Source organism: Anolis sagrei, chromosome 1, assembly GCF_037176765.1.
Source record: "Anolis sagrei isolate rAnoSag1 chromosome 1, rAnoSag1.mat, whole genome shotgun sequence".
NCBI lineage: Eukaryota > Metazoa > Chordata > Lepidosauria > Squamata > Dactyloidae > Anolis > Anolis sagrei.
In genome coordinates, this window is record NC_090021.1 from 255505154 (window position 1) to 255629803 (window position 124650).

The following is a 124650-nucleotide window of genomic DNA, read 5'->3' on the forward strand; positions in this document are numbered from 1 at the left end:
AAGGACCTTGCATGCATATTGGATGGGATACTTCTCAGTGTCTCACTAATTCAGCTGCCATCCATCAAATCAAAATAAATCAAATATAAGGGGAATCAAGCAACATACAAAAAGCCCTGAACAAGGCTTATGTGATGTTTGGCATCTGCTTGGTCAGAACAGGTAGCAGAGAAGGCATGTCATGCACTGAGAATTCTGGCATAAGATTGTTATCGAGCAATTTAAAACAGCAGTGGATAGTGAGATCCTAGCCATTGCGGGTTAAACCTGGTGAGAAAGAGAAACCAATATTCCAGAATAAATCTCACCAAGTTGAAACAGAAGCCACTGTGATATTTGTTTAATTTCAGCTAAAAGTGATGGCAGATTGAGGTAGCAGCTCAAATGTAGCTGAGACACAGTAAAACATGCACTTTTACCCACTTTTCAGGTTCAAAATTCCCGCCGTGATTGGCCAAGCCGTCAATGAGGTCTCCTTGCAGAGGCGGGAGTCTGACATGGGAGAGCACTGCTTGCCTTTGATGTAGATTTCCCTCTGTCCAATGGTTGGAGAGGGGCTGGCAGGTCTTAGAACAATGGATGAGATGATGACTGGTGATGGGATGAAATATCCCTGATGTGTGGGCACAATGACTCTGATAGGTCTCCCAAAACCATTATTGTCTCTTTTTGTTTCCAGTTCCTGATTAAACCCAGTGGCCTGGCTACCAGACTTCCTTGCAGATTCCAGCAGAAAAAATTGTCCATAGAAATGTATAATGGCTGGGAATAACAAAGGGGGAAAATAGCTTTTCCAAAGACAGTGGCATGGTTATTCTGTGACTGGAAACCCCATGCTGGGATAGTAAGTGTTGTGTATTGTCCAAGCATCTGCTTGGTCAGAGAAGTGTGGACCATCCTGCTCCTGTTATCCCCCGGGTCACTTGGTTCCATTGAGGTAGCTGATAGATTCAATCAAATGAAAATGAAACCTGGCAAGATGTTGACAAATCTTCCCAGGACAAGGAACAGCAGGTAAAGGTCATTGCAAGACTTCAGCTGGTGACTTCTCAAATGATTTTATAAAGTGATGGACAAGCATAGACAAGACTATACATATACATACATGCATATATATGTGGTTGCAGGGGTACCCAATACTGGAGGCCTGATCCCCACAGGTTGGGGGTACACATACAGATAGGGCACATACGGCTTCCAAGGGGCTCCCATCTTCCTGAGTCCTCTTGGGGAGATGGGATAAGAGGTATTTAATCTAGCAGACTTGGTTCTAGCTAGAAGGTGGATGCAGAGCAGAGTGGAAGGTGAGCCCTGTCACCTCAACAATTGAGTGGGAAAGAGGAATTAATTAAATAAAGACAGAGACCCTGGATAATCTTTGTAGGACTTGCAAATTGTAGCAAGCTTGTGGTTTAATAGCTGAGCTGAAGATTTGCTCACAGACCTTTCTTTTCATTTGGAACTAAGCTCACCAAAATGAGAAAAGATGCACCCTTCATGACCCATAACAGTTGGAGAGAAGGCCAGGGCCAGAGATCTTGTAACCCTCATTAAATGTATCAGTGTGGAAAATATTTCCTAAAGCTAAAATTAATATGGGGAGAAGAGTTTGTCGCCTGGCTTTCTCCCATAGTTGGCTATGCAACACAGGAAGCCTTTTGTGTTGGTGTGGCAACATCATACGATGTTTCTACTCTACTTGCACCACGGAGCCCCACTGGAAGTAGTTGGACATCATGGGATGGGAGCTTGTGGGCTCTATGGCACAAATAGAGTTCGAGCATCATAGGACGGGCAATTTAGCCCATTTGATGAGCTCCTAAATTAAGATCTGCACTCATTACATTTATCAGAGTTGAAGATGTAATCACACATAGAAAACAACCAGGGGGTGTAGAAACTTAAAACTGCTTTTTTTCTATAGAAATAAGCATGTACAGTCAAATCTGTAATAAAACAAGCAATCCAGATTCTGAGCATTTTAATAATAAAATCATTTTTTCTTTAACTTCTTGCAGATTGTATTGCTTTTTCCTGCAGTGAACACATTGTCCCCAACAAAACAATTTTGAAAACAACTGCTAAACTAAGGGTGACAAAATATTGTTGCTGGAGCTGGTGAGGAACAGAGAGAATAGAGTTTAATGTATTGTCGAAGGCTTTCATGGCTGGAATCACTGGGTTGTTGTAGGTTTTTTTTGGGCTATATGGCATAATGTCTCTAGAACATGGCCATATAGCCCGAAAAAACCTACAACAACCCAGAACAGAGTTTGTTTAAACATACTTTTCTGAAATGTCTTCTATCACAAAGTTATGGGCAACGGAAAGCAGGCAGCATAATGATGGTGAAGTCTCAGGGCATGCGAAGGCTGAATAGCATGCATAGTCTCCCAATCACTCCCTTTCCCTCTTAGCTACCTGATAACAGTTGAAATGAAAACCCATTTTAAGATATTTGTATTAAAATGTTTGTTCCGGAACTGTTGTATCATTATTTTGGTTTATAGTAGCTGAAGAACAGAAACACATGGTTTCTTCTCTGGTTTGGGACAACAGTGATCTCTTTGTTGGGGGATTAGTAACTTGAAAGAAGGTGATGCCCCACCGGCTTCTAGGGCCCAACTAAAGCTTTTATTATTATTGTGGTATCTCTTCTGAACTATCAAGCTGGTATAGGGTTTGGTATTTCAAGTTTTTGCTATTTCAGATCTTTCTGAGTTTGGTGACTGGGAAAATTGGGTTTATATATCTGTGGAATGTCCGGGTTGGGAGAATGTCCAGATATATATCCATAGACATATAAACCCAATTTCCCTAGTTTCCAACAGACCTCACAACTTCTCAGGATGCCTGCCATAGATGCAGGTGAAACGTCTGTGGCCATGTGAAATTTTGAACCCTAGTCTCCCAGTCTCAGACTGAAACTACTACTGGCCATCATCTCACTTCTCTCTAAAATGCCTGACCAAGTGACATTTCTTCCACTCTCTGCTCATATTACAGTCTCACTTATTCAACCTTCTCTCGTCCAACATTCTGTATTATTCAACACAGTCTGCCTTCCACCTGGATCCACAGCTGTTTCAATACATTGTAAAAATTTTGGTGCTAAATTCATAAATACAATAATTACTATGTAACATTACTGTGCACTGAACTGCTTTTTCTGTCAATTTGTTGTAAAACATGATTTTTGATGCTTAATTTGTAAAATCATAATGTAACTTGACGTTTAATAGGCTTTTCCTTAATCCCTCCTTATTATCCAACATTTTTGCTCATTCAATGTTCTGCCGGCCCGTTTATTTTGGATAAGCGAGACTCTACTGTATTTGCTTGAAAACCTACTCTGCTTTGAAATAGAATAGCAATCACTATCTGTAATACGCCAGATTGCAGAATACGTAGTGTAGGTGTGATCAAATCCAGTGAAATCCAAAGCAATCCGGATGTACAAGTGCACAAACTGAACTCTTTATACTATATCCATTTATACTATACCCACTTATTTCCCCCTCGATGGACTGTCACCTTGTCGTGGTGAGGGGGCTTGCGTGTTCCGATGAACCTGTGGGCACAACAGCTGGAGTCCTGCACTCCCAGGAGTGGCCACGGGGGAGGTCCCAGACCAAGCACAGTCCGAAGACCCAAAGACCTCAACGGCGGAGCAGGCGGAGGATAACATGGCACATGTTACAACGGCTGTGAAGGCGGAAGAAGGCTGCAACAGACTGAGAAGCCATGGTCATTGTGTTAAACTACATCACCAGTGGAATCTCACTCTGTGAAGACTGTGTGTTGATCAGTTGTGCACTGACCTCCACACATTAAAAAAACCAACGTCTTCCAAAGAAAATAAAAAACAAACCAACAAAAGTCCCATGCGATCAGTGAGTGGCGACGGGGGCAGGACTGTGAAATCTGGAAGCCCCTAGTCACAGACTGGCACATGGGCGGTGGGTACGGACTCAGTGATTCTACCTCAAGGTCCGAGGCAGTTGAGTAGTTCGGCAGCTGTATCCGCGACTGAGCAGCCCTTTTTAGGACCCACTCTGCTCACCCCACATGGGGAGCGGGCTAGAAAAGGTGCCCTAAACATGGTCTGCCTCTCTTATCTCTGACTGGACTGCCGCATCCAGTGGGGTCACCATCCTGCGGGCAACAAAGAAAAATGAACTTCGGTACGTGGAACGTACGGACACTGATGGACAACAGTGACAATGAACGCCCCGAACGCAGAACTGCCATCATTGCAAGGGAGCTGGGACGCTTTAACATCAACATAGCAGCCCTTCAGGAGACCCGGAGAGCAGGAGAGGGACAGCTGAAGGAAGAAAAAGGAGGCTATACCTTCTTCTGGCAGGGACTGCCCGAAGAAGACCAAAGAATGCACGGAGTTGGCTTTGCTATAAGAAATGATCTGATGAAACATCTGTCCGAAGCACCCACTGGCATCAACGAACGACTCTCCACCCTCCGAATTGATCTTGCCAAAAACCAATGGGCAACCATCATAAGTGCCTATGCACCAACACAAGATGCTGATGAAGACATCAAGGAGAAATTCTACTGTCAGCTGGACACCGTCCTATCGGGGATACCTAAGGAGGACAAAATCATCCTCCTGGGGGACTTCAATACAAGAGTCGGGCGAGACTTCGACCTGTGGCCAGGCACCATAGGAAAAGACGGGGTTGGAAACAGCAACTTGAATGGCATACTGCTTCTCACCAAATGTGCGGAGCACAACCTTGTTATCACCAACACGCTCTTCCGCCAGAAAAACAAGCTCAAGTCATCATGGAAGCACCCCCGGTCAAAGCACTGGCACCTCTTAGATTATGTAATCACACGCGCCAGAGATCGCCGTGACGTGCTCCTCACAAGAGCCATGACAGGTGCTGATGACTGCTAGACCGACCACAGGCTAATCCGATCCACGATGGCTATCAAGATCGCCCCCAAGCGCAGACTCCAAGGAAGAAAGACAAGGCGCAAAATGAACACCCAAGCCCTTCAGGAGCCCTCCAGACGAGCCCATCTCCAAACAGCACTCAAGGACCATCTACCCACAGTACACCCCGAAAATGTCGAGGAACATTGGAACAAACTGAAGACCTCCATCATCCAAGCCTGCGAAGAAACTATTGGATACCAAACCAAGAAACATCAAGATTGGTTTGATGAAAATGACATCGAGATCCAACAGCTAATTGACAAGAAAAGGAAAGCCTTCCAAACATGGCAGAGAGACATCAACTGTGCTGCTAAGAAAAAGATCTACACCAGTGGAAAAGCTGAGGTCCAAAGAAGGACAAGAGAACTCAAGAACATCTGGTGGACAAAGAAGGCTGAAGAAAACCAACACCTGGCAGATACCCATAATGCTCAAGGATTTTTCAAAGCCACAAAGGTCATCTATGGACCAAGAAACCATGGCATACAGCCTCTATGCTCATCAGATGGAACCAAACTCCTGAAGGACCAAAAGTCAATTGCACTACGTTGGAAAGAACACCACCATAGTCTCCTAAACCGCAGCTCCAATGTGGCAGAAAAGGTCCTCTCACAAATCCCACAACAACAAACCAGGGATGAGCTTGCAGCACTGCCTAGTTTGGAAGAAGTCAGCAATGCCATCAGCCAACAAAAGAATAACAAAGCCAGTGGACCAGATGGGATCCCTGCTGAAATCTTTAAAGAGGGAGGACCCGAGCTGACACACCAACTCCACCAGCTCATAGAAAAAGTGTGGGTGACCGAGAAAATCCCTCAGACTTCAAGGATGCCACCATCATCACCCTCTTCAAAAGAGGGGAAAGAACAGACTGTGGAAACTATCGAGGTATCTCCCTTCTAACCTCCGCTGGGAAAATCCTCGCAAGAATCCTTGCAAACCACCTTCTGCCCCTCTCAGAAGACACCCTCCCAGAATCCCAGAATGGCTTCCGCCCCAACAGAGGAACCGTGGACATGATCTTCACTGCACGACAGCTCCAAGAAAAATGCAGAGAACAAAATCAACCTCTGTACATGGCATTCATCGACCTTGCAAAGGCATTCAACACAGTGAATCGCAGTGCTCTCTGGACCATCCTCCAAAAAATCGGGTGCCCAAGCAAATTTGTGAACATCCTGCGGCTCCTCCATGATGACATGATGGCAACAGTCTTGGACAGCAATGACTCCCAAAGTGACCCATTTAAGGTGGAATCGGGTGTCAAACAGGGATGTGTTATTGCCCCAACCTTATTCTCCATCTTCATTGCTATGATACTTCACCTTGTTGACGGGAAGCTTCCCACCGGAGTGGAAATCGTTTTTAGAGTAAGAGCTAACACTCATGAAAGGACTGTGCTGCTTTTGCACATTCCAGTATGATGGAAAGCACTCCAATCCTCATTTCTATCGCAGAAATATGCTTACCTTAATACATGCAATAAGCTCAATAATTTCACTTAAAAGCCATCTGAAAACAAGCTTCTGGTGGCTTTAGGAATTACTGTCTCATATAAACATTTCCCAGCCTGCAAAAAGGATTAGAGGGCTAATGATTTAATTGATGGTTGAGTGTGCCAGCAAAATCGACGTACAAATCATTTCCCTAATTATATCTTTTCAGGGTGTTGCAAGCTCTTATTAATTGAGTTTCAGGCAGTAATTACAAGCCAGCTGTAACTTAAGGCAAAGTGCAAAATGGGACCATGTTGGTTGTCTTGGAGGGAGCAGAACAGCAAAACAAACATAAATACGTTGTTAGAGGCTGAACCAAAGTGGGGCACTTGAGACAAGAAAGAATTAAGGAAATGTAACATTACAGAGCACTGGGGCCATTCTGGCTGGCTTTGTGATCACTTCATACAAATCCTTATCACAATCAAAAGAGAAAAATGCCACTGGTTTCAATGGAAAGGATGGTGTTGGAAGTTAGTATTGGTTTATCTACTCAGATGTAAGTCCCAGTAAACTCAAGAAAATGTACTCCTAGATAAATGTGTGTAGGGGATTGCAGGCTAAGTCTGGAATCTTATTGAGAACTGTCATGGTGTAGCTGGAATGTGTCCAGAGGAGGGAGACTAAAATGATTAAGGGTCTGGAGAACAAGCCCTATGAGGAGCGGCTTAAGGACCTGGGCATGTTTAGCCTGAAGAAGAGAAGGCTGATAGGAGATATGATAGCCATGTATAAATATGTGAGAGGAAGCCACGGGGAAGAGGGGTTAGTCTAACTTTGAAAACATCCTGAATTGTGTGTGTGTGTGTGTGTGTGTGTGGGGGGGGGGGGGTGATGTGTAGCTGTGCCCACATGTCTTTATTATAGTGCCACCGACTGATGCACAGGCTGGGAAAACACTTGCACAAGGATATCTCGGATCCCATTCAGAAACCAATTAAAAAGGCAAAATTGGTTTGGGATGTATCATATGTGTTTCAGAGAAAAATGAAGTTGGAAAGGACACCAAAAGCCAATTAGTCCACTGATTTCACTGCCAAGTAGTCCTTCCCCTCAGAAAGGTCTTCTTAATGTTTTGTTGGAATTTCTTTTCTTGTAAATTAATTCTATTGATTCAGATCTTGCCCGCTGGAGAAGCAGAAAAAAACTTCATTCCATAATCTGCAAGGCAGCTCCTTCACCACCAGGCCTGTAGCCAGGATTTCAATTCAGCGGGGGGGGGGGGGGGGGTGAGTTTGTTTCAGGGGGGGGGGGGGCTGAGTCTGAGTGAAAGAGGGTGTCTACTCTAGCAAACCTTTTGTATCGTTACCCCAATACCCCCATGCATATGGGATATATTGAGTATGGTGATCATATCATGATATGAATAAACATAACAGTTTAAATAATGCACCAGTAAGGCCTTTTCGAGAACCACCATGATTATTTCGGGGGGGGGGGGGGGGGCTGAAGCCTGCTACATGCCTGCTCACCACCAACATTTCATAGATGAAAAGTGGGACATGTGTGGTCAAGCAACATCAGTGTATGGCCAAGATGCCAAAAGTTAATAATGAAGAAAAACTGCTTTTATCGGAGTATACAGTACAGTATCTAACCTGCAGATTTTATACCATTTTCATATTCTAAAATATATCTTGCTATAAGTATAGTAAAAATACTGAGTTTGCTATATTCCATCATTTCAGGTTTCCATAAGGGTTATTGGAACATACTTCTCATGGACACCAGTGGTGTATTGTACCTCATCCAGCTTCACAATCTCTTCATAATTAAAGTTACAGTAGACTCTCACATATTTACTCTGGCAACCTTAATAATTGATTAGATAAGAAGTGGTGAAGGGTTTGTAAGCTCTGGTGGTTGCAAGCAAAACACAAGTGGCATATTCTCAGACAGATACTGCATTTCCCGACAAAGTACTGTACATCACAACGGCACCAGTAAACACAGCACCAGCATTGATGTAGTGTTTTGACTCTGGAGATCAGAGTTTGAATGATACCTTGGGCATGGGACTCTGTCAGTCTTAGAGGAAGGCAAGGGCAAACCCTGTCGGGTCAAATCTTCCCAAGAAAACCCTGTGATACGGTTGCCTAACGGTCACCCAAAGCCAGAAAAGACCTGAAGGCACCTGGCCACAACAACCATCAGTATACATAGACCACACTCAGATAATACTGAGGATAGTCCATCTGATTGCTATGCGTGGTACATTTCTGCCCTGAGTCATTACCTAGGTAGCTGTACAGAAAAAGAATACATTATTAACAATATTTGATTGTATCTTTCTCCCACATAGAAAAATTGTTTCAGTACCACATGTATGCTACTAAATGTATGGGCATATATACTTGCTTGGCTATTTACCATAACTTATTTGGTTAGTATACTGGGATAAAATAAAAAAAATTATTAATTCCCTTATGTTGGCTGTTTAAAAAGCACTATCACACTGTTCGTTTAAAAAATCATATACTGCTTTCAGTGAAAGTGACATAATATGACCTCAATTTTTTTGGAGGAATCATACATACTATAGAACTATAAACTGTAGTCATAGTCATAGGAGAGAATATAAATAAAGCAATCTGCACCTCCAAAATGTTAAAAGTGTCCAAGTTTTATGACGTAAATTAAAATCTGTGACCTTCCCAGTGACTCCATGAATGAAACTGAGGCCTGTGGTTTAATTAAATTGGAAATGGCAAACACTGCTATATATAGCCTGTAGATTATTGATCACAGTGTTAAAAGGGCAAATCAGCACAAAGACAGAGACAAAAGAGATTCTAAATGGTCACCGAAATGTACTTTTTTCTCATTAAAGAACAGGCAAAGTAGTCTTGCTCACAACCTGCCTGGAACAATTTGAAACATAGAAGTCAAACACGGTTGTAATTTGGGGCTTACCAAACAGACTTCATGTATGGCTGATGTTCTGAGTTTATTTTGAAGGATCAGCTCTGTTCAACAGCAGTATCAGCGTTGGCTCTAATGTTGGTAAAATGGCAAAAGTGTTCTGAATTTTAATCTAAACATATTGTTATTGTTACTGTTTTTGATGCTGTTATATCCATTTATATTCTTTCTCGATACAATCGTGAAACTCAAGGAAGCATAAAATATCTCAAGAACAATAAAGTAATTTAAGTAATCAGATCTAATTTGCCAAATAGTGTGCCTAACACAAGTTTTTCCTAATATAATATTGGAATCCTCACAACTACACACTATGATGTGTGATGCTATTCTTTGGTCACCCAACCTTCATATTCTGAGGCATGACAATTGATGGAGAGCCATATTCCAGTGTATATACTGGTTGTGGTAAATTCTATCAAAATGAAAATTGATCTCTGAAATAATTTTTCTGGTGTTTGCTCTACTAAAAACCAAAATAGGTATAAATTACAATTGAATAAAATTGATCTCAAATATTCTAGCACTTTTAATTATGGACCTGAAATAATCAAGGTTAGTGAATGAAAACTTTGGCACTTGGTGTGATAACCTTGTGGAATTAGGTTAAAAAAACTCTGCTTAAACCTTGACAATTTCTCCCTCTGTATGTATGTGCGCATACAGAGTGTGCATTTCAAAAAGCTGGGGACCGAAGAACCATAGACATTTTATGCAGAATATGTTGCTCAAAATGTCATCACAGTTTCTAATATACATGACAATAAAATGACATTTCACAAAGTCTACAACCTTTGCTGTTCGTTTCGCTTTTGTATGTAATCTCTTGTTTTTTTCTTCTGTCTACCTCCCTTCCTCCGCTCTTTATTTTCTTTTTCTCTTATAACAGAAAGAAAGTAGGCATGCAGAAATGGCTCAGGGCAAATGGAAAAAGCGGGAAGTAATTTCATCTGTTTATAATTAGACAAAGAAAAACAAGCATATGCTTATGTTTTACTTCACCATCAAATGGATTATGGATTTTTGTATTTATGAAATCAAAACTATATGTATATATACTTGTGGAAGACCACAGCAGCTGACCCTAAAAAGGCTTGCCATTTCATATTGGTACCATATATGATTAAAAGTGAAGTGGAAGTTAGGATGACAGTGAAAAGGTTTTGTAAGGAATAATATAAACAGATAATTATCTAAAAGAGTGATAAAGCTGAAGCTGTGGTCCTAAGAAAACTGACATTAGAATTGCATTCTACTGGAATCAATATTATTACATTATAAACCCAAGATTGGGCTATCAACAGTACAATAGTGCATGTACAAAATCCAGATTCTTCAACAGTTGCTTATGGCTGTAGAAAGAATATCATCTGCATTAACTGGCACTGAGATTCTTTGATGGTGACAAAGTCTTCCAGTATAATAAGAGCTGGGAAAAAATAATATTTGGTACTATGTTCTATTCACAAGCATAGCATATTCAGTTATACCTTTGGTGGTACTTCCAGGATATACATCCACTCGGTCCATTTTTGCCATTCAACATAAAACTTGCATAGCACAAACAATGTGTAACTCCACATATTCAATGCAATCCTGAAAAGGATTTTAGTCATTGTGTTTATGTTTAGATTGATCCTGTATTCATGTGTAGCCATGTACATATATAAAATTTCCACCACAGTAGGTTAAGATGTTCCTGGAGAGGTGATATAATGCTTTGGTTGCATATAACTATTGATCCCTGCCTTGGTAGGGACAATTTTTAATGCTCCTCGCCTCACAACTCTGATGTTGACTAAACACAGAAGTGTTTTGTGTGAAAAAAAATAATTTCCTGGTGATACCTATGGAATCCACAAAAACACCTTCATTGAATAGTTAAGAAACTTACAGAAAAAAATGAAGTATTCACTTAATATATTTATGCTTATCCATCACAGACATGTTGCACAAGGTATCCCATGTCTAGAAAATGTGGTGCATACTCAATATAGCCATTATAGATATGTTACCTAGAGTTACAGATTTGTAAATGATCATTATGTAGGAATACTGTATAGTGTTCCCGGAGGCCTACATAAATGTTACCACAGCCTACCACTGGATTTGGTGGTGTGTTCAGCTTCCGATCCGGATCCAGGCAGGATAATGTTTCTACTCTCCCTGCCACGGAGTAAGTCTGTGACAACCAGAAGTAGGACCTCTGTTGAAAGTCATTGTCATAGCCTTGCTTGCTGGTGGGAGAGGGTGGCAATGCCATCCTTCTTGTGCCCACCTGATTGAAAGGTGTACAAACCTTTTTTATGATCACAGTTGGTGTTTAAGGTGGGTGGTGGCAGGCCAGGAAAAATTATGTAGTTACACAGATACACAGTAGCTGGTCTAGGATTCTAGAGTATGTCTTATTACTTGGCTGGGTTTTCAGCATGTTTATTCAAAAGTAAGTCTGCATATAATCTCAGCATTAGTCTCACTGCGTTTAATGCAGTAAACTCTGGTGAGAAAAACAAATGTGTATGAATTTACCCAGAATTAGTTTTAGTTAATTCCTCTTTTATGTGTGACAATAATCTACCTAAGCAGCACCTAACAATTTTGCTGAATGACATGTCAAACACAGCAGTTAGAAAGTCAGTCTTACTCATTTCAACAGGAAAAATTATACCCTTGTCACTCTGAAAAACTACATTAACATGAGGAAGGTGGTGGGTGGGTAGGCTAGATCATAATACTCCCCTTAAATTGCTCAGTGGTGCTTAAGGAAATAATGTTTAACTCTGTAGAAACAGGGTTTTTTGATCCTGCAGATTTTCATCCCAATAGGTAACCCAAATAATAGATTTGCAACATTGTCCTCTCTTGGTTTGCATAAAGCAGTTGCTTATTATCCTTCCAGCATTAATTTATGCCTTTGCACCAGAGAAAATTGCCTCACAGGTTGTAATTGGGGGAGGGTGGAATTAAAACAGTTTTAAAGCACTAAATGTGAGCTCCAAAACATCCACGTTAACTTTAATGTATAAATACAAAATAGGCATAAATTACAATGGCACAATTTCTTACATATTTTATTAAGAACAAAGTTGTTCATACTGACAAGATCTATATAAATAAAACCACAGTACATTTTGCTTTTATTTATAAGAATAGTATACTTTTATAAAATTAGGAAATGTTAAATTTGTTTCATCCCTCAAACTGTTAACTGCAAATGAATCATGCATTACCTCTATTGAACAAAGCGGGGGGGATCCACCAGACGGACAAAGTCCTGACAAAGATGTGGCTTTACATTCCAAAATTTGACATTGAACATAGATGTACAAGGACTACTTATTGATCAACATATATTAAAAAGAATAATACAATGTGTTTTGTGTTTGAAAAACAAAGTCTTATATTACTCAAATAACACAAGTCTTTCTTTACATAACTTTTGTGATGAACACTAAATAAGTAAAGGAGAGCGGGGGGGGGGGGGGGGATGAAGGGGATGACTGTTCAGCATGCAATGGAAAAAAAACATTCCAGTTTGAGAGATGATTATTCATGTATACAGATTACCACTGATCAAGTTATGTCCATTTATGTCTGTGGTGTACTTACAGCCACTTGCTAAACTAGTTGTGCTGTCATCCTCCCAGATGTTTACCTCTCCTTGGGTCCTTTCACACCATATAGTTACTGAAATATGCCACTAGCTGGCATGGCAGCATCCTATGGAATCCTGGGATTTGCAGTTTAGGAAGAAGCTATATAGAGTTCTCAGCCTGAGGAGTGCCTCAATCAACTACAAATCCCAGCATTCTGCAAAATACAGCATGCAGTTAAAATGGAATCGTGGTGCTACAATTGTGTTGTGTGAATAGATTGCATGTCTCCTCAGATTTCTGAGGTGTGGAAGCATAGTACTATTCTCTGGGAGGACTTTCATTTGAACTACAATGGCAGCACTCTATGAAATCCTGGAGTTTGTAGTTTGGTGAGGCCCTCTAGACCAGTGGTTCTCAATCTGTGGGTCCCCAGGTATTTTGTCCTACAACTCCCTGAAATCCCAGCCAGTTTACCAACTATTAGGATTTCTTGAAGTTGAAGGCCAAAACGTCTGGGGACCCACAGGTTGAGAACCACTGCTCTAGGTGATAATTCTAAATATGACTTCCTAAACTGTAAATCCCATGTTCCATAGACTGGAACCCTCCTGGTTAAAGTCAAACCATAGTGCAATAGTTGTGTGAAAATGTCCTGGGTTTCTTGGCAAGATGGTAAAAAGGATCTGCTTGTTAAAAGGGAACATTTAAGCTTATTTCCACTTGATAAACTTTATTCTGCATTCACTTTGTTTTAGCTGAAGAACAAAACAACTAAACAACAAAACAAGACAACTCCAAAACAGCCCATCTTCAATACATGCCATCTTCAATACTGTGTCGGCTGAGGTGTGCATCTGTGGTGTTATCCTTCCTGAGTGTGGTCTCATCATAGTCATTTGGATTAATAGGCCCTTTGAGGGAATTGCAGGACCCTGGCATGCTTCCAGATGTAGTTTCTTGCCCAACCCACTGCATTAGAAATCACTTTTTAATGCAATGCTTAAAGATAAGCAACTCATGGAATGCACAGTTACACTTACATCACATGTCATCTGGGCACAGCTTATTTCATTATTAATGGGGTTACTCTTGAAGCACAATTATGAGGAAGACAACAGTCATTAATGACAGTAGGAACCAAAGCGAGACAGGCATTAGTAACTCATGTTGACAGTTAGAATGACTGTTGGGATTTTTCACAGAATGAACTATTTTATAAAAATGGGTCACTAACATAATGTTTCTCCATCAGTATCATTCATTTTCAATTTTACTTTGAGGAACAGTTCTCCTGACAGAATGAGAGAATGCTGTGATAATTTTGAACATTCCAGCCCAATTGGGCCAAATTTAAATTATACTTACTTTAAACTTTTATCCCCTTTCTATTATATTAGCTGTAATATATATATACTAAGAATCTTACTTTTAAGTTGTTTTGAACAGGAACATAACTCAAAAATGAATTCTCCAGAGATTTCTTTAACCAACTTTTGGTTTCCTCCAGCTCTGGCTGATTTGTTTTCCTGACATGACCCAATATTTCCCAAGAACTACTATGAGTCTTCAGAATCTTTTAATAGATGATGAACAATGGTGAGATTTCACCTTTAAATAAATTGTAACATTATCCTTTATGCCTATCCCTCACAAACTAAAAAGACTTGTGTGAAAACTGAATTCATGCTTTTTGGTCAGTGTACCTGCCCATCTCTGGGTGGAATGCGGAACATCATGGAAGTAGATAGAAGTGCAGTTCTAATTGTTTTAATTGTTGGAGGGGTATGAGCACAACATCAAGAATTATGAAAGCCTTCTGCTATCAAGGCTTTCACGAAACCAACCTTTGTGTAAGGCAGACTTAAGTTAATGTCAGTTCTAGCCTAGAAAAGCATTAGATTGGGTCAACTGAGCATTACAGTTGTAATATAGGGCAATTGAACAGTAAAGTTACCCTTCATACCCTCATTGTGTGAATAACAGGCAAATCTGTGATTTAACATGAGTTTGTGTGGTGCTTAATGAACCTGGAGAAATGCTATGGGTTATATTATACCTGAGACAAATACATATGGTAGAGCTGACCAATTTTCTCCTAAAGGACTTCTTGATCACATTCCATTCCCCTTCCTTTATACACTGACATATTTTCTGCCCTGGGCAGATCGTCATTTGCACAGAGGTCCAAAATAAACAAACTACGCACATTCCTGTTGACGATTCTTGCACTTCCTGGTTTACACAAACCACATTTGAAATGAAAACCTAGCTGAAACTCTGATTCCAGTTCCATCTTGGAGACAAACAAGGGCTTACATTGCTGGATATGTTTGAGAAGATTGAAGTCCAAATTTCCTGCATGTACATTAAAACTCATATTGATTAAAAATGTAGGTTTCTATCCTGATCCTAGGTTTGGTCTCCAAGATAAGAAATGTGTTAGTTTTCTAATGAGTGTGTAACTCTGACAACTTCATTGACTTGATAGAGAGTCTAAATGAAGTCATGAGGACTTGGTTCTGATAAGACACATGTGAGGCTGAATGGTAAAATATAACTCTCCCATATAGAAATGGGAACAAGAGAACGATAGAAAGCCAGAAACCTGCTTCTCATCTGCCTACGTGTGAAGGAGGCGTCTAGAAGTTAATGTCCAAACAATATTCATGGCCCACTTTTCCGCCTTTCAAAATATTCCCTCATACACTCAATTTTTTTAATTTTTAATATTTTATCATTCTTTCCTATTTGCAGTCATTTTACTTTTTTCAATTGGGAAATTTGTCAGGAAAAACTTTAAAGCATTCCAATGTTTCCTTTATGGTCACCTTTCTTGTTAAGTTAACTCTCATCTTTTTCTGTTATGATTTCCTCAAGTGTCATAAGATTTTTCCCATGTACATCTGAAAATACATTGCCATGGATTGGTTGTGGTGACTCCCAAGAATAGTACATAAGGTGGCACTGGGGGCAGTGTGTATGTGTGGCTGTGTGCTGGGGTGGAAATTGGCAACTATCATGTTACTGCAATGCAGAATTGTTGAGTTAATGGTCTGGGAACCTCCATGGATGCAATTCACCTATACAACGGAAGGCATTCCATCTGTGGAGCCACAGGTCTGAATCTAACCTACTGACCATGGCTACACAACACCTTAAATTCAGGAACCATGGACAGCCTGGCTTAGCATATGTGACCAGCTATAGCCACAGGTAACCTGACTGCTTGAACTCCGATTGAAAGTGACTAAACACTAAACTAAAGCATTGTAAAATCCGATAAGAAATTTGATAGGGAATAGCAAAATCTATAGAGGATGAATTGGAACTATCAAAGGGGGCACCTGAGAGAGATGGTGGTGCTACATGATGCTTGGTTAGTATTTTCTTGTATGAAGGCTACTTAAAGTTGCTTATGGTCCTATATATTCAATTTGAATAAGATGTAACAAAAATAGCACTTTGTTTGTTTTTAATTGCATGGTATTTTAGTACAGCCTACCATAACTTTGGTATGTTATATGGCCTATTATAAAGAGAACCACCTGCATAGAAATTTAGTTGTATGTATCATGCTAGAAAACTAAAGTTTTCTACATATACTCTTATCTTATTATCTGGTCAAAATATGGTTGGATGAAAAACTGATTATAAACATTATTTGTAAGCCTTCCTCCTGTATTGTTTTGTTTTAGAATTAGGTTGGTTAAAATTAACTTGGGTGATGTCTGCTGCATGATGCCATCCAAAGGTGATGGCACCGAGACCTTCCTTCTGTGGGTTTTTCTTGCAGCTCTTGCCACTTTCACCAAGTGAAATATATTTCTGAGCATAACATGAAAGGTTTGTTGCAGGATCTCAGGATTCATCAGGCCTGTATTAACTATAAATATATGTGGCAGTATCTGGATCCACAATAAGCATTAAAAATATGATACCTGAGCTTTCAAACATCCCGCTTACAGAAGAGTTCGGTCCAATTTAAAATGAGGAAGAAGGGTTGAACCCACTCCCACACATTTTGAATGCTACCACATAACTATGGGAGTTGGATAAATACTTGACATTGCAGATGGAAATTATATATGTACTACAAGACAAGAAAGTTTTCACAAAACTTGAAGCTTTGAAAATGTAATATAGAATCCCATACAGAATAAAAAAATAGTCACCAACACTCTACTGACTGGACAATCTTCTCAATGGCAGAATTACTAGACATTTTGAAGTTACTTTGTTTTCCTCTGTCCATACATAGTAGTGCCTCTCAGACATACTGAACATTGGATTTTAACAATGATTAACAAAACAGCTCCTCATCCTTCAATATTTAACAAAGATGGACTGTTCTGCAGATTTTCTACTAACAGTCATTTTACATTTTGGTTTGTTATCTTTACATGTCTTATAATAAGGGTTTAAATGATTTATTTTTTCTCCCAGATGCGTTGCGGTTGCTGTGTTGGAAGTCTCACTCCAAAGTTTGCTAAATGAACTACAGATTATTTAGCCTTTTTCAAAGGAAGAAGACCGGGGGTTCAAGTTTTTCAAACACTTTAGGAACGGTGCTGCAAAGTAAATAAAACAAATTTGAATTAGGCCAAACAAATTGTTCTCTAAATAACAAAACCCACTGAAAGACTACCATATAAGAGCACCAACAAGTCTGGCCATAACACAAACCTGTTTTTACTTTGCTCTTGTTCAGAACAGGTAAAGAAATAAGATTCACAAGTTTTCTAAAAGACGTTTTTTAAACCATGATGATTTTTAAGTTTAATAAGACACATCATTATTTTAAACTATTTATTTTAAACTGTACTTGGTTCCAGTTGCATAACTCAGTACAATCCACAAAACTCAAATGCTCAGAATGCTATTGTGGGTACAGTGTGTAGCTGTGCTGTATGCCACTGGTCCCTACACAGTTTTTATTATATACTGTGGGAAAGAAAAACTATACAGGCACCTACTAGTCGAAAACAACTTTACTTTGTGAAGACCATATGTAGTTGCCATTGATTGTTGAAAAGGATAAGAAACACAACTTCCCATATCCATATTATTACATCTAATTCGTGCATTATGAACAAAGAGAAATGTCTATTGATGGTATGATTGCGGGACTAGTTGACAATGGAGCAAGGACTGAAAAACAGTGCAAGTTGATATTTTCCATTTATAATACTACTAATAATGATAAAAAGAAACATTTTCCCATGACTTTTTTAAAAAGTATATGAACATGGATAACCACCTAGATGAAGATAACGATGTTAACAATGCAATTGATGTGGTAGGAATAGATGACAAAATGGGTGGTTACTAATAAAACATGGGTATCTATATTAAAATTAAACTATAGAAAACTACAGAAATCAAAGTACATTTGTTTCTTTTAAAAAAACCAAAGTTTTACACCTTCTGGTTTAGGATTAATATATTCTGGTGCTGGGAAAGGGGTGAGGGTCAAATAATGGAACTGAAGGGATGTCTTTACCCCTTTGGACTCTCTGCGGAATGGCCCCTGAGAAAATGGCTAAGAAAAGGTTCAACAGGAATGCCAAATTTCTGCTGAATAGGTTAAAAGAGTGAGGAAGCCTCTTCGGCAGCCATCCATGCGCAGAAGGCCCGCATAACATTTCTGCTCAATAGGGCCCTAAATAAAGACAAAAGAAACAGAGGAATCTAATTGTAACTTGAGAAGTTTTGAGTTCATGTCCTAATCTATGAGGACACTAATTTCAACATGAATTTGATGTCCTCCTGGACACCATAGTGGAGTTACATTATTACACAATATTAAGCCATACTTCTCTTCTGTACATAAACAACAACAAGCCCTTTTCATACTTATTCTATATATGCAAATTAATGGATAAGAGAGGAAATGTAGTACACTAGAATGCTAATTACTCAAACTTGTCAAAGAATGTAGACAACATAGTTATCTACTCAAAATTTTCCATACTGAAACAAAAAAACAAACAAAAAAAAACAAAAGAAAACTTATATACATAATATTTGGATTTTACTTTAATTGGGATAGATTTTACCTTGACATTCAAAAGAAAATATTGGTGGAACAGCTTTTACTTGGATTCCACATCTATCTTACTTTAAACCTCTGGATTCTAATGTGTTTTAAGAGGATTTAATCTATGCAAATGGATTTGTGGTGGGATGGGGGTATTTTCTCCAGTGTTAGTTGGTTCTTTTAAAATGTAAAAGGCAGACTGTGAGATGAAGGAGCCTTACCTCTACTAGCAGGTGCCAATGAGCAATGGGCTTCCGAGGGTACGAGAGCATTTCGTTCCAGTGGTCTCGCCCAAGGCTGTCTGCATCGTTGCCTACTTGACAGACTCCAATGACCTCATTGTGACCTACACTGTGAAAAGGTTCAATAATATTTATTTCTTAAAATTTTACATTCAAGAACCATATAATTCAAAAATTCTCCAAGGGAAAACAAAAAATATAGGGGATATATGAACTGGGATATATGGCAGTATGGACTCAGATAACCCAGTTCAAAGCAGATATTGTGGGTTATTCTGCCTTGATTTTCTGAGTTATATGGCTGTGTGGAAAAGGCCTAGATTACTAGCACCAGAGGGGAGGGGAGTCAACAATAGCTTAAAGCTTAGGCTTTGATTGCTTCTTTTTGGGGGTGGATGTGCGTCTTTTGCCTTTCGTCTTTTCCCTCCCTCAGCATTTTAACACTATCTCTTCTAGGGACTGCAAGCCTATTTTGTGTGTGTGGGTTGCCACAACCCACACAACTTTTTAAAAACAGGCACAATTCTTTTTTAATTCATTATGAGGGTATCACAATCTTCTAGGGCTATTGCCTGTGACTATTTTGTGCGTGTTAGTTGCCACAACCCACACAACCAGTTGTTTCAGCCAGGCACAACAAGCTACTGTTGTGCTGTGTGCTTTTAGCCAAAAATTACACAACCAACCAGTTGTTTTACCCAGGCACAAGTAAAAAGCACCACAATCTTTTTGAGGGGAGACAAACTATAAAGATCTCTGTGTTTTGGGAGACCTTGCTCTAATTATACTTATTAACAATAGTGTTTAAAGAAAAGACATATAAGTTCTGCCTGTTTTTGCATAAGATATTTGTGGTTTGCAAAAACCATTTAACACCATTTTAACTGCCATGACTCAAAATGCTATGGATTTCTGGGTGTTCAAGTTTTACAGGGTCTTCTGTATCCATCTTGTGAACTGGTTGTGGAATCCCAGGAATCACATGATATTATATAGTACTGTTGTGCTGCCTCAAGTCAGAGGTGGAGAAAAGGGGTTATGGCCATAATTCTGCTAGTAGACCTGGAGACTCCTAGGAAATACCTCTCTAGGCATCTCTTTCGGCATAACTCTGTGGACCACATTTGTTGTTCTCAGATAAAAAAATGTTTCTACTTTCCCACTTTCACAGAGGTTCTGTGGGAAAACCTTTGGGTTTATTTCAAAGGAGATTTTATTTCTAGAAACATTAAGAATTTATTAAAAATCTGTGGATGACCCAAATGTTCTGAAATTTGATGGGCTTGCTTGCAGTGGAAAAGTGTGGACCTCACCCCAATCCACTCCAGCCAGCCATAGCAGCTAAAAAGATTTAAATTTCTTTGAATTTTTAAATTTTTCCCCAAAATCAGGAGATATGTTAATTTTTCTGAAAATTGGGGGGAATTATATTTTGGTGAATTTCACATTTAAATCTGTGCCCCTTCTCCAAGATATCTCATTATGTATGAACATGAACATACAGGTATTCCAAAACCTGGAAAAAATCCAAAATACTGCCGGTCTCAAACCTTTTTGATAAGGGATACTCAAATAAATATTCAAATTTGTTCAAAAGCAAGCACTGCTTTTTTGTGGCTTTTGGTCAGTCTAATGAAGGTCTTGCTTCATCATGGACTTTGATGTTAATGGTGCTTACTCCCTAGCAGTGAATGCTTTCATTATTTTCTCTCCTGTCCAAGGCTGATTGTGGCAGTGTGAAACCCAGAGAAATTGTTTCAACTTAGTCAAGTCAGTGGTGTGTATATTTGTTTGGGACTCATTATTCCCCCTCCTCTTTGGTAATCTTCTTTGCCAACCAACTCTGGAAGCCTAGGCATGAGCTGGCTGACATGAGCTGGCTGAGTTGGTTGACAAAGGGGCTCACTGCTGGTCTCCTTCCTCCCATGGCTTTAGGAAAGATGGAGGAACAGCAAGACTTGCCAACAACTGCTCTCTCTTTCTCTCTCTCTCTCATGTATCTTTCTCCTTTCCTTTTTTGTACCCCCTTTGCTGACCAACAGTAGGTAGCAAACCCATGAGTAAGCAAATTTGTGAATCCCAAACCCGCAAATGTTGAGGGTTAATTGTATTGTCACTTGATTAAAATATTATCTCTTCATTCTTAATAAATCTCCAGATATCTCACCGGTCATAATCCATAACAGCTATAGACAAGCTGGTTTGATCAATATTTTCTGGAGGGACATCAAAGACTATGGCTTCATTGTAAACAGGATTGAGGGTATTCCTCTTGGTGGAAGTCTTCCTCTTCTTCAGTCGTCTCCCTTCACACATTAGTGAGACCTTCACATAGGGATCTGTATGAAGAATAAATAAACAAGCACAACATAGCTTCTATCAAAATATCCCGGGGGAAAAGACAGACATTCCCATCTATTTTTGCTTATCTACATTTTATTTATAATTTTCCTCATCTGTATCATCTTTAGTGGTGATAGCCTTTCTGCTCTCCTGCCACTACGCATGATAGATACCACAATTAAAGCTTTCCCTATATCTGTACATTTAGCTATGAATTTTATTTTATCCTGCCCTATATCATTCAATTGTAGGCATGTGTATAATCACACCTGTTTATAGATAGTAAAATGATTTAAGTAGACTATAAGATTTTAAATGATTTAACAAGCCAAAACAGGTAAATTTAAAACTGTAAGACTAGTGTGAATAAAATCATTTTAAAATAAAAACTAATGCTTTTGTTTGGCACTGGAATGATGCCAGTGTTGGTCCCAAATGGGGCACCTGGGAGAGGGCATTCCAGAATTAAGGAGCCAGAGATGGTCTCACATAATATATTATTGCTGATGGAGAGACATAGATGAGAGTTCCTTCTGCAGACCTCAGGCAATATATACTCCAAAAATTGAAATGTTTTGTTACTGGCTGTCTACTTTTGCCTTTGAGAAAAGTGGAGTGTAGGCACACACCCAGTGCCTGCTGAGCCTTGATAAGGGAAGGAAAGGGGGACGTGCGGGGAGGACTTTATTTACACCACGTCCTGTATAAAGCAGCCATCTGCACCTACCTTTTATGTAGTCAATGACAGCATGTGGCTGGATGGGCGTTCTTCAAATAGCAATGAAGAATGAGCCCACTGGCCACTTTCTGAATCCAGCTGAGAGAGTATGAGAAAGACCTGGGGAAGGATCTTCCCAGCTACTTTGCTAATGGGGTAGAAAATGTGCTGACAGACTGAAGCATTGTGGCAGCTACTTTTTACAAGGTCCTTGTATAAGTAGAGTCTTTCCCTCTTCCCTTTGTTCTCTCTCTCTCTCTCTCTCCCCCCCCCCCACCCCGCCTTCAAGGCTTCTTGAGGAAAACTCAAATGTGACTAGCCCTCCTTCCCCTGATCCCTCTTTCAGTATGTAAATGCAAATATGGATATTCCAAAATCTGAAAAGAATACGAAATATAAAAAACTTTTAGTCCTGTGCATTTTGGATAAAGGAGAAACATTCCTTCACACAATACTAATATTTGTGGCCCATCGAATTCCAAAGAGATAGTGATGTCTATAATGTGACTGCATCTCCAAGGTATATCAGAAACATTTCAGTTTGTGCCAATCTAGGTCAAGCCACTGGTTGCCCTCTGTGATTGATTTCTTCCCTTCTTGGGTAAAGAAAAAGAGATTTGACCCACTTGAAGCAGATATTCTAGGAGCAAAACATGTTAAATATTCAAGCTTTACACATACAAGATATCTTTGGAATATTTTTTCTATTGTGACACAATGTACTTATTACTTCTTTATAGACACTTAACACATTTTTTTCAGTACCTTGAAAGAAGCAGTGAAAATAAGCTGCAGTTTTGTAACCAGAAACCCATTGTGATGTAGTGTGAAAAGAATTTTGCCCTAATACACAGTCCTAATTCCCTGTTCAGCTATCTTTTCTTTCAGTCTTAACTACTCTATATGGTTGATACAATGATCACAAGGGGCCAAGAACTACATATGCTACTCAGAGTACTTTTCCAGAATATAAATGAAGCAAAAATAAGTAACAGTGTCCCCTTATGTCTTCTGATCACAAAGCTCCTTTGTTTATTTATTTAAAGTGTTTTTTAATCACACTTCAGCATGCCAGGACATTGAAGCTGAGTACAACAGACACAAATATTTCAAACATTAAATACACAAATACAAACATTTATAAACATAGTAAAGCAGTCACCATCTTTCATCATCACTTCAGTTTGAAAGTAACACTGAAATTAAGCACTGGATATTTCTGAAATTACCAATAACCCTGTTATAGGTTTGCCTTAGGGTTGCCATAAATCAGAAAAGAATTGAAGGCATACAAAAACAAAAGTTTTATAAAAGGAGGGTACCTTGAAAATAGAAATAAAAAATCCCTACCTGATGCTCCTGTTATATCCATGGCCTTCAAATTTCTTGCTTTTATTATGGTAATGGTTAGTCTACCAGCAGTTGGAAGATAGCAAAGTGAAAACATCAACTCGCCAAGATCTACTTTGTCCTACAAAACAAAATACATTTTAGATAATATTAAAAATGATTTTCTCCAGAGGTCCAAATATCCCCACTTTCTGTCTTCATAGGACATAAAAGTAGTCTAAACACATTAAAAAAGACAATTGTAAGGTAAATATGACACAAGTAAGTATGAAACTAAATATTAACATATTCTACTTTAGTCATAAACTGTTGATGAAGTTATATCAAAGTATCTCACTTGTCTGTTTCGTGCTCCTTCTCTAAGTATAATTACATTGACATGGGATCAACAATTAAAATATTTGGTTTTGTTGATTTTTTAAAAATAAATACTCTAAAGCAGAACTCTATTTGGGGCTATTATTCTATGACAAAAGAAACCTGAAACAAAACAATGAAGTGAAACATGCATGTTTTCTGGAATCCAGCCTCACATGCTATTTTGAATTAAATGAATCAAGTAAATTAATAAAATATTGTGAAATTCCTTCAAGACAGTTATCAAACATGTCATGTGCAATTATTTTTAATACATGATAAAAAAGGAGTAAAAATAAAGATACTGAATGAACCTTATTGTGAATAAGTAGCACCAAAATCACAGAGTGTGGATAAAGACACACAGCACTATCCAGAAGAGCCAGAAGGAACATCAGCAGGGAGCTTGGAAGGAAAAGGCACTTGCTTGCTGTGGGCTGCCTCTGACTCCTGATGCAGAAGACTGGCTCTTTGCAAACTGAGGCCCTGATTGAAGGCAAGGTCTGGACTCCCAGCAGAAACACCTGATTGCCTCCAGAGGCTGGGGACAAAAAGATGTCAGCGGGGGTGGCACGAGGGCAAGAGTCTGTCCCTTTGTTTGTCCGACCTCAAGTCTATGACCTTGTTTTTAACATCTGCCTACCTACTTTATATAAGGTTTTTATTTGTCATCTATTGGCCTACCCCATATAGGAAGGATGTGTTTTTTAGAGGAGGGAGTGAGTTCCCAGATTTTTGGGGCAGCAATTGGGATTATACAGGGCAGGTGGAGATGCAGCAGGAGGAGACAGTCTCAGTACCAACAGAATGGGGAGTGAAACAGAGTGCTTATTGCCCCCAAACTGTCTCCTACATCAAATAGCCAGTTTACCAGTTGTTAGGAGTTTTGGGAGTTGAAGGTCAAAACATCTGGGGACCCACAGGTTGAGAACCACAGGTCTAGAGTGACACTGGCAGGAGAACTTGAAGTGAATCTGACAGAGCACGGGCTAAAGCATATTTGAAGGCAATGGAAGCAACAGAGAAATCATTTCTTGCTGCCACTATTTCATTTGCAAGGAACCATTTTGCTGAACTGCTTTGAGTGGTCAGAGGACTATTACATACTGGTGCCGAAAGAGAGATTTACGACCATTCAACAGCTCACTGTGAAGAATGGCACTTTGAAGATAAAGTCACTTAGCTTCATTCTGACTTGGATGCTGTTATTGATGAGTTCCAATGGATGTAACTCTGGTGCCTGCTTGTCCAGTGTTGCTGGACCTCTTGGCGGCTTTTTGATATCATTGACCATGGTATCCTCCTGAGCCATCTCGCTGAGATGGAACTGGGAAGCACTGTTTTACAGTAGCTTTGTTCCTTCCTGGCAGGCCATACACAGAAGGTGGTGCTTGGGGGCTCCTGTTCAAACCCTCGGGCATTATCCTGTGGGGTTCCTCAGGGTTCTGTTTTGTCCCCCATGCTGTTTACCATATACATGAAAACATATACATGTCATCCGGAGTTTTGGAGTGTAGTGCCACCTATATGCAGATGACACCCAACTCTACTACTCCTTCCCATCTAAGGAAGCTGTCCTGACCCTAAACCAGTGTCTGTCATCAGTAATTGACTGGATGAGAGCAAACAAACTGAAATGTAATCCAGACAAGACAGAGGTGCTCCTGGTCAGTTAGAATGCAGATCAGGGAATAGGGATCCAGCCAGTATACGATGGAGTTACACTCCTTCTGAAGACAGGGGTCTGCAGTTTGGGGGTTCTCCTGGACTCAGCACTGAACCTGGAGGTCAAGGAATCTGCAGTGGCCAGGAGGGCCTTTGCACAATTAAAACTTGTGCGCCAATTGCACTCGTTCCTTGAGAAGCCAGATCTATCCATGGTGGCACATGCCTTAATTACATCCTATCTGGATTATTGGAATGTGCTCTATGTCATGCCTTTGATTGAGCGGTTTCACCAGAGAACTATTCCTCTCCTACCCTGACTATGCATTTTATTTTGCCCACCGAACCGTTACCTGGCACTTTAAAGCATCTCTAACCTCACTTTTTCCCTTAATCTGCACTCTCCACTGGCCCCAATCTGGAAGCACTGCACTAATTTGAGCCTGATCCCAGTTTGACTATTATCCCAGCCAATTGTTTTAAGATGTTGTTTGATTGTGTTTACATTTTATCTGATTGTTTTTAATGCTGTTTTAATGCTGTTTTATTTGTAATGTGGGCTTGCTCCTTGTAAGCCGCCCCGAGTCCCTTCGGGGAGATTGTGGCGGGGTATAAGAATAAAGTTGTTGTTGTAATAATAATAATAATAATAATAATAATAATAATAATAATAATAAAATAATGTGGGGCTGCTTTTGAAGAGTGCTCTGAAACTTCAAATGGTCCAAAGAGCTGTAACCAGGTTGCTGACCGAGGCCGGCTAAAGGGAGCGAACACCCCCCTGTTGAAGCAGCTCCACTGGCTACCAGTTTGTTTCTGGGCACAATTCAATGTGCTGGTTAAAGCCCTAGACGGTTCAGGTCCCGGCTATTTGGCTGACAGCATCTCCTGGAACAAACCTGCCTAGGCCTTGAGATCTGCAGGAAAGGCCCTTCTCTCATAAGAGCTGACTTTGCTCAACTTTCAAGCTCAGATGGGATTTGGTGTCTTTAGAGTATTTAGGTGAATGAACTGCTAAAGGAAAGGAATGTAATGGTAACAGAAACACTGCCCTAGTGGAGATTAAGAGAGAGAGAACATGCAAAACAGAGAAGGAGAAATAAATTTCAAATTTTATCTTGTCAAGACACATAAGTGAGCAGATATTGCCCATGAAATTTCATCCTTAAAAACTCTACCAGCAAAATCTCCATATCAAATATTTAGAACCATTTGATCTGACCTGACTTTGGAATCATGAAATGAAGCCAAAAAAAAAATATGACAGAGTGCATTGCCATTATATTTCTCTGATCATCTTAACATGTGATCTTGAGACAAGAAATGTCCATGACACCTTGCATCTAATTGAAATAATGAGTTGTAGTAAAACCCTATGAATGCTTCAAGCAAATTTACCTGAAAAAAATAATATTAATTACAGATGAAAGCCTGCCTTATGTAATCAGTTTCAAGTTAATATTCTGGGCTTTATATAATCTCTCAGTGATACCAACTGCATTTTTGGTTTTATATTGCAAAAATGAAAACAAGGTAAGGACATAAAATAGGCTACAAAAAGAACTGGCACACTCAGTAATGCAACCATCTATTTCTGAGATCCCTGCAATTCCTGGGAATAATTACGATTCAGAGATATTGTAAATATGTGGAATTTTGCTAAAATTGCTTCAGCAAATAAGAACTTGTAAAAGGGTCAGTTTGGTAATGCCAATGAGAACCAGCATGTTGGACTGAGTGATCTGAGTGCTGGACAAGGACTGGAGACCACAATTCAAATCCCTACTTAGCCATGGAAACTATTGTCTTGTCCCCAGAGAAAGGAATCACAGTGCTTGAATCATAGAATAGAATCACTGAGTTGGAAGAGATCTTGTGGGCCATCCAGTCCAACCCCCTGCCAAGAAGCAGGAAAATTGCATTCAGGGCACCTCCAACAGATGGCCATCCATAAATACAAACATTCTAGATAAATACATTTAAAAACTGCTAAAGTGAAAAACATAAATTCAATACTTATACATTCACTTAAAATATTGAAAATCTATAAAACTTAATCCATTTGTGATACAAACAGGGACTCAGAACTGTTTCAGATGTACAGTACAATATAAATTATGCTGCAGGCAATATGTTGTCAGCTCAAAAAACATGTGGTGCACCTATGCTCAAAAGCCAGTTTTACAAATCAATCTGAAGCTGCAACTGTGCCTTTAGAGACTTACCCACAGGTTTTGGTATGCACAACTTAAGTCTATGATTGTTCCCAGCATAGTTTAATAAAACTGATAGACAAAGGAATTACTTGTTTGAGAACATCAGCAAATCTCATAAGTCATACTGAGTATTTTTCATATGGCCTACAGCTACTTTACAGCACAGAATTTGAAAGAGCTTACACCATGTGGCGAGTTCTTTGGAAACACTGAAAAACAACTGAAACATAGTTAAGTGGTCCAAACTGTTAATGATTTGCTGTAGTGTTAATAAAACAAGGATAGCATCTTTATAATTTAGTGTGTGCGCGCACACACATATCTCCAATTAGATTGTTAAAAGACCAATTTCAAAATGGGTGCAATCAAGGAGTACCCTTTCAAATCCAGCTACCGTCCTACATATATTAGAATTAAAATAAGCCACCATTGTACATGTACTCTGCGCACAATCGAAGTGCCTTTGCCTTTGTGAAATCTTCTAGTCACACAAAAAATGGAAAGAGCCAGGCAGAGCTCTGAAATCCTTGCTAAACACCAGTGTTTCGTACCAAGTGATCATGTGTTTACAGAGGAGAGCTGCAAATTGCCCATATCACCTTTAGAAAAGTCTTGATCAAATGATATATTTTTTAAAGACTGCAAACGCCAGCAAAACACGATAAGGGATGGAAAATAAGGTAGATAAAGCAAGGTAATAAGAGAATCTCTGTAGTTCCTATACTGTCCACACATCCCCCAATGAAAACCTTCAGTCATGGACTGTAGCCTCTTCGCAAATGCAACTCTGTATCCAACACTTTACCAACAGAAGAAAGATAATGGACCTTTTGGAAGTGAAAAATGATTTGAAGGAGGGAGGAAGATTGCAGAACTGTTAAATAGCTTCTTTGTCTCAGCTTTCAGGATGGAAGCTATTGGAGAAATACTTATGTCTTCCATATTCTCCAGCTGTCCCAATTTGGCAGGTACAGTCCTAATTAATCCTGCAGTAGGGTCAGGCAAAAGCAAATTGCTGCCACCTCTAGTTTATAACAACAACAACAACAACCCTCTAACAGTCCTAAATTCTTGGGAAGTGTTCAACTTGTGATTTTGTTATATGAAATCCAGCATATCTATCTCATTTGCTGTGTCATACTATGTTTTTGTGTCATAATAATAATAGCTCTTCATTTTAAAACTGTGTCACAGAGAGAGTTACGATGCTTATGCAACTTACGCAAAAGTACTAGATGAGAGTTTTGATTCTTAAGATTATGCTGTGGGCACCACCCACATTTCTTAATATCAAGTCATATGCATGAATCTTACGAAATAGATCTGACCTATGGCACTGATACAACTTTTTGCATAGCCCTACTATCTACCATCTATCCATCCAGTTAAAGATACTTCTCTTCAAATATTTTCCATTCCCCTCTAAACACAATCTGTTTTTATAATTTTCTATTTGTTGGAATCTTATTTCAAAGACATTTACAGCAGAAATCTCTTTGGCAGCAGATTTAATACACTTCCTTGTGCTCATGTCTTTAAAAGGACAGTGAGTGAAGCCTGTTTTCATATCTCTCCTTGCAGACTTGAAGTTAACACTGTGTTTCAGAGTTTTTACAACCTGAGACAATGTGTCAGTTGCCTTTGAAATGCTAAATAGGATATTCTCTTGCAGAAATGATGTTTTTAGTATTTTTGAGAAATAAATTTAAATTGGACCATACAAGACTGTGTACGGTAGTTAAACTGAGTGTAAAATGAAAGAGGGAAACAATAAGCAGAATTTCAGCCTGATAATAGCTGGTTTCAATAATAGTTATGCAGTCTTTTGGAACAAAGAATCTCTCCTTACTGTCATGAATAATGAAACCTTTGAAATCTTTGGCAATAGTATGGGTAAAAAAAATGCAAAGTCTCTATTACAGCTAGGTGCTTGTTATCTGGATTCATGGCTGCTTACTACATGTTTCTTAGTCACACCAGGACCATATTATGCGCAAAGGTAAAAAGATGAATATCTGTAGGAGGATCACATGGTGCATCAACTCTATGGACAGTCACTTGAAAGCTTCCCCAGATATCTATTTCACAACCCCCTCCCCCCAATTATGATTTTTTTTGGGGGGGAGGGGAGAATCCAATGAACACTTTGAACTATACAGATGTTAACAGAAACATTGATACTAAAATTAACTATGCTTTAATTTTTCTTATAAATGACTTCATCAACATAAATGGTTGAATATTATGATTTTTTAAATAAAAATGACAGAACTATTCAGACTGATCAGACAGATTATCTTAACAAATAGTATGAAACTGACCATAAAGAAGCAGCTAAGATATGGAGAGAAATTTTGAAAAGGCATATACAATTGTGTATAAGAACTCAATTATAAAAGGATTCTAAAGAAATGAGTAAGATGTGAAGAGAAATGTTGAAAAAGTATATACATTTCTGTTCAGAAAGGACTAGGTTAACCAAACAAAAGGGGGGGGGGGAATGGATTTCTGTCAGAAGAGAGTGGCTGTTTGGTTATTAAATTATAACTATCACTGAGAATAAAATTAGAAAGGTTGGTTGCAGGTACTTCTATTGAAAGGAGGAGTCCACATTGATTAAACTTGATTAGTTGTTTTTCCTCTCTCCAAAATTCTGAGGAAATATATTGATGTGAAAAGTCTAAGATGGGGTGGTGGAATACTAGGCATAATTAATGTGGTTGGTTAAGAGTCTGGCTGAGGATTTGATCAAAGACAATCCAACAGGCAGTTTCATCTGGAAGATGGGAGTCAGTTAATCAGTAAAGACTACAAAGGACTGAAGGATTTTGTCATCTGGAAAAGACAGTAATGACATAGCAGCCACATAAAGATTGAGAAAGCTGAAGAATATCTACAGATGAAAATTCAGCCTTGAGAAGAGTGGAAACTCCTGTAGCACAGTTCTGAGGAAGCTACTAGACAAGAGCAAAGACCCCAAAGAGAAGAACTGCTGTGAGGTTCTACTTAAACAGTCTGTCTGAAGAAAAATGGTATAGGGGAGCCACAGTATGCACCTTGATCTTGAATGGCATCTTTGCTTTATGGAAGATCTACTTCTGGTAGAGAAGAAAACTGCAGCAAACATATAAAAATTCTTAAAGTACAACCGTAACATTATCGACAATGGGCAGGCCTCGGACAGGGGCTCTGGACGCTGAATTGAATTTGAACATGGTTGTATTATTGTTTATAATGTTTTAATGGATATTCTATAATTTAATGTTTTAACTAGTGTTTAACTTGTGATTATATTGTTCTTGTCTGTTTTGGTGTTGGCAACTAATGGCTGCCGATTGTAAGCCGCCCTGATCGTCGTCGTCCCTCCCCCCACCCCCGGGTGGGGGGTTGAGAAGGATGGGATATAAATATTTGATATAAATGTACACATGATAATATAATAAAACAAGAGTTAGAAAACAATAAACAGAATATGAATTTAAAATACATAGTTAAAATTGACTGGATAGGCCTGCTGGAAGAGATAGGTCTTCAGTTGATTCCACAGCTCATTAAGCTGTCAAATCAACTGGCAGGTCATTCCACTATCTTGGGGCGGCCAATGAAAAGACCATCTGGGTGACAGTCGCTTGTCAGGTTCTGGCAGGATGGAGTAGATGCCTCCCAGAGGACCTATATGTGAAGGGTAGATTGTACAGGATAAGGTGATCCAAGGCACATTGCAGAAGTCAAACCCTGAGGTTACCAGCACCTGTTTTATGTACTTCTGCCAATGCTACCTGCTAAAACCTACCACTTGAGGAGGGTAACAACTCAGTGAAAGGGGTCTGAAGGCTCTGCACATTGGGGAGGTGAGAAATGAGGACTGTAGCACTTTCTCAGTTATGATGCATATTGAAACGGGCAGCAGGAGAGGAAAACTTAGTCTTCATACACTCATAGAATAATAGAGTTGGAAGAGGCCACATGGGTTATCTAGTCCAACCCCTTGCCATGCAGGAAAAGCACAATCCAGCCTCTGTTTAAAAGTTTCCAAGGAAGGTACAACTACATCTCTGTCCTATGACAAAGAGAGTGAGGTAATCATCTTCTCTCAAGGTCCTGATCTACAGCACCTTGGAGACCCTTCAGCTGAAATACTACTGGCTTAGGAGAAAGGTTTTGGGGCTCACATTTAGTCATTAACAACTGTAAACATGAAATCTAATAGTTACAAGAACATAAGCCCCAACTTAGAATCTTGTAAATACTAAGCAGGGTGCCTGCCATTATGACTAATGTCATTATTACCTTTATTCATATATTGCCTTCCCTCACTACCCAAGATCCAAGGCAAGAAAACACAAAGTTATATTATGTGTTCATAGACAAGCGCTCAAGATGGAGTCTATATCCAAATATATCCACCTCAAATTTTATAACTATATATCTCAATAAATTCATTTGAAAATGGATGACCTGGGGAACAGATTTAGTCCACAAATCTTTAAAAGGGGGGGGGGGTGAAGGAGAGAACAGTCAGTCTTGATTAAATCCCATCAAAGGAAGTTACATTGACACAGTAACATTGTTACAGTTGGGTGAAATATAGACAGTAGATTCTGCTCTTGACTGTCATTCATCTTTCCTTAGCTATTTTCCTGAAGAACTCCTTCTGGTGCTATCTTATCAGCTGTGATGAATAGGCCTGCCCACCACTTTCATGCACCATGTATGAGTGTCTACTTCTAATCAGATCATTTTGAAAAATAAAGAACTGAAACACTTTAGCAACACTATGGACAATGCAGTGAATGTTAGAGATGTCCTTTCCAAGCTGCACAATAATCTTTTCTAAAGTGCAGAATGATGTATAATTGGGCTTACATAAAGTATGCTCCACTGACTCTCTTATTAACCCATCTAGTAGAAGCTTTAAAGAGCTCAAGCAGTAAGGTGCTTTGTAACTGGTCATATTGCTATGTTCTGCTAAAGAGAATAATAATAAAAAATTCAATATGTTTTTAAAAAGGAGATCCTTGGTCATATGTCACACCATACCCTGTATAGTCCTAGAAATACCAAACATGTGATTGCAATGAAATACAGGACCCCCATGTCAAGCATCGTATTGGTAAACTACCATTCTAAATTAAAACTGTAGTCTTATGGTCATTTCACAATATCCAGCCCCATTAAAATAAATAGGCTGCTCCTAAGTATGATGTTTCAGACCATATACTTAATCAACTGAAATTCAAGTGCAAAAAAGCAGCAAGCATCACCATTAAAGCAAAAATATATGAAGCAGTTTTCTAGGAAGGAAGAATTCATAAGACTTTAAGCATAATGAAGTGTCACATTCATTTGATCCACAGAATTAGCCTTGTAAAATAACACACTTTTAATCACAGTCAAGCAATTTCCACCAGGATTTCATTTCCTTTTAAGCAATAAGCTTCAATGGTCTATAGAGAAAAGAGTTCAGTATTTTAAAACAGAGCAGCTAGAATTAAAGAGACTATTAAATTACTAAAGATAACTCAGTGGATAGTTTGGGTTACTGGGTTAAAAGCTGTGAATTTAACTATAAAAGTCATACTAAAATATAATCAAGAGAACAAAATATCTCATAAAATAGAAGGTAAAAAATTAAATAGTAAATGGAGTAAAAGTAAGTGTAATTTATTTCTTTACAAGAAAGCAGTGGTGTTTTATTGGTCTGAATAACCGAATGACAGAGATTGATTTCACAACTTTCTTGTTAGTGAATCATTGGAACGTAGAGTACTATAGCCACCATTTCTTAGCATCTCATAATTTGAATTGCTTGTAAACCATCATTGCCATGCCACTGAAGAATTAGCTCAAGTATAGAGAGATTCCATTTGATAAAATGCTTAGAAGTAGAGACTGAAGCTCCACAACAATGAGCAAGTACTTATGCAAAGGACTATTGTAATACCTTTAACTCAGAGGAAGATATTGGTAGCCCAAGCTTTCATAGAATAAGTGAACTTTATCAGATACCCCTGTAGCATAGTAAATTAAACCCTTGTGCTGGCAGGACTGTTGATTGACACTGGGTTGAGCCCCCTCTGCCAGCTCCAGCTCCCCATTTGGGGACATGGGAGAAACCACCCACAAGGATGGTAAAACATCAAACATCTGCGCTTTCCCTGGGCAATGTCCTTGCAGACGGCCATTTTTCTCATTATTTCTCATATCACTATTGACATGGGGAAAAAAATCAGATACATAAAGTGAAGTGCTCAGGGACAAATATTTTTATCTGTGAATGAGCAGATTAAGTGTGTGAACTGCAATAGGAATACAAAACATGTGGGTATGGTAATAGGGTGTTGGTGGAAGAGAAAATGGGTTGAAATTGAGAGGACTATGGGAAATGGTTAAGAATGGAGTAAAAAGGGAGGAAAATAAGTTGGATTCCCTGATCAGACAAAGGGAAAATGGTAAAAATGGGGTGGGGGGGGGGGAGAAGGAGTAATATGCAAAATGATAGTGGAAGCAAAAGAAATGATGCTTAGAACAATAATACAAAAATAGAGTAAGGAAAGGATACTTTCAGGGGAAAAGGTGGACAAGATAATGAAGGGGATAAGTACAATTAAAATGGAAACGTTTCAAGAATTGTAAAAAAGATTTATCAAAAGTGGTATAGAACCCCAGCTCAGTTAGCATATATGATAAAAGGGTTCAGCCCAAACTGTTGGCATTGTAAAAAGGGGGAAGGGATGGTTTACACATATGTGGTGGGAATGTGAGGAAATGCAGAGATTCTGGAAGAGGGTATTAGAACAAGTAAATGGGTTATTCAAGATAAACTTGTACATTGGGCCGGAACTGTTGGAAATTGGAACGTTGGGCCTACAAACACTGAAGAAAGAAGACCAACAAACTTTGATGGTGATGGTTAAAGCTGTCCATGCTGTAATAGCATTGGGACAGAAGGATTAAACAATGGGCAATGGACAGATGGAACGGATACACTTATGAACAAGTACAATTGGATATTATGGTAATAATACAACAAGATATACCATGGTCTATAAAAATACAAAGAATCAAAGAGAACTGGTTAAGATACGTGAAATGGGTTGAAGAAGGGAAAGCTAATGATCAGATAAAAGAGAAAATGGACGGAATCCTGGACTAGCTGCACTTAAAAATGCTTTATTGTAAAGTTGGAGGGAGGGAGGAGGGAAAAAAGAGGGAAAAAATGTAATGGTTTATGGATGTATATAAAGTAAGTTTATTTCAATGAGTTAGATGGATACCATTGCAATGAAAACATTTTAAAAAGGTAACAGGGTGTTGATACGAGAGAAAAGGTTGGGAGGAAAAATAGTGCCTAAAGTCAAAATGAATAGATCACCACATGAATCACCACATGCAAATCAAGGTGATCAGCTGAAACATCCACAGCTAGCCCCAGCAAACAAAAGCCCTTTGTCACACCCTGGTCATTCCACAGATATATAAACCTAGTTTTTCCTAGTTCCAACAGACCTCATTACCTCTGAGGATGCTTGCCATAGATGCAGGCGAAACGTCAGGAGAAAAATTGCCTCCAGAACATGGCCATATAGCCCGGAAAAACCTACAACAACCCACCACATGAATGGTAGAGGGAGTTATTGTAATATAGTATGGTGCTGGCTGCCTGGCAACTACAAAGATGTGATAAAATGGGTAAGGGGTTTCTGTGTATTGTACTAAATATTATGAGAAAGAGCTCCATGAAGCTTCTTGCCTTTTTCTGGCATTATATAAGCACTGGTGAGTATGGTGTCCAAATCCCAAAATTGTGATTCTTTTACATTTTAATTTGTATAAAAAGGCCAGTCTTCCAGATATGGCTTAAAGTTAGCCTGTTTTGAAAATTACACCTAAGATTGGCAATAATTAATTAGTTCTCAAAGGTAGGACATGGCTCCCTTAACCAACATGAGAGCAAAAGTTCCCAAATTCCTCCTATCCATGCGGGTGGATGAGAGAAGAACAAAAGAGCTCAGGACTTGTTCTGGCTTGTTTGTGTAGTGCTAAATTATCACTTAGCAACTAACTTTCTATACACAGTCAGACCTCTGTATCCACAGATTCTGCATCTATGGATTCAACCATCCACACATTGAAAATATTCCCTCCTCAAAGAAATTCCCCAAAGCAAACCTTGATTTTGCTATTTTACCATGCCACTGTATATAATGGGACTTGGAAATCAACAGATTTTGGTATGCACAGGGGGCCCTAGAAAAAAACCCCAGTGGATATCAAGGGCCCACTGTAGTGACAGTAGATTTCTTTAATCAACATTTCAAAATAAGGAATTGTTGAGGTACTGTCCAGTAGAGATGATTAATTTTTCATAGATTTATTGCTTTGTAGCAGAGATGTTATGCCTTTTAATGAGCCTCATGTATTACACAGGTGAAAATGTTGGCAGCATGGAATTGTAGTAATGGGGAAATCTTCACCGCCCACTGAGTTTCAACTCACAGTTTAAAAAGAGTTTGAAAGAGCACAGAAACTCTGCTGAAGGAAGGAAAGGGCTGAACTGTGAACTCTAGAAGTCATCTCAGAGACTGCCTTAGACAATGTTTGGGCACAAAGGCAGTGGTTAAGAAAGAATGAACTGCCTGAATCCCTGCCCTCTGGCTAGAAAGCCGTTCTCCTAAACTGGATTGCTTCACTGTTTTGCAGAGACTTTAAAATACAAATTTCAAGACTGCTACCTGGCTCAGATAAAAAACAAAGTAGTCTTTTTAAATAAGACACGACTATGTAATGGGAGGTGTCTGACAATAATATATTAGAAAGTTTCACTTTCCTGCTCTACAAATCAGCTGGCTTTGAATTACTGTACTGTACTGTACTCCCCAGGAACAGGCTTTGGGTTCCTCCAGACCAGTGGTTCCCAACCTTTTTTTGGCCAGGGACCACTTTGACCCAGGACCACTCTCCAACATTAGTACTAAAAGGGTTACAAATCAGTTTTTGGTTAACTTCACATTTGGTTTGGTTATTTGGGGTGCTGGATTCAGAAAATTGCATTGGATAGACCACATCAGCTCTAATTTATGATACAGAACATATGCCATCCAGTAGTCGCCATCTGCTTGCCCACCAAAAAGCATATTTAACAATCTGGACCTGATGTAGTCTATCCAAGGGAGTGGGATTGGTCAGCGACAGGGAAGGAGTGGCAGACAGCACAGAAGGAGCGGAAATTAAAAAAAAATAAAGATAATAATAAAGAGGAATGAGGCTCATGGACCAATTTTTTATCATTGTGGCCCACTGGTGGTCCGCAGCCACAGGTTAAGAACCACTGCTCCAGACAGAGGAAATGTTGCCTGTGGCTGCTGTATTTGTAGCTGTACTTCTCAAGTCTTTAACACAACCAGTCATTACTGCTGTCCTGGACCATTCGATGGCAATTTCTGGCACCAAGATCAACACTATCATCTTGCTTAGATTTTTTTTAAAAAATCTAGGCTATAGCACCACTACCACCACCTCCATCATCAAAAAAATCTCAAGGGAGTGGTTGAATACTTCTGGTTCATACTGGATCCCTTGGTCATCCCTCTTTCTTGCTACTTTTTGGAGCTAGGCAGGCTAATTCCCCTGCAGTTAATGTAAGTAATGTTTATAGCACTGTTACTTTAAAATGAAGGCATGCCCATGCCAGGCACCACATGCTGAGCAAATCGGTGAGTAAAGGCACTGAAGAGATCTGGCCAAAGTTGCCTGCAGTGTCATGAGAATTAAGTTTAGCCTATTTTGTAGGGTGACCAGGTGAGAAACAATTGGATGGTTGGATGCAGAAATAGTATCATCCAGTTTTATATGGGACTGAACTCCTGTACCTTTAATTCTAAATAACAACAACAACAACCTGGTGATGGCTCATGAATGGAACACTGAAGAAGGAGACTGAATGCCTGATTCTTGCAGTCCAGGAGCAAGCCATCAAAACAAATGGAATTACGGTCAGTGTTGAAAAATCAGCTGATGACCCAAAATGCAGACTGTGCAAGGAAGTGGATGAAACCATTGATCATATCCTCAGCTGCTGAAGCAAAAAAGTTCATATGAATATGAACATTTTATTCATGTTCATAATTCCTCGGTTTGTGTACTGAAACCTATGCCTCACAAAAAATAGCACTGCTAAAGTTAACCTTTGCCAAGTTGTATAGGGGTTTAGAAATACAAAGGAAAAAGAACACATTGAAACTTCAATTTATAAAACTGCTAAGACAGCAACTGAGGGCATCACAAAGCACACTTTCAGTGCCTCACAAAAAAGGTAAGAGTTCACTGTGTAAGCTGTGATGTAAGATCTACTTCTATAAAGATCTAATATGCTAGCATCTATTTCCAGCATTTTCTTGTCCTTTCCACCAGTGATGTTTAACTCTTACTTACAGATCAAAATGAAGGTAAAACAGGACACAGAACTACAATTATTTCATTAGATTTGGGTATGTTTACATTGATATGGCATTTGAGGCACAAAATAAAATGTTGTCTTAGCAACATGTAAATACACTATTCGGTCCTGTTGGTGGCATATATTGTCATTTTTCACTGTACCATCACAAACCTGCATTTTTATACATTTTCAGAAGCTGAATAAAAGTCAGTCAGTGACCATGGCAGTCCACGGCAACTGATGAACTTATAGCAATGACAACTAAGTAGATATATTATATGAAGCTCTACTGCACGAGCCAGTGGGTGACATGGGACAGGATGCCCTACCATTTGTTCTCAGGCAGAACTGGAACCACCCCATTTTCCTTTTCCTGTCCCATTTTTAGAACCCTGCATCTACTGCACACATGGTATTTAGGGACTGCTGTGTTATTTAAGTGGGTTGTGACAGGATTTCAGTAAGTCACAATTCCCCATGGATAGTTCTTTTTAAAACCCGAATGCCTAGGGGGAAATCTCATGTGAAGACACGAGGTTATTTCTGGAAGATCACTCACCTGAGCATCTTAGGGGAATCAATTCTAAAAGAGATGGCACACAAGGCTTTGGGACTTGGAGTGCTATATATTATTTTGTATAAGCTGCCCTTATGTATGAATTGAGGGCAGGCTCTGGGGCCAAAATTATGGATGTCACTATGACCTATGGATAGGTCGAGGGTAAACTTAGGGAGTGTGTAACAAACAAATTTTCAAAAATGCATAGAGGGAGCATACTTAGGAAGGCCTAAAGAGAAGAGGATCTGTTTATTTGAAGGGTTATAGTGTATGGTATGTGTAAATTGTATTACCTCCTTCCTCACCATTTTCCCCATCTGAGCAATGTTTAGTAACAACATGGGGAACTTGCCGAATTTGTTGCTAATTGGTACTAAGAACTCAGTATAGCACTTTAAGGCGCCTGCCTCTTTTGCTGCTAAATTGAACTGGCACTACCCTCCCTCTCCCTATCCCTCCATGCCGCACTTTAGATAGCACGTAGACTCGGGTACCTTGATGCACTTTAAGATCTTGCACTTTAGGAATCACCCCAGTGGCACGCAGCTGTGACGCTATTGTGTTTGCACTTTAAGACTCTTGCACTTTACGAACTACCAACTGTCGCAGCTGTGACGCTTACTGCACTTTGTTACTATCAGTCTTCTGAAGTGTACTACTACTATCACCCATGTGGTTCCCTATTCACCTATTTGTATTGTCCTTGATATTAGTGACTTGTGGAAAGGGCAAGGGACGAAGTGAGCTGGAAGCCGTGGGTAACAATGAGGTGGGGAGGGGGGAGAAAGGGAATGGAGGAAGTTGGCAAGAAAAAACTCCAACAATCCAAACAACCATTAATGAAACAGAAATTAAGACCTTGGATTTAGACTGCGGCATGGAGGAGGGGAGGTGTCCCACTAGCCAAGGGGCCCCCATAGAGGTCGTGGTGGGGAGGGGGAGATGCGGGAAAAGGAGACCACAAATTCGGCCTAATTCGGATCGCTTATCTACATTAATAATTCCAAACCGGTCTCCTATGGTAAATTGGTGTAACCAGGATGGCGGGCCCTCCGGATTGAAGGTGGTGCTGTTGAACGCCAGATCTGTCAACGGTAAAACGACCTTTATCCGGGATTTAATCCTGGATGAGCGGGCAGATCTGGCGTGCATCACGGAGACCTGGTTGGATGAAGCTGGAGGCGTGAATCTAACCCAGCTTTGTCCCCCAGGCTTCTCCGTGCAGCACCAACCAAGATCCGGAGGGTGGGGAGGCGGGGTCGCAGTGGTCTATAGAGACTCCATTCATCTGACCAGGAGTCCCATCCCGCAGTCAACAAATTTTGAATGCGTCCACCTGAGGGTGGGTGACCGGGACAGAATAGGGATTCTGTTAGTGTACCGTCCACCTCGCTGCACTACAGTCTCCCTACCTGAGCTAGCGGGGGTAGTCTCGAGCCTGGCGTTGGAGTCTCAACGGCTTCTTGTGCTGGGAGACTTCAATATCCATGCCGAGGCAACCCTCACAGGAGCGGCTCAGGACTTCATGTTTGCAATGGCAACCATGGGGCTGTCCCAACAAATATCTGGCTCCACCCACTGTGCTGGACATACATTGGACTTGGTTTTCTGCCAGGGATGGGAGCAAGGTGGCGGTGTGGAGGAGTTGACCATCTCTCCGTTGCCATGGACCGACCACTTCCTGGTCAGATTTAGGCTCACTGCGCCCCCCAACCTCTGCAAAGGTGGAGGACCCATTAAGTTGGTCCGCCCCAGGAGGCTTATGGATCCGAATGGATTCCTGACGGCTCTTGGGGATTTTCCCGCCACCTCGGTAGGTGACCCTGTCGAGGCCTTGGTCGCTCTCTGGAATGGAGAGATGGCCAGGGCAATTGACACGATCGCTCCAGAACGTCCCCTCTCAAGTAGCCGAGCTAAACCAGCTCCTTGGTTTACTGAGGAGCTGGCAGTGATGAAGCGAAGGAAGAGGGAACTAGAGAGCGTGTGGCGTTTGGATCCAAGCGAGTCAAATCGAACACAGTTTGTGTCCTTTCTAAGGGCACATGCCGCGGCAATAAAAGCCGCAAAGAAAACTTTCTTTGCGGCCACTATTGCGTCTGCAAGGAACCGTCCGGCGGAGTTGTTCCGGATTGTCAGAGGTCTTTTAACTCCCGCCATCTCAGGCGGGAGCCCTGACAATTCGGCCACGCGCTGTGAAGCATTTGCTCGGTTCTTTGCAGACAAAGTCGCTTTGATCCGTTCTGGCCTGGGCACCATGTTAAATGCAGTCTCTGAGGATGTGACACGAGCACCTGCTTGTCCTATTTTGATGGATTCTTTTCAATTTGTGAAGCCCGAGGATATGGACAAGATACTTGGAGGAATGAGGCCCACTACATCCATCCTAGACCCCTGCCCATCCTGGCTTCTGAAGGAGGCCAGAGGGGGATTGGCTGAGTGGGTAACGGTGGTGGTTAACGCCTCCCTTCGGGAAGGCGAAATTCCAGCGAGCTTAAAACAAGCTATTATAAAACCGCTGTTGAAAAAACCATCACTGGACCCCACTAAATTTGACAACTTTCGGCCTGTTTCCAATCTCCCCTTTTTGGGCAAAGTCATGGAAAGCGTGGTGGCCTCACAACTCCAGGTATTCTTGAGAGACACGGATTATCTGGATTCGGCACAGTCTGGTTTCAGACCGGGACATGGTACTGAGACGGTCTTGGTCGCCTTAGTAGATGATCTGCGCCGGGAGCTAGACAGGGGGAGTGTGTCCCTGTTAGTGCTCCTGGACCTCTCAGCGGCCTTCGATACCGTCGACCACGGTATCCTTCTGGGGCGTCTTGCGGAAATGGGCCTCGGGGGCACTGTTCTGCAGTGGCTCCGGTCATTTCTGGAGGGCCGCACCCAGAAGGTGTTATTGGGGACACCTGTTCAACGCCACAGCCTTTGACTTGTGGAGTTCCACAGGGCTCTATACTGTCCCCCATGCTGTTTAATATCTACATGAAGCCGCTGGGTGAGATCATCCGGAGTTTTGGGGTGCGGTGTCATCTGTACGCAGATGATGTCCAACTCTGTCACTCCTTTCCACCTGCTACTAAGGAGGCTGTCGAGACTGGCCGCTGTAATGGTCTGAATGAGGGCGAACAAATTGAAATTAAATCCAGACAAGACAGAGGTACTCCTGGTCAGTCGCAAGGCCGAACAGGGTATAGGGTTACAGCCTGTGCTGGATGGGGTCGCACTCCCCTTGAAGGCGCAGGTTCGCAGCTTGGGTGTGATCCTGGATTCATCGTTGAGCCTGGACCCCCAGGTTTCAACGGTGACCAGGGGAGCATTCGCACAGCTCAGGCTCGTGCGCCAGCTGCGCCCGTACCTTGGGAAGTCTGACTTGGCCACGGTAGTACACGCTCTGGTCACATCCCGCCTTGACTACTGCAACGCTCTCTACGTGGGGCTGCCCTTGAAGACAGCCCGGAAGCTCCAGCTAGTCCAGCGTGCGGCAGCCATGTTACTAAGAGGAGGGGGACGCAGGGAGCACACAACGCCCTTGTTGTCCCAGCTCCACTGGCTGCCGATCTGCTACCGGGCCCAATTCAAGGTGCTGGTGTTGGCCTACAAAGCCCTAAACGGTTCCGGCCCAAAATACCTGTCTGACCGCATCTCGGCCTATGAGCCCACGAGGACCTTGAGATCGTCTGGGGAGGCCCTTCTCTCGATCCCGCCTGCCTCACAGGCACGCCTGGCGGGGATGACGGATAGGGCCTTCTCGGTGGTGGCCCCCCAGCTGTGGAACACCCTCCCTGTAGACATCAGACAGGCGCCCTCCCTTATGACATTCCGCAAGAGCCTAAAGACGTGGTTGTTTGAGAAGGCGTTTGACTAAGTGCTACAACAAATTGGCAATGATGAGTGGAACAGAATATGGTTAACGAGATTGGATTGTGATTCTATGATGAGACGTCGCGAATGATTTAGAGTAATGGTATTATTAATAGTGATGTTGTTGTTGTTTGTGATATTGCTTTTATTGTAAATTGTCTTTTATATGTTGTACACCGCCGTGAGTCGCCCTAGGGCTGAGAACGGCGGTCAACAAATGCAGTAAATAAAATAAATAACCTCAAGAATGCACCATTCTGGCTGCTTGAGATGGAGTGGAATTGAGGTGGCCACTTTTAATAAGGGCTTGCTGCATAAGCCTCCTGGAGACTGTGGTGGGAATTTTTTTTAATATGGGCAGACAAGCTTTTATGTCAGTCCCTCTGAAAAATGTTAAGAACACTGAATCCAGATTATCTGATTTGAACTGTATTATATGGCGGTGTAGACTCATATAATCCAGTTCAAAGCAGATAATCTGGATTCAGAAACTGGATTATATAACAGTGTAGATACAGCCATAGTCACACATTTCTTGGTGAATGAATTAAAAGTGCCTCTTGGCCCTGAAAAGGTATTGTCCTTGATGATCTCATGTTTTAAAATGATGCAGTCACAGATATTCCTCTCCCAGTCCTTCTGTTTTCTCTGCTGTCCAGACCTTTATCTCAACATCTTTTCTGGCTCATTACATAGCCAGAAAAACCCACTCCTATATAGCTATTAGTTCAATGTCAAAAAAGATACATAAAACAGCTGCTTTTAGACTCTTACATCAAAATAAATAAATAAAATTAAATAAAACTTAGTATTCTTGTGTGGTTGCTCTGGTCATGTCTAGCTTGGCCTTGAGCAAAACAGCTGGAGAAAGAACAGATGTGGTGGTTTTAGCATTATTTTAATGGTTCACTTAACATGTGGCAGGAGAAAGAAGTGTGTCCACACACTTTCTTTTTATTTCTTCATACTGCTGCCATCCAAAGCAGGAATTAAGTAGGTCAATATTTATCACTTTATGGGGTTGCCTTGACTGCTTTTGGTATGCTTCATATCATCACTGGACAAAGTATTTCTGCCAATCCATCTCACCACATTTCTGAACTGCTAAGATATGAAAAGAAGTATTGTCGAAGGCTTTCATGGCCGGAATCACTAGGTTCTTGTGGCCAGAACGGGCTATATGGCCATGTTCTGGAGGCATTTCTCCTGACGTTTCACCTGCAATTATGGCAAGCATCCTCAGATGTAGTGAGGATGCTTGCCATAGATGCAGGCGAAACGTCAGGAGAAATGCCTCCAGAACATGGCCATATAGCCCGAAAAAACCCACAAGAACCTTATGAAAAGAAGGATTAAGAACTGAAACACATTAAAAGGTAGAATGTTTTGACCACAGGTAAGGCACAGTGCTTTTTGAGAAAAGAACATTGGCTTATAATAACTACCAGGGCTCCTCACTTTATTTTGTTCCAGCAGACTGGTTTTTTTTAAAAAAACCCAACAAAACCCTGCAATTTCTCTTAAAACCAAACTTGATTGAAGATGTGTTATACATGCCACAGGAGTCTGGTTGGCTAGCAGTTAGAGCACTGAGCTATATAAGCCCTTTAATAGGAAATATTATGGATTCTTCCCACAGACCTACCATGTGTTCTAGTTAACCTAGCGCAGAACTCATAGAACTGGAAGAGGACCCATAGGCCATAAGAGTCCAGCCCCCAAGAGATCAAACAGGAAAGGAGATTCCACCTAAACATTAGGAAGAACTTCCTGACTGAAAGAGTTATTCAACAGTGGATCCACCTAAATATTAGGAACAACTTCCTGACTGTAAGAGCTATTCAGCAGTGGAACTCTCTGCCTTGGAGTGTGGTGGAAGCACTTTCCTTGGAAGCTTTTAAACAGAGGCCGAATGGCCATCAGTCAGAGGTACTGTGATTGTGCTTTTCCTGCATGATGAGGGTTGGACTAGATGGCCCAATTCTATTATTCTATTATTCCAAGAAGACAGGAAAAATATGAGATTCCATCTGAACATTAGGAAGAACTTCCTGACTGTGAGAGCCGTTCAGCAGTGGAACTCTCTGCCCCGGAGTGTGGTGGAGGCTCCTTCTTTGGAAGCTTTTAAGCAGAGGCTGGATGGCCATTTGTCAGGGGTGATTTGAATGCAATATTCCTGCTTCTTGGCAGGGGGTTGGACTGGATGGCCCATGAGGTCTCTTCCAACTCTTTGATTCTATGATTCTATTGTAAATTTGGAATAAGCATCCTAGGTTACAAGTTGAATATGTAACCAAGTCAAACATGAACCAAAAACAAAACAATAACCCAAACATCCAACACTGCCCAAACTCTCTTCTATATCCTAAAATGATCTGGAGGTCATTTTCAAGAGCTTCTGCTGCAGTATGTGTAAACTTCCCACATTATTACTCTGTGATTATTAAAAAAAAACCAAACATGACCCTGCCAAAATTTACTTATCTAAAAATAGCTTCTCTTCACCATTCTGCCACTATGCTGAATGTGCAAGAGGAAAGTAATATGCTTTAGAAAAAAATGTGATGTTCCTATTCCCTTTATTTCCCATGGCCCAAAATGCCTGGGGAATTGACCTGGGACTCCTGATTTGTCAGTATGCAACACTACATTATGTGGAGATGGAGGGAGGGAGAGAGAGGGCAATTTGCAAGGAAGAAATCTTCCAAAATAAGGAGCAGAACAAGAAACTTAGCAAAGTGAAGATGATACACAAGAGATGTGAAAGTCTACAAACTAGAAAGAAAGGACAATCCAACAGAGGACAATGACTGATGGTTCTGATATGTTGTAGGGATTTCTGGATCATAATAGACGGAAGCATTTTGAATAAGTACAGTCTGTGCAATTCGACGAACAAAGATGATCTCTAGCTAGAATTTGTGGACTGAACAGGGATCTTGAGATTTTTTAGATGAGTCTTCAGGGCAAATAATGAACTCCCTCTACATATTCATATGTAAAAAAAGCAAAGGCTTTAAAAATTAAATGTGTTTGCAGTGTAGAAACATCATGTACACCTCTGTCCATATAGATAAAGTACATATTTGGGTTCTTGAATCAGACTATAATATATCAAATTGTTTTACAGTAAAGCAAGAGCTTGAAAATAACTAGTTAAATAAGCCACTGAGTTTTTCTGTTCATCAGACTTTTCTTCCAATGTGACTTCATTTACTAGATTTCCTGATTAATGCTGAAGTTCATCCTATGGGCTAACAAGTTAATTAACTTTAGAACATTGAAATTCATAAGAGTGGGTGGTTTTTCCTTTGGCAGATTCAGAAAGACAAGAAAATAACGGATTAGGGAGACATGTATCACAGGGCTCTGTTGGTCAGCAGTAGAACTCAACTGAGGAATAGCTAGGGGGCAGCTGAACTGAGCCATGGTGGTGCAATGGGTTAAACCAGTGGTTCTAAACCTGTGGTTCCCCAGGTGTTTTGGCCTACAACTCCCAGAAATCCCAGCCAGTTTACCAGCTGTTAGGATTTGTGGGAGTTGAAGTCCAAAACATCTGGAGATCCACAAATTGAGAACCACTGGGTTAAACCCTTGTGCCGGCAGAGCTGCTGACCTGAAGGTTGCTAGTTTGAATCTGCAAGATGAGGTGAGCTCCTGTATGTCAGCTCTAGCTTCTGGGGACATGAGAGAAGCCGCCCAGCAGGATGGTAACACATCCGGGCGTCCCCTGGGCAATGTCTCTGTAGATGGCCAATTCTCTCACACCAGAAGCAACTTGTAGTATGTTCTCAAGTCGCTTCTGACATGATTAAAAAAACCTTGAAGAACTGAGATTGGGGAGCAATTGAGGAAGAATGGAAAGGAAGAAAGATAATACCTGGGACGGAATGCATTGGGGCATGTACCAGTTTGTTTGCTTAGTTCCTAAGTAGTAATTTCACTTACAGAGTGTCAAGCACTTTAGACCTGAAACCTCTGTTCCCATTCCCACTTACTGACCTGTCTATCTTTCTGGGGTGGGGAGTGTGTTATGGCTCTTTTCAATTTCCACTTTATAGGCACTTGAATAATTGGATGAAATGTTTTGCTCAACCCACTTTGAGGGGTTAGTGAAGCTGAAACTATTACTTTGCTGCCAAGAAATTCATTTAGTTACTCCTATGTTCTCTTAATGTGTATTATTTTTTTATTATTATTAAACTTTATTTGTACCCCGCTAGCATCTCCTGAAGGACTCGATGCGGCTTACAAAGGCCAAGGCCTCAACACAACAACAGCAAACAATAACAATACAATACAATACAAAGCAAATTAAAAACATAAGCAATAACAAAACATTACACCATTACGCAATAAAAACCAGGACCGGGCCAGTGATGGGTACAGGTTATAAAAGTGCTGGGTATGACAGGTGGTATGTTGGAATTCTGGGCAAGTGCAATGTGCAGAGAGTCTTAAACTCTAATGAAGTGCTTCTGGGACATAGTGCTGGAGGGTATCCTATTCTGGAAAGGCACATCGGAATAGCCAGGTCTTCAAGTTCTTCCTAAAGACTGCCAATGTGGGTGCTAGTCTAATATCTTTGGGGAGGGTGTTCCAAAGTCAAGGGGCAACCACAGAGAAGACCCTGTCTCTTGTCCCCACCAAATGCGCCTGCAACGCAGATGGGATCGCGAGCAGGGCCTCTCCGGATGAACGAAGGGAGCGGGTGGGTTCATAAACGGAAATGCAGTCACGCAGGTAGGCAGGTCCCAAACCGTTTAGGGTTTTGTAGGTAAGCACCTGCACCTTGAATTGGGTTCGGTAGGTAAACGGCAGCCAATGGAGCTCCTTAAACAGGAGAGTTGACCTCTCTCTGTAAGGAGCGCCAGTTAAAATCCTGGCCGCCACCCGTTGGACCAGTTGGAATTTCCGAGCCGTTTTCAAGGGCAGCCCCACGTAGAGCGCATTACAGTGTACTCAGAAACAAATCCCTCTTGCAAACCTTTAGTGTGTTCATTATTGCTCACACAGTCCTAGACAATTTGTGGTTTCCTCTCTCCTTGCTTCTCTCCCCCCTTTGTCTTTGTTTCTTACTCAACCAGTTTTTCACTGGATCCCACACTTTTGAAGATTTTTGTAAAGCTGGAGCTCAACGCCAAAAGTTGTAGATAACTAAATTTAGAGTTTCCTATTTCAGCTCATAATTGTTTCTACACAACCATTTAAATAAGGTCAGGGCATGGATTAAAGATAACTGATTTGTTGTGAAGTGTCTACACGGGAACCCCATGAATCAATTCCAAGTTGGAACAGTGGCTGCAAAAATCCACTGATTATGGATCTATCCGATCCAAGGAATATTTTTGTACCTCATCAGATGAGATGGATTGATGGGAAGCAGAGCTGGATGGAACTCTCTGGCAGGATATGTTTGTTTTTCTTCCAATCAAGCTTTGTATAGAGTTTGTTTCTACAAATGTTTCAGCATTAGCCCTGTCCTCTAACACACTCTGTGTTTTGGTCTCTGTTTCCTGCTCTACACGGGATATACACTTATCACATTTTATGTCTTTATCCAGATTTCTGATGAGTTCTTTAAATACATTGTTTCCAGTTGCATGATTGTTGCAGTGTGGATTGGCGATGAACATTTTGAGCCAGCTTCAAATTGGATTTTAGTGCTCATGTAGAAGGGCCATATATCTTCTTATGAAAAAGTCTATTCAGAAGTAAGTCCTACTGAATTAAATGAAAACATGGGCTCTGCCACTGAGCCTCTACAGATCACACTTCATGATAGAAAGTGGGGAAACAGAAAGTATGCAGTGATTCATTTGTGATAAAACTGTTTTGCATATGCCCAGAGGCACTCAAAACATATCTAATTAAGAACTCTCCATCCTTGATTCATTGACTGACCTTTGCAGGCAGTGACTTACTGTTCCACTTCTAGAGATTCAGTGTCTTAAATCTTAAATTTACACATCACCCATTATAAACCTTGTTTAAACAATATACATTCAGGGCTAATGAAAAGTGTACAAAGGATGGGAGACGATAGAAGGAAGAGAAGACAGATGTAGATTGGTGAATATATCCTGACGTAGACACATGCCATCTGCAGACAACGATTGTCCTGTGGGAATTCCCAGTGGGAAAGAGTCAAGGTTGGGGAAAGGCAACTCTAAAGTGACAAAAAGACCACTTTTGGAGTTGCTTGTAATAAAACATATCCCTCGGTGTAAAAAGTCCATATCACTTCCCACAAATACTACAGTCTTCTCCAAAATTAATACTTTAAATAACAAACTACTATATATTCTTATGTCAAATCAACCCTGGCAATCAATGGGGTGACATGTTGCAGCCAGATCACCCTCACATACAACTTGACACGTGTAAGTCATAAACCTGATCAAAAGTACCTGGGTCTACTCATTCACAAGTTTTATAAGGGCTGGTCCCTTATAATAAAAGGGACCAGCCACTTCTTTGAGAGGTGAAAGGTGAATATTTAGTCTGTACTAGAAAAGCCAGTCATTAGACTGGTGCACGGAGCAATGGAGCAACCATCCATTGCTCTGTTAATGAAATGTTGTATCTCTATATAATATAGCAGCTGCTTGCAACTGTTACTGCTCATGGCAAACACTTATAAACATGAATGCAATCGCAATCTGGGTTATTACATAAATGCGTATTTCTTCAATCCCACCCCTTCATTATTCTGCTGTGTCAAATTAGGGGTGGGCTACTGTAGCCCTCTAAGGGCTCTTTTACACTCCACAAATATAAAACTATGATCCCACTTTGATTCTATGGAAACCTGGGATTTGCAGTTTAGTGGTGGTGTTTAGAACTCTCATTCAGAAAGCTCTAAGACCTCACCCTAGTGAAGTGTGTGTATGTGCTTTTCAGTTTTCTGTCCACTTATAGCAACACCCCCCCCCCCCCCAATTTCATAGTGTTTCTTAAAGCAAAGGTGGTTTGGTCAGTTTCTTCCTCTGAAATATAGCCTAGAGCATCCAAGTGCTGACCAGAGCTAACCTTGCTTAGCTTCCAAGATGAGATGTTATAAATACCCATGGGCATTTACACCAGACTATTTCTAAGAAAGCTGAAAATGGCAATCACAGAAGCACTTATTCCCATTGTTGACACATACACACAGTCTTTTGAAGCACTGCACAAACAATACAACAAATCCTGTCCACAGGTTGAGTATACCTATCCAAGGACAATACCTCTCTCATCATACCTGCAACTCTCTGAAAAAAAAGTACAGTAGAGTCTCGCTTATCCAACCTTCACTCATCTAACATTCTGTATTATCCAATGCAGTCTACCTCCTGTCCGGATCCACAGCTGTTTCAATACATTACAATGTTTTGGTGCTAAATTCATAAATACAGTAATTACTACATAACGTTACCGTGTACTGAATTGCTTTTTCTCTCAATTTGTTGCAAAACATGTTTAATAGGCTTTGCCTTAATCCTTCCTTATTATCCAACATTTTCGCTTATCCAATGTTCTGCTGGCCTGTTTATGTCGGATAAGCGAGACTCTACTGTAGGTGTCATCTCCCACCTTAAATGAGCAAATTCTAAGCTAACAGGGGTTTGTGCAATGCATTTTAGAAACCTGACAATTTTTAATAAAAAAATAAGACAATTCGGTTCTGGAAAAGTGACTCAAAAATGGTAATTATCACACCATGTCAAATGGTTATATTGCTAAAAAAGAAAAAGAAAACCCATGGTGAAATTCATCAGAAAAGGTGCTACAGAAAGTGTTTCTTCTATGTCAAGTGTGAAGAACAATTTGCCTCCTCTCAACAGTGAAACCTTTTCCTTATTTACATCTTTTGCTATTCAAAATTTGTACTTGCATGAATAAACACCAACATGAGACCTTGTTTAAACTCTGCATATCTAATCAAACAAAGAAAGCCAGAATTAGATGTTGGTTGCAAAGACTGTGGTTGTAGGTTTTTCTGCCTATTCTGTGTCACATAATTTATCCCCTTTGTTACAAACCAGATGAATTGCTTGTCTTGAAAGTCTCTAGAAGTGGTGATTTCTCCTGAATACATTGCAGGGCTCATCTGTACTTGTTAATATTTAAGAATGGTTTACTTCAGAATGCTCAGAGGTTTAATTGCACAGCCAGTCTTTGCATCAGGCTATAATGCAAGTTCTCCATATCAATAGAATCTGTATCCACGGAGTCAACCACCCACAGTTTAAAAACACTTTTTAAAAAACCAACAAAGAAATTTTTAATTTTGCGACATTATAGGAATGCCTTTTTATTACACCATTGAATATAATCCACATAGTTAAATCAATGGTATTGCCTGTAGTAACCTATGGATGTGAGAGCTGGACCATAAGAAAGGCTGAGTGAAGGAAGAAAGATGCTTTTGAACCGTGGTGCTGGAGGAAAATTCTGAGAGTGCCATGGACCACAAGAATATCAAACTCTTGTGAGTCCATACTCTAGAGTCCATACTCTAGGAAATTATGCCCAACTGCTCACTGAAGAGAAGGATATTAGAGGCAAAGATGAATTACTCTGGCCACATAACGAGAAGACAGGAAAGCTTGGAGAAGACAACGATGCTGGGGAAAATGGTAGGAGAAAGGAAGAGGGGCTGACCAAGGGCAAGATGGATGGATGTTATTCTTGAAGTGACTGGCTTGACCTTGAAGAAGCTGGAGGTGGTGACGGCCGACAGGGAGCTCTGGCATGGGCTGGTCCATGAGGTCACGAAGAGTCAGAAATGACTGAACGAATAAACAACAACATATAATGAGAACTGAGCCCAGTGTAATGTGTTTTAAATTTTCAGTGACGCTACTTATCCAGAACATATTTCCTGTAGCTAAAAAGAACATAGTTTTCAGAAGCTGTTCGGTCCAAGAACAGAAGATGCTTTCTCTTTTATAAAAGAAAAGGAAGAGAAAAGAAGAAAAGTGTGGAAGGAAGAGACAGAGACTACCTACTATCTTTCTTCATTACAAGAAATGCTAGAAAATGATAGATTCTTGTTCAAGGTATAACCTTTGCAACAAGCAACAACATTATGATATCATCTTGAATTAGAGCAATTTTATAAATGATATAAGAAATTGCAGTAGCAGATGTAAGAACATATCATACTGATAAGAAAAGAGACACTGAGTATAATGCAATGGGAAAAGAAGCTATTAATTTAAAAACCAGCAGGAACTCTTTTGTACAATACATGAAAATCAGTCACATTGTTAATTTTTTTTAAAAAAAGAAGCCTAAATCCAAATTTCTGTAATGCATTAGCTGGGCCAACTCGAAGATGACAAAACACTGCAAATTTTCAAGTTCTTAAGTTCTTCATCAGGTTAAAGGACAAACAAAATAAGGTGGGGGATATTGAGGGGGAAAGGAAGTTCTGGCTCAGCTTACCTGTCCGAATGTATCTGCCTCTATGACCCATCTCAGAGGTTAAGATCGTCCGGGGAGACCCTGCTCTTGATCCCACCTCGCTTGCAAGTGCTACTGGTTGGGATGAGAGACAGGGCCTTCTCAGTTGCAGCCTCTTGGCTGTGGAACTTCCTCCCCAGGGAAATTAGATCAACCCCTTCCCTAATCAAGATGGCGAAATGCAACATTCACATTTGCCACCAACAGACAAGAGTTCTTTCTCCCACCTTGGACATTCCATAGACATTTAAAAAACTGACTTACCTAGTTTCCAACAGACCTCACAACCTCTGAGGATGCCTGTTATAGATGTGGGTGAAACATCAGGAGAGAATGCTTCTGGAATATGGCCATAGAGCCCAGAAAGCTCACAGCAACCCAGTGATTCCAGCCATGCAAGCCTTCAACAACAATTGCTAAACACTGACTTCACATGTGGCACACAAATAAGCAAACTTATCTACCATAAGTAAGTTTATTTATTTACTTAAAACATTTATAGCATTACAGTACAATTGGCATACAGAAGCACACCACCTCTGGTATGGAAGGGAATATTATATTTGTCATGGGTGGTGCAGCGGGTCAAACCGCTGAGCTGCTGAACTTGCTGACCGAAAGGCTGGCAGTTTGAATCTGAGGAGCAGGGTGAGCTCCTGCTGTTAGGCCCAGCTTCTGCCAACCTAGCAATTTGAAAACATGCAAATGTGAGTAGATCGATAGGTACTGCTTCCGCAGGAAGGTAACAATGCTCCATGCAGTCATGCTGGTCACAGGACAATGATGGCTTTGAAATGGAGATGAGCACCACCACCCAGAGTTGGACACAACTAGACTTAATGTCAAGGGGAACCCTTTCCCTTATATTTGTCATGGTTAAAAGCTATTTATCACCCACAGATTTGTTCAAACTGTCTGTGTTAGTGACAATCACTACAACTTGTGAGAACAAATCTAGTGAGCATTGGATTTATTTTCAAATGGAAGCTGGACATCTTACAGGTGTAATTTAGTTGTTGGACTAGATGCTACTGAAGTGACTCCCATTCTACAGTTCTAAAGTCCTAAGTATGGGTTGTATGACTAATTACTTCCTGTAATCAACCTTGGCTCTCCCACCACTCAACTTCAGCAGATAACCCTGGATTTGAGAAATACAAGAGAAGAAGAAAAACTTCTTCCTGTCTACTTTCTCCACTCATGCAAAATATCATAAACATGCATCATTCACTGTAAGAATATGAATGCTAAAACCCTTTACCTAGTAGTAAAAAACAGTGAAATCAATTATAAATATGTTTAGGGCAAAAAGTAAAATTAAAAAAGGAAGGATACATAAAAATAGAATTCTTTTTGAAGTGTGAAAAAAATGAATATATGGAACCGAGCACTGTGAAAACATGTGTATTTTCTGTTCTGTATTGTATCTCGATTCTGTTTTCTCTCTCTTAGTTTTCTCAAAAAATTAATGAACCCTGGCAAAAATCCAAATACAAGAATGAAATTTTACTGCTCAGATGTGTGCTACAGAAGGAGTCAAAACTGAACTGACTGTGTTTGAAAGACAAACAGAGAGAAAGAGAGGGAAAAAAATACAAAATACTCAAATTATATTGTTGGTTCAAGAAATAGAAAATGGAAATATTCATTGCTAAGCAGCATGTTGAAAAACTTCATTTCCCTCAATTTCCTATCTATAAACCAACACGTTGTCTAATTAGGTTAAGATACCTACTGAGAATCACTTTCACAATTTTTTAAAATCCCATAGCCAAAGGAGAATGCAGAAAGTCTTGTCCAATTTGACTGAACTAAATTCAACATAATACATCAAAGGCACTATCAAAGTCAAAGCACTTTCAACCAATTTCTGTCTGAAAAAATAACCATGAAAATATTTGGAACCTGCAGGTATGCTGCTCGGTGTGTAATTTAATGTGTTCGCCCCACTGTTAGCCTTAAAAGGTGTTTGGATAAAAATCTGTGGATTCAACAAGATTACAATTGCTTGAAGCAAATTAATTCTTGTTTTATGAACTCAAGAGATGAACACAGTAATATCCAAGACTATAATTTTCACAAGCAACAAACTAGTTTTGTTTTATTGGTACAGCTGATGAGCTGTTAAGAATATTAATGTGTATGGAAGAGGTGAGCAATTTGTGGCCCCAAAAGCATTACTAGAGATTTATTTTGTGTGTCAGGATTGACTTGAGAAACTGCAAGTCGCTTCTGGTGTGAGAGAGTTAGTTGTCTGCAAGGACACTGTCCAGGGGACGCCCGGGTATTTTGATGTTTTACCATCCTTGTGGGAGTCTTCTCTCATGTCCCCACATGGGGAGCTGGAGCAGACAGAGGGAGCTCACCCACGCTCTCCCTGGATTTGAACCTCTGACCTGTCAGTCTTCAGTCCTGCTGGCACAAGGGTTTAACTCATTGCGCCTCCGGGGGCTCTTGTGATTGAGATAGTTTGTATACATTGAGCCATCAGAAAGCAAAGAAAGATGTTACTATCTGTGGTTGAGATAGTAACATCTTTCTTTACTGTCTAATGGCTCAACATACACAAACTTTGTGTCATGCATGAAGTTATGAAAAATACTGGGCATAAAATTACTTTCAGGTCATGGGTATAAGACATGTATATAAAAGAGAAAAGACTTTTGTGTTAAGACTTGGGTCACATCTCCAAGATATCTCATGATGTATATGTGAATATTCCAATAAATAAATAAATAAATAAATAAATATATCTGTTTTAAAAATCCAAAATGGTTTTGCCTTCAAGCATTTCGAAGAAGGGATACTCTGTACTTTATATGAAAAACGGGATAAAAGATTAAAGGTTCTTAGACATACTATGCTTGCAAAACTTCACAGTGAACAAAACATGTGATCTCTCTCTTTCAGTTAAACCTATCTGGAAATAAAGTAACAGGTTCTTCATGAGCCAAAGATCCCGTGTTGGCCAAGTCTGAAGATTATGATGATGAACCAAAGGAACTGGCATTATAATCTCAAGAATGAATTCCAGAAAGTATGGAGTACTGGTAGATCTCAGGGAGAAAAACTGGTGCACCCTGATAATTTTCAGAGTAGTAGCTAATTATCTGGGATAGTTACTATAAATCACTGGAAAAAGGAATGTATTGGTAGAATGAAGGGACTGTATCACATTGCTGTAGAAAAAAATTAAAATGGTAAATCCTATATAATGAATGGTTTCAATATTTTTTTAAAGAACAATCTCACGAAGGAGGACATTTTCTTCATTGTCACTTTAGTAGCCTCTAAAATGGTGGACAACATGAGAAAGTAAGGTTAGAAAACAAAATCTCAAAATAAAAAGGAGCCATACTTACATTGGTGACATATTCAATATCCTTCCACATATTACACTCCCTGGGAAAGTCCGATAACTCTAAAAAATTATCCACTATCACCTGGCCAATCAAGTCATGCCTGGAGAATCGGTCGAAGTCATATACAGAGAAATGGAGTTTTCTTGTACTCAAGTCATTGTAAGGAACAGGAAATAAAAAAACTTCATCAAACACAGGGTTCAGGGTCTTTCTATGTACTTTAGTCTGGTGTTTTGTTTTCCTATCTGGAAGTAAGTAGATCTTAACATATGGATCTGACGTCCCAGAAAAGTCCTTTGCTGGCAGGTTCACAGCTTTGTGAATCTTCACCATTAGTTGTTCCAAATCACAATCATATTTCACAATAAAGTTGAGCTTCCCACAAGACTTGCTGTTATTTCTCCGCCCATCATCTGTGTCGACTGATCTTTGTTTATATAACTCTGGCTTGATCCGCCCAAGCCCTGCCAGCTGGTCCTGCTTTTGGATCTGCTGAATGTTAAAATCTGGGTTTGAAAGATTGAGCTGCCTTCGAAATGAATTGTGCCTTAAATAAAAAAAAACAACAAAGTGTATTTATTAATGATATTTAAGAAACCCATAACAAAACAAGCTGCAAGCTAAAACTAAAAGCAAAAACAATATACTAGTAGAAATAACAAATTCTTCTACTGTTTTAAAGATTTTGTTGTTGTCAATATGATTCTGACCAGTCCTGTAGCGAGGGGGTGGTTTTAGCGGTTCAACCCCCCCCCGAAATGTTTCAGATTTTTTTTAAAAAAAACTGGTTTACTCATGAATTTTAACTGGTTAACCAATCCCCATGCTAAGTCTATGAGATGCAAAAAATTAAGAGTCCCTCCAGAACTGCAAGCACTATCTCAAGCAAATATTGACAATTTATTCACACTGTCATTACTTGCAGCAATAGCCGATTAGTGAAGCAACCAAGTTGGGGGTGTGGGTGTTGAATGCTCTCATTAAGGAGGCCAGACTTGGTGGAGGTGGTTGACAGGGGCAGAGCTGCAGGCTATTGAAGGGTGCTCTGCCCCCTGCTGTGCTCTTTGCTTCAGCGTGAGCTAGGAGGCAGGTTTCAACCCCCCCCCCCCCCGAAATTGTCAAACCTCCCTGAAATTTTCAACCTTCCCCCCCTGAAATTGTCAACTCTCCCCAAATTTTTTTTCTGGCTACGGCCCTGATTCTGACATACGGTTAACCACTCAAAGAGTTTTGTTGACAAGATTAAAAGTTGCCTTAGGCCAGTGGTTCTCAGCCTGTGGGTCCCCAGGTGTTTTGGCCTACAACTCTCAGAATTCCCAGCCAGTTTACCAGCTGTTAGGATTTCTGGGAGTTGAAGGCCAAAATATCTGGGGACCCACAGGTTGAGAACTACTGACTTAGGCTAAGGCAATATGGCTTCCTCTGTGGGCTCTCATGGCTATGAACATATTCTTTCAGAGTTCATACTCCACACTCAAAACAACTACACAACACTGGTACACAAAACACAAGACTCTAGGAAAAAACCTGGGACTTAATTCATGCAGACCTTTTGACCTATCATTGAACAATCAATCCAACTGTCTTAAGACTTAGAAATGTGGATAATAAGTCTTTTAAAATATATTTTTCAGTTTTACCATAAATATACAGCAGATATTTCGTCTTGAAGGCAGCTGGTATTGGAGGATGCTTGAATAACTTATTAAAAAGGATTGGAGTTAGCAGCACAATTGTTAGCTCTACTTTCTTCCCCAACCTCACTCCATGGATGGCAAAGAAGAGAGAGAAGCAAAGATTGTGCTGTCAGCTGGTACTTGCAGATATCAGCTGTGTCCTACTAAGGTAGGAAAAAACCGGCACCTGAAAACATCAGCTGAGAGCACTTTGCTCCCTTGCACTCTTCTTCATGCTAGGAAAGGGAACGGCAGGCTATTGTTAATGTTCTCTCAATGTTGTACTTTAACTCAGACTTCCCTCTCACAACTTCTAATTTATTTGAAGTGGCGTCTTGAATACTACTGTTCTAGTAGTAATCTATTTCAATCAACTGAAACCACACAACTGAGAATAGGTTGGTAGCCTTGAATAACTTATTTTCATTATCTAAGACACTCCTGCCCTGGCATTGCTGTGTGCTCTTCCCAGCCCTATCTATATGTGGCATTCACCAAATCATCTGACAGGGATCTAAGCTCTTAAATCTTGTTCTAAAGCAATGGTACTTAAACTGTGGGCCGCTGACCACCAGTGGGCCGCAAGGACAAAAATCTGGTCCATGAGCCTCCTTCCTATTTTATCTTATTTTATTTCCACTCCTTTCGCACCGCTTGTCACTCCTTCCCCTTCACTGACCCATAGCATATGTTCTGTATCAGAAACGAGAGCTCATGTGGTCTATCCAATGCAATTTTCTGAATCAGCACCCCAAAATCAAATCTAAAGTTGATCAAAAACTGATTCGTAACCCTTTTTGTACTAATGTTGGAGAGTGGTCCCTGGTCACAGTGGTCCCTGGTTAAGTGGTTTCTGATCAAAGTGGTTCATGGTCAAAATGGTGCCTGGTTAAGTGGTCCCTGGTCAAGTGGTCCCTGGTCAAAAATGGTTGGCTTTAGGCTGAATGATGTTTGCAAGAAGACAAACCTTAATTGCCTAACTTGTCCTTTTCTTTGAAGCCAGCATGCATATTCATTTTGGATTATGATTTCTTGGTATGGGCTTCAAAACTGGAGGTGTCGTCAGATTTTTCCTTCGATCATACTATTTATTATAGTTGACTTTCTAAAGTTTCTTCCTATTCATTATGGCTCAGGCAATGATACAAAATAATATAGTTCTCCATGTAGTATTGTAGCTGTGATGGAAGTGGACGTGTACTTGTACTGAAACTCCATCATGCTCCATTGCCACATGATGTAATAGTGTTATTAGATTTGAAAAGGCTGAGACAAAAAAATTAGTGGGTTAAATCTATAAATGACTACTAGCTTTTTAAGTTAAAAAAGAGGACACTTTATATTTATATAGGTGGTTTACTTTTTTGTTAAAAGATGCTGTGTTGAACAACAGGGTACAATTATCTTTCCTTTTTCTTGCTTGTGACATGGTTGGCCACTGTCAGCAAGAATGCACTGAACTAGATTAATTTAATGATCTAATAAAGCGAAACACTTTTTATCATAGTGTCGCTTTTTATATGCTCCTCTTTATGTAATTTTGTTCAGCTGCTTCTATTCCTGCAATTTCACATGCCACCCACCCAATCAAAGCTGTGGCTAAAAGCTAGAACTTCCTTCTTCTGTCTTTCGTAAGTGTTTTATTAGCATGCTCTATTTTTTTCTAAATTCTTTGCAGGGATATATAAGCACCCACTGAAGCACAGAGAAGTGCAAATGAACACACTTTGCAAGATTAAATTGCTGTTACTTACTATGGAGCTTTAACAACCTGGTAATTTTGTCTAGCTCAAAAACCAGCAAGAAACACGTGGGAGATATACACACACACATATATATATACATACATACATACATACATACATACACACACATATATGTCTTCTACCCACATGAAGCTGCTATTGGAACTTGAAATACCTATTTCATTCTTCAGTTTTACTTCTAGCACATTATTAATTTCTTCAGTTAAATGATCTTATATGCAAATAAACTTTGCTCTCTCTCAATACATACCATTAACAAAAAAAAAAAGTAGTCATATAGACTCTGGCTTTTTGCCCAGACTGGCATTTTTTAGTATTGCAATAAACATATACATTTACACTGTTCCCACATTTTATTCTCAAGAGGAACTCCTTCTTAACAGGCATGGTTCCCTTATTATTTATAAACATCACTGGCGGTCTTATTTTTAAAACATTGTCTTTTATGAGATAAGGTTTTCTCCATGTGAGTAAGAATGATAAAGAAGACCAGTGAACAGGAAGCCTGTATAGATTTCCTAAAGTGAACATCTGTCTGTAAAGCTGTTATATCAATTTACAGCCTAAACTGTATACAAGATAAAGAGTGAACAACACAGTACCTAATTTTTCTGGGTTTACCCAAAACCTAGCTCCCAGCTAAATGTGGGGGTGATGTGCACTTTCTTTATTATGGAAATTTTTATTTCCTTTGCATTGTGAAGTATATGTGTCGACTCCCTTTGGTCCAAAAAGATCAGTTGTCATAATAGGACAAACTGCAAAAGCTGTTGAACAACCAATTAAATAGTGCTGGAACTCAATGAGACAGAGGCCAACATATTGAGCCAAGAACTCAACTTCCACCAGTTGTGCTCCCAATCTAAAGAAAGGGGTACTTGGAAAAGCCTCAGGCACTGATCTTTAGCTGAGGAAAGAGTTTTTTCCTCAATGAATCCTTACTCCTTTCTAACTACAGATGGCTACATAATTCTTTCCTCCTTGGCCACCCTGCTTTTTTACATTTGAGTTGTTTTCCAGCCATCCCTGCTCTTTCTTCCCTGGGCTGAATTATGAACAGGGCTCAAAGTATTCCTTACCTAGGAAAAATTCTTTGAATTCATGGGATTGCCATAAGCAGACAGTTGGCTTGAATGCACACACACAATCCTTAGCTATTATTCATAGTAGTATTTATTTATATTTATTTATTTGCCATATTTATACCCCACCTTTCTCTATCCCAGCAAAGGGACTCAAGGCAGCTTACAAGGGCACATACACAGTGCCATTGTATTTTAATCAGACGTTAGTATTTTAATCAGACTTAAGGCAAACGACTAATGGAAGGGGAAGCATTGTATCCATTGCTTCTTGCTTCCACATCCAATTTGCTATTCCCTTCATTAATTCTGCTCTGCCTTTTTGTTTGTTCTTCCTCTATCTTAAAGACCCTTTTTATATTTGATAAAGCAATGGGTCCCCAAAGCTTCACCTATGCGTTTCATTATTATCACAGAGCCTGCTGAAGGGTAAAAAAAACCCCTCTTCCTTATTATAAGACATCAGAACTACTGACCGAGCAGAGGGAGTTGGTTCTGTGATTTGTCGATGCATCCGAACATTGTGTGCACAGTTCTCCTTGGTCCCTGCCTTGGCGTCCAATGGAATGTCAGGGGAAGTGTGGCTAATCTTCATGGAAGAGTCAGGGTAGGTAGCCGGTTGCCCCAGGTAATCCTCACTGTATTCGTTGTCATTGGTCTCTGTATCTGTATAGTTCAGGGACTCCAGCTTGATTCCAGCCAGGCCACGTTCTCGCCAAGGAACCCAACAAAGTTTCCATGAGACAAACAGAGATACCCCAAACAAAGCAAGTCCGCATGCTGTGACAACTAAGGACAATAAACTCACTGTGATATCTGAAAAGAAGAAGGACAAACACATGTTAACACTAAAAGAAAAGATCACAGTTATAACAAACAGATCCTAGGTATTGTTGAAGAGCAATCACAGTAATTTGTAATCCTTAACTTTAAAAAAAACAATTTTAGAATTTAAGAAACAGATTTTCAAGAAACAATCATTTATGTTTAGCTATTCTAAATAACAGTATAGGCAATGATGGGTGCAAGAGGAACTGGATCTTTGTAAATTCTGATATAAACAATTCTGATATTCAGTTTCCAGATAAATGCATAGATCTACCTTATATTTCTCTGGATGTTGCAACACCAAAAATTATCAAAACCCATTGCAAAATATACATTTTAATAGAGCATGTGATCAGAATTCATTGAATGGATTGCTTGGACTACCCTTTACAAAATCCTTATATTTCTTATCTTGTATCCATGTTGACATATGTAGGTTACTGAGAGAAACAACAGAGACTGAAGGAAACAGCAGTTCAAGCATTTGGAAAACTTTCCTTAATATGTTTGCTCTAAATAAAAAAAACATTCAAAAACAGTGAACCTGAGTGGAGGTAGAGAGAAATCTTCCTGGTATTTTTACTTTTTAATTCTTTATAAAACACTAGGGAAGTGCTTAGAAATAAACTATAGTAAGGCTGACAAACTGGACCCCCCTCTATATCAGGCCTGCACAACCTGCACCCTTCCAGGTGTTTGGGCCTCCAACTTCCAGGAGTCCTAGCCATCTTATCTAATGCTTGGGAATTCTGGGAGCTGAAGTCCAAAACACCTGGAGGGCTGCAGGTTGTGCAGGCCTGTTCTATATGGTCCACACAAAACCATGTGGTAAATTATCAAGTGGTGTTAAATAATAGGTAGTTGTGATAATCACCTAATCATGTCATACACTAAAGACTAATCCTTTGCTGATGTTGTTACCTAAGGCCTTCCCTTGACATTGTGGCCTACCCAGATGTCTCTTTGGATCAAGTAAGACATCTGCAAGAGGGAAATCTGCATTGACATCCAGAAGCTGAGGGGTACAGCATCATGTGTCGAGTCAGGCATGATCCAGATCCTCTTCCATATGGATACACTATGGTCAACATCTTCTAGAAAACATTTCAAAATGGATAGTATTCCAAAAGTCCTCTTGTTAAAGTGCTCAATGTGTTGAGCACATACATGATACAAATCCCCTCTTAATATAAGCTATAGGCAGGACAACATAGGGGAATACAACTTAATGACAATTATTACTCCAAATTAGAACAAATTCATAAAAGCAAAATAGATAATTTAAGTTTTGAATGATTCAGTTCTTACCAACTCAGTAAGATTACCTTAGCCAGGATTAACAATTGGGATTTGCCCTAAATCTTTTCATCTTAGTGTAACCATTTATTTTATATAGATTAATTTTTAAGGTGGGCAATATAGAGTCCTTGTGCAAACTACAAGACTTCCAGAAGGCCCTCAAAGCCACCAGATCAGGCATGGGCAAATTTCAGTGCACGAGGTGTTTTGGACTCCAACTCCCACAATTTCTTTTCTTTCTTTTTATTAATTTTTTATTGATTTATCACATTTATTACATACTATTGCATTTTGTACATCAACCTCTTTAACATGTTGTTTTATTGTTTTGCTTTGACAATTCCCCTCCTTTTCTCTTTTTTTTTCCTTTTTTCCCCCCCGCCACAGTGCTCCCCTCCACCCGTCGCAAGCCACCATTCTTACATTTCATCTGTCCAAAATTTCATTTCTTCTTGTGACGGTAATTTTCCTTCCTTATTTTTTAATCCATTTACCACAAATCTTCCCCATACAGCATCAAAATCGCTTTGTTTCCATATACCTTTTTTAACTTTTAATATACATGTCAATTTATCATTTGTTGCTATTTTCCATGCTTCTTTATACCACTCCTCTATTTGTATATTCATTTCTTTTTTTCCAATTCCTCGCTATAAGCAGTCTTGCTATAGTTAGTAAGTTTGTTATCGCTTCTTTATCCTCCTTTTTCAATTGCTTATTGTTATATAATGATAGTAAGGCTATACAAGGACTTTTATCTATTTTCATATTCATTATAATTTCTATTTCTCTAAATACTTTCTCCCAAAAATTATTTACATATTTACATTGCCACCACATGTGTATATATGTACCTGGTTCTTGACACCCTCTCCAACAATTTACTGAGTTATTTTTATTCATATATGCTATTCTTACCGGTGTTAAGTACCACTTCCATATTAACTTGTAATAATTTTCTTTTACTCGTATCGATAAATTTTTTAAATGTCTTTGTCCCCATAGTTGTCGCCACTCTATTTCACTTATTTTTATCCCTAAATCCTCTTCCCAAATCTCCTTAAGGGTATACTTTTTTATTTTTTCATCCTTCATTTCAATTAGTATCTTATAGATTTTGCTAATTATACCTCTCAAGTTTTCATGTTCTTCTACTGCCCTTCCCTTCTGTATTATTTGTTCGAATTGATTGAGTTGGCTTCCATTTCTATTATTTTTTTCCCAGTTCATTAACCATTGTTCTAATTGTATACAATGAAACCATGACAATTTTATTTCTTTAAACTCTTCCAACATCATTTCCCTCTTCATTTCCACCTTCATCCAATCCCCTATCCTATCTAAATTTATTTCCCTTGCCTTTTTATCCATTGCTTTTTTTTAATTTTTGGGGAATTTCTTTTCCATCACTATTGGGGTTAAAATTGATCCTTCCTTTATTAACCTCCCCTTATATTTATTCCATACTTTCAGTATGTTACTCAGCATTGGGTTTCTAATTTCCCTCATTTCTTTTCTAGTAAACTGTTTAAAAAATATATTCCAAATTTCATCTTCCACTTTTCCTGAATCATTACTAAGCCAATCTATTCCCTCTTTTTTGACCATTCCTTCTATAACCAAACTTAATCTACTTGCTTCATAATATTTTTTTATATTAGGTAGCGCTAGTCCACCCTCCTTTTGCGATCTATACCATAACTGTTTATTTAGTCTGTTCCTTTTACTTCCATTACAGTACTTATTAATCATTTGTTGCCATCTAGTTAGTTCTTCTTCTGTAATTTGAAATGGTAGCATCCTAAATATAAAATTTATTTTTGGAAGTATTTTCATTTTTACTAATGCTATTCTTCCAAACCAGGATAAGTGTATACCTTCGTACTCTATTAACTTTTTCTGAACTTCTTTTCTTAAAGTTACTACATTTACTTCCTCTATCTCTTTTAAATCCTTAGTTATTATTACTCCCAAGTATTTTAATTTATTCTTAATTCTTATTCCCATTTTCTCTGTTCTATAAAATCTTTTTCTTCTTCTCTTGTATAATTAAATAGCATCATTTCTGACTTGTTCCAATTAATTTGTAAACCCGTTGCTTTCCCAAATATCTCCAGATGTTCTTTTATTCTGTCCATTTTCTCCACTATGTTTTCTATAAATAACAATGTATCGTCAGCGAATAAGCTCACTTTCTGTTTCTCCTTTTTTCCTAACCCTTCTAAATTTTTATCGTTCCTTATGTTATTAGCAAATAATTCTATCACCATAGCAAATAGTATCGGAGACAAAGGGCACCCTTGCCTGGTTCCTCTAGTCACTATTATTTCGTTTGTCACTCCATCATTTATAGTTACCACTGCTGAGTTCCTTGAGTAAAATTGTTTTAGTACTCCTTTTATTCTATTTCCCATTCCAAATTTATTCATTATTTCCCTTAATGTCTCCCATTCCACACAATCAAACGCTTTAAAAATATCTAATGATAATATCCCTGCTTTTCCCTTCCCCTTTTTAGCCCAATGAATTTTATTTAGTACTCTCCCTATCAAATTTGACATTTGTCTTCCTTTTACAAACCCACACTGATCTTCTTTTATGTACTTATACATACATTTATTCATTCTGTTGGCTAATATCGCGGACAGTATCTTCGCATCCTGATTAATTAATGATATGGGCCTATATGACCCTGGGTCTGTTAAGTCTTTATCAGGTTTGGGTATTAATATTATTAATGATCTCCTCCATGATTCAGGTATTTTATCTCCCTTCATTATTCCATTATACAATTCCAATAATTTTGGGGTTAAAACTTCTCTAAAGCTTTTATAATATTCTGTCCCTAGACCATCCAAGCCTGGAGCTTTTCCTACTTTTAATTTATTAATGACTTCCTCTATTTCTTTTTTCTTAATAGGTTGTTCCAGTAACTCTTTATCTTTCTCCTCCAGCTTACTCTCCCAATTTTCTTCCACATATTTCCTAATTTCCTCTATGGGGCTTGCTTTGGTTTGATATAGGTCTTTATAAAATTCCTCAAATACTTTCAATTTTTCTTTCATAGCTCTACATAGTTTACCTGTTTTATCTTTTATCGTATTTATCATTCCTTCCATTTTCTTTTTCTGTGTTGATTTGGCTAGTATCTTTGAATTCCTATCACTAAACTCAAAATATTCCCTCCTTAAATAAATTAAATTTTCTTGTACTTCGTCTATTTCCATTTTATCCAATTCCTCTTTTTTTGCTCTTAACCTAGCATAAATTCGTATATCTCTCTTTATTATATATGCTTTTTCAATCTCTTCTATTTCTCTTTCTAAATTCCTTTTCCTTTCTTCTTGCCTTCTTTTTAAGTTAATTGTCTCTTTTATACATAACCCTCTGGTCACTGCTTTCATAGTGTCCCATAGAACTCCTTTTGTTACCCCCTTTTCGTTAAAGCCCCATATTTCTTGCCATTCTGCTTACACTTTATCTACTATCTCTTTATGATTTAGTATTCTTGTATTTAACCTCCACCTTTTCATTTTGTCATAATCACATTTCAACGCAATCTCAATTGAAACCAAAGCATGATCCGAAATCTTAATCATACCTATATCAGCATTTAGCACTTTACTTGCCATATTTTTGGAGACGAAAATATAATCAATTCTTGTATACACCTTATGCACCGATGAATAATATGTATATCTACTTTCATTCCCTTTTACCAATCTCCACACATCCTTTAATTGCCATTTATTCATTACTCTGCTTAATTCTGTTGTTTCAATGTTTCTAGCTTTTGATGCTATCGTAGTTTTATCCTTCTTTAAATCCATACAGCAATTAAAATCTCCTCCAAATATTACATTTTGTTGATGGTAATTCTCTATTTGTTCTAACACTTTTTCATAAAATTCTTGCTGTTTTACATTTGGTGCGTATACATTTACTAATACATATTTTTCCTCCCCTATTTCCCCATATATTATTATATATCTTCCCTCTTCATCTTTCAATACCTTGTTTATGACAAAATTACATTTCTTTGCTATTATTATTGCTACTCCTCTTGACTTTGATGACCCAAAAGATGTTTCATAGTTCCTTATCCAGCTCGACCTTAACTCATTTGAGCCCCGCTTATTTTGATGTGTTTCCTGTAGGAAGATGGCGTCCGCCGCGTCCTTCTTCAGTAGAGATTCGATCCGCCTTCTCTTAATTTCCGTCCCCAACCCTCTCGTGTTAAGCGTTGAAATTCTTAATTTATGGGACATCATTTCCCTTTCCCTTTAAAAGCTTTTTTGTGGCTTGAAACAACGTGAACCCTTGTCCCTTTCCCTCCCCTACCCTTACTCCTCATTCCCCCCTCCCCCCAATCCCCCCACTTCCCTCATTCCCCCCTTCCTCCCCTTCCAATCTTCAGGACTTCTCGTCCCAATCATGGCCCCCGGCCTTCCCAATTGAGGAGGGGGGGGGAGTGAAGTCATCCCGTGGCCCAGTCTCCCTCCCCCCGAGTGCTCATTTTAGATAAAAAAAAACTTGATTGCAGTGTTTAATTTCTTCTTACATCTCGATTCCTCCAACGGCACCGATTAATTCCTCCAGTTCTCCTCCATCCGGACCCTTCTCCTCCTCTTCCTTCCGATCTTTTTCTTGTCTTCTTACTATTCCAAGCTCCTCCAGTAGTTGATAACCTTGTTCCAGTGAGTCTATTCTGTATCTCTTGCCTTTCCATTGGAACTTGAGAAAGATTGGGTATCCCCAGGTATACAAAACTCCAGCCTTCATTAACTGGATCGTGATAGGCTTCATTGAATATCTCCAATTCTTAGTTTCTGGGCAGTAGTCGTTAAATATCTCCAATTTTGAATCACCCATCTTTAGGTAATCAGGATTCTTCTTAAGTATTTTCATCAGGTCTTCCTTCTTTGCAAAATTATGGAATCGAATTATTATATTTCTGGGTGTTATTTTATTTCTTCCAGCCGGAAGGCGATGAACTCTCTCTATATCCAATTCTGACCAGTTCAATGCCGGTGTAATCTTTTGCAACCACCTCAGGATTTCGGCTTTCAGGTCTTCTTTTTTATTCCCTTCTGGATAATTTTTAATTATTGCATTATTCCGGCTGTTACGAATTGTGGGAGTTGGAATCCAAAACACCTGGAGGGCCAAAGTTTGCCTATGCCTGAACTAGATCCTCCACATTTTTTAAAATTCCAGGCTTATTTTGATTTTTTTTTTGCCCGAACTACCTCCCAAATCTCCCAAATCCACCAAAGGTATCCAAAGGTATAGTGCCCACTAATTGGCAAAAGTGGTGATCAGAAGTGACATGATATGAAATGTGCTGTCATGGCTCCTGGTTGCAGTTTCCCAATCCTATTTTAGGGGATCAAATAAGGTAGGTTATCTTTCCAATGTATATAGGTAAATGTTATTGCCAGCAAAACAATGCTTTCCGGGGCATCCCCTTGCATACCACATACTTGATTCACATCAGGTAAGGTCAATCCCCGAATAAACTCAATGGTCAGAAATGCATATTCAAAGTACTGCTCTTTCCATTATTAACAGACTGGCATCCAATGAAGACTCTTCATATCACTTGTACTGTACTTGTAATTTCACAATAGAATTCATCCATTTCTCTGGTGTATTTTCATTTTTTAAACGAACTTATTTAGGCACTCATACATTTGTGTATACTGTAATTTCTGGATGCTTGTAAAAAAAAAACTTTACTGCTCAAATATGCAGACAATACACACTGGAACAAAACAATTTTTATGCCTGTGTCAATACTCAAGATACTCTTTGGTCAACCAGCAGTCTACCACTGCATAAACTGGTTTATTTAGTAGTAGTCCCACCGTTTGCTTTAATTGCGAGCAATGGTACCACTAGTTTGCATACACGCTAAAAGAACCTTTGCACTTTATCCCAGGTTTCAGGAAACAGCATGACAAAATTATACCTTGTACCCTACAAGTTATCTAGGATGGTGAATGACACTCCCTATCAACTATAGTTTCTCCTTCTGATCTCCATAAAGTTCCATTGAAGTCAGCAAAACTGTTGTGAATAATAACACCTCAAATCAACAACTATAACTTTATTTTGAGGTTCTTGAGAGATGTTTGCAAAGATTTCAGTGGTGCCTAGTAATATGGCCATTACTGGAAGAAAACATTTCTTTTAATCTGCCAGGAATTTCTTTTAAGTCATCATTTCAAAAATGAGTGGAACTCAAAAACCTTTTTCTCTTTCATTTTAAGGACTGGCAGTGTTGGAGTCCTGAGAGGTTAAAAATGAATATAGAGCAGAAAGCTCTTTGTCCCCATAGACTAAAAGGGATGGTTTAAAGGCTGCTAAGTTTTCAGAAACTACATTTTAGAAACATGGTCTCTTGTCATTCCCTTTGTTGTTCCCAAAGGAAGAAATGCAAAACAGAAGGAAAGGGAGCAATGAAGAGTCACAAATGAAAGAGCTGTTCAAAAACATATTTAAAGGAGAGAACTTAGAAATCTAAAGCATTGCAACACAACAAAGGGGAGATGAGGAAAAGCTGAAATAAAAAGATTATTTATCTTAAATAGCAATATTCTCAAAATCATGCCTCTCCCATACAAATTTATAGTGTTTCTTTCAAATGAGATAGAGGGACAGCATAAAATCTAAAAGATATTTTGAGAAGTGGGTAGGCTTGGCTTCTCTTTGTTAAATGAGAGCCATTCAATTGTTTTTCACTTTTTAAAAAATGGGCATCTCTTCTAATAGTGTTTCCTTGAAACAACCATAATTCCACGATAATTCCCTAGGACCTAGAACACACATCTGTCTTCTAAAATACTCCAGATCTTAAATAATTCTCGAATGTTCTCCCATCCATTCATATTCGGGGTGATGCATTTCTTTGTTGCATCAATACTGATTGCTGACAAAATCTAAATCAATACTGTATACCTTAAAACCTTTCATGCATGTGAAATAGCAACATAACACTGTGATCATGCTGGCAAAAGAGGAAAACATACAACCTAGAAGAAGCTGCAACCATTTGCTTTTGTCTGACTCCACTATGAAGCGCAATATTCTATACTTCCTTCCCTCTTCCCCTGGTACGTTTACTAAGTACAAGCTAGCATAACTCCCTTTTTGTATCAATTGAACTAAGCTAAAGAGAAAGGGATAACACGGGCAGAATAGAGAGAACTGGAGAATTTTAAAAGAAGCTGGAAAAATGGGAGACAGAGGATTAATTGGGACTACCATGCGAAACTAGAGGCGCAACCAGACAGTGCGCAAAATGCACACCCTCCCATATTTTTGCAGGGGGCACCCAAATGACATCCCACAAAATCAGAATTATATTGATGCAGTAAAAGACAATGATATGAATTCCTATTACACTCAAATTACTTCTGATTTACTACTATCATTAAGCTACAATATGAAAATGGAGTGTTAAATAATTGTCCTTTTTAAAAAATATGTTGGTGAGATAACATATTTAAGTAGAAAATTGAGAAATAATGCCAGTTCATTTTCTTTCAACTGCTCTGATTTGATGGTAGAAGTTTAAGTGAGTAACTAATCCCCTATTTTCCCTCTCTTACAGACAAAATTAAGAAATGCCTAGTTGTTGGAGAATGTCTGATATGATTGCTTTAGGTATTTACGTCAGCAACACAGCCCACTCCTCCCCGGGAAGCCTTCCCTATGATGTGGAACATAGGGATCCACATGGCTGGTGGTACAGATATGCTAACCTAGTGCCTCTATCTTTATCGGCTCATCCAAAGTTATAACTGGTTTTGAATAAGGGTATTCTGTGTGAGTGAGAAAGACACTTTTTCTCACTAATGGTGTGACACCATTAATTTTGCTGTTTCAATACTTAGTTTGTAAGGGATAACAGCTTCATTTGTCATTGCCTATAAATGCAAGCACTCTACACAAATATAAAGGAAAACTTTACAGATTTAGCTTCAAAACACAGCAGGATACAATGGCACTGCTGAACTTTACTTTCAATATATTGAGACCGTGTTTTTAAAGGGAGGTTGAGATATAATCACCATTAATATTAATTATGATGATAACAACTACAGAACATGAAATGTTGACAGTCTAAAATTATAGTTTATAGCACATGGCTGAATTGTGAAATTCCCTACTTCCTATGAAGTACTCACAGACAGGACTCTATATTAACAATGAAATGTACAATGTTATACCTGTATAAGCATATTGCATTCAAAACATCTTATTCACAGTACTTACCACGCGAGACACAAAAAATAGCAGGTTTTGCAGGAAATAACTCTTATGAGAAATTGTGGGATAGGGATGGTAGAAAAAAGAACAAAAAAGCCTTGTTCATTTCTGAGAGTGGCACATTAAATGTGATACCTGGCACAGAAATCAGCACACCCAACTCAGAATCACAGGAATCTCTTAAGGCACATGTGCACTGTAGACTTAATACAGCTGAATTCCACTTGAACTGCCATGGCTCAGTGCAACAGAATTATGAGAGTTGTAACTTTACATGGTCTTTGGCCTTTCCAGCCAATGCTACTTAACTTGTATTAGTAGCATTGAATCCTTGCTGTAAGCCAGTCTGAGTCCTCTACGGAGGTGAGAAGATAGGGATATAAAAGTTTTAAATAAATAAATAAATAATAATAAATAGCAAAAAAATGCTGGATACAGAGGATGGTACATCTAGCAAAAGAAGCAAGGAGATGAAGATCCAGCAAACGCTGTAATGATTAGGAGATCAAGTCCCAGGACTTCATCCCACGGAATAGGTCAAGCATTTGGGAGAATAGGTTTTCCATAAAGCTTCAGCATACTCTGTTTTGAAGTTAAATGGAAAAATTTCCTACCTCCAACACACCTAATTCTCTGCTTTCTTTAAGATTTATCTGTTGGATTTGCTATCACTCCCACTGTCCCTCCTCCGTTTTCTTTTTCTTAAAAACGTATCTCTTTGTGTCTCAGGAGTTCAACTTACAGGCCAAAAAACGACACTATACATGGACAAGTTGCTTACCTGTAACTGTATTTCTTTGAGTGGTCCTCTGTGGATTCATACACATGGAGCCTGTGCAGGCTCTAAAAGAAGCTTCCGAAGCTGTGATCTTTTAAATTTTGGCAGTAATCCTGTCCACTCCTCCCCAAGGCATAAAAGGTGCCCCTGACCCACTCTCCCCAGTTACTGAGCTGAGGTAACAGCTAGGAAGAGGGAGGTTTGCATGTTGAGGGGAGGAACGGCGGGGTTTGTGTGAGTTCACAGAGGACTACTTGAAGAAACACGGTCACAGGTAATCAATTCTGCCCATCTCAGCTCCTCCCTCCACAATGACATTATCATTGTAACTACAAACGGGCAAGGGAGGATTCTCATAATATGCTAAATCGGGCATTTTTACACATCTCTATGTGAGGAATTGAATAATAAGTCACTTGCCAGTAAACTCAGGAATCATGGGAAAAACCCATACTTTAGAAACAGTAAGATACCTCTGTCCCACATTTGAAGCTTGCTTTGTGCGAAAGGCACCATCGGTGGCAGTTTCTTAAGAGCGTAGAAACGCTTATTTAATTGTGTGTGGTTAAGTCACCAATGCTACTCAACACTTTTCATTATGCCTTCGGTCATGGGTTTCTAGTGGACACTTTTGCAACATTTCCTCACATTGTTCTCCAGTCTTATTATTAAGCATTTTCCTTACTAATAACTTTATCTTAACTTTAATTATAATACCAATCATTTTAAAGGATTTAAGAAAAAGAGGTCATTTTTTGTAAACATGACAATACTTTTCTAGCTTGCAATAGGGCGATCTACAGTACTATGAATTCAGATAATCACATTCTAAAATGCAAAAAGCCCTCAGCACAAGATTAGTAGTATAACCACACTAAACTTCTTTTTCCACAGAACTAAGAATGATCTTCAGGATTTCTTTTTTCATGAACAAGCAAGGTGCCTGCAGGTCACTGGCTTATTACTGAGTTTGCATTTTGAAGTATATTGTTTGTTTGAAAAAAGAGCAAATACAATGTATGTGTTTGTTCTTTATTCAAACAAGCAGTATCCTGGCATTTCTCCTCACCTGCTGTTCACTTCTCATCACGCTTCTTTCCAAATGTTACTGAATATATTACATGAATGTACTGCATCCTTAAAAAGAATAGACACCATGCACAGGTCTCTACAGGGATTTCTGTAAAGAGAGACCTTTTATCATTTGGAAGCATGAAAAGATGCAAAAGTCAAAAAATGTAAAATGAGCTTACAGTGCCAAATCACCAAAACAGAAAGGTCCCTCTGAAATCTATCCACTTTTGCATAAAACAGCAAGGTAGCTTTAATCCTCACTAGGGTTAGGAAATATAACTTTGATAGGTTGGCATGAAATGGAACAATGGGAATATTCAGTATTACTTATTTATAAACTAACTTATTTATTAATATATCCTCTTAGAAAACGTTCCAGACGTACGTTCCACTTACTAAAGGGGCATATGGTTCCTAAACAGGTGCTCTTTTATTGCAACTCCCCACCCCCCCAAAAACCCAACCCCTATAGTTATAGGATTGTGTTGCAAATTATGTTGTTTTTAGATGAACTCGATTACCCATAAGCAGCAACTGAGATTCTCTCCCCACCCTTGTTGGTGAAATGACTCTGATCATTATGCAATTAACCTGCCATTTAAACAGATATGGCAGTACACATGTATGGGGAAATTTTCTGAACACAATGAATGACAAAGTGTTTTGTTTATAAATTACTAAGAAGGTGAGTCAGCTGCAGAGATGTGAAGGATCAGAAAATAAGTACAACAATTGCAGAGAGAATGAAATCATCCCAATTTTCTCCGAAGACCTTTTACCTGTTTTCTTTTTTGTTGTTGAAAATATGGATTATGAAATATTATATTTTGGAATGAATAAAACATTGAAGACAAGGTATATATTTACTGTCCACACATTATTTCTTTTAAAAAAATCAAACTATATAGCAGACTGACCTTTATGTATTGCACCACTGGTTTGCTCTTCTCAGTTATTTTTATTTATTACTTATTTACCATATTTATACCCCGCCCTTCTCAACTCCAAGGGGGAATCAGTGTGACTTTACGTATTGGCAACAATTTGATGCCATAAAAACAACATGCAATTTAAAAACATATACATTAAAACCAAAATATTGAAACATCAAGCATCAGACCAATTATTAAAACCACACAGTCCAAGTTCATAATCTGGAGGCATTCCAGTTGTCATTGCACAGTTTTTACATTCATTTATTGCACTGCAATAAATTGTTATCTGAAGGCTTGGTCCCAAAGCCATGTTTGTACTTTCTTTCTGAAGGCTAGGAGGAAAGGAACTGATCGAATATCACTGAGGAGGAAGTTCCACAGCTCGGGGGCCACCACTAAGAAGGCCCCAGCAACCGCACCTGTGAAGGAGGTGGGACCAAGAGCAGGGGCTCCCCAGAAGATCGTAATCTCTGAGATGGTTCATAGAAGGAGATATGTTCGGATAGGTAAACTGGGCCAGAACCCTTCAGGACTTTATAGGCTAAAGCCAGCTCTTTGAAATGTGCAGGCTGGCAACCAATGGAGCTGACACAACAGGAGAGTTGTCTGCTCCCTGTACGCCACTCCAGTGTGCAATCTGGCTGCTGCCATTGGACCACTCGAAGCTTCTGAACAGTCTTCAAAGGCAACACCACCTAGAGCTTTATGGGAATGTTTGCTTTAAGTCAGTTTTGCACTATAGAGAACTACAGGAAACAAAATTCTCCTAAATTTGTGCTCCAAGGCAAACCGCAGAAGTGGGAAGATTGTCAAAACTCTGGTAGATGGCATCACTAACTGGGGAGCATTGCTTCAGCTGACAACTAACACCTAAATCCTCGCATTACTTTGCAAGGCCAAGATGCTGCTTCCAAGCTAAAAGTGATACGACTATCTCCTATCATGCAAACAACCAGCATTGACTTGCTAATCCTAACAGAAATACCCAGAATGCTCAAGTGCTCTGTAAGGTATGAAAACATGCCCCTCTCCTTCCAGTATAGAGTTGGAGATAAGAGGTTTAATCACAGAAAAGATGCATATTCACTTTGGAATTCAAATTCTTTAAAGTCGGGATTTGGCAATACCCTCTGTCTACCCTAGATTTAGGCAAGGCCTGCCTAACCAAGAACTTGTTTTAGCCACCAAAACAGGCTAGCAACTCTATGACACCAAAGAACATACACCGCTGGCAGGAAGAGGGCCCATAATTATTTCAACAGTCATAATTCACAAAGGATATTGACAATTTGGAATGACTCCAATGAAGTAACCAAAATGATAAAAAGGCTTATGAGGAACAACTTTGGGAGTTTGCTATGTTTAGCATGGAGAAGAGAAGATTGAAAGGTGACATGGGAAGAGAAGATCTTGAGGGATGCAATGTAGAAGACGGAGTGAAGTTGTTTTATGCTGCTCCATAGAGCAGAATGTTGGGTTCAAATTACAAGAGATTTCACCTAAATATTCAGAAGAGCATAAATGTAAGAGCTGCTGAGCAGTAGAATAGATTGCCTCAAAAGGTGGCAAACTCTCTGTCTTTGGAGGTCTTTAAACAGAGGCTGAATGGTCATTTGTCAGAAGTGCTGTAATTGTGCATTCCTGCATGGTGGGGATTGCACTTCATGGCCCTTGTGTTCCCTAAGGTATGATGACTCTATGACATCACATCAGATCTGTTGATTATTTCAAGACATTCTTGCAAGGAGAGAGACAGAAGGACACAAAGCAAAAGTGAGGAAGGGTGAGTGGTGTTGGTGACATAGGAAATCAAAATAAACACAAGACAAATGATCATATCCTAGTTTTTGAACTAACCCAACTTTTGAAATCTTCAGAGAAAGCTATTTTCACAATCTTGCCCCCTAGATTCTATAATTATTCTAATTATCTACCTAGCTGGGTTTTTTTACAAATACAAATAATGCTCAGTGTTTGTACATTGCAAACAATGATAGTGGTAGAATATGACATTCCACATTAGTTCAGCCATTTGGAATTGTATTTTCATTCTATCACACAATTGGCACTATCCACATATACTGTATTATTCAGAACTCAACAATTTTACTTCTTAGTTCACCCAGGGTGAGTATCTGCTTGGTACTACACAAAAAAATCTCCTTGGGGTCAGAGAGCTCATAAAAGGTTTTTCATGTTGTGCTACTGACCTTTAGAGTTAAGAAAGCTTAATACTCCTGCTAACAGGCCAAGCCAAAATGTGTGGGTTCCAATTTAACACAATATGTAAAGAGGATTATATTTCCCCCAAAACGGTTATTTATCTATATTGGGGATATTTCAAACATTCAAAGTAAGCAGGCTTCCAAAAGCACATCTCTGCTCAAAGGCAAGATTGATGGGAGATTATTATTATTATTATTATTATTATTATTATTTTATAATATGTATTTATACCCTGCTTTATCTCCCCCGAAAGGGAAACAACGTGGCTTAACATAAAAACATCAGCATAACAATTAAAAAATATAGAAATATACGAACACTGAAACAGGACTAAATATAACCAGTATTAAACAAATCCCCGTTTCATATTCTTCATCAAGTAGGGAGATCCTCCCCAGAAATGTACAGAGCATCTCCAGTTGCTTCACCCAAATCCATTTTTAACAACAGGGGAAGATAATGGTTTCAGACTTAATAGAGCATTCCCTGCCCTTCATGGTAGAATCTTTGGGTATCAGCCCAAGTGTTTCTGGTGGAAGACTGATGATGAGGTTCTTTCAGGCAGGATGCCCTTAGAAAGCTTTCCCTGAAAGGTTGCGTGGTTTCCTGCAGCAGATTCTGGGCTGGTTCTCCTAAGTTGCAACACGGGTTGGTAAAAAAAAATGCTTTCTGCCAGTGCTTTGCCAACTACCACTTTTTTCTCTGTCAAAGGATTCAGTAGAAGACTAGTAGTGTTGTGGTAGGTTCTTAGAAAACACACCAAGCTTTACTTGAAGTGGGAAAAGAAAAATGCAGGTTTATTTTGGCCGGCCAGGCTTCTGAGTGAATCACTCCAACACAAATTTCTCAAAACCTCATGGCCCATTCACACAAAACATGCATACTGTTGGCATACATTCAAAGTATTCCAAGGCATTATATATCTTATTGGTACAGAAAAATCATGCAAGGTGACATGTACAGAAAGTAACTTTTCTCTATTGATGCCTGCCATAGATGCAGGTGAAATGTCAGGAGACAAAGCTTCTAGAACATGGCCATATAGCCCAAAAAACCTACAACAACCCGGTTTTTGAATTGTAATGATGCATAACTGCTATGAAGGGGAAAGATCCAATGTGCACCAGAGTCTCCTTGTTGGTATCCCATTGTACATTAGTCCCTTTTGCTGGCTCAGTTATGTATATAAAAAGTACTCTACTGAATATGGATATTGTACATTTACACAATTCTGTTTCTCATACATGTAAATTCACTTACAATTATGCATCATCTCAACACGATCCTTGTTTATATCAATAATGTACAGCAGAACTGATGTGGATGAAGAGTTCACAATAAAATTGATGAGGAGAGTTTATTCTAAAATGCAATCTGTTGTTTTCTGTCTCCAGTTCGATTATATCGGTATATGTGTAGAAAAATCAGCATCCTAATAAGCTTCCAGGACCCTTCCTCCTTGGAGCCCACCAGAGCCATCATATGACATCAGACAACTTCTGGTGGGGCTCCGTGGAGGAAGTATCCTGAAAACATGATAGGATGCTTCCCTTGGAACACTGGAAGCATCCTGTATTTCGGAGACAACAACAAGGGGGAAACCGGGTGGTGACTCTTCCCCCTGTGGGTTGGGGTATGGGATGCAGTGGCCAATGTGGAGTGTGGGGCAACGGTTTCCCTTCTGCTGCCCCACGTATTCCCCATGCTGCATGGCAAATCCCCCCACTGCTACACAGATTACGACCTCAATGTGAAGAGGTCCTTACAGACCTATTTCTTCTGAGCATGTACACTGCTCAGAATAAGGTTCCATGTAAAAATCTCTAGGTCCTTCAGTTCAATCAGGTGGTTGACCACAGGTGGAAGTTGACCATAGAGTCACCCTGGAGAACCTAGAGACCCCAGAGAGGTGTTCTTTCAAGTAAAAAAAATAGTGGGCTTTTTATTTGCACAGTGGTCCCTGTGGAAGTAGAAAGCCTACTACATACCACTTTCTTCACTGAGAGTTGAGAATAATGTAGATACGGACCACTCTATATCCTACAACATTTCACAGATGAAAACCAGGACAAGGGTGCCCAAGCAATATCAAAGTAGTCAAGCCGGCAAAAGTTATTAATGAGGTTAGGACAAGGTAGGAGAGGTTGCAGTAGCTTGCTTTTGTCTGAGTGTACTGGGAAATGCAAGACTCCATGCTCTCCTATCCTCTTCTCCCTCAAACAACTTTTGAAGTTGAATTCTTTTTACAACAATGGAAATAAGCTGAAGGGAAAACAAGAATGTGGGAGCAGGGCAAGAAACTGGGACCTTTTTAAGAACAGGTTAAACAATTCAGACCATAATGTAAAAATTTAGGTGCATAGGAGTTCATCCACTGATTTCAACAGAAGTTAGAATCCCTGTTTTCATAAAAATATCTAGATAACTCTGGATTTTTTATTTCATTAGTCAATCAATTTTCTTAATAACTATCCAAACTATAATTTGGCTTTCAGTCTCAATTTCTGACACTAGTCAAGTCAAACTCACATGGTAAAAACAGAAATCCATAAGTCCTTTTCTAAAATTATTATCTGCTGAATGACTCCTGGTTATATTTTGAATGTTGTATCTATATAAATAAAAATGTAATGTAATGTAACTCAAGAACAACTGGGCTAATTGACACCAAATTTGGCCACGAGACACCTACTAACCTAAGGAGTGACCATCACTCAAAATTGATTTTGTCATTTGGGAGTTGTAGTTGCTGGGATTTATAGTTCACCTACAATCAAAGAGCATTCTGAACTCCACCAATGATGGAATGGAACTAAACGTGGCACACAGGACTCCCATGACCTACAGAAAACACTACAAGGGTTTAATGGGCATTGACCTTGACTTTGGGAGTTGTAGTTCACCTACATCCAGAGAGCACTGTGGACTCAAACAATGATGGCTCTGGACCAAACTTGGCAGGAATACTCAATATGCTCAAATATGAACACAGATGGAGTTTGGGGGAAATAGACCTTGACATTTGGGAGTTGTAGTTACTGGGATATACAGTTCATCTACAATCAACGAGCATTATGACCCCCACGAACTGTTTACCCACAAGCATAGAGAAATTACATATATTAGAAACCAACACTTTCTCATTATTTTATTTTCTAGATCACCAGACTGGGCCACAGCAACGTGTGGCATGGGACAGCTAGTATTCTATAAGGATTCTAGTCTCCGATCACTATAAACAAAAATAAATACCGAAATTGTTGTCCAAAACTGGACTTTTTAAATGTAAAAATTAAAAGAATAAAAAATGTGTTCAACGGTAAAGATGAGGTATAATGCATAACTTCCACAGATTAATTATGAAATTCAAATTCTTATGTTGCATGTTCACAAATTTCATACAGACCACATTATATTGTTACCTAAAAGATGGTAGGAACTGAATAATATTCAAAATGCAAAATTCATGGAGAAAACCAATATTTATTAATACTTGATTAGATTCTGCATCTGAGAATGGCATATAAAGCCAAAACAATCAATGCTAAGTACCAAGACTATGAAGGAGATTGAGACTGTAAGAGACAGAATCCACAAGGGAGCTTCCTGTAAGCACTGAGAAAGTTTAGCAAGCATTACCAGCAGAGATGAACAATCTGAAATCAAATCAATTATATGAGGGTTTTTTTTATTTAAAAAAACCTATTTAAAAACTTCTAACATATGAATTGACATTCTCCCGACAATAATCTGATTCTATTGTTGAGAGGGATGGGTCTCTGTTGCTGATTTCTGTAACAGCTAGACTATGAAAACTATAACAAGACAGAAGTGACTGTCTGAAATCAGGGCAACTCACCTGAAGCCAATGGGGGAAAAATACCTAAACTTTTGTGTTGTTTTTGAAACAGGTAACCAATTAAATTACTCACAAAACTTTTTACAGCAAGAATTTAAGCCAAACGAGTTCTCACAGGGAATGTAAGATTGACCATGTGATCACTGCCGAAAGAAAAGAAGGAAGGAAGGAAGGAAGAAAAAAAAAAGAAAGTCAGCCAGCCTGGAAAAATAGCTCTTGAGGATACAGATTCATGGCTACCAGAATCCTTGGCCACATCCTTTTTATGCTCCAAGAATAGAGTGGAAAGAAGTCAATATAGCACAATCCCCATATCTATAGGGGACACATCCCAAGACCCCATATGGATACCTGAATCAATGGATAATAGTGAACCTTATACATATCATAAGCCAACCAAATAATCACACTGGAAGAAGACAACAAACACTTTAGGGTGTGTGGGCTATTTTGTGGAGCATAAGTAAGTGAAGCCATGGATATCAAGTTAATGGATGAGGAGGTCATATTGGACCTAGTATGGCTTCAAAACCTCACTCCCAGAAGCCAGTTGCTGCAACCAATGAACTCCTGGTGTCAGTGTGTATATGTGTGCATCAAACTACAGCATGACTGATCAGGAAAAAGACACATGTCATGGGAGTGACAGAGTTGTTCTCTGCTCCAAAAAGCTCCCTGACATATACTTACCACTGTGATTACCAGAAATATAGAGGTAATTTGAGGCATGGAGGCCAGAACACGGAGTAATCATGCTGCGGAGATTTGAATACTGTGGAAGATAGCAGAAAATTCTCATCTATTCTATTAAGTTCTAGAACAGTGGTTCTCAATCTGTGGGTCTCCAGATATTTTGGCCTTCAACTCCCAGAAATCGTAACAGCTGGTAAACTGGCTGGGATTTCTGTGAGTTGTAGGTCAAAACACCTGGGGACCCACACGTTAAGAACCACTGGTCTCAAACCAGTTCCTCCTGGACAGTTGCAATTCATAAAGTTGTTGGTCAACAGCAACAATCTAAAATATAACGACAGGTGACATTTTATATTCAACTTTTTTCATCTCTCTGTGTGTATATGTTTTCAAACTGTTGCAGGCTAGGCCAGGAAATGGCTGGGAAAGAAGCAACAGCTGTTTTGGTTGAATTTTACCCCAAAGGAGCACTGTTTTATAAATGTTAACCTTGCAGTAACTTTAAAAATGTTCAGTATGTGTGTGTTGCAATAGATGGATTATTTGTTTATTAGTGCGCTCTGAGCCAAGGAAAATAACAGGATAAAAATCGAATGAACAACAATAAGATGATTAATTTAGATGTACGTAGGTACATGATAATGGAATAAAAAATGGAGGCTGTGCTCAACCTGGAGACGGAATAAACCCACACCATAAATCAGGAAGGACAAGTCCAGGAAGTATTCCTACAATTTACCAACTAATGCAATTGAAAAGAGCAATCTTGCCCTCCCAAAGTGCAGCACAATGATTATTTTTGGTTTGTTGCAAACAAAACCTTTAATACAATTATAGAGCTTTGCTTCAGTGTACCAAGAAACCTCAGAGGAACTCTATGTTCCAAGTTTTCAAAAATATTTAGAAGAAACCCAGTGAATAAAGAAACGTGTTCACTCACAAGTGAGTAATGCTGTCTTTCAGCAGTTACCCCAAGGGACATTCACAAATGAAGCTCGGTCCATTTATACGAGCCTTCTGGAAAAACGTCAAGCTTTTACCTACATGCCTGAGCTTTCTGGTAGAGCACTGTGACAAATCTTTGTTTTGCTTTGATTTATTAGCACTTAAAGTAAATGCTGTTGGTTTCTTGTGAGCCATCAACAGCATTATCGATTTACACTTTGTTTACAGAGAAAGATTTCTGAACATCTGATATTTTGCAAGCAACACCCTCTCAGCCTATCTTGGTTGATTTTACTTCAATGTATGCACTGTAAATAGGCAGCCTAGTTCATAATCTTCTGCCTGCTTTCCTGTGCTTGTTGTTGTTCATTCGTTCAGTCATTTCCAACTCTTTGTGACCTCATGGACCAGCCCACGCCAGAGCTCCCTGTTGGCTGTCACCACCCCTAGCTCCCTCAAGGTCAATCCAGTCACTTCAAGGATGCCATCCATCCATCTTGCCCTTGGTCTTGCCCTTCAAAAGCATATATCTTCCTTCACTCGGCCTTCCCTATGGTCCAGCTCTCACATCCGCAGGTGACTATGGGGAATACCATTGTTTTAACTATGCAGATCTTCACTGCTAGTGTGATGTCTCTACTCTTCACTATTTAGTCAAGATTGGCCATTGCTCTCCTCCCAAGAAGTAAGCGTCTCCTGATTTCCTGGCTGCAGTCTGCATCTGCATTAATCTTTGCACCTAGAAATACAAAGTCTGTCACTGCCTCCACGTTTTCTCCTTCTATTTCCCAGTTGTCAGTTATTCTTGTTGCCATAATCTTGGGTTTTTTTTTAATGTTTAACTGCAACCCAGCTTTTGCACTTTCTTCTTTCACCTTGATTAGAAGGCTCCTCAGCTCCTCCTCTCTTTCGGCCATCAAAGTGGTGTCATCTGCATGATGTGTTCTGCATACAAGTTGAATAGATTGGGTGAGAGTATACAACCCTGCTGTACTTCTTTTCCAATCTTGAACCAGTTTGTTGTTCCTGCGCTACTTAAGTGTAGAACTGCCTCTTTGCCAAAAAGGAAAAGGCAAACATGGCTGCTATTACATCCATCCAAGTTATTCTCCTATTATCCTGGTGCTACTGATGGTACTTACTCCAGCTATTGGCAAGAATAACATAATGTGTCAGATGACATGCAGGCAACACCATCTCAAATTTATTATTCTGTGTTGAAAACTGATGTTTGATACTGTTCTCCCTGTCACTCACAGATATACAACACTAAGATAGGGAAGTGGTGGCATGAAATTAAGGACAGGTAGGTTTGAGGATGAAATAAAGATTTTGGGTAAGTAGACCTATGGAACCCCTCAGGATTATTCTTTACAAGTCTTAATTAAATGCTTATAGACATAATTAGCCTACTTGTAGCCAATAAGAGCATACAACTGAATCCTAAAAGCAGTTCCTCAACCACACAGATAATTTAGAACAGGAAATTTCTATAGTTAGATCAGTTCAGTGTTAGACAATGAATTAATTTATTTTGTTGAAATGAGAATTATGTGCTCTCCAGATGTTTTGAATTGCAACTCCTAGTGTTTCATTGCCTGTAATTGGCTACATTTGCTAGGATTGCTGTAAGAAGCTGTCTGAGAATTTGGGGTCCTTTCACATCACACAGTTATAGTCCTGTGATTTCATTTTAATTACCAGATTTCCATCCTACAGAATCCAGGGATTAACAGATTACTGATGAGCATTCAGATCCTCAGCTGGAGAGCTCTACCAAATTACAATCCCAATGAGTCTACATGATGCCAGCATGGCACTATGGAGTCATAGTGTTAAAATGGTGTTGTGTGAAAGGAGTAAGAAGATGAATGTGATTTTTCTACTTCTTGGTAGGGGGTTGGACTGGATAGCCCATGAGGTCTCTTCCAATGCTATGATTCTATGCTGGTAAGACAAGGGAAGGAAAGAGGTGGAAGTTGACTCAAAGATCTAATAAAACCTGTGGCCTTTCTACCTACATACCCACCAACATTTAACATGTGAAAATTAGGACATGGGAGGGAATATCAGAGTGTGGTCAAAAAGAAAGAATACATGTTAGGCGAGGCTGGAGCAATTTGCTTTTACCTGAGCCTACAGGGAAGTTCAATATTCTGCCTTCTCTGTTGAGTTAATCAATTGAATCATGCTGTGGATCATGTACACACTCACACCAGGAGTTCATTGGTTGTATTGTAAACTCAGTTTGCTGCAATTCAAGTAAGCTATGGTTGAATTGAGAAAATGGAAGGAAGAGAATGACACCGGGACATTTTGAAAGTAGTTGGAAAATACGGGAAAATAGTATCTGAAAAAAGTGGGATTAACTGGTACTGTCCCCACCAAAATGGGACAGATGATAACAGCAACAACAACAACAACAACACCTTTATTTCTTACTCGATTCTCCTTGTGGCTTGAGACAGGTTACAAAATAATTAACTGATACTTAGAAACAATGACAAGTAATCGAAAATGACAGAAGTACTATCTATAAACAGATTACGAGTCGATCTATTCAATAGTTACAGACATATCAATGTCATAATGACATAGCCAGATAATTGCCAATGCCTTATCATGCCTCTGCTCTCCACCCACATTTTGATTTCACAAAACCTGCTAAATACATAATTTACCTTCAATTCAGCAAATAAATGCTGAATTTCTATAACAACAAGTCACAGGGCCTTCTAGGAACGTTTAATGCAATTAGGAATGCATTAACACTTTGTAATCCAAAACAAGTGTCTGCATGCTTCTCATCTAAACAAGATGTGTCATTACCATCTAATTGTTTGAATATTTTAAAGTATGAGTCAGCAAACTGCTTTGAGAATTTTTCTGCAAAGAATAAGTGCCAGCATTCAAGAAAAAAATGGTTTTTAAAATAAATCTCAGCACATTCTAACCTAAAGTCAGGAGTTTTGAAAGGTCATTGTTTCTATGTACAGAACTCTGAAACCATAAATACTGTAGCTGGTAGCAGTCTAAAAATACTTCTATATCTTGAATTTTATGATAAATTAAATAGGCAAAAACATCAACCACATTACATTCTTCCTTTCTTTTAGTTTTTCATGTGATCAGAATCTAATGTCAGTTCCAGCTTTTTTGTACACCTGAGAATGAACTCAGCAATCATTCAGGAAATGGTTTAAAGAACAGCTTAAATCAAGTGGGGCAGGGGGAGAATCCCTGTTGTTATATTATTCAAGGTAGTTTTAAAGTGGTTTCTAAAAAACCTGGCCATTTTTAACCTTTGTAAGTTTTTTTAAAGTAGACTTTACTGTAAGCTACCCTGAGATCTTCAGATAGAGAGTGCAATATAAATATGTAAATTTAAATAAATAAATCCTCTCACCCATGGAGGTTCCTGCAGAAGGCCTACCCCGAACCCTCTATTACAATCCTGTTCCCATCCCTTACGTCAGATATATATAGACACATGTGTGTGTGTGTGTGCATGCACATCTTTTGTCTTCCCCCCCCCCCCCAGCAGATCCGCAATATGCCAAGGAATTACCTTTGTTCTCTCATATCACCTAAACAGCTAGCTTCTATTATTAGGTTGCTTCCAGTTAGGGCTTAAACCCGTTTCAGAATGGGTTAAAGAAACCTGCTCCAAAGCAGGTTTAAATTCCCAAAGGCACCCAAAAAACCCGGGTTTTCCTGAGGGCCACCAACCCACATTTTAGAGGTTGAACCAGTGAAAAACTCAGATCAAGTATCCCTTATCTCGAATGTTTGGGCCAGAAGAAGATGGATTTTAAAAGGTTTTTAAATTGTAATACATTTGCATACATGTACATAAGATATTTTGGAGATAGGACCAAAGTGAACAGTCTGAAATTAATTTATGTTTAATACACAACTTATACCCATAGCTTGAAACTAATTTTATACAATATTTTTAATAATTTTGTGAATGAAACAAAGTTTGTGTACATTGATCCATCAAAAAGCAAATGTATCACCTTCTCAGTCACCCGTGGGGAAAAATTTCAGACTCTGGAGTATTTTGGAATTGGGATATTCACCCTGTTCTTTGCTCCATAGAAGAGGGATGAGATAATCTCTTGTTACCAGCCATTTTGTTTTTCTTCCTAGCTTATTCATTGTTGAATTTTGAAGCAACTGGTGTACCAGAAATGGACTGTGATTATTTGTGTATTTTTCATTTTAAAGAGAGAACTAATTGGAGAAAAGAAAGAACTCTTACATTTGCTCTTCTGTAATCACTCCTCGCAGTGGCAACTTGTTAGCAAAAAAACCCAGTTATATTTGCAGGTCAGGGAGGTCATTGTGAAAGGAACAGGTATTTGTTGTGATTGGAAAAGCCTAATTCTCTCTAAAGCAATTGTGGTCAGATGGACCATTATTAGAAATCCTCAAGCCTACATCTCCCTATAAGGCTAGTCAGTTGTTCAACCAAGTGTGATCTGACATTATCATGTATGAATGAACAGTTAATTCAAAAAGGTGGGAAAGAGCTACACTGAAGGTTCCTGATCATTATAACTTATGTTCAATAATTTAAGCTTGAAAACACAAGTGGTGCCAAGAGGTGTTTCCATAAATTTGGAGGGCATGGGGAGCTGAGATCAAATGAAGGAAGCAATTAAATGCAATGCAAAAGTCCAAAGGGTTTGTGTGAAACAAATGTATCATGAGAAAATTCTCAAGTTTTATAAATCGCTTTAGCATATTTCCATGTCTCCTGCATGCTTCTTATAAGAGAAATTATCATTGCTTTGGTAAAAACAGTATCAGTCATTTAAAAATCAATAGCCCTTTTTTTAAAAATAGGAGGGATGGCATATTTCCCCAAACAACTAAGTATTCAAAAATGTGAATTTATCTACATTGTACAATTAATGTTGTTTGGCACCACTTGTCAAACAACATTGCCATGACTCAATGCTATGGAATGAACCGTAGTGGCATAATGGGCTAAATCCTTGTGCAGGCTGAACTGCTGACCTGAAGGTTGGGTTGCTGACCTGAAGGTTGCCGGTTCGAATCTGCAAGATAGGGTGAGTTCCCATCTGTTAGTTCTAGCTTGCAGGGCATGACAGAAGCCTCCCAGCAGGATGGTAACACATCCAGGCATTCCCTGGGCAACATCTCTGTAGACGGGCAATTCTCTCACACCAGAAGTGACTTGCAGTATGTTCTCAAGTTGATTCTGATACAATAAAAATGCTATGGAATCATAAAATCATAGTTTTGAAAGCCTTCTCTGGAAAAAAATTCTGATGCCTCACCAAACTACAACTCCCAAGATGCCATAGCATGGAATCATGACAATTAAAGTGGTGTCAAACAGCATTGATTTTACAATGTAGATGTACTCTAAGAAAATATGGAAGTGAAAAGGCATATATGAGGTGATAAATCAATCAATGTCATATAATATTGAAAACAGCAATATGGTTAAATCATGTGGTGGATGCTCCTTCTTTGAAGGCTTTTAAATAGAGACTGGATGGCCGTCTGTTGGGGGTGCTTTGAATACGATATTCCTGCTTCTTGGCAGTGGCTTGGACTGAATGGCCCACGAGGTTTCTTCCAACTCTATGATTCTATGAGAAATATAGCTTGACAATTTTAGAAATTTAGATATAATACAAAGCAACAGAAAATACAAAGGAATATTGCACAGGAGATATGAGATGATGGCAATTATCTCATTTTGTAATAGTCCTCTAATTACTGCTTTTCCTGGTGAAAGGAACCATACCAAAAGCTGTACAGATAGGACCAAGTTTTTAGGATCATGTGGTTTTAATTAGTAATGCATTCTTCTAGTTCTCATTTGCTCTATTCACATAGTAGCAGTATTATAACATTTGTATTTTTCCAATTCACCAGGACGTTTATCTGCCACCATGTATGTGGAATTGTATGTGGAATTATGAAGTTACAAACACACAGTTTCATCTCCAAGTTTGCTTCATTATTTATTTCTATGGTGAGTTGATTTACTGTTTTTGTTTGAGCTGTTGCTGTGTACCTTCAACTCATATCCACCTTAGAGTAACCCTAAAGCAAATGTTTCATGAGGTTTTTCTGACAAGATTTGTTCAGAGGGAGATTGCCTTGGCTTGCCTCCATCTTGAGGGTGACAGAGTAGGACTTTCCTACATGTTCAAGCAGGGATTCCAACCTTGATCTCCAACTGCCCCCACAAAGATATAACAATATGTGATTTTGCTTTATCCATTTCCAACCACACTTTTCTCCCAAATTTTGCCTGTCACAGATACAGCTGGTGATGCTGAAGTGGCAGCCTGGCACCATAAGGCTGTTCTCAATATCCTTAACTGAACATCCAAGTTTAGCTCAGGGTGGAACAACATTGCCACAGCAAACATATAAACAGTAAGGGGTGGGGGCTGCCAAACCCTTCTGTTGGCTGTCAATCCTCCCCTATCCTACTCTTCTCTGTTGCTGCCAACCAGCTGGTCTTATTTCAGTCTCAGAGCAGGGTGGAAGGGAAATATTTGGAAAAAGTAAAGCTGGAATAATCAGGTACTACCTCTCCACTCAGCATTCATAGCTTGCAGTTCCCATTTTCTACATCAGCAGAAACAAGTGATCAGTGAAGTTGTTTTATGGCTATAGTTTCAAATGTATCCACCCCTATTATTCTGCAAATAATTTTTCAGAACACATCTGCACAAATTCAGATCTTATTCTAAGAAGAACCCAGGACCAGAAAGGCTGCCTTAAGCTGCACACCAGTATGAACTCTCACGCTACTCCACAGAACAGCTCTCAGGATAGAAAGATTGTATGGGTTAACCGTACTTTGCTGGAGCTATAAACTCCAGAAAATTAGTGCTCCCCCCATAATCTTTCATTATACAGTGTTCCCTCACTTATTGTGGGGGTTCCATTCCAGGACCACCTGCAATAAGTAAAAATCTGTGAAGTAGGGATGCCATATTAATTTTAATATTAATACATTATTTTATATATTATTTTCTTACCCGCGCTTCTTACCTCCCTCCCGGCCCATCCCAAGGGCACCTGCCTGCCTCCCTGGCCTCCGCAGACCTACAGAGCCTCCGGAGCAATGCAGGCAGCAGCAGGCCAGGGAGGCAGGCCTTCCCCGCTGCACCTCAGGCTGCTGCACTTCCGGGGTCTGTTGAGGTCAAGGAAGCAGGTGTTCCCTGCCACACCTCAGGCCGCCGCACTTCCAGGGTTCCTGGCCTCCACTGGACATAAATATTTTATATTAATATTTTCAAAACCCGAGAAAAACCGAGTCCACTAAAAGCAAACTGTGAAGTAGCGAGGGAACACTGTATAGGGAAGGTTGTGCAGACCTCCTATTGTGAAATGTTTCCTGTCCAAGTTTATGATAAACACCTTCCTGGCTGCACTAATTAATTACTTCAAAGCTAATTAATCCTCAACACTGTTTAGTGAACCATTTGTACTTACTAGGGCAGAGAAAGAAGAAATTTCCATCACTTTTAAAATTTTAGTATGACCCTTTATATCTTCACTAAAAACTTTCTCCGGGCAATTATATGATATGCTTCTACCATAAGTTATAACAGAATCACCCTGGATGACAAAGAAAATTCATACAAAGATATCTGGTGGACGTCATTCATATCAGTAGTGATTTCTGTAATCCATGGTAACCTCTTTCCCTCGTAAATGCTGGAATGGGGGTCAAACAGTACTGACTTGGCAAAGTGGGATTCTAAACATAGTTAGGGACCACACCAGTGACTGAAAAAATCTGTGTATTTTTTTCAAACATTGGAAAATACAAAGATTTATTCCTGTCCTAGGCAGTTATTAGATTAGGAAAAAACTTCCCTTTTCAGCCTTCAGGCTGGTCCAATGGAAGATACCATCGGGGGTTGGTTCAATACATTTTCTGCATGAATCTCCCTTCTCTCCAGTCTACACACAAAAAGCAACCAGATTGGCAATTAGTCTCATTTTGCTACAGGCAAGGGAAGACCTGAAGGTAGCAGCCTAACAGAGAATCCAGGAAAGTAGGCCACGCAGAATATATGGTAGTTCTGTTCCCTTGACAGACATGAATGGCGATTTTGCCCTGAGTTGGCCAGTACATCTTGCTGGGTCTGATTTGCTTTTTTCTGTTTTGGCTTCCGTTTTGGTGTGGTGTTGTCTTCATTTTCTTAATCTGCTCAAGACATGTTGCAAAGTGAAGAACCTCTAGATAAGCAAAAGAATGACAGTGTGAAGTCTATGGAGAGGAAGTAAAGAAAGAAAAGGTATAGTATTACCCCTGTATCTGTGGGGAATACATTCTTATACACAAACCATAGGTAATATTGAACCCCATTGAAATGAAGGACTTTCAGCAAGAATAATAGAGTTCAGTCATGATGGAGAATCTAGTAAATGTCCAGAAAAGCTGTATTTCATAAATGAAACTATGAGAAATAAGGACATGTGATAGCAAAAACAGTGACTTGACTCATTTTCACACCTTTAGCTCTGACGTAATAAGAGAAGGAAGAAAACATTATATCAAGTGGACAAGCAAATGCATGTGACAACAAAAAAGCTTAGGTTAAAGGTAGTGCTTTGATGAAAGGACTGCCTGTTACTTTGGTAACAAGGTTTAATTAGCAGTTATAAATTATGACAGGCAATGCAATTAACCTTTCTTTTGAAATCTTTTTAAAATCTAAAGATAAACATGAATTTTGTTATGGAGAATGTATGTTTTTTAAAATAAAAGAAACACTGGCATATTGGTTTGGTGGTGCCAATATGTGGATGCGGATATGAATGTTACAAAAAAATTAAAGATCATGTGTGGGAAATGATTTTCTACTTTATCTCGTTTGAGGAAGCACTGGTAGTCATTCAGCCATCTGAGCAGAACTGTCAAATATGCCTAAGAAAATGGGCACTGTGTTAGCTCTGTGGGAGGTCACAGGGCAAATGTTGACTCTGGGGTAAAGTAAACCTATAGGGTTATACTTTCTCAAAACAATAGGCTGGACCAAAGGAAAGAAGTTTTAAAATAATACTACCATTGCCAGGTGCAAAATCTATGGATCCTAAATTTTATCAAACAAACATCTGTGAATCCCATTAGCCCCAATAATGGCCAGTGGTGGAGGATGATGGATACCGAGTCCAACATCTTCAGAGTCAGGACCATTGAAATGTTTAAGTCAGTTGATAGGTTAAAATAGCTAATTTTAAACATAAATAAAAAAGGGTATTCCAACTGTTCTGGATCTATTAAAAGGCTGAATCTACCATTATCCAGAGTGAGGAAGTTATCTTCGCACCAAAGGTAGCTAACCTTTGGTGCCATTAAGTGTTAGTAAATGAGTAATTATGATTTTATTGTAATTTTACTCCCATGGAGAAATGTGTGAGGGTTAGTAAATGTGAATGAGCAGAAACTTTACCACAGTATTTAAACCAAAATATATCCTGTACTATATTAAAATGTCACTCAGGCTTGAGAAATAAGTAACAGTATCTTTACTTAGTTCAAGAGTTCAAACAAGGTAACAATATATACATCAATCTCTTTGAATTCAGGCAGAGATCAGAGGAATACAATAGTCCTTTTAAATAATCTTTAAAATAAGCCTCATGCCTTAAAATGGCCAGTCTTTAAGATAATTGGCAGCCAGCACTTTCTCTTCACTGTCCAGTGTGAGAAAAATGGAAGAATGACAGTTAGAACGGTTGGTCTCAGCAGCCTGCCAGAGGTAGCAGCCAATCAGAACCCTGGCTCCTGGCATGCCTAGCCTATCAGCTGCTGACACATCCCTCTCCAGTTAACCCACCATATCATGGCGTCCTTTTTCAAATCTTCACAAAATGCTCGTGAGACTTTTCTGCCTCTAGTACCAATATAAATGGGCTTGGCTTGGATTTAATGGTTCTTGATTTGTAGGGGACCAAAATGTGTTTTACTTGCCCACTTAAATGCAAGAACTTCTAAACATATCAGGGGACCACCACCACCTTATATAAAACATTCTCCATGTATTATTACTTTTAAAATGCACCTGCTAAAATATGTATCATGTCATTGTAAATATAGCAGCTTTTCTATAGAAGTATTAAGTAATTCCTGTCCAGATGAACCAAATTCTTACAAAATATATTCTGATGAGAAAATGGTATCTGAAATAAAATCTTGATGATATCATAATTCAGGGATGCTCCCATTCAGTGACAGAACGGCAAGAATTATGTCATAAAATAATGTATTCAGTATAGTTTTGTACAGTTTTTTATATCAACCATATGAGATTCATGTACAGTCAACTCTCCACATCCGTGTGCCTAAATGTCATTGATCTGATATTTATGAGTTTGCCATAATGAATGATCATTTTGGAGGAAGTTTTGTGGCCTACTCTTTTCAAGCACCACCGCTATGTTCCTCCCAAAAAGGCAATCCAGGCTGCCCCTATCATAAATGATGCATGAAAACAGTGGACACATGGAGGGGAGGCAGATTGCGGTTGGGAGGGGACCCATCCATGCAGAACACAAACCCCAGCTACCAGTTTTTTGCTCCCTCACCTCTGAGGACCATGACTGCTTCTGACTTCTGAAAAATGCCACAGCAGGACAGATGACATGTAACTCAAAGTGTTGTTGTGATCAGCTAGCCACTGCAAGAGGGCAGTCTAGGTCCATCGTCTGGCACGCTGGGCTTATTTGACGGCCAGGAAAAACATAATCAGGTTTGAAGGCAATAACAGAAGTTTATTCAATTTGATAAGACTGGATGTCAGTACAGAGTATCCGCTCTAAAATAACTAACATAACATACAATACAGTGCAAGGCATTTTATCTCCTCTGGCAGCCATTCAAAAGACCCGCTTCCTCCCCTGATTGGGTCAGGAATGGTTTAACCAAGATTCGAGTAGCTATTTGTTAGGGGGCTCCCTGTGATGTCAGGGGTGAATAGAGTCTGTAGCAGGAAAAAATAGAATAATTGGCTCATTTGAAGCTGGAGCCGTTTTGTGCTCCACACAGGCTTGGGCATAGCCATATGGTTTGAAGCATGGTAAAGGTGCCAGCCTCAGAGACAAAGATGATGCTTATGTAAATATAAACAACTGAATAGAAAACATATAACACAATACAGATTTCATTGAGGTGCATCTCCTATCTGATATTTCTTAAACACTAGATGGCTTTCTCAGAACCTGACCTTAATTACATCTCTAAAGAAAATTTCTTGGTGTTTGCCTTGCTTCCCTGAAGGGATTCCCAGCAATTGTATGATAGCTGGGACCCTACAGTATGCTGGTTGCACAACGCAGTCTGAATTAGAGGAACACATGCATGAGAGATGAAGCTGCAGCAGAGTCGTTGCAATGGAAGGAAGGATAAAAAGGAGGGGGGAAATATGACCAATGGAAGGAAAAATAAAAAGGAGGGGGGAAATACGACCAGTGGTAAAAAATGAATCAAATCGAGTTTTTTTGACCAGTTTCATATTTAACATTACATAACTGTTACATTACTTCACTCTTCGCCTATCATACGTGAGTGAAATTACTTCACTGCTGTCCTCTCCCAGCTGTGTCTCTCACGTGCTCCACTCACTCGTGCACGTGTTCCCTTCATTAATTCAGACCCACATTGCGCAACTAGTGTAGGGTCCCAGCTATCATACTACTGCTGGATTCCCTCTCAGTTGGATATCGGGCTGGCATCCTGGATGTTCAACCCCCAACAGCTTCACACATACATATACTATACAGTTTAAGTTTCTTTGGGGCTCAGGGGCATGATCGTAGTTGCCTTCAACTCCAGTTCTCATTGCATACATATGTGAGTCCTTTTTTCATATATTAACAGTAAATCATAGACATGAATCCAGAGACAGGAGGGGCTCCAAGTATTTTGTCAAGGCAAACCTCTTACAGAGTAGCTTTGTGGTATTATTTCATTATTTATTTATTTATGATATTTCTATCCTGTCTTTCTCCTCAACACGGACCCAAGGTGGCTTACAAACAGAATGTAAACATTTAAGTTCTTCAATCAGGAGAACAAATAGATAAAACCATGATAAACCAACACTGAGTAAAATCCCACATTTCAGTTAAAACTATAACCTCATCCCCCATGTATCTCCCCTCCATCCCGGTCAAAAATCCCCAACTCCTGTATGTATCAGTAAAAATATGTTATAAATTTATATTTAATCGACAATGTTATTGGAGGAGAAGGGTTGAGTTTTTGGGAAGAGATGTGGGTTTGTGGGACTTTTGCATAGGTCTTGCACCCCAAAACCCACAAATGTGAAGAACCAACTCTACTTTAAAGATGCCAAAATACTTCACAAATTCCAAACAATACCATCTAAGATGCTGGCATAGAATCTATTTGTGAGTATCACATTTGACTATATTCACTTCCTCTCCCTACAAATTCTATCTTTAAAACTGGGAGAGAGGAAAGCAAAATTGACATTGCTCAATCATGCCTACAATCTCTGTACAGGTTACATTTCACTGAGCTCATTGGGACTTTGCGTAAACGTACAGAATCTGTAAACATGGTGAACAATCCAACAATGCAGAAGCTGCAGAGTGTTCATAAGTCTATATTCAATTATATGATAAAGACAATACAAACTAAATGACAGAAAGAAGGGCCACTGACAAGTCAAACAACAGAGAGCTTAATGAAGGGGATCCAAAAACTTAAAATGGAAAAAATATAAAGAATTGGAAATAAAGTTTTTATTAAAATGGTATACAACCCCAGCCCAACTTTCATATATGATAAAATAAATACGGTAAGTCCAATGTGTTGGCATTGTGGTATAAGTAAAGGTTGGTATACCCATATGTGGTGAGAATGTTCAAAAACTAAAACATTTTGGAAAAAATAATAGAAAAAAATGAGAAATTATTTAAAATGTCAATGGGAGTGTTTGGGAATAAGATCAATACAAAAGAACGAAAACAGTTCAAAATGAGGATTCAAGCAGGACAAGCTGTAACAGCTTGGGGATGGAAACAAAAAAAAAAGGACTATAGAAAATTGGAATAACTTTATTTATGATCAGGTCCAATCCGAAATCATAGCATATGTCATTTGAGAGGATACACAGGAGAATAACACAAAAGAAATTAAAAATAAATGGAAGTATAGAATGGACAGAAAGAGATGGAGCCAATGTAAATATTGTACAGAAATTAAGAAAACTGTGCTCATGGTTAAAGATAAAGATATAGGGTAAATACGTGGTCAGAGGGAAGGGTGATGGGGTGCTAACAATCAAAAGTCATCAAAGATGAAGTATAAAAAATGAAGATGATGACAAAAGAAATGTTACATGAAAAAGAAGTGTGTATAAGTATGAGCAGTAACGGAAACTAAGTGTAAGCAAGACGCTGTAATGCTGAAACAATAAGGATCTTTGGTACTGCAAAAACAAAACAAAAAACAAAAAAACATTCATTTTTTTATTCAGCTTAGAGTCCACCTTTCTCACAATATAGGTTACAACAAAATTCAGTTAGTAAACCATCGTAACAGTTTATATAAGAGTTTAAAAATATTAATTATCTGAGAATTAAAAGTTTTGTCCAATGAACAAAGAAAAAAATAACACCTCCAAAATATTTGTTTCATACGTTAATGTAACTAACTTAAAAATGAATTATTTCATTAGAGATACATTGAAATCCATATATAAACCCTTTCTTAAACATAGCAATTCTCCTTTGAACAACAATTTACTAATGTTTCTTTCTGTCCCTACTACAGTATATCCAGTGAATTATTGGTAAAAGTGTTTCTTATCAGTTTGGAAGTAGATACCATCACAATGCCTACATCAAAAACAAAACATGGCTTTACACTAACATAATGTCTTTTGGCTCATTCTATGTAACGCTCCAAGACAGTTTAAATTAAGGTCAAAACTATAGTTTAAATCCATGACAATGTAACAAGTTTTAAAGTACGGTATTGTACTAAGCAAACAAAAATATTTCTGAGGAATACTGTACCGATATGTACAAGTAACAGTCAAAGATTAAATATAAATGGTATCACAGCTCTAAGCAATCACCAAATTCAAAAGGCAAAGGTCCTGAAGGATTTGTTTTCTAAGGCAACAATGCATTCACTTTCCTGAGTGTAAGCCTCTTTGAATTTAATGATACTCTATTTTTTTGGCTTTCATCTGCTCCTGAGCAATTTTCTCTCTCTCCAATCTCATTAGGTCAGTTTGGAGTAGACTAGATCAACATCACCTTTAGGATCATCTGCTTTATCTCAGTACCAAGGAGAGGAGACATTAAAACTATAGTGGCTTTGGCTATGGAATAAGTATTCTTAAAATACCTGGAGTTGCTACATATAAATCAGAGCTTTTCTATTATTGGCCTTGACCTAGTAGAGATGTTGAAGGCATAGATACAGAAATACGTCAGACAATCCTTTTCTTAACATTGAAAATATGGCTAAAAGCTTACTTAATCATCACCATTATCATTCTCATCATCCCATGCCATAGGATTCATGACATACATATTCAGTAGAAGATTGCTGTCATGTGATTACATAGAAGAGCTGGCAACGTGACTGCTGTGCATTGCTGTCCAATGCACAACAAACTGATGCCAGATAGACAATGGTCCAATACACAGCAGGACCAATGAGTGCTACATCAGTCCCAGTAAGCACAGGGCATCAATGGGCATTGGACATTCTTTCTTTTATTTAAAAATAAAGTTGTCCGGGTATATAAAAAAAGCAACACATTATGCAATACAAAAGAGAAAGAAATGACACAAAAGAAGGAGAAACATGGTTGCCGTAAAGCACAAAAAGGTAAATGTATGTCCTTAATATGCACTTGTGGCTTGGTTAGTTTGGTGTAATTTTATCTTATTGTTGTTGTGTGCCTTCATGTCATTTCTGACTTATGGCAAATCTAAGGCAAACCCATAATAGAGGGTTGGGGCTGGAGGGGAAGATTTATTCTGAGAAAAGTTTGCCTTCCTCTGAGGCTTAGAGAGTGTGAGTATTCAGTAAGTTTCCACAGCTGAAAGGGGATTGAACCCCTGGTTTCCAGAATCGTAGTCCAACACTCAAACCACTATATTATGCTGTCTCTCTTAATACATCCACAAATCCAAAATGTAGATTTCCCAACAACAGTATGTATTCTCAATAGAACCTCTAATTAATTAAGATGAAGCCGACAACTCATAATTGTAGTTGTAATGAATGGAAGACTTGGTGCTAACTCTAATTTTCATTTCATTTTCTTCATTTATCAGTTTATTTGAAAGTTTGAGATTTCATTTGTTTTGGTGAGAAAGTTCTCACATTTTGATTTACAATGGGCAAAAATTTATTTCTGAGTTAATTTGATGCTCTAAGAAAAAATACATGGTCATTCTTCATTAATATTGAAAACAAAAGTGACCTATTGATTAATATATTCATCTCAAAAACCTAAGCAAATGTCATAGGAAAAAAAATATCATTTTTCTATGACATTTGCTTAGATTTTAAAGACAAATCATTAATAATTCATTCAGCCAAAATAGACTTCCCTTAGGTAATCTTAGTCATTTTCAAAAGACTCAAGGGCTGGAGTGCAAAAAATTTTTTTAAAGAAAAGGGCACACTGAGACAGCAGTAATAAGTAGATATTGATTTCCCCAAACGTCATTGTTTCAGTGGGTCTACAACTGGATTTAGATCTGTTTTCCCACATTACAGACTGAATACTGAGGCAGAAGCAAATTGCTAATGAACGTCTTAGGTTCCAATTAGGCAGTCTTTTCACAACATAAGAAATGAAGATACTGCAGGACTTTTTTGAAATAGCTTTGGGACTGCTGTGTTTGTGCAGCTACAGTCTTGTTTCTATGCTTTTCCACAGATTTTGCACCAGCTGAGTCTCCCATGCTGTTATAAGGGCAAAGGCAAAACTATCCTGATAAATCTACTCAATTGCCAAAGGAATACAGTTATGCAAAACATATTTTCCACCTTAGGGAATGAATGAAGTAGAAAACGTGGGAGTCAAAAGCCAATTTCCAGGTGGCACAAGCAGTGAAACGCAGGGAGCCTTTAGTTCTCTTGGACTTGAAATCACACCAGGCCTAACTTGCACAAACAATGCAGAGGATTTAGTAGAATGGGATGCAGAATGGTTCCCCAACAGAACCTCTCCCTTTAATGTCGTACCCAGGACACCATGTTTGCAAAGGGACTGCGCATGAGATGGGCAGATTGTCTCCATTCCTGAACCAGTCAATAGTGACTTAACCCATCCATGGTATCTATTTTAATTTGCACTTCAGAACTGAAAACGTATATACACATTCTATTTATATTGTATTTTCCTCTAAACACTGAAAATGTTACCCACACATTATCCTCACAGCAATCAATCCTATTTGCGTTGAACTCACTGAGGCTTACAATTGACTTCACCACAAGGTAGCCTACAATTATTACCTATAGTGTAGGGGCTCAGTTGGAGCTAATTCCTTGCCTAAACCCAGTCCATAAAACTACAACAAAAGTCGTATTTTAAAGAGAATATGGGGTTCTGTTAATCTCAGTTTTGCAATTTGAGATCATTTTTAAAATCTTCCACTGATTTGTCATTTGGTCTTACATTTATGTTTACTACCTCTAAACAGTGGCCTCAGAGTATCCACAGGTTTTCAACTGTTAAAATAAAATATGGTGCCCAATTCCATTTGGCAAATGATGGTGCTTTTTTGTTGTTGAATGGGTTGGTGAATGAAAGAAAAAAATGGGAGTCACTCTTGCTGAATCACAGAATAGAAAAGAGAAACACATACAAGTGAAATACAGCTCCTCACAAGGTCTATGACACTGCTCTTCAACTGCAGCAATTAGAATTATTTTCACTGAACATAAGACTCTTATTTTCATTGAACTTAGACTAAAGAATTCAGGTTTATATTAAATAAAAATAAACCACTAAAAGCTGCAGTTTCATCAATATGCAGCAATGAAAAGGGGATAAACCTTGTTTGTAGAAAGCATGAAGATCTTATTAACAGAGATCTTCTAGTCTATATCTCCATATGATTCCCCCCCCCTTTTTTTTTGCTGTATTGTAGCTTTTGGCTCACTACCTAGAACTCAAACATTAGTCACTAAAACTAATAAGGTTAAGAGCCTGAATGTTACAGACTGAAGTTAATTAACTCAAGTGCAACATCTTGAACTGAACCAGTTGCATACATTTCTTTTATGTCTCAAAACCCTCCCCTTTTTAAAAAAGAAGGGAAACATTCTAAGATTTATTTAAAATTGTATTAATATATATATACCAGCCATCCCTGTCACATGTTGCTGTGACCCAGTTTGTGTTTTGCGTGTGTGTATGTGTATATGTGTGTGTATATATTTGTGTATATGTGTATATATGTGTGTTTGTATGTGTGTGTGTGTGTGGTTTTGTGCATACATTGTAATGTATTTTTTTTCCTTTTTAAGTCTCTTCCACTGTGTTTTTCAGTGTTTTTATGAGTTATGGTCACTTGTTGGCCTGATATGTGTATTGTGTCCAAATTTGGTGTCAATTCATCCAGTGGTTTTTGAGTTATGTTAATCCCACAAACAGACATTAAATTTTTATTTGTATAGATTAATACATTACGAATATGGACTCCATGGCATCCTACTTGAAAAATCCAAAAAGACCAGTGAGTCCAATTTAATAACTCCAAATTGAAGCTAAAAACATTGCATTCTTAGACCCGTCGCAAACTAGGCTCCTGCGGGAGCAAACCTTGCCAGCACGTCCCTGACGTCATGAGACTCCGCCTCTCGCCCCACCCCTTTCTCCGCCCCTTTCTCCGTGCCAGCGTGGTTTTTCCTTTGCTAGGGCAGCATTGCCAGCGTACTCTCTCAGTTGGCAGAATTCAACTGAGAGAGAACGTTGGCAATGCTGCCCTAGCAAAGGAAAAACCAGTGGTTTTCTTCTCTAGCATGGAGAAAGGGGCGGAGAGAGAGGCGCAGTCCATTGACGTCAAGGACGTGCTCACAAGGTTTGCTTCCGCAGGAGCCTAGTTTGCGGTGGCTCTTACATGGCATGGCGCTAGACTGGATGGTCCTTCCAACACTTCATTTCTATGATCCTAGACATAGAACAATTGTATTTAGATTGTTTAATAATCAGTAGTGCTAATTCTCAGGGGATTATTGATTTCTGAAACTCTACTGTGGCATGCCAGTGTGTTTGCCATGGTTGGCCCTACCCACTGAAGAGCCCAGGCTAGATCTGACAGCTGCCAGAGTAATTGAGAAAACAGCCATCACAGGCAAGTGGCTGCTCAGCCAGAACTGCTATAGAAGCAGAGTAAAAAAAAAACTGTGGCACTGGACAGTAGAAAGCCACAATCAGTGGGAAACTAAAATGGCAGAGGCAATCTTGGGAGCAAGAATAATAGAACCATATTATAATAGAACCATAGAACCATTGGCTATCCAATCCAATCCCTGCCATGCAGGAAAACAGAAGAAGACTCTTGTTGTCTAAGGCTTTCATGGCCAGAATCTTTGGGTTGCTGAGAGTTTTCTGGGCTGTATGACTATGTTCTAGAAGCATTCTCTCCTGATGAGGATGCTTGCCATAGATGTGGGCAAAATGTCAGAAGAGAATGGCCATGTTCTGGAACATGGCCATACAGCCTGGAAAATTCATAGCAACCCAGACGAAGAATCTGCCCTGAAAGAAGCTTCTAGAATCTAATAATGGAGAGTGGTGTTCACGAAAGATTAAATTTTATACCATTTCATAAGAAGGGGGAAGGAGGGAGGGTGTGTGGGGTGCCATTAACCTCCCTGTGCACCAGTGAAATGGCACAGCCCAAAAGGGCCATGAGAAGAGGTCCCATATGACAGCATAGCTGCTATAATAATGCATGATATACTTCTCCCATGTTTTATCCTTGATATGTGTGGAATCTTTTGTAAAGATATGGACAAAATCCTACCATATCAAGATGACGGCTTTTCCATTTTAAATAAAACAATTTGCATTGTTATTGATAAGATGATGCAAACGGCTGATAAACCTGCCCTACAATGACTCATATCATAGCTAACTTACTGTTTCTACTTGAAAGAGTTATTCCACCTATAAATCCTTAGTTCTGCGATATCTTTACTTTATAAATGTTTTCTCCCTTTGGCTAAAATTTGCCATGCTTCAATTAATCTTAAATAGCTTGTACTGCAAAAAAAAAAGTTGGACTGAAGTCAATTGAACCATTTTTGAGTTAGTCGAAGATAAAATATATCCTTCTTTTTTTCAAATTAAGGTGCAGTTGAGAAAAAACAATGGGTCTGTGTTTCAGTTTCTTTTAACTTCATTTTTGCTTAGAATTTAGCCATAGTTACAATGAAGAAAATGAAATAAAAATGTGCAAAGAGGGTGAAGTATAGGCTGCAACACATATTTACTAGGGCTGGGCGGTTTCGTTTCGTTAATTTGTAATTCGTTAAAAATTTGTTATTTTTTTTGTTAACGAAGCGATAACGAACCATTCTGGAGCAGCTTAAAAACGAAACGAATTTTTCAATTCGTTTCGTAAATGCTTCGCATTTCGTTATGTATTCGTTTCGTTATTGGTTTGAGGTCGTTTCGTTATTATTTCCGAATGTCTGGGGCAAGTTTTATAGTTGTTTTTTGTTTAATTAGTGAAAAAAAATTTATAATATCACACCAACAGTCAACAACAGAGGGAGAGGGAAGCTTCAGAAGTTCCCCTTGTCCTATTTGGAGGTTTTTTAGCGTACTGCGCGGTCGCGTCCGCCATTAACGAATCGATTCGTTATTGTTTCGTTATTGTTTTGTAATTTTTTTACCATTTACGAAATTTCGTAAATATTGAACTTTTTTTTAAAAAAATTTTGGAATTATTTTAAATATCGGAACGCAAAAAACCCCAAAAAACGAATCGATTTTAGAAACAAATTTTTCCGTTGTTACCCAGGCCTAATATTTACATATGGACATTTATTAATTGACCATGAGGTTGTAGCCTGCATAGGGGTTGCATTGCTAACCTATAACAATATTGTGTAACTGGAAATCCTGCAGTCCCAATAACAACTATGTGCTGAGATCTACTCTGTTTTCTTAAATAACGTTTCTAGACCTTTGAGAGTTTTTTATTTTCTGAAGTTAGCCTGTACATGACAGTTGTGGAGGTGGGGAATGTAACCCTATTACCAGCTTTCACAAAATCACAGGAAAACAGTGAAAGGATTTAAAGCTGATGAAGTCCAGCCACTTACTTAGTCTAAGAGCAAGACAAGATACTACTATGGATGAAAATTTAATGAGATCATGAACTCACAGAATTATAAGGGACCAACACTTATTTGACAACTTCACTTATGACATGGAGGTCCAGTAGGCCAGAAACGGAAGGAAAATGTTTTTCCAATTATCAATTATATATATGGTCTTAACAATAAACTATTTGGTAGATAACCAATATTTGACTCTGAGAAGCCATGAAACATCACAGCATGCCTGTTATTCTTACTACTAGTTGGTCCTTACCCCACAACTTACCACCAGGATTTACACCTAGCTTTGACCTTAAATTAAAAGAACAAATACTACAGCAACACTTTGCCTTTGCATTCCTCTGAGGCTGAGAGAATATGATTTTCCCAGGATCATCCAATGGGTTTCCATGGCTCAGCGAGGATTCAGATCATGATTTCCAGAGTCATAGTACAAAGCTCAAACCATTAGACCACTCTACTTTCTCTCAGTTATACCACGGGTAAATAAAAACAACAAAATTGGGCACTAATTTCACAATTATAAGTACTATCAGCAAAACAGCAAGCAATGCTCACCTACTCTCTGCCTTTAAGATAAGAGTGTTCCCCCCCCCCAAGTTAATTGGGTATTTAACTCTTTATATTTTTCCTCTTGATAATTTATGCAGCAATGTTTGTTTATTCCAGTCTTGCAAGCAGAAATAAAGGTAAAGTCATAAATATTCATATACAGTACAAGTAAAATATTAATGGAGACAGCATAAAAAACCCCTCATGTATGCCATGAAATATTGGCACCTGCTTGTCCTGTGTTGATGGATATCTTTCAATTTGTGCAGCCTGAGGATGTGGACAGAATTCTTGGAGATGGAAGAGCCACCATATGTGCTCTAGATCCTTGCCCTTCCTGACTCATAAAACAGCAGAGAGAGGGACTGGTGGAGTGGGTCAGGGAAGTGCTTAACGCTTCCCTACACCAGGGCAAGGACCCCACAGGCCTCAAGGAGGCTGTAGTAAGACAACTTCTTTTTTTAAAAAAAAAACCCTTCCTTAGACACCTCTGTAGTGGACAACTACAGACCAGTCTCCAACTTCCCATCTTTAGGCAAAGTTCTGGAGTGTGTGGTGGCTTCACAACTCCAAGGATTCCTGGATGAAGAAGATCATTTAAATCCATTTCAGTCTGGTTTCAGGTTATGGGGTAGAGACAGCTTTGATCGCCTTGGTGGATGACCTATGCAGAGAACTGAACAGGGGGATGTGTTCTTGTTGGTTGTCCAGAACCTTTCAGTGGCTTTCGATACCATCGACCATGGTATTCTTCTGGAGCACCTTTCTGGGATGTGGCTTGGAAGTAGTGTTTAGTGGCTTCATTCCTTCCTGGAGGGATGTTTTCAGAAGATGGTGCTGGGGGACTTCTGTTCGACTCCTTGACCATTGGCCTGTGGTGTCCCTTAGGGCTCTGTGCTGTCCCCTATGCTGTTCAATATACATATACATTAAACCAAAGGGAGAGGTCATGCAGAGTTTTAAAGTGTGGTGCCAGCTATACATAGATAGCATCTAACTCTATCACTCCATTTCACCTAATTCCAAGGAAGTGGTTCCTGTACTAAACCGGTGCATAGCAGCTGTAATGGACTGGATGAGGGAAAACAGATTGAAGCTTAATACAGACAACACAGAGGTGCTCCTAGTCAGTTGTAAGACAGATTTTGGAATAGGGAGTCAGCCTGTGTTAGATGGGGTTGCACTGTGCCTGAAAGTACAGGTTTGCAGTTTGGGAGTTCTCCTGGATTTAGCTCTGAACCTAGAGGCCCAGGTATCAGCAGTGACCCGGAGTGTTTTTACACAGTTAAAGCTAGTGCGCCAACTGCACCTGTTCCTGGAGAAGTCAGATCTGGCCACGGTGGTATATGGCTTGGTTTCATCCTGATTGGACCACTGTAATGCGCTCTACATGGAGGTGCCTTTGAAAAGTGCTGAGAAACTTCAGCTGGTCCAAAGAGCGGCAGCCAGACTGCTAACTGGGGCTGGCTACAGGGAGCAGACAACTCTTCTGTTGCGATAGTTCCACTGGCTACCAACACGTTTCCGAGGACAATTCAAAATGCTGGTTTTGACCTGCAAAGTCCTATATGGCTCCGGTCCGGGTTATCTGAAGGACCCCATCTCTCTCTATGAACCTGGGAGACATCTACGATGTATTGGCAAGCATGCTTGGTGGGAACATGGAAGAGGACCTTTTCGGTGGCTACTCCCAGTCTGTGGAACTCCCTCCAAGAGAAACAAGAATGGCTCCATCCCTGCTGGCCTTCCACAAGCAGGTCAAGACCTTTCTCTACCAACAAGCTTTTGGAGAAGGGGAATGGGAGGCTCTGGGAAGGTTTGGTGGGATATGAGTTTTAAAGGCCATTTTAATATATTTTCTGTATTTTTATTCTGTTTTTTACCACACTATCACTTATTTTTTAAAAAAACTTTTGAATTACTCTTTTTAAACTGTTTAGTGTGGATAGATGTTAGATGCCTTGAGACCCAAGGGGAGAAAAGTAGGATGTAAATAAATAACTAAATAAATAAATGCAATATCTTTGGCCTCTACCCCCATAGATTTATTAACCTCCTCCTAACTTGAATTGATCAACAATAATTTCTTACTCCTTTTGTTCATAACTTCCAGAAATTTCATGTCTCTTTCTATCCAATAATATTTATTTACATTATAAGTTGTCTGAAATTTTTCTTAATACATATTAGGCTTATTTTCTGGGCTTCGGAAATGTGCAGTTTAGCATGGCAATATGGAACAGAAAGCTTTACTTAATATCAGAAGTGCCAGTCTTCCACACAGTATGAGGTTAATGAAATTCACCATGATTAATGGTCTGGCCTTTCTATTTATCATTGTTATCTGCATAAGTATTTCCTGCTCTTTCTTTTCATCTTCCTCTGGAGCTCCACAGCAGTCTCCTATGACCTTTATGATTTTTTTATGGGTAGGTCCTAAGGTCAGGTTCTTACTAGTTTCTCGGGGAAAAGTCATACTGATACTACTGTTTTGGAAATTTAAAGCATAGAATACAAAAGTTTTAGAAAACCATTTTTACTACTGTAAGCCAGGCACACCTTTGTCCCATATCAGTGACATACACACTCATAAATGCTAATCTGTGTAAGAGGCTTACTACTTTATCTCCAAGGGAGCTTAGCAAGAGAATCATAATACTAAAAAAAATACAGATGAGTAAAACCTCCTTTCAGATGTCACTTACCTGAACAGGGTAACCTAGATGTGGATTACATTGTCCCTTTCCTACTGAGAAGGACATTCTTGTCACAAGTTGTTCAAACTGTAATGTTGATGTGTTGTGCCTGCAAAGGTCGTTATCATCTTGGAAGTATTCTCAGGATGTAGCCACACTGCAGAATTATAGGAGTTAATTGCCATGGCTGAATGCTGTAACACTCTGTCAAATAACTGTGGTGCCCCAACAAGCAAAAAATCCCACATTCTATAGCACTGACGCATGGCATTTAAACTAGTGTCAAACTGCTATAATATTGCAGTGTGGATACAACTTGAGTCACATCAGCTACTAACAGAGACACAATGCAAGGGCATGCACATTCCAGATGTGATACATTCAATACAGTAAAAATTCTTAAAAATCACATTTCTAAAGTAGAAGGATAAGGACTACTTGCACCGTTTTTTCATCCTCAGCAAGATACCCCTTCAAAAGCCACATTATAAACTCTGCAAATTTTTGCTTTTGTGTAAAATGAAAGAGCCTAGTACATTAGGCATATTTTGTGCAAAATACTATTATCTGAAACAAGGGATATTTTCTTCATGCAAGCAAAATTTAGTAGGTCACAAAATGTTAAAAAACAACATTAAAATTATGCAAAAACTCCAGTTTGCTGTGGCTTATTCTTCTCAATGATAGCTTTGCAAGGCTACAATAATGTTCACAAAAACTATCATCTGTACATAGCGAATGGGCACTGTGCAAATATCTTAACTTTACTTCAATCTTTCAAGGCCCCAGAGCATGACACCATGTGGTGGAGCATATTGCCAATATACCAATAACCAATAACTCGCCTGCTTTTTTTTTTTTAAAGCAGGTGAGTTATTGGTATATAATTCATAGGAATTATCAGTTGACCTGCATCTAAACCAATGGTATTGTAGTTCAGTGGTCTTAGGACAGGAGAATATAACAAAAGAGAAACACTGTAGTGCAGTTTCCTCAACCTGGGGGTCATGAGGAGGTTTCAGAGGGGTCACCAAAGACCATCAGAAAACATATATTTCTGAATGCCTTAGAAACTCCTTTGGCAGAGAAGGCTGAAGATCTCTCCACCTATCCTTCTCTTTCATCCACCAAAAAGCCCTCCTCTGCTGTGATTGGCCAGCCTCTCAACCAAGGGGAGGGCTGTTTCTGAGACTCCAAGCAGGGATGGGAGAGCAGGCATGCTTGGTGCATGGAAGTATGGTGCACATGTGCAGACAAGGGAGAGCGTGCGAGGCTGGAGAGAGGCTTGTGCCAACAAGTCCCTTCAAGACATGGGGGTTCTGTGTGGGAAGTTTGGCCCAATTCTATCATTGGTGGGTTTCAGAATGCTCTTTGATTGTAAGTGACCTATAAATCCCAGCAACTACAACTGCCAAATATCAAGGTCTGTTTTCCCTAAATTCCACCAGTGTTCACATTTGGACATATTGAGTATCCGTGCCAAGTTTGGTCCAGATCCCTCATTGTTTGAGACCACAGTGGTCTCTGGATATCGGTACGCTACAACTCCAAAGCTCAAAGTCAATGTCCAACAAAATCTTCCAGTATTTTATATTGGTCATGTGGGTTCTTTGTGCCAACTTTGGTTCAATTTCATAGTTGGTGGAGTTCAGAATCCTCTTTGATTGTATCAGGGCCGTAGCCAGAAAAAAATTCGGGAGGGGTTGAAATTTTTGGGGGGGGTGAAAATTTCGCGGGGGGGGGGTTGAAACCTACCTCCTAGCTCACGCTGAAGCAAAGAGCACTGCAGGGGGCAGAGCAGCCTTCCATAGCCTGCAGCTCCGCCCCTGTCAACCACCTCCACCAAGTCTGGCCTCCTTAATGAGAGCATTCAACACACACACACACACTCCAACTTGGTTGCTTCGCTAGATCGGCTATTGCTGCAAGTAATGACAGTGTGAATAAATTGTCAGTATTTGCTTGAGATAGTGCTTGCAGTTCTGGAGGGACTCTTAATTTTTTGCATCTCATAGACTTAGCATGGAGATTTGGTTGACCAGAGTAAACCAGGTTTTTTTTTTTTTTTTTAAAAACTGAAACATTTCGGGGGGGGGGGTTGAACCCCTAAAACCACCCCCTCGCTACAGGCCTGGATTGTATGTTAACTACAAATCCCAGTAACTATAACTCTCAAATGACAAAATCAATCCCCTTCCCTGCAACCACACCAGGATTCAAATTTGGGCATATCAGGTATTTGTGCCAAATCTGTTCTAGTGAGTGAAAATATATCTTGCATATCAGATATTTACATGACGATTCATAACAGTAGCAAAATGACAGTTATGAAGTAGCAACGAAAATAATTTTATGGTTGGGGGTCACCACAACATGAGGAACTGTATTAAGGTATTGCGGAATTAGGAGGGTTGAGAAACACCGCTGTAGTGTATTAGCTTTTTCAGCTCCTGGTTTCAGCACTAAGCTCAATGACACCATAAATATCAGCATGAATTCTCAATGTATGCATATCTTCTCTTAAAACAGATGTTACATGAGGACAGGGTATATCTTTGGCTATTCTCTCGGCTGACTTCTACAGAAAGGGGCTCTGTATCCAAAGGAATATTGCATTGTGATTGTTTAAAACTAGTAAATCTCAGAGGCTTTGTTACAATTAACAGGGGAAATTGCTGCAGACAGATTGCCTAGACATTCATTCTATCGTATGTGAGAGAGAGAGTGGGAGAGAAGGAAAGATAGAATATGTACATAATACAATATGAAGAATTACCATAGATTACTGCATAGAACCCACACTAGAAACACAAAGGGGATGAGGCTTTCAGTGATATTGTCACTAGCAACAAAGCACACTGACACGCAACATAGCATGTGACTGAAAAGTATCTCTTATCCAGTGAAAGTGTATTGAAAACCAGAGGTGCATGGTTCAGGAATAAATTCTTGCTTTTCCTAAACCCCTTCCACACAGCTGTATAAAATCCCACACTATCTGCCTTGAACTGGGTTATATGGCAGTGTGGACTTTGATAAGCCCGTTCAAAGCAGATATTGTGGGTTATCTGCTTTGATAATCTGGGTTATATCGCTGTGTGGAAGGGCCCCTAGTGATTGAGATCAATCCAGAGAAACAAATGTGCAATAAGTTGCCTGAATGCTGCTAGGGTCAAATGGTGTACTTTGAACTGAGTGTGCCTATACATCTATATCAATAGATCAATGCACATTTCATGGCACGCAGCATAGATGCTATCTATGATGAGCAGCACATGTGGGGCAACTGTTCCAAATAAACAGATATACAGAAACAGCTTGACAGAAACAGAAGGGCATAAAAATGCTAGAGCAATTGCTGCCCAGGAGGATTATCTCACACAGGGTTTCTTTAAACTGGGGTGGGAATTATGCAGTCAACATAGTTCTTTGAGAAAGAAAATTGGGAGCATTTTGCCTCAAAAGCTTTCAGAAATTACTATTTTCTAATGTTTGCTCTTTGAAAGAGTGCACACATTGTTTAGGCTCCAAAGGACATTTCCAGAAAACTAGACTTCCTATTTCAGCAAAAGGGATGGATGTAAGCCATGGGCTGTTAGAAAATGGGAAGAGGAAATCCTTTGGACTATCTATAGTAAAGGTAAAGATTTTCCCCTGACATTAAGTCCAGTGATATCCAACTCTGGGCACTGGTGCTCATCTCCATTTCTAAACCGAAGAGCCGGTGTTGTCCGTAAACACCTCCGAGGTCATATGGCCAGCATGACTGCATGGAGTGCTGTTACCTTCCCGTTGGAGCATTACCTATTGATCTATTCACATTTACATGTTTTCGAACTGCTAGGTTGGCAGAAGCTGGGGCTAACAGTGTGACCTCACGCCACTCCCCGGATTCAAATCTGCGACCTTTCGGTCAGCAAGTTCTGCAGCTCAGCACATTAACCCATTGCACCACCAGGGACTCCCAGTTTTGTTGGCAAAACTAGGCACCCATTGCTTGCCTTATGTAAAAAAATGATAAAAAATTACTGGCTTTTTATTGCTTTTGTTCTTTAAATATTCGCTATCTTAAACAAGCGTCTCTACAGTGGCAAAATCTTCTAATGTAAACATTTTCACATGAATGAAGCTTAAATATTAATGTTAGAATCAAGCTAACAGCCCTAATTACGTACAGGTTTTTTTCTTAGTTGGCCCCATGCTGTTGCCACCATTCTTCCGGTTCTTGAAAACCTGAAGAGACATTCTTCAGAGCCCATTAATTGCCTTTCACTAACTCAATGAGACTGCTTGTCTGAATAAATCAAGCTGTCTTTGGCCTGTCTACTATCCATGGGATTCTGCTGAGCCAAAGAAAGCTCAGCCTGCCTGACTTGTTGCTGGAGTCCTCTCCCTTTCCATAAATTCAATATACTTTCTCAACTAGGGCAAGGCATTTGACTTTTTGCCAGAAAAGGAGACAGCCAGAGTGTTTCTTTTAATTGCCATGCGGAGATATTTCAACAAATGAAGAGCAATCTAAATGTCCCATCCTCTAAAGCACGGGTCCTCAAACTTTTTAAACAGGGGGCCAGTTCACTGTCCCTCAGACCATTGGAGGGCCGGACTATAGTTAAAGTAATACATGTAATAACAATAGAGAAAAGACTGACTGGGGAAGGGGGTGAGAGAGAAAGAATGGGAAGGGGTGTTAGAAAAAGTGGAAAAATGAGGTGAAAGGGGGATATCTGGAAAAGCAGGACAGATTGCGGTGGGAAGGGGGCAACTGGAGAAGGAGGAAAGATTGAGATGGAAAAGGGGGTTTGGAAACTGGGAAAGGTTGGGATGGAAAGGGAGGCTGGAAAGTGGGAAACTGCAGTGGGAAAGGGGGCAAGACTGAAATGGGGAAAGGGCTGGAACCTGGGAGAGGCTGGGATGGAAAGTGGAGAGAGAGGGACTGGGGAATGGGGGTAGTAAAGACTGGGATAAGAAGGGGGAAACTAGAAAAATGGAATACTGGGGTGGGAAAGGGGTGCTAGAAAACGGGGGGGGGGGGGGGGCTGAGGTGGGAAGGGAGGAAGGTATTGTCTGGCTCAGCCAAGGAGAGAAAAGCCTGGGGTTGCCTCCTCCTCCTCTCCCCCATCCCCAGAAGGGAGACCTGGAAAGCAGGGAGGAGAATGGAAGCAGGGGGGCAGCTGCTTGATTGTGGGAGGGGGCTCTCCTCCGCACTTCCATTCCCCTCCCCACTTTCCAGGTCTCCCTTCTGGTGGGCAGAAGGGAGAGAGGAGGCGACCCCAGGTAGCTGGTGGATCACGGGAAGGAAATGGAAGCACTGAGGAGACCCCCCCTCCCGCGATTCACCAGCTCCCAACCTGCCTGGTTGGCCAACTGGAGAAGGAGGAGGAAGAAAAGAAGAAACAGCAGCAGCACCCTTTCTCCTCTTCTTCCTCCTCTTCCTTCTCGAGAGCCAATTGGAGGAGGAGGAAGAAGAGAAGAAAGCAGCAGCGCGCCTTCTCCTCTTCTTCCTCCTCCTGTTCCAGCTGGTCATTGAGGAGGAGGAGGAAGAAGAAGAGGAGAAGGGGTGTTGCTGCAGTTTCTTCTCTTCTTCCTCCTCTTCCTCTTCAATGGCCAGTTGGAGGAGGGGGAGGAGAAAGGCAGCAGTGGCCTTCTCCTCTTCTTCCTCCTCCTTCCTCCAACTGGCCATCGAAGTGGAAGAGGAGGAAAAAGAGAAGAAGCTGCAGCAGCGCCCCTTCTCCTCCTCTTCCTCCTCCTCCTCGATGGCGAGCTGAAACAGGAGGATGAAGAAGAGAAGGAGAAGGGGCGCTGCTGCGTTTCTTCTCTTCTTCCTCCTCTTCCTCTTCAATGGCCAGTTGGAGGAGGGGGAGGAGAAAGGCAGCAGCAGCCCTCCTTCCTCCTCCTTCCTTCAACTGGTCATCGAAGAGGAAGAGGAGGAAGAAGAGAAGAAACTGCAGCAACACCCCCTTCTCCTCTTCTTCTTCCTCCTCCTCCTCAATGACCAGCTGGAACAGGAGGAGGAAGAAGAGGAGAAGGGGCGCTGCTGCGTTTCTTCTCTTCTTCCTCCTCTTCCTCTTCAATGGCCAGTTGGAGAAGAAACTGCAGCAACACCCCTTCTCCTCCGCCTCCTCCTCCTCCTCCTCCTCGATGGCCAGCTGGAGAAGGAAGAGGAAGAAGAGGAGAAGGGGCGCTGCTGCCTGGGCAGAGTAGATAAGAGACTGCTCCAACTCCCAGAGCAGGCAATGCTGCTAGACCAGCCCTGCGTGAGCTGCCTGCCGGAAGCTAAAGCCAGGAGGGCCGAGTGGAGAAGGGGAGCCCAGCTCTGCTTCTTCCTCCTCCCCAGCCTCCTGCTCCTGCTCCTCCTCCAGACACCGGTGCCCAGCTCTCCCCGGGCTCTAACGGCGCCCATTTATCCGGCCCTTTCTTGCTGCCCTTGGGAGGGGCAGCCCTTCAGGGCACGGTGACCCAGCGCGGGCCGGATAAATGCCCCTGGGGGGCCGGATACGGCCCGCGGGCCTTAGTTTGGGGACCCCTGCTCTAAAGTATTTAGGTCATTTTTCAATGTCTGGCATCTGATGCAATAATAAACCTAAACTAAAGCAATAAAAATTGCAGGTTTCACTAAAGACAAAGAAATGTAGTTCCTATCAAGGCTAGCATTGTATTAAGAACTACCCATTGTATTGCATTTACATGTAATAATTCAACCAGTAGGCATAGCAAATGAGACTCATGCATGTACTATTTGCATATTAAGACTGAGCTTTCAAACTCCTTTATATTCAAAGTTATGCATGATGAGGATGTGTAGAAACCCCTTTCTTCTTATAATACTTGAATCTGAAATCATATTCTGACGTCAAATGGGAGACAAGTTAAGAAATGGAAATGCTTCTTCACAGCATATAGTTAAACTGTGGAATTCACTGACATAAGGCATAGTTATGGCTACCAACATGAACAGATTTACAAGGAACATTAGTGGAAGGCATGGAGGATGAGGTTATTGATGGTTATCGATGGTTAGTAGTCTAGATGCCAAACTTAATATGTTTCTGTTTATCATCCCTTGGAGAATGCAAGAGGGAACAGATAATAATGTTCACCTACTGTTGCTGTGCTTCCTGCATGAGATTTATTGACCATTATGGGAACTGAAGGCAAAACTATTACTAAACTGTCTGGACCAATTCAGCAGTTGTCCTTAATGCTCCCACATCCAATTCTGGCTCATGCATCCTACCCATCTACTCTTGTGAAATCAGCTAAAAAGCCTACATAGATCTTCTGCCTCTAAACTGTCTGTAGTGATGACTGATTCTAGCCTGCCTGGAAAGAGACAAGCCAGAGGGATGGGTTCAGATGATGCAATAAACAAGCCATGGACAGAAATGCCACTCCTATTTCCAGAAGAGTGATCAGGCACTACGTGACAGCTTCCAATTATGGAACCTTAGAACAAGACAGACACAACATTACATCTGAAGCATACAACTGCTCAGTCTAGGTGCCTATTCTGCTTCCGCCTGCTGCCCACACCTACACCATGTTCATTGCTATGACAGCATTGATTAACACATGGGTTGAAGAAAAGAGGCGATAACAAGACAGTCAACAAATCATCTCAACCACATGAATGTAGACAGGACTGTGTCTTCTCGCCAGTTTTCTGATCCAGATGGCAGCATCTATCCTAATCTGCCATGTAGGAACCTAAGGTACATCTAATAACTGCATATTAGTGGTGATGCACATAATGTTATTAACTATTAGTAATCTGTATTCCAGCCCGAAGTATTACAGCATTCTTGTCGCCAGTGACTATATGCCCCTCAGACAGACAGACAGGAGTATTTACACACATGGGAATATAACAACAAAAAGATGCAATACAGGCAAGATTCATTCAAAAGTTTGAATTAAATAGTAGAATAGGGGAGGAGTGATGGACATAATAGCCTTGCTTGGTCAGTCGAGAAACTACATAAAATTCAAGGGTAAGACTTGTTTTCTGCTGCCCTGGAGACAAGGACATGGAACAATGGCTTCAAACTACAAGAAAGGAGATTCCACCTGATCATTAGGAAGAACTTCCTAACTATGAGAGCTTTTCAGAAGTGGAACTCTCTGCCCAGGAGTGTGGTGGAGGCTCCTTATTTGGAGGGTTTTAAGCAGAGGCTGGATGGCCATCTGTCAGGGGTACTTTGAATGTGACTTTTCTTCTTGACAGGCGGTTGGACTGGATGGCTCATGAGATCGCTTCCAACTCTATGATTCTATGAGACTTTAGATAAGAGAAAAGTCTTCCTTGTGGAATAATAAACCTGTACAAAAAGGCTTTTACCTGGATAGGTTTTGATAGCTGTTTTGCAACTTTTATATGATATAGTCATGGTGATTTTCTTTTAACTTGTACCATAAACCATAACTCCCATGTTGAGAGAAAGTCAGGACACTGAATAAATAAATAAATAGATGCAAATGAACACAAGATATGTGCAAGCAAGGCAGCAGGACATTCCACCTCCCTTGAAAAGCTGCAGCTAAAATTTCCTTAATCTACATTACTGTTTTATCCACCACCTTTTGAGAGAAGAATGGATCAAATTGGGAAAGTGACACTTAAGCAACTGTGAATAAAAGCATACAGTTTCACAATGAAGACAAAGTATCTTCTGCAAAAAAATATATATTAAAAAATCCAAAAAGTTTTGACTACATCAAAGATTTTAAAACAAACTTATTCTGGAGCCAAACTGAAGCAATTCCAATGTTGTCAATAGGATATGAATTTATTTATTTTTTGCATTTCAGGAGTGACTTGAGAAACTGCAAGTCATTTCCAGTGTGAGAGAATTGGCTGTCTACAAGGACACTACACAGGGGACGCCTGGGTGTTTTGATATTTTATCATCCTTGTGGGAGGCTTCTCTCATGTCCCCCCCCCCCCCCCATGGAGAGCTGGAGCTGACAGAGGGATCTCATCCACGCTCTCCCCAGATTTGAACATCCAACCTGTCAGTCTTCAGTCCTGCCGGCACAAGGGTTTAACCCATTGGGCCACCGGGGGCTCTGGGATCTGGATAAAACTGGATCTGGATAAAACAGGATCTGGATGAATCTATATGAAATATAGCATTAGGGATTTCAGAAGGGAAAAAAAATCAATTTCAACAAAGTCCAACTCAAAATTGTCTAATAGGCTGTCTCTAAAATGTTATATAGAATTCAGCAGCATGACAAAGACATAATGAAACAATCATTTTATGAATTCCTTCTGACATATCCATCAGTCACACCTGGTATAATTTATAGGCACAGTGCAACTTGTGACACCCATGTTTAATTTTTTTACCTGCTAATTTATTTTTAACTTTTATATTTAAGAACTAGTGCTTGAAATGCTTAGGAATATTTGAAGCAGAGATTGTGTAAACCCAGTATATAATTAATGTTATTTCTATAAATTTGATACTAGATTTCGTTCCTCAAAAGAGGCTAGGTTCATGAGTATTCCTTCAATAAGATGCCTGTCACTAAAAACACTTCCAGGTGATCAGGCAGCACTTTATAATGGGACAGAGTTGTTTCCTTCTATGCTGTAACACCCCCAAACATTATCCAGGTGGTTTAGATGTGAAGGAAACATGGAAACCATCTTTTAGGGTAAACACTTTAAAAGATTTCTTTACAGGGCTGAAATAGGTAACTGTTCTTCCAATAAGGCTTTGTTTTCCGTTAATTTGTCAGCTTGGAAGTTATGCTTACAAAATTGCAGTGATGGATTTGTATAGCCACTGAACATCAAACAACAAACTGTTGGGAGGAGACTCTAACAAAGTTGACAGGACATGAATTGTATTGTCGAAGGCTTTCATGGCTGGAATCACTGGGTTGTTGTAGGTTTTTCGGGCTGTATGGCCATGTTCTAGAAGCATTCTCTCCTGACATTTCACCTGCACCTATGGCAGGCATCCTCAGAGGTTGTGAGGTCCGTTGGAAACTGGCAACATTGGGTTTATATATCTGTGGGATGTCCAGGGTGTGAGAAAGAACTCTTGTCTGTTGGAGCTAGGTGTGAATGTTTCAATTGGCCACCTTGATAAGCATCTGATGGCCTGACAGTTTTTAGGTGTGACTTGTTAGTGCCTGGGAAATTTCTTTGTTGAGAGGTGATTAGGTCTTCCTCATTGTTTCTTGTCTGGAGTTCCCCTGTGTTTGAGTTTGTTTTTTATTTACTGTTATAATGTTAGAGGTTTTTTTTAATACTGGTAGCTATATTTTGTTCATTTTCATGGTTTTTCCTTTCTGTTATCCACATGCTTATGGATTTCAATGGCTTTTCTGTGTATTCTGACATGATGGTTGTTAGAGTGGTCCAGCATTTCTATGTTTTCAAATAATATGCTGTGTCCAGGTTGGTTCATCAGGTGCTCTGCTATGGCTGACTTCTCTGGTTGAAGTAGTCTGCAGTGCCTTTCATGTTCCTTGATTCATGTCTGGGCAATACTGCGTTTGGTGGTCCCTATGTAGACTTGTCCACAGCTGCATGGTGTACGGTAGACTCCTGCAGAAGGGAGAGGATCCCTCTTGTCCTTTGCTGAATGTAGAATTTGTTGGATTTTCTTAGTGAGTCTATAGATAGGTTGTACGTTGTGTTTCCTCACCAGCTTCCCTATGCGGTCAGTGGTTCCACTGATGTATAGCAAGAACACTTTACCTATGAGTGGACCTTTGTATTTACCTACATAAAAATTCCAACCATCATCCAAGTCAAAAAAGAAGAACCATTAAAGCCCTGGCAGACAGTGCAAAAAGAATCTGCGAACCCCACCTCCTCCAAGATGAATTGAACCACCTAAACTGGGCTCTGCAGGCCAATGGATACTCCACCTCAGACATCAGAAGAGCTGCAAGACTGAGAACAAGCCATGAGAGTACAGACAAAGATCTACCCAGAGGAAAAGTGTTCTGGCCATTTCTTAATTCAGACCAGTTATTTTTGAAATACTCCAACAGAAAGAAGTGAGAAATGCCCTGATATATCAATAGAAAAGACCAAAATAATAAGGTCTTCAGGATTGGGCTCTAGTGTGGCCTCCTTATTCTTTCTCCTAAATAAATGAGTTGCTGCAGAGAGATGGGTTCCTTGCCTCAGTTCATTGTGTGAAATATATTAAATACAGTCTTCTGGACATACAGTCCAGTGACTTCAGGTTAGAGATTTAAGGATAGGACATGGTGACTGAGGACATTCTTGCAAGACAATTCATGCTCAACCAAGCTGGTTGGGTTCTGTAGAATTTACAACAACTGCATTGTTGCTCAGACATATCAGAACCCCATAACAGGTTGAACTGAAGCTGAAGAGAAGCTTACACCAAAGCTGTAAAGTTATCTAAGGCTGTTATCCCTAACTTTCAGTCTGAGGGCCCTTTCAGACAGGCCCTATATTCCAGGATCTGATCCCAGGTTTTCTGTTTATCCCAGATTATCTGGCAGTGGGGTCTCATATAATCCAGTTTAAAGCAGAGAACCTGGGATCAGATCCTGGGATATAGGGCTGTCTGGAAGGGCCCGGAGCTAAACCACTAACATATAAAAAGACTGCAATCACACTCAGTCTTGTATCTCTGCTCTGAGAGGTAGGACTAGAATTAATAGCCCATAATATGAAATCTACTGTTAATATTGTAGTTTTGAAGTAGATGTGAGGTTGATGTGGCTCTGCAGTAAAAAAAAACATACCTTTCCAATTGCAACAGACATCAAGCTACCCAAGCCAAACTCAATGTTGAGTAACATTCAACACCTGAGTGCTCAGTGTGGCTCCATAAGAAATAAAAAGGCAACAAGGATGGAATGTGTCAAGGATCGTGGTTTAGGAACAGGACAAAGAAGATCAAAACTGAAAAGGTCAAAAAGTGGACATGAAAAGAACAGGCATGGTATAACGCTGATACCCAAAATGTATATGTCTCCAGATCAAAAGTATAGAGTCACAATTTTTTTACTGTATCAGAAGTGACTTGAGAAGCTGCAAGTCACTTCTGGTGTGAGAAAATTGCCCATCTGCAGAGTCATTGCCCAGGGATGCCCGGCTGTGTTACCATCCTGTGGGAAGCTTCTCTCATGTGCCCGCATGGGTAGCTGGAGCTGACAGATGGGAACTCAACCCATCTTGTGGATTCAAACCACTGACTTTCAGGTCAGCAGTTCAGCCGGCACAAGGGTTTAATCCATTGCGCCATCACAGTTCCTTATGTATTCAAATAAGTCTTTTCCATTTCAGCACCTTCCACATGTGTTACACTACAGCTTCCACTAGCTTCAACCAATGGTTGACTGGGGATAATGGGCAGTGCATTCCAACCCAACTAGAGAGTGTCGACTTCAAAACTCGGTTAGACATTATCTGAATCCAGCTTTCACTCACACACACATATTAGTTGCACGTTAGCCCTTTGAAAAACATTCCCTTGATGAAATGCAAATGAATAACAAGAGCAACTTTGAATCTTTAAAATCAGCAGCATGGTCAATTCCCCTTCTCATGGGTAAAGCAATGTTTCCTGTTGTTTTAGGAAGAGGGGGCTTCTTCAAGGAAGAATTTAATTCCAAACATTATCAAAAAGATTAAGCAATGAAAGATGCTACTCTAAAGACATAATCCAACGTAAATCCCATAATCAGCCCCAAAAGCTGGCAAGCTGTGCAGTCAGAAATCACAGGGAAGAAGCTCAACGTGCTCACCAGTATATTAAAAATGCCACTGTTGGACATGAAATGGGATTGCACTTCAGGAAAACAATGGTTTAAATAAGACACAATCATTGCATCTGGTGCAGATTCCAGCTTTTTGCTTCCCCCTAGGATATTAAACACACTCATTTAAACGTAAATCCCTCTTTTATTCAAACAAGCATAATCCCAAATAAGAATGCTCAGGATCACAGTTCAAGAAGGAATATAAACCTTTATCACTTTGATGTAAACAGCATACAAAGCTGGGTTGTTGTAGGTTTTTCGGGCTATATGGCCATGTTCTAGAAGCATTCTCTCCTGACGTTTCACCTGCATCTATGGCAAGCATCCTCAGAGATGGCCTCACAACCTCTGAGGATGCTTGCCAAAGATGTAGGCGAAATGAAAGGAGATAATGTTTCTATAACATGGCCATATAGCCTGAAGAACCTACAACAATCCTAGTGATTCCAGCCATAAAAGCCTTTGAGCATACAAAGTTTCTAAAAAGTTCCTGCTTCTTATCAAGTACAAAAACAAAACAAAACCTTCTTAAGTACAACTGTTACTTCCTGGACTACAGATGTAACATAGTAAAATGTTACAAGACTCCCACCCTGGACATTCCACAGATATATATACCTAATTTGCCTAGTTTCCAATAGACTTCACAACCTCTGAGGATACCTGCCATAGATGTGGGCGAAATGTCAGGAGAGAATGCTTCTGGAACAAAGCCATACAGCCTGGAAAACTCACAGCAACCCACTGTTGCAAGGCTCATTGCTGCAAAGAGGAGTACCCCTACCCTAGAAATAAACTTATCAAAGCCAGCAGAAAAACAAACTCCTAAGGCAAACAACTTCTCAAGTCAAAGGCATCCTACTATTATGCTGTGGCTCAATCCTCTTGCTTAATCAGTTCCAATCCAATAGTCAGGAAATATCTTTGAAGAAAAACAAGATTTGTTTCTAATGGAAGGGGAAAGAGGTTTACCAGCTAGTGAACGACAGGAGAGCTAACAAGGGTAACATAGCGTTTTTATCACATTTTATTCCTCCTAACTGTTACAGTGTGTGTGTGTGTCAGACGGAGAGAGAGAAAGAATAATCTGTGGGCGTATGAAAACACACAAAAGTAAATGCAAGATGATGTGTCTCTCGAAGTGCTCCGATCCCTCTGTTTCTTTGAAGAAGAACAATGTGAAGCGTCCTGCCTGTGACAGAAGAACAAACCACTCTCGTCGCAGGATTGTGTTCAGTCAAGGCTATCATTTGCTGGCATTCCTGGAGAGATGTTTATTTGGTTCAGCCTTCAGATGGGAGCGGCAGTCCTTACAGCAGCGATGGGGATGGATCTAAAAATAATTCAGGTGGCACCCTGTGTGAGCTAGCCTGCGGTCTCAATCTAGGCACACTTATGTGTGGGCAACTCCTATGGGATTGGTCAGGACTTGGGTAAACAGGGGGAAGACCAGGATCTAGGACCCTTGAAAGTATGGAGCTATAATATTCAAGCTGACAGGAGTCTTTTCCACAGCAGCTCAAACTGAATTCTCCCTCTTTCTTCTGAAGCATGGCAGGAGTTGCCATTGAGAGCAAAAGCAGTGGTGCCTAAACGGGTTTTAGAAATGGATCGGAGAAGGCTTTGGGGCTGTGAGTAGGTGCTTTTTCCTTGCAGGGACCTCAATTCCAGCCTCATATAGAGGTCCCGATCCAGAGCTGCATGCCGCAAGCAGGACAAATATGCCAAAATTGGGGGGAGAGGGAGACTTTGCCAGCTCCAGCAAAACAGGGAGGATTTATTTCTTTATGTGTCGCTTATCTCAGGGCCCTTCCACACAGCCCTATATCCTAGAATATCAGGGCAGAAAATTCCACAATATCTGCTTTGAACTGGGTTATCTGAGTCCACACTGACATACATTCCAGTTCAAAGCAGATAATGTGGGATTTTCTGACTTTATATTCTGGGATATAGGGCTGTGTGGAAGGGCCCACAGAGTGGGACCCAAAGTGGCTTCCGAAGCCATGCAATGAAATCATTCTATACCAGGCATGGGCAAGCTTGGGCCTTCCAGGCGTTTAGGTCTTCAACTCCCACAATTCCTAACAGCCTATTGTTAGGAATTGAAGTGAGTTGAAGTCCAAAACACCCAGAGGGCCCAAGCTTTCCCATGCCTATTCTATACCATTTGAAACTGTGATCATGCCCTTTTAAAAATGTTTATATTTTTCAAAAATGTAACTTAACCCCCCCCCCCCCCAATAGAAAGCATAGATACCAAAATAGAAAACAAAACCAAGGAATCAAATACAAAAATGATCCCATAGTCCTTCCAACCCATGACATACATCCCCCTATGCGTTACTAATAAAAACTAACAAATAAATAACTATCCTCCTCCTTAAATACTTTTTAAATACAATTAAAAACACAATTGTATGCATCATACACTTTTTAAAAGCAAGCAAAAAAAAAATCCCAATTCAAATGAGCAGAGAAACATGATGTGCCTAGTCTACATTGTAGAATTGATGCAGTTTGACACCACTTTAACTGACTCAAGTGTATGGAATTGCAAGAGCTCTAGCTTAGTTAAGCACCAGCCTTATTTGGCCTTGTTAAACAGCAATTCTCAGGACTCCATAGGCTTGAGCCATGACAGTTAAAAGTGGTATCAAAGTGCATTAATTCTAGTGTGGATGGGACCTCATCACACTAGAGAATGAATCCACTTTAAATCCGGTTTCTGCCTCTTGCAGAATTCTGGGGTTTGTAGTTTAGAGGAAAGCCTTTAACAGCCTCACTAAACTACAAACTCCAGAAATCTGCAGGAGGCAGAAACTGGATTTAAAGTGGATTCATTCCCTAGATGTCCACCTCCAACCACAAGGAACACATCGCTCATCTCAGACACTGTAAACAAGTCTGCCAGACAGAACCTTTAGGCTCAGGTGAGGTGCATTTACACTGTAGAATTCCTGCAGTTTGACACCAGTTTCATTTCCATGGGTCAAGGGAATAGAATCATGGGAGTTGTGGCTTCAAAGGTTTGGGGCGCTCTCTCTCTCTCTCTCTCTCTCTCTGCCAAAGAGTGCTGGTGTCTCCTGAATCTCCAGATCCCCGAGGATGGAGCCAGGCCAGTTCAAGAGGTGTGGATGCGCCCAGGGGGAGGCTGGGAAGGCACCCTAGAACCCAAGGGGAGCGGGAAGACCCTGGTTCTCCTCCTCTTACCGGCGTCGGGGCTCCGGGGTCTGCCGCTGTCCCGCAGGTAGTAGTTGAACTCCAGGCAGCCCTCGTGCTCCAGCGTCCCGTCGGAGCAGAGCTCGACCAGCAGCTTCAGCGCTTTCTGGCAAATCGCGTCCTCCCTGCCGCCTGGCATCGCTCCCCAGCATCCTTGTGAGTAGAGAGGGCGCGCTCCGGTCCTTCACACGCGCTTCCTCCGCGGCTCCGGCGCCCGGCGCGCCTCCTGACCTCCTTCTTCTCGCCGAGGCCACGGTGGAGCCGCCCGCATGCTTCGGAGAGGGGGAGGAAGGCGAGGGCGAGGAAGGAGGAGGAAGGAGCAGAGGCAAGAGCAGCGCCGGCAGCAGCAACAGCAACGAGGCCCCCTTGCCGCCCGCCGCGCCCCCTCCCTGCCTCGCAACTTCGCCTCGGAGCTGCGGAGGAGCCGCCTTGAAACGGGGCGGGCCCGACACCAGTTGCGCCCCAGTCGGGACGCGCCTTTTGCCTCGGCTCCCACCTGCGCCCGAACAGCGGCCCCTCGCGGCAGGAACCCTCTCTGCACCTGAAGGAAAGGAAAGGAAGGAAGGAAGGAAGGAAGGAAGGAAGGAAGGAAGGAAGGAAGGAAGGAAGGAAGGAAGGAAGGAAGGAAGGAAGGAAGGAAGGAAGGAAGGAGTAGGGAGGGGAAGGTAGGAAGGAGGGAGTGAAGGAAGGAGGGAGGGAAAGGAAGGAGGGAGGGGAAAGGAAAGAAGGAGTAGGAAGAGGAAGGAAGGAGGGAGTGAAGGAAGGAGGGAGTGAAAGAAGGAGGGAGGGGAAGGAAGGAAGGAAGGAAGGAAGGAAGGAAGGAGAGAGGGGAAGGGAGGAAAGAAGGAGTAGGGAGAGGAAGGAAGGAGTAAGGAGGGGAAGGAGGGAGTGAAGGAAGGAAGGATGGAAGGGAGGGAGGGAGGAAGGAGTAGGGAGGGGAAGGAAGGAAAGAGGGAATGAAGGAAGGAAGGACCGAGGGAAGGAGAGAGGGGAAGGAAGGAAGGAGTAGTGAGGCAAAGCAAGGAAGGAGAGGAAGGAGGACGGAGAAGAAAGGAGGATGGAGAAGAAGGAGCAAGAAGGAAGGGGCTGTGTTGAGGGGCTCAGGTGCACATTGGGGACCCCTGCCTCAGTTTGCTGGAAGGGCCCCATAGGCCCCATCTACATTGCCTTATAATTCAATTTGAAATGGCCTTATATGGTTAGTATAAAGCAGTTAAACGGCCTTATACAAGTCTACTGACTGTGTCATACAGTTTGAAACTGCATTATATGGCAGACTAGAATAATAATAATAATAATAATAATAATAATAATAATGCACTTTATATTCTGCCCTTCTCCCCAAGGGGACTCAGAGTGTATTACAGCATTTACACACATAGGCAAACATTCAATGCCTCTACAATCATATACAAATGGGACACACAAATACAAACAAAGGCAGAGGCTTCTCCTTTTCAGTTCCGGCTTCTGGAGCTGATGCTTCATCTCTGATTGTGTGGCCGGCAAGATTGCTTGAAGCATCTCTTTGCCTTTCCCCACCAAAGTGGTACCTATTTATCTACTCATTTTCCATGTTTTCGGACTGCTAGGTTGTTAGGAACTGGAGCTGACAAATGGGAGTTGACACCATCTCATGAATGAGACTACCAACCTTGAGGTCAGCAGTTCAGCAGCACAAGGGTTTAACCCATCACACCACCATGGCTCCTAGTCTTTAATTATTTTGTGTGTGTGAAGTATGTACTTATAGGGCATGGTTTGCTTTCTGACTTCAGAGCATTGATAACAAGCATTGATGACATACAGACATTCAGCTCCAGTCTACGAAGGAGGCCTACGTGCGCATCTTCACCCAGAGTGTTTCTGGGTGCATCTACAAGGGGGAATTAATGCAGTTTGGAGCCTCTTTAACTTCCTTGGCTCAGTGCTATGGAATCCTGAGAGTTTGATGAAGCACCAGAACTCTAGCAGAGAAGACTTAAAAACCTTGTAAAATACAGTTTCTGTGATTTCATAACATTGAGCCATGGCATTAAAGGGGTGTCAAATGAATTATCCAGTGTTGACTTGCATTTCATAGGGTTTCTAAGGGAGCATCTACATGGTAGAATTAATGCAGGTTGATACAACTTTAACTGCCAAGGGTCAATGCTATGGAATCCTGGGAGTTGTAGTTTGGAATGACCTTTGAATGCAGCTCATCCAGTCCTGGAGACCTGAAATTATTCAGAAAAGCTAGGTATCCCTTTACTACCTCTTTACTTATTTTGGCTTGCAGTCCCTGTATTGCATGATTTATTCTATTGCTATCAGTAAAACAGCAACACTTTTCATGTCGAGAGCAAACTGGGTCTCCTACAAGTATTCTTTATGCAGTAGCCCTCTTATTTCCTTGTTCTTTCTCTTGCTCTGTACATAATCTCCTTTTAATATCCCTTACTTTTCTAGTGAGATAGAGCTCATTTGGAGCTTTTTCCAAATATTTGTTTTACAAGTCTTGGCTATTTGAGTGTATTCCTTTTTGGTAGTTTCTCTTTCTTCCATTTCTTATACATTTCTCTTTTCAGTCTCTCCTCAATTGATGGTTAATAGGCCTGTCGGTTTTGTTTCGTTAATTCGTTTTTCGTTTTTTAATCGTTATTTTTTTAATATCCGACGCGATATCAAAACATATTTTTAAACCCGGAAGGGTTTAAAAATATCGAAGCAGCAGCCCCATGTATTTTACGAGCTTCAGCTCGTGTCGTTAATGGCATGGAGGCTGCTGCTGAGTGGTGCTGCAGTGCTGGAGCCTGGGAGCCAATCCGGCGCTCCCAAGCACCCCAGCGTGGCAGAAGCAGGATGGCGCGCGGAGGCCGCTTGTGAGCGCGCGCGCGCCATCCAAGCGGCCTCCGGCTCCTGCGCCCCCCTCCTCCTCCTCCTCCTTCTCCCAGCTGTGTTGCAGGAAGTGCAGCTGGGAGGAGGAGGAGGAGGAGGAGGAGGGGGGCGCAGAAGCCGGAGGCCGCTTGGATGGCGCGCGCGCGCTCACAAGCGGCCTCTGCGCGCCATCCGGCTCCGGTTCCTGCGCCCCCCCTCCTCCTCCTCCTCCTCCCAGGAGGAGGAGGAGGAGGGGGGGCGCAGGAACCGGAGCCGGATGGCGCGCGGAGGCCGCTTGTAAGCGCGCGCGCCATCCAAGCGGCCTCCGCGCGCCATCCGGCTCCGGTTCCTACGCCCCCCCCTCCTCCTCCTCCTCCTCCCAGGAGGAGGAGGAGGGGGGGCGCAGGAACCGGAGCCGGATGGCGCGCGGAGGCCGCTTGTGAGCGCGCGCGCGCCAGCTGGGAGGAGGAGGAGGAGGGGGGGGGCGCAGGAGCCGGAGCCCATTGGATGGCGCGCGCGCGCTCACAAGCGGCCTCCGCGCGCCATCCGGCTTGTGTGACTTTTCAGGGCTGTATATGACCATGTTCCAGAAGCATTCTCTCCTGACATTTTGCCCACATCTATGGCAGGCATCCTCAGAGGTCTGTTGGAAACTAGGCAAATGGTGAGTTATATATCATCTCTAATACTATGGAATGTCCAGGGTGGGAGAAAGCCATTGGTGACCATTACTGCAACATTCACACTTAGCCTGTTTGATCAAGAAAAATTTTTTTTCTAAAATGTTTTGTAAATAATAACGAAAATTCGTAAATAACAAAACATTTTTTTGGTAAGTTTTGTAAATATTTTTAATATCGAAACAAAAAAACACCCCAATTAAGAATCGAATTTAGAAACAAATTTTTTCTTGATCAAACAGGCCTAATGGTTAACACTCACTCCGAGATTCTTTAGACGACTCCCACTTTCTACCTTATTGGAATATTGTTTGCGCATTCAATCTCATATTTAAGAAACTTTGATGAACCATGAGTTCTATTTCTTTTTTGTTCTTCAGAACATAAAATGTCACCAAATATTTCCTAAAGTGTACTGAAATCAGTTTTGGCGTTTCCTTTCCTCTGTATAACAAATACCAAGAGGATATGATCACTCACACCTAAAAGTCCCAC

The 124650-nt window shown here is 40.1% G+C and overlaps 1 protein-coding gene across 4 annotated transcripts; it reads right to left on the reverse strand.

The window, feature by feature from the left end:
* Nucleotides 1-12433: 12433 nt before the first annotated feature.
* SYT9 (synaptotagmin 9) lies at nucleotides 12434-121062 on the reverse strand. Of its 4 annotated transcripts, XR_009630910.2 has the most exons (8): nucleotides 120608-121062; nucleotides 60579-60918; nucleotides 55579-56125; nucleotides 23665-23785; nucleotides 21421-21592; nucleotides 19233-19362; nucleotides 18475-18633; nucleotides 12434-17542 (listed from the first exon to the last, which is right to left on the reverse strand). XR_009630910.2 is itself a non-coding variant. In XM_060766604.2 (7 exons), the coding sequence occupies exons 1-7, from the start codon at nucleotides 120753-120755 to the stop codon at nucleotides 17531-17533; spliced, it is 1470 nt and encodes a 489-aa protein (XP_060622587.1). In that variant the 5' UTR covers nucleotides 120756-121058; the 3' UTR covers nucleotides 12434-17530. The 4 variants fall into 4 exon arrangements, 3 of the variants coding, with proteins under 3 accessions (XP_060622587.1, XP_060622577.1, XP_060622597.1); XM_060766604.2 differs by lacking the exon at nucleotides 18475-18633 and having other exon boundaries at nucleotides 120608-121058; XM_060766594.2 differs by lacking the exon at nucleotides 12434-17542 and having other exon boundaries at nucleotides 17767-18633.
* Nucleotides 121063-124650: the final 3588 nt, after the last annotated feature.

Coding starts and splice junctions, on each gene's coding strand:
- SYT9 (XM_060766594.2), bottom strand. CDS start 120,755: ATGCCAGGCGGCAGGGAGGACGCGATTTGCCAGAAAGCGCTGAAGCTG. Junction 60,919..120,607: donor ACCCCGGAGCCCCGACGCCG/GTAAGAGGAGGA, acceptor TCTTCTTTTCAG/ATATCACAGTGAGTTTATTG. Junction 21,593..23,664: donor GGATATAACAGGAGCATCAG/GTAGGGATTTTT, acceptor TTCTTCATACAG/ATCCCTATGTGAAGGTCTCA.